Here is a 121,896-nt window from a genome sequence, read left to right on the forward strand (position 1 = left end):
AACTCCATGTATATCTCACTAGGTCAGGGTATTAAACCTCCATGTATCTCTCACTAGGTCAGGGTATTAAACCTCCATGTATATCTCACTAGGTCAGGGTATTAAACCTCCTCCATGTATATCTCACTAGGTCAGGGTATTAAACCTCCTCCATGTATCTCTCACTAGGTCAGGGTATTAAACCTCCTCCATGTATATCTCACTAGGTCAGGATATTAAACCTCCTCCATGTATATCTCACTAGGTCAGGGTATTAAACCTCCATGTATATCGCACTAGGTCAGGATATTAAACCTCCTCCATGTATCTCTCACTAGGTCAGGGTATTAAACCTCCATGTATATCTCACTAGGTCAGGATATTAAACCTCCTCCATGTATCTCTCACTAGGTCAGGGTATTAAACCTCCATGTATATCTCACTAGGTCAGGGTATTAAACCTCCATGTATATCTCACTAGGTCAGGGTATTAAACCTCCATGTATCTCTCACTAGGTCAGGATATTAAACCTCCTCCATTTATATCTCACTAGGTCAGGGTATTAAACCTCCTCCGTGTATCTCTCACTAGGTCAGGGTATTAAACCTCCTCCATGTATCTCTCACTAGGTCAGGGTATTAAACCTCCATGTATCTCTCACTAGGTCAGGGTACTAAACCTCCTCCATGTATATCTCACTAGGTCAGGTATTAAACCTCCTCCATGTATATCTCACTAGGTCAGGGTATTAAACCTCCTCCATGTATCTCTCACTAGGTCAGGGTACTAAACCTCCTCCATGTATCTCTCACTAGGTCAGGGTATTAAACCTCCATGTATCTCTCACTAGGTCAGGGTACTAAACCTCCATGTATCTCTCACTAGGTCAGGGTATTAAACCTCCTCCATGTATATCTCACTAGGTCAGGGTATTAAACCTCCTCCATGTATATCTCACTAGGTCAGGATATTAAACCTCCTCCATGTATCTCTCACTAGGTCAGGGTATTAAACCTCCTCCAAGTATATCTCACTAGGTCAGGATATTAAACCTCCTCCATGTATCTCTCACTAGGTCAGGATATTAAACCTCCTCCAAGTATATCTCACTAGGTCAGGGTATTAAACCTCCTCCATGTATATCTCACTAGGTCAGGGTATTAAACCTCCATGTATATCTCACTAGGTCAGGGTATTAAACCTCCTCCATGTATATCTCACTAGGTCAGGGTATTAAACCTCCTCCATGTATATCTCACTAGGTCAGGGTATTAAACCTCCTCCATGTATATCTCACTAGGTCAGGGTATTAAACCTCCATGTATATCTCACTAGGTCAGGATATTAAACCTCCTCCATGTATATCTCACTAGGTCAGGGTATTAAACCTCCTCCATGTATATCTCACTAGGTCAGGGTATTAAACCTGCATGTATATCTCACTAGGTCTGGGTAGTAAACCTCCTCCATGTATATCTCACTAGGTCGGGGTATTAAACCTCCTCCATGTATATCTCACTAGGTCAGGGTATTAAACCTCCATGTATCTCTCACTAGGTCAGGATATTAAACCTCCTCCATTTATATCTCACTAGGTCAGGGTATTAAACCTCCTCCGTGTATCTCTCACTAGGTCAGGGTATTAAACCTCCTCCATGTATCTCTCACTAGGTCAGGATATTAAACCTCCTCCATGTATCTCTCACTAGGTCAGGGTACTAAACCTCCTCCATGTATATCTCACTAGGTCAGGATATTAAACATCCATGTATCTCTCACTAGATCAGGGTATTAAACCTCCTCCATGTATATCTCACTAGGTCGGGGTATTAAACCTCCTCCATGTATATCTCACTAGGTCAGGGTATTAAACCTCCATGTATCTCTCACTAGGTCAGGATATTAAACCTCCTCCATTTATATCTCACTAGGTCAGGGTATTAAACCTCCTCCGTGTATCTCTCACTAGGTCAGGGTATTAAACCTCCTCCATGTATCTCTCACTAGGTCAGGGTATTAAACCTCCATGTATCTCTCACTAGGTCAGGGTACTAAACCTCCATGTATATCTCACTAGGTCAGGATATTAAACATCCATGTATCTCTCACTAGATCAGGGTATTAAACCTCCTCCATGTATCTCTCACTAGGTCAGGGTACTAAACCTCCTCCATGTATCTCTCACTAGGTCAGGGTATTAAACCTCCATGTATCTCTCACTAGGTCAGGGTACTAAACCTCCATGTATCTCTCACTAGGTCAGGGTATTAAACCTCCTCCATGTATATCTCACTAGGTCAGGGTATTAAACCTCCTCCATGTATATCTCACTAGGTCAGGATATTAAACCTCCTCCATGTATCTCTCACTAGGTCAGGATATTAAACCTCCTCCATGTATCTCTCACTAGGTCAGGGTATTAAACCTCCTCCATATATCTCTCACTAGGTCAGGGTATTAAACCTCCTCCATGTATCACTCACTAGGTCAGGGTATTAAACCTCCTCCATGTATCTCTCACTAGGTCAGGGTATTAAACCTCCTCCATGTATCACTCACTAGGTCAGGGTATTAAACATCCTCCATATATCTCTCACTAGGTCAGGGTATTAAACCTCCATGTATATCTCACTAGGTCAGGATATTAAACCTCCTCCATGTATCTCTCACTAGGTCAGGGTATTAAACCTCCTCCATGTATATCTCACTAGGTCAGGGTATTAAGCCTCCTACATGTATCTCTCACTAGGTCAGGGTATTAAACCTCCTCCATGTATATCTCACTAGGTCAGGGTATTAAACCTCCTCCATGTATTTCTCACTAGGTAAGGGTATTAAACCTCCATGTATATCTCACTAGGTCAGGATATTAAACCTCCTCCATGTATATCTCACTAGGTCAGGGTATTAAACCTCCTCCATGTATATCTCACTAGGTCAGGGTATTAAACCTCCTCCATGTATATCTCACTAGGTCAGGGTATTAAACCTCCTCCATGTATATCTCACTAGGTCAGGGTATTAAACCTCCATGTATATCTCACTAGGTCAGGGTATTAAACCTCCTCCATGTATCTCTCACTAGGTCAGGGTATTAAACCTCCATGTATATCTCACTAGGTCAGGGTATTAAACCTCCATGTATCTCTCACTAGGTCAGGGTATTAAACCTCCTCCATGTATATCTCACTAGGTCAGGGTATTAAACCTCCTCCATGTATATCTCACTAGGTCAGGGTATTAAACCCTCCATGTATATCTCACTAGGTCAGGGTATTAAACCTCCTCCATGTATCTCTCACTAGGTCAGGGTATTAAACCTCCTCCATGTATATCTCACTAGGTCAGGGTATTAAACCTCCTCCATGTATCTCTCACTAGGTCAGGGTATTAAACCTCCTCCATGTATATCTCACTAGGTCAGGGTATTAAACCTCCTCCATGTATATCTCACTAGGTCAGGGTATTAAACCTCCTCCATGTATCTCTCACTAGGTCAGGGTATTAAACCTCCTCCATGTATATCTCACTAGGTCAGGGTATTAAACCTCCTCCATGTATATCTCACTAGGTCAGGGTATTAAACCTCCATGTATATCTCACTAGGTCAGGATATTAAACCTCCTCCATGTATATCTCACTAGGTCAGGGTATTAAACCTCCATGTATATCTCACTAGGTCAGGATATTAAACCTCCTCCATGTATCTCTCACTAGGTCAGGGTATTAAACCTCCATGTATATCTCACTAGGTCAGGGTATTAAACCTCCATGTATATCTCACTAGGTCAGGGTATTAAACCTCCATGTATCTCTCACTAGGTCAGGATATTAAACCTCCTCCATTTATATCTCACTAGGTCAGGGTATTAAACCTCCTCCATGTATATCTCACTAGGTCAGGGTATTAAACCTCCTCCATGTATATCTCACTAGGTCAGGTATTAAACCTCCATGTATCTCTCACTAGGTCAGGGTATTAAACTCCTCCATGTATATCTCACTAGGTCAGGATATTAAACCTCCATGTATATCTCACTAGGTCAGGGTATTAAACCTCCTCCATGTATATCTCACTAGGTCAGGGTATTAAACCTCCTCCATGTATATCTCACTAGGTCAGGGTATTAAACCTCCTCCATGTATATCTCACTAGGTCAGGGTACTAAACCTCCATGTATCTCTCACTAGGTCAGGGTATTAAACCTCCTCCATGTATATCTCACTAGGTCAGGGTATTAAACCTCCTCCATGTATATCTCACTAGGTCAGGATATTAAACCTCCTCCATGTATCTCTCACTAGGTCAGGGTATTAAACCTCCTCCATGTATATCTCACTAGGTCAGGATATTAAACCTCCTCCATGTATCTCTCACTAGGTCAGGATATTAAACCTCCTCCATGTATATCTCACTAGGTCAGGGTATTAAACCTCCTCCATGTAAAATCTCACTAGGTCAGGGTTTTAAACCTCCTCCATGTATATCTCACTAGGTCAGGGTATTAAGCCTCCTCCATGTATATCTCACTAGGTCAGGGTATTAAACCTCCTCCATGTATATCTCACTAGGTCAGGGTATTAAACCTGCATGTATATCTCACTAGGTCAGGGTAGTAAACCTCCTCGGTGTATCTCTCACTAGGTCAGGGTATTAAACCTCCTCCATGTATATCTCACTAGGTCAGGGTATTAAACCTCCTCCATGTATATCTCACTAGGTCAGGATATTAAACCTCCTCCATGTATATCTCACTAGGTCAGGGTATAAACCTCCTCCATGTATATCTCACTAGGTCAGGGTACTAAACCTCCTCCATGTATCTCTCACTAGGTCAGGTTACTAAACCTCCTCCATGTATATCTCACTAGGTCAGGGTATAAACCTCCTCCATGTATATCTCACTAGGTCAGGGTACTAAACCTCCATGTATCTCTCACTAGGTCAGGGTGTTAAGCCTCCTCCATGTATATCTCACTAGGTCAGGGTATAAACCTCCTCCATGTATATCTCACTAGGTCAGGGTACTAAACCTCCTCCATGTATCTCTCACTAGGTCAGGGTACTAAACCTCCTCCATGTATCTCTCACTAGGTCAGGATATAAACCTCCTCCATGTATCTCTCACTAGGTCAGGATATTAAACCTCCTCCATGTATATCTCACTAGGTCAGGGTATAAATCTCCTCCATGTATATCTCACTAGGTCAGGATATTAAGCCTCCTCCATGTATCTCTCACTAGGTCAGGGTATTAAACCTGCATGTATATCTCACTAGGTCAGGGTTTTAAACCTCCTCCATGTATATCTCACTAGGTCAGGGTATTAAGCCTCCCCCATGTATCTCTCACTAGGTCATGGTATTAAACCCCCATGTATATCTCACTAGGTCAGGGTATTAAACCTCCTCCATGTATATCTCACTAGGTCAGGGTTTTAAACCTCCTCCATGTATATCTCACTAGGTAAGGGTATTAAACCTCCTCCATGTATATCTCACTAGGTCAGGGTTTTAAACCTCCTCCATGTATATCTCACTAGGTCAGGGTATTAAACCTCCATGTATATCTCACTAGGTCAGGATATTAAACCTCCTCCATGTATCTCTCACTAGGTCAGGGTATTAAACCTCCTCCATGTATATCTCACTAGGTCAGGGTTTTAAACCTCCTCCATGTATATCTCACTAGGTCAGGGTATTAAACCCCCATGTATATCTCACTAGGTCAGGGTATTAAACCCCCATGTATATCTCACTAGGTCAGGGTATTAAACCTCCTCCATGTATATCTCACTAGGTCAGGATATTAAACCTCCATGTATATCTCACTAGGTCAGGGTACTAAACCTCCATGTATCTCTCACTAGGTCAGGATATTAAACCTCCTCCATGCATCTCTCACTAGGTCAGGATATTAAACCTCCTCCATGTATCTCTCACTAGGTCAGGGTATTAAACCTCCTCCATATATCTCTCACTAGGTCAGGGTATTAAACCTCCTCCATGTATCACTCACTAGGTCAGGGTATTAAACCTCCTCCATATATCTCTCACTAGGTCAGGGTATTAAACCTCCATGTATATCTCACTAGGTCAGGATATTAAACCTCCTCCATGTATCTCTCACTAGGTCAGGGTATTAAACCTCCTCCATGTATATCTCACTAGGTCAGGGTATTAAGCCTCCTACATGTATCTCTCACTAGGTCAGGATTTTAAACCTCCTCCAAGTATCTCTCACTAGGTCAGGGTATTAAACCTCCTCCAAGTATATCTCACTAGGTCAGGATATTAAACCTCCTCCATGTATATCTCACTAGGTCAGGGTATAAACCTCCTCCATGTATATCTCACTAGGTCAGGGTACTAAACCTCCTCCATGTATCTCTCACTAGGTCAGGGTACTAAACCTCCATGTATCTCTCACTGGGTCAGGGTACTAAACCTCCTCCATGTATCTCTCACTAGGTCAGGGTACTAAACCTCCTCCATGTATCTCTCACTAGGTCAGGATATAAACCTCCTCCATGTATCTCTCACTAGGTCAGGGTATTAAACCCCCATGTATATCTCACTAGGTCAGGGTATTAAACCTCCTCCATGTATATCTCACTAGGTCAGGGTATTAAACCTCCTCTATGTATATCTCACTAGGTCAGGATATTAAACCTCCTCCATGTATATCTCACTAGGTCAGGATATTAAATATCCTCCATGTATATCTCACTAGGTCAGGATATTAAACCTCCATGTATATCTCACTAGGTCAGGGTATTAAACCTCCTCTATGTATATCTCACTAGGTCAGGGTATTAAACCTCCATGTATATCTCACTAGGTCAGGATATTAAACCTCCTCCATGTATATCTCACTAGGTCAGGAAATTAAACCTCCTCCATGTATATCTCACTAGGTCAGGGTATTAAACCCCCATGTATATCTCACTAGGTCAGGGTATTAAACCTCCTCCATGTATATCTCACTAGGTCAGGGTTTTAAACCTCCTCCATGTATATCTCACTAGGTCAGGGTATTAAACCCCCATGTATATCCCACTAGGTCAGGGTATTAAACCTCCTCCATGTATCTCTCACTAGGTCAGGGTATTAAACCTCCTCTATGTATATCTCACTAGGTCAGGATATTAAACCTCCTCCATGTATATCTCACTAGGTCAGGGTATAAACCTCCTCCATGTATATCTCACTAGGTCAGGGTACTAAACCTCCTCCATGTATCTCTCACTAGGTCAGGGTACTAAACCTCCATGTATCTCTCACTAGGTCAGGGTACTAAACCTCCTCCATGTATCTCTCACTAGGTCAGGGTACTAAACCTCCTCCATGTATCTCTCACTAGGTCAGGATATAAACCTCCTCCATGTATCTCTCACTAGGTCAGGGTATTAAACCCCCATGTATATCTCACTAGGTCAGGGTATTAAACCTCCTCCATGTATATCTCACTAGGTCAGGGTATTAAACCTCCTCTATGTATATCTCACTAGGTCAGGATATTAAACCTCCTCCATGTATATCTCACTAGGTCAGGATATTAAATCTCCTCCATGTATATCTCACTAGGTCAGGATATTAAACCTCCATGTATATCTCACTAGGTCAGGGTATTAAACCTCCTCTATGTATATCTCACTAGGTCAGGGTATTAAACCTCCTCCATGTATCTCTCACTAGGTCAGGGTATTAAACCTCCTCTATGTATATCTCACTAGGTCAGGATATTAAACCTCCTCCATATATATCTCACTAGGTCAGGGTATTAAACCTCCTCCATATATATCTCACTAAGTCAGGGTATTAAACCTCCATGTATCTCTCACTAGGTCAGGATATTAAACCTCCTCCATGTATATCTCACTAGGTCAGGGTATAAATCTCCTCCATGTATATCTCACTAGGTCAGGGTATAAATCTCCTCCATGTATATCTCACTAGGTCAGGATATTAAGCCTCCTCCATGTATCTCTCACTAGGTCAGGGTATTAAACCTGCATGTATATCTCACTAGGTCAGGGTTTTAAAACTCCTCCATGTATATCTCACTAGGTCAGGGTATTAAGCCTCCCCCATGTATCTCTCACTAGGTCATGGTATTAAACCCCCATGTATATCTCACTAGGTCAGGGTATTAAACCTCCTCCATGTATATCTCACTAGGTCAGGGTTTTAAACCTCCTCCATGTATATCTCACTAGGTCAGGGTATTAAACCTCCTCCATGTATATCTCACTAGGTCAGGGTTTTAAACCTCCTCCATGTATATCTCACTAGGTCAGGGTATTAAACCTCCATGTATATCTCACTAGGTCAGGATATTAAACCTCCTCCATGTATCTCTCACTAGGTCAGGGTATTAAACCTCCTCTATGTATATCTCACTAGGTCAGGATATTAAACCTCCTCCATGTATATCTCACTAGGTCAGGATATTAAATCTCCTCCATTTATATCTCACTAGGTCAGGGTATTAAACCTCCTCCATGTATCTCTCACTAGGTCAGGGTATTAAACCTCCATGTATATCTCACTAGGTCAGGGTATTAAACCTCCATGTATCTCTCACTAGGTCAGGGTATTAAACCTCCATGTATATCTCACTAGGTCAGGGTATTAAACCTCCATGTATCTCTCACTAGGTCAGGGTATTAAACCTCCATGTATATCTCACTAGGTCAGGGTATTAAACTCTCCAGGTCAGGGTATCTCTCACTAGGTCAGGGTATTAAAAATCTCTCACTAGGTCTCCATGTATATCTCACTAGGTCAGGGTATTAAACCCCCATGTATATCTCACTAGGTCAGGGTATTAAACCTCCTCCATGTATATCTCACTAGGTCAGGGTATTAAACCTCCTCCATGTATACCTCACTAGGTCAGGGTATTAAACCTCCTCTATGTATATCTCACTAGGTCAGGGTATTAAACCTCCTCCATGTATATCTCACTAGGTCAGGATATTAAATCTCCTCCATGTATATCTCACTAGGTCAGGATATTAAACCTCCATGTATATCTCACTAGGTCAGGGTATTAAACCTCCTCTATGTATCTCTCACTAGGTCAGGATATTAAACCTCTTCCATGTATATCTCACTAGGTCAGGATATTAAACCTCCTCCATGTATATCTCACTAGGTCAGGATATTAAACCTCTTCCATGTATATCTCACTAGGTCAGGATATTAAACCTCCTCCATGTATATCTCACTAGGTCAGGATATTAAATCTCCTCCATGTATATCTCACTAGGTCAGGGTATTAAACCTCCATGTATATCTCACTAGGTCAGGATATTAAACCTCCTCCATGTATATCTCACTAGGTGAGGAAATTAAACCTCCATGTATATCTCACTAGGTCAGGATATTAAACCTCCTCCATGTATATCTCACTAGGTCAGGGTATTAAACCTCCATGTATATCTCACTAGGTCAGGATATTAAACCTCCTCCATGTATATCTCACTAGGTCAGGATATTAAACCTCCTCCATATATCTCTCACTAGGTCAGGGTATTAAACCCCCATGTATATCTCACTAGGTCAGGGTATTAAACCTCCTCCATGTATATCTCACTAGGTCAGGGTTTTAAACCTCCTCCATGTATATCTCACTAGGTCAGGGTATTAAACCCCCATGTATATCTCACTAGGTCAGGGTATTAAACCTCCTCCATGTATCTCTCACTAGGTCAGGGTATTAAACCTCCTCTATGTATATCTCACTAGGTCAGGATATTAAACCTCCTCCATGTATATCTCAAAAGGTCAGGGTATTAAACCCCCATGTATATCTCACTAGGTCAGGATATTAAACCTCCTCTATGTATATCTCACTAGGTCAGGATATTAAGCCTCCTCCATGTATCTCACTAGGTCAGGATATTAAGCCTCCTCCATGTATCTCACTAGGTCAGGATATTAAGCCTCCTCCATGTATATCTCACTAGGTCAGGGTATTTAAGCCTCCACATATCCACTAATTCCAATATATACATGACATTCATAAAGTGCATGATAGTTTGTAGTTTGTAGAGTGATTTCCTTTACGGTCCATAGAGGTATTTAAAACCGTATTATAATCTCCCACCATAATAATAGTATTTCATTGCTTGTAGAGTTGATCAATTCTTATATATATTTTCAAAGAACCGTGGATCATTATTATTTGGACTGTATAGATTAATGAGCCAAATCTGTTTATGGTTCCTTGAGATCCTTGAGGATCTGTTTGGACAATTTGTACATATGGATCAAAATTACTGTAAATTAATATCATCACCCCTTTTGAGTTTCTTTGCCCATTGGAGAAATATATTTCACCCCACAAGTACTTTTTCCACAAAACTTCATCTGAAAATGTTGAATGAGTTTCCTGTAAACAATAGATATTATATTCCTTCTCTTTTAGCCAGGTAAATACTGATCGTCTTTTCTTATTATCTGCTAAGCCATTACAATTAGAACTGGCTATACTTACTTCACCACTTACCATAATGAGACAACTTTCAATTCTATTTATCAAAATATATTTTGGTAAACTGTGGCGTACAGCAGGTCAGCCACCAGGGGGAGACTTGTCGAGGCCTGGTGACAGAAAGAATACACATCACGAGGCGATGGCTCCATCTGCTGGACGTGCCAGGTCTCGACGGGCTCTCCGGCCAGGACTAATTTGGGCTGATTGGGAGTTGGTGAGTAATCAAGGGCTGATTGCTCACCAGCTGTACAAGTCCCATAAAGCTGCCAGAAGCACACAGGGAAGAGACTAGGGGAAGAAAGGACTCCCGTATAGTTGGGGACGGTACGAGGTAACAGGAGCGAGTTCAGTTTTTGAACGCCACAGGATACAGCAAGACCCGGAGCCCAGAAGACGGGATCCCGGAAAGGGTCTCTTGGGGGATACAGTAAGACCCGGAGCCCAGAAGACGGGATCCCGGAAAGGGTCTCTTGTGGGATACAGTAAGACCCGGAGCCCAGAAGACGGGATCCCGGAAAGGGTCTCTTGGGGGATACAGTAAGACCCGGAGCCCAGAAGACGGGATCCCGGAAAGGGTCTCTTGGGGGATACAGTAAGACCCGGAGCCCAGAAGACGGGATCCCGGAAAGGGTCTCTTGGGGGATACAGTAAGACCCGGAGCTCAGAAGACGGGATCCCGGAAAGGGTCTCTTGGGGGATACAGTAAGACCAGGAGCCCAGAAGACGGGATCCCGGAAAGGGTCTCTTGGTGGATACAGCAAGACCAGGAGCCCAGAAGACGGGATCCCGGAAAGGGTCTCTTGGGGGATACAGTAAGACCCGGAGCCCAGAAGACGGGATCCCGGAAAGGGTCTCTTGGTGGATACAGCAAGACCTAGAGCCCAGAAGACAAGATCCCGGAAAGGGTCTCTTGGGGGATACAGTAAGACGGGATCCCGGAAAGGGTCTCTTGGGGGATACAGTAAGACCCGGAGCCCAGAAGACGGGATCCCGGAAAGGGTCTCTTGGGGGATACAGTAAGAACAGGAGCCCAGAAGACGGGATCCCGGAAAGGGTCTCTTGGGGGATACAGCAAGACCTAGAGCCCAGAAGACGGTATCCCGGAGAGGGTCTCCTGGGGGATACAGTAAGACCCGGAGCCCAGAAGACGGGATCCCGGAAAGAGTCTCATTGGGGATACAGTAAGACTCGGAGCCCAGAAGACGGGATCCCGGAGAGGGTCTCCTGGGGGATACAGTAAGACCCGGAGCCCAGAAGATGGTATCCTGGTGAGGGTCTCATGGGGGATACAGTAAGACCCGGAGCCCAGAAGACGGTATCCCGGACGTTTGAACGGACAGTACTACGGGAAGGGTAGCCAAGGCAGAAGTGGGCCAGTCTGCTGGTTCCTCTCTGGGAATGCCCAAAAAGCATCTCAAGGTCCTGGAGTGGCCTAGCCAGTCCCCAGACCTGAACCCAATAGAAAATCTTGGAGGGAGCTGAAAGTCCGTATTGCCCAGCGACAGCCCCGAAACCTGAAGGATCCGGAGAAGGTCTGTATGGAGGAGTGGGCCAAAATCCCTGCTGCAGTGTGTGCAAACCTGGTCAAGAACTACAGGAAACGTATGATCTTCTGGATTTTTGTTTTAGATTCCGTCTCTCACAGTTGAAGTGCACCTATGTTAAAAAATGACAGACCTCTACATGCTTTGTAAGTAGGAAACACTGCTGTTTTTGCAGGTTATCAAATACTTGTTCTCCCCACTGTAGATGGAGATCAATGGAGGTGTTTTGAGTGTGGCGCCCGGGGGCACATTGCCTGGAATTGCCCGGCTTGAGAGGAGTCGAAGCCTCAGAAGCGAGGTAGGGTTATGCAGTCAACTACGTCACCTCCTGTTGGGCACACCACGAATCAACTGCACCCATAGTCCCGGTGAAGGTTGACAGACACGGAAGCTCTATTAGACTCCGGAAGTATGGTAACCACAAGCCTGCTGACCCAGGAGATCAAACGTGGTAGGGAGATGTCCATTTCCTGTGTTCAAGGGGACACAAAACTGTATCCAACCGTATGGGCCAACATCGTGACGCCAGATGATGTGGATGCAGTACCAGAGTTGCCAGTACCTCTCCCAGTGGGACGAGATTGACCACTGTTCGCAGCCCTGTGTCGGCACGAGCTGAGGAAGAGGTATGACCCATTGCCTTTGCAGCTCAGAAGCAAACGGTTGACCAACCTGTATCTACGCGTCCGGAGTCAGGGGAACCACGGGAGGAAGAGCCCAGCCTTCCCTCCTCGATTTCGAGGGGCCAGTCGAGACACTCCCTGGGGACCAACTGAGGGGAAAATTCGGGACAGCCCAGTGGGAGGACCCTAACTTGGAGAAGGTCTGTATGGAGGAGAAGTCCCTGCTGCAGAGTGTGCAAACCTGGTCAAGAACTACAGGAAATGGATGATCTCTGTAATTGCTAACAATGGTTTCTGTACCAAATATTAAGTTCTGCTTTTCTGATGTATCAAATACTTATGTCATGCAATAAAATGCAAATTAATTACTTAAAAATCATACAATGTGATTTTCTGGATTTTTGTTTTAGATTCTGTCTCTACAGTTGAAGTGTACCTATGATTAAAAAAAATACAGACCTCTACATGCTTTGTAATTAGGAAAACCTGCAAAATCGGCAGTGTATCAAATACTTGTTCTCCCCACTGTAGCTGTACCATGATATTTGCATTGCTGCTAAGTAAACCTCCTATTGGTCCCCACTATTCCACCCACTAAAACCATTCCTCATCCAAAGTTGGGTTGTCATCCCAATGACTGGCAGACGACTCCCGACCCCCCCGATCCCATGGCCCCGGAGAGACCGGGACCCATCCTTTGAAAACAGCACAGTGCCACCCACAGAACAGAAGCCGATCAACGGCCAAATGCATTTCGCCCTCCCCCCGACTAGTATTATATTTTGCTATTAACAATTTTTAATTCCTATTTATCTTATCTTATTTTCCATAATTAGCTATTCATATTTGCAGTAATCTAGGCAGTTTATGCAAAGGATTTTTACCTCTCACCATTACCAAAATTACATTATGGAAAGCAATTATTTTTGAGCAAACAATTATTGTGATTCATCCTATATTGTCCTAACATCTTTAACTCCCTCACAACAGTTGTGGGACACACACACATACACACACACCTTTCCCCCACAACAGCCATACTCAACAGTTGCGCCATCTCAGAGCCCAATTCAAGAAAGGTCTTGATTTACAAATGCAGCTGTATGAGAAGCAAAAAAATGGGCAGAAAAGGGTAGATTTAATGAACCATTGTCAACGTCCTAGGTGATGGAAGTCAGATCCACCCCCTTCCCCTGAAACACCCACACATGTTCCCCCATTTATTTAACTAGGCAAGGCAGTTAAGAACAAATCCTTATTTTCAATGACAGCCTACGAACAGTGGGTTTATCGGCCTTGTTCAGGGGCAGAATGACAGATTTTTACCTCGTCAGCTCGGGGATTCGATCTCGCAACCTTACAGTTAAACTAGTCCAACGCTCTAACCACTAGGCTACCTGTCGCCCCTACACTCTAACCACTAGGCTACCCTGCCGCCCCTACACTCTAACCACTAGGCTACCCTGCCACCTCTACATTACAACCTTACAGTTAAACTAGTCCAACGCTCTAACCACTAGGCTACCTGTCGCCCCTACACTCTAACCACTAGGCTACCTGTCGCCTCTACACTCTAACCACTAGGCTACCTGTCGCCCCTACACTCTAACCACTAGGCTACCCTGTCGCCTCTACACTCTAACCACTAGGCTACCTGTCGCCCCATATTCCCAAGCATCTCTCTGCTTTCAGACCTTTTGATTATTTTGTGCCACCAGGGCCACAATAATTTGCCCCCTCTCTGAATGTCCGAGTGTGACCCCCCTCTCTGAATGTCCGAGTGTGACCCCCCTCTCTGAATGTCCGAGTGTGACCCCCCTCTCTGAATGTCCGAGTGTGACCCCCTCTCTGAATGTCCGAGTGTGACCCCCTCTCTGAATGTCCGAGTGTGACCCCCTCTCTGAATGTCCGAGTGTGACCCCCTCTCTGAATGTCCGAGTGTGACCCCCTCTCTGAATGTCCGAGTGTGACCCCCTCTCTGAATGTCCGAGTGTGACCCCCTCTCTGAATGTCCGAGTGTGACCCCCTCTCTGAATGTCCGAGTGTGACCCCCTCTCTGAATGTCCGAGTGTGACCCCCTCTCTGAATGTCCGAGTGTGACCCCCTCTCTGAATGTCCGAGTGTGACCCCCTCTCTGAATGTCCGAGTGTGACCCCCTCTCTGAATGTCCGAGTGTGACCCCCTCTCTGAATGTCCGAGTGTGACCCCCTCTCTGAATGTCCGAGTGTGACCCCCTCTCTGAATGTCCGAGTGTGACCCCCTCTCTGAATGTCCGAGTGTGACCCCCTCTCTGAATGTCCGAGTGTGACCCCCTCTCTGAATGTCCGAGTGTGACCCCCTCTCTGAATGTCCGAGTGTGACCCCCTCTCTGAATGTCCGAGTGTGACCCCCTCTCTGAATGTCCGAGTGTGACCCCCTCTCTGAATGTCCGAGTGTGAACCCCCTCTCTGAATGTCCGAGTGTGACCCCCTCTCTGAATGTCCGAGTGTGACCCCCTCTCTGAATGTCCGAGTGTGACCCCCTCTCTGAATGTCCGAGTGTGACCCCCCTCTCTGAATGTCCGAGTGTGACCCCCTCTCTGAATGTTCGAGTGTGACCCCCTCTCTGAATGTCCGAGTGTGACCCCCTCTCTGAATGTCCGAGTGTGACCCCCCTCTCTGAATGTCCGAGTGTGACCCCCTCTCTGAATGTCCGAGTGTGACCCCCTCTCTGAATGTCCGAGTGTGACCCCCTCTCTGAATGTCCGAGTGTGACCCCCTCTCTGAATGTCCGAGTGTGACCCCCTCTCTGAATGTCCGAGTGTGACCCCCTCTCTGAATGTCCGAGTGTGACCCCCTCTCTGAATGTCCGAGTGTGACCCCCCCCCCCCATGGGTTACTGCAGCCAGTGTTGCCAGCACTGCCACTGCCTGGGTGGGGGCACCCCACCGGCTAGGTACGAGGTCGTCAAGGTTCTCATTAGCAGCGTTGAGATTTTCCTTGTATATTAGGCTCTCCCATCAGGGGGCTCTGGCTCTGCAGGACCAACCCTGCCAGGCAGGCTCAGTATGTTGAGACAGCTGTACTGCTTTAGAAGGTCTCTGACCGCATTTTCGCTGCATGCAGGCAGCTAACAGCAGGGACTTCTCTTTAGTGTCTGGGTCATTCAGGTGGGTGCCTAGGGTATACAGCTGTGGACAGTTCCATCAATATAGGACTAGGGTTGTACATTTTGGGGAATATTCAGAGGTGGAAACTTTCTGTGGGAATTAAACAGGAATATATGGGAATTAACGGAAATATATGCAAATTAATATTAATACCATTTAAATGATGTTTTTTTGCATTTGATATATTTACCATATCATATGGAGACAAACATAAACCTTTTACCTCATACCTCATACTATGATGAACATTACAGGCCTCTCTCATCTTTTTAAGTGGGAGAACTTGCACAATTGGTGGCTGACTAAATACTTTTTTGCCCCACTGTACATTGGTTCTGGGATATGCAACCATTTCCTTTCTCACTCACTTAACGCCACACTTTCCCAAGCACCAGGAAACACACCACACCTTCCAACTCAACACATCCACACATACTGAGCCTTCTGTCTGCTGTGTATTTATCTCCACTTTCCCAAGCATCAGGAAACACACCACACCTTCCAACTCAACACATCCACACATACTGAGCCTTCTGTCTGCTGTGTATTTATCTCCACCATGTTGAATTAGTGCTTTTGTGTTCCAATTAGTTATATTTCAAGATTGCTTTTCTATCTATATATATTTTTGTATTATTACAATCCATGCCATGGCTAGTATTGTGTTCCATTATTTGCCTCCTCTATGAGAACTTTGTAATTTTTAGAATAGACATGGAGTAGTCTTTGTGCCTCTGAACATTTGGGTGTCAATAGACAGAGAGCTACGCGTTTCCCTTTCAATCTATTTTCCTTGATGATTGGATACAGAACTTTGTGGCGTTCTGTAATTTCCTTCAGGAACTGGTCGTCTATTTTCATGCCAGCAGGTCTTTTACCCAGGCTTTACCCAGGCTTTACCCAGGCTTTACCCAGGCTTTAACCAGGCTTTAACCAGGCTTTACCCAGGCTTTACCCAGGCTTTACCCAGGCTTTACCCAGGCTTTACCCAGGCTTTAACCAGGCTTTACCCAGGCTTTACCCAGGCTTTACCCAGGCTTTTAACCATTATTTCATCTTTAAAGAAGGCAACGATTGGGCGTTCATACCTCTGCCCTCTCAGTCCGTGTACACGTTCAAGTTGGATTTTGTCGATAGCTTGGCGTGGGATCTGAAGCGCTGTAAGGAGGAACTCTCTAACTACCGATTCAGGAACTTCTCCTTCTTTCTCTTGGATACCTGGAAGTACCAGATTCTCTCTCGTGGATCTAGTTCTCTCAGAACTATGTTCTCATTTTTAAGTTCGTTAACTTCGGTTTCAATCTCATTGACTGTTCCTTTATGCTTGTTTGTGTCTTTCTCCAATGTCGGAGCTTTTCCGTCTCTCATCTCGAGGCTCGTCTTCAACTCTTTTATATTCTCACTGACTAGTTCAAATATGTTGCCCAGTTTGTCATTTATTGATTTTAACAGATGGGTTTCGGCCTTTACCATTCCCGCTGGTGAAAAGATTAAATCGTCTGTGTCTGTAGAAGAGTCACGTTGTCATGTTGAGATTGGTTCCCCTGTCGTACACTCCATCGTGTTGAGATTGGTTCCCCTGTCGTACACTCCATCGTGTTGAGATTGGTTCCCCTGTCGTACACTCCATCGTGTTGAGATTGGTTCCGCTGTCGTACACTCCATCGTGTTGAGATTGGTTCCCCTGTTTTACTCTCCATGTTGATTGGTTCCCCTGTTTTACTCTCCATATTGATTGGTTCCCCTGTTTTACTCTCCATGTTGATTGGTTCCCCTGTTTTACTCTCCATGTTGATTGGTTCTCCTGTTTTACTCTCCATGTTGATTGGTTCCCCTGTTTTACTCTCCATGTTGATTGGTTCCCCTGTTTTACTCTCCATATTGATTGGTTCCCCTGTTTTACTCTCCATGTTGATTGGTTCCCCTGTTTTACTCTCCATGTTGATTGGTTCCCCTGTTTTACTCTCCATGTTGATTGGTTCTCCTGTTTTACTCTCCATGTTGATTGTTTCCCCTGTTTTACTCTCCATGTTGATTGGTTCCCCTGTTTTACTCTCCATATTGATTGGTTCCCCTGTTTTACTCTCCATGTTGATTGGTTCCCCTGTTTTACTCTCCATGTTGATTGGTTCTCCTGTTTTACTCTCCATGTTGATTGGTTCTCCTGTTTTACTCTCCATGTTGATTGGTTCCCCTGTTTTACTCTCCATGTTGATTGGTTCCCCTGTTTTACTCTCCATGTTGATTGGTTCCCCTGTTTTACTCTCCATGTTGATTGGTTCCCCTGTTTTACTCTCCATATTGATTGGTTCCCCTGTTTTACTCTCCATGTTGATTGGTTCCCCTGTTTTACTCTCCATGTTGATTGGTTCCCCTGTTTTACTCTCCATGTTGATTGGTTCCCCTGTTTTACTCTCCATGTTGAGATTGGTTCCCCTGTTTTACTCTCCATGTTGATTGGTTCTCCTGTTTTACTCTCCATGTTGATTGGTTCTCCTGTTTTACTCTCCATGTTGATTGGTTCCCCTGTTTTACTCTCCATGTTGATTGGTTCCCCTGTTTTACTCTCCATGTTGATTGGTTCCCCTGTTTTACTCTCCATGTTGATTGGTTCCCCTGTTTTACTCTCCATGTTGATTGGTTCCCCTGTTTTACTCTCCATGTTGATTGGTTCCCCTGTTTTACTCTCCATGTTGAGATTGGTTCCCCTGTTTTACTCTCCATGTTGATTGGTTCTCCTGTTTTACTCTCCATGTTGATTGGTTCTCCTGTTTTACTCTCCATGTTGATTGGTTCCCCTGTTTTACTCTCCATGTTGAGATTGGTTCCCCTGTTTTACTCTCCATGTTGATTGGTTCTCCTGTTTTACTCTCCATGTTGATTGGTTCTCCTGTTTTACTCTCCATGTTGATTGGTTCTCCTGTTTTACTCTCCATGTTGATTGGTTCTCCATATTGATTGGTTCCCCTGTTTTACTCTCCATGTTGATTGGTTCTCCTGTTTTACTCTCCATGTTGATTGGTTCCCCTGTTTTACTCCCCATGTTGATTGGTTCCCCTGTTTTACTCTCCATGTTGAGATTGGTTCCCCTGTTTTACTCTCCATGTTGATTGGTTCCCCTGTTTTACTCTCCATGTTGATTGGTTCTCCTGTTTTACTCTCCATGTTGATTGGTTCCCCTGTTTTACTCTACATGTTGATTGGTTCCCCTGTTTTACTCTCCATGTTGATTGGTTCCCCTGTTATACTCTCCATGTTGATTGGTTCCCCTGTTTTACTCTCCATGTTGATTGGTTCCCCTGTTTTACTCTCCATATTGATTGGTTCCCCTGTTTTATTCTCCATGTTGATTGGGTCCCCTGTTTTACTCTCCGTCATGTTTGTCTGTTGCTTGTTTTCATAATACTTGTTGATACATTTTTGTAGTCTTGTGATCTGTTTTGTGTTATTATCCAGATTGAAGGTTATTACCCACCAGTTTGTGCAGTGCTAATAGTTAGTCTAACTTACCGTTATTGAATATTACATTATTATTATTATATGTTCAACAGACACTCCCCGTTTTAGTTGCAAAATTTAACGTTTTGCAACTGTTTGGACTAATGATTTCACCCTCGATGCAGGAAAGAGTGAGCAAGGAAGTATTGAATGGCTCACTGTCTGATTACTCCAGTTTGTCTCTCGACCTGTTGTAACAACCTCATGGTGGGTATAGAGAACATTTTAGTAGCCTAAACGTATCAATGTGACATTAAGCTGGGTGAATGGAGTATGAATGACAGTCATCCTATGCTGTAATAGAAATAAGGCCAAATAATTGTCCTTCCTTCTTAAAAGGCACCGACCGCCACTGGTGTGTGTGTGTGTGTGTGTGTGTGTGTGTGTGTGTGTGTGTGTGTGTGTGTGTGTGTGTGTGTGTGTGTGTGTGTGTGTGTGTGTGTGTGTGTGTGTGTGTGTGTGTGTGTGTGTGTGTGTGTGTGTGTGTGTGTGTGTGTGTGTGTGTGTGTGTGTGTGTGTGTGTGTGTGTGTGTGTGTCCCAGCATGCCTCTCTCTGTGGAGATCTAAACTGGTGCGACAGTCAAATGGGCCCCCATTAGAAGAGCCCTCGACAACCTCACTAAAGGCACCTTCTTCAAGTAAACAGCATACGGAAAAACACTCACAAACGCATGGGACAAACACACAGCCCGATAGGCAATGTACAACGTGGACTTGTAAAGGCCCTGTGGAGCACTGACCTCCAATATGTACAATTCAAATGGAAAAACGGTGTTCATTTTAAAAGCCTGGCGGAGAATGTTTTGTGTGGGGATCAATAAAAAGGCCCTTGGAAATTAAATAAGATACTTAACGATCCACACGAGGAACAACATCTATGAGCATAATATATCGAATCTAAGCACACTGGAGGGGAGATACAGCATTTGATTGATTACGGCGCACTTTAATAAAAGCCTATTGAATTCATACGCAGAGGAAATACCAACAGGAGAGCTGGACAACTGGAGCAGTCATCTTATCTCCATGCAGATGAGACTGGAGCAGTCATCTTATCTCCATGCAGATAAGACTGGAGCAGTCATCTTATCTCCATGCAGATAAGACTGGAGCAGTCATCTTATCTCTATGCAGATGAGACTGGAGCAGTCATCTTATCTCTATGCAGATAAGACTGGAGCAGTCATCTTATCTCCATGCAGATAAGACTGGAGCAGTCATCTTATCTCTATGCAGATGAGACTGGAGCAGTCATCTTATCTCTATGCAGATAAGACTGGAGCAGTCATCTTATCTCTATGCAGATAAGACTGGAGCAGTCATCTTATCTCCATGCAGATAAGACTGGAGCAGTCATCTTATCTCTATGCAGATAAGACTGGAGCAGTCATCTTATCTCTATGCAGATAAGACTGGAGCAGTCATCTTATCTCCAAGCAGATAAGACTGGAGCAGTCATCTTATCTCCATGCAGATAAGACTGGAGCAGTCATCTTATCTCTATGCAGATAAGACTGGAGCAGTCATCTTATCTCCATGCAGATGAGACTGGAGCAGTCATCTTATCTCTATGCAGATAAGACTGGAGCAGTCATCTTATCTCTATGCAGATAAGACTGGAGCAGTCATCTTATCTCCATGCAGATAAGACTGGAGCAGTCATCTTATCTCCAAGCAGATAAGACTGGAGCAGTCATCTTATCTCCATGCAGATAAGACTGGAGCAGTCATCTTATCTCTCTGCAGATGAGACTGGAGCAGTCATCTTATCTCTATGCAGATAAGACTGGAGCAGTCATCTTATCTCCATGCAGAAGAGACTGCTTGTCAGGAGAACTGTTTTGAGCAATGAGTGGAAAGTTATTAATTAGAAGACAATGTAATGAGAGAGAGAGAGAGAGAGAGAGAGAGAGAGAGAGAGAGAGAGAGAGAGAGAGAGAGAGAGAGAGAGAGAGAGAGAGAGAGAGAGAGAGAGAGAGAGAGAGAGAGAGAGAGAGAGAGAGAGAGAGAGAGAGAGAGAGAGAGAGAGAAAATAAGAGAGAGGGAAAAAAAGGATGTATCTCACCTGCTCAAAGAATTCATCCATGAAGCCTTTGTCCATGCCCACGGCCACCTCCTCTTCCTCCTCAGTCTCCTTCCCCTGGTGACACACACACTCACGGTCATTGGTACATATTAACAAATAGCATCCAACTCATAGACAGAATATCCAGAATGATAAACTGTGGGCCCATACTGGTGATATCACCAGTATAGTGATAAAACCAGTATATCACCAGTCTGCTCGTATTATCAGACTATACTGGTGATAACACTAGCAGCCTGGTGATAACACTAGCAGCTTATACTTGTGATAACACTAGCAGCCTGGTGATAACACTAGCATCTTATAGTTGTGATAACACTAGCAGCCTGGTGATAACACTAGCATCTTATACTTGTGATAACACTAGCAGCCTGGTGATAACACTAGCATCTTATAGTTGTGATAACACTAGCAGCCTGGTGATAACACTAGCAGCTTATACTTGTGATAACACTAGCAGCCTGGTGATAACACTAGCATCTTATAGTTGTGATAATACTAGCAGCCTGGTGATAACACTAGCAGACTAGTGATAACACTAGCAGACTATACTGGTGATAACACTAGCAGACTATACTGGTGATAACACTAGCAGACTATACTGGTGATAACACTAGAAGCCTGGTGATAACACTAGCAGACTATACTGGTGATAACACTAGCAGACTATACTGGTGATAATACTAGCAGACTATACTGGTGATAATACTAGCAGACTATACTGGTGATAATACTAGCAGACTATACTGGTGATAACACTAGCAGACTATACTGGTGATAACACTAGAAGCCTGGTGATAACACTAGCAGACTATACTGGTGATAACACTAGCAGACTATACTGGTGATAACACTAGCAGACTATACTGGTGATAATACTAGCAGACTATACTGGTGATAACACTAGCAGACTATACTGGTGATAATACTAGCAGACTATACTGGTGATAATACTAGCAGACTATACTGGTGATAACACTAGCAGACTATACTGGTGATAACACTAGCAGACTATACTGGTGATAACACTAGCAGACTATACTGGTGATAACACTAGCAGACTATACTGGTGATAATACTAGCAGACTATACTGGTGATAACACTAGCAGACTATACTGGTGATAACACTAGCAGCCTGGTGATAACACTAGCAGACTATACTGGTGATAACACTAGCAGACTATACTGGTGATAACACTAGCAGACTATACTGGTGATAACACTAGCAGACTGGTGATAACACTAGCAGACTATACTGGTGATAACACTAGCAGACTATACTGGTGATAACACTAGCAGACTATAATGGTGATAACACTAGCAGACTATACTGGTGATAACACTAGCAGACTATACTGGTGATAACACTAGCAGACTATACTGGTGATAACACTAGCAGACTATAATGGTGATAACACTAGCAGACTATACTGGTGATAATACTAGCAGACTATACTGGTGATAACACTAGCAGACTATACTGGTGATAACACTAGCAGACTATACTGGTGATAATACTAGCAGACTATACTGGTGATAACACTAGCAGACTATAATGGTGATAACACTAGCAGCCTGGTGATAACACTAGCAGACTATACTGGTGATAACACTAGCAGACTATACTGGTGATAACACTAGCAGACTATACTGGTGATAACACTAGCAGACTATACTGGTGATAACACTAGCAGACTATACTGGTGATAACACTAGCAGCCTGGTGATAACACTAGCAGACTATACTGGTGATAACACTAGCAGCCTGGTGATAACACTAGCAGACTATACTGGTGATAACACTAGCAGACTATACTGGTGATAACACTAGCAGACTATACTGGTGATAACACTAGCAGCCTATAATGGTGATAACACTAGCAGACTATACTGGTGATAACACTAGCAGCCTATAATGGTGATAACACTAGCAGACTATACTGGTGATAACACTAGCAGCCTGGTGATAACACTAGCAGACTATACTGGTGATAACACTAGCAGACTATACTGGTGGTAACACTAGCAGACTATACTGGTGATAACACTAGCAGACTATACTGGTGATAACACTAGCAGCCTATAATGGTGATAACACTAGCAGACTATACTGGTGATAACACTAGCAGCCTATAATGGTGATAACACTAGCAGACTATACTGGTGATAACACTAGCAGCCTGGTGATAACACTAGCAGACTATACTGGTGATAACACTAGCAGCCTGGTGATAATACTAGCAGACTATACTGGTGATAACACTAGCAGACTATAATGGTGATAACACTAGCAGACTATACTGGTGATAACACTAGCAGACTATACTGGTGATAACACTAGCAGACTATAATGGTGATAACACTAGTAGGCTATACTGGTGATAATACTAGCAGACTATACTGGTGATAACACTAGCAGACTATACTGGTGATAACACTAGCAGACTATACTGGTGATAATACTAGCAGACTATACTGGTGATAACACTAGCAGACTATAATGGTGATAACACTAGCAGCCTGGTGATAACACTAGCAGACTATACTGGTGATAACACTAGCAGACTATACTGGTGATAACACTAGCAGACTATACTGGTGATAACACTAGCAGACTATACTGGTGATAACACTAGCAGACTATACTGGTGATAACACTAGCAGCCTGGTGATAACACTAGCAGACTATACTGGTGATAACACTAGCAGCCTGGTGATAACACTAGCAGACTATACTGGTGATAACACTAGCAGACTATACTGGTGATAACACTAGCAGACTATACTGGTGATAACACTAGCAGCCTATAATGGTGATAACACTAGCAGACTATACTGGTGATAACACTAGCAGCCTATAATGGTGATAACACTAGCAGACTATACTGGTGATAACACTAGCAGCCTGGTGATAACACTAGCAGACTATACTGGTGATAACACTAGCAGACTATACTGGTGGTAACACTAGCAGACTATACTGGTGATAACACTAGCAGACTATACTGGTGATAACACTAGCAGCCTATAATGGTGATAACACTAGCAGACTATACTGGTGATAACACTAGCAGCCTATAATGGTGATAACACTAGCAGACTATACTGGTGATAACACTAGCAGCCTGGTGATAACACTAGCAGACTATACTGGTGATAACACTAGCAGCCTGGTGATAATACTAGCAGACTATACTGGTGATAACACTAGCAGACTATAATGGTGATAACACTAGCAGACTATACTGGTGATAACACTAGCAGCCTATAATGGTGATAACACTAGCAGACTATACTGGTGGTAACACTAGCAGCCTGGTGATAACACTAGCAGACTATACTGGTGATAACACTAGCAGCCTGGTGATAATACTAGCAGACTATACTGGTGATAACACTAGCAGACTATACTGGTGATAACACTAGCAGACTATACTGGTGATAACACTAGCAGACTATACTGGTGATAATACTAGCAGACTATACTGGTGATAATACTAGCAGACTATACTGGTGATAACACTAGCAGACTATAATGGTGATAACACTAGAAGCCTGGTGATAACACTAGCAGACTATACTGGTGATAACACTGGAAGCCTGGTGATAACACTAGCAGACTATACTGGTGATAACACTGGAAGCCTGGTGATAACACTAGCAGACTATAATGGTGATAACACTAGAAGCCTGGTGATAACACTAGCAGACTATACTGGTGATAACACTAGCAGACTATACTGGTGATAACACTAGCAGACTATACTGGTGATAACACTAGCAGGCTATACTGGTGATAATACTAGCAGACTATACTGGTGATAACACTAGCAGACTATACTGGTGATAACACTAGCAGACTATACTGGTGATAACACTAGCAGACTATACTGGTGATAACACTAGCAGACTATACTGGTGATAACACTAGCAGCCTGGTGATAACACTAGCAGACTATACTGGTGATAACACTAGCAGACTATACTGGTGATAACACTAGCAGCCTGGTGGTAATACTAGCAGACTATACTGGTGATAACACTAGCAGACTATACTGGTGATAATACTAGCAGACTATAATGGTGATAACACTAGCAGACTATACTGGTGATAACACTAGCAGACTATACTGGTGATAACACTAGCAGACTATACTGGTGATAACACTAGCAGACTATACTGGTGATAACACTAGCAGACTATACTGGTGATAACACTAGCAGACTATACTGGTGATAACACTAGCAGACTATACTGGTGATAACACTAGCAAGCTTGGTGATAACACTAGCAGACTATACTGGTGATAACACTAGCAGACTATACTGGTGATAACACTAGCAGCCTATAATGGTGATAACACTAGCAGACTATACTGGTGATAACACTAGCAGGCTATACTGGTGATAATACTAGCAGACTATACTGGTGATAATACTAGCAGACTATACTGGTGATAACACTAGCAGACTATACTGGTGATAATACTAGCAGACTATACTGGTGATAATACTAGCAGACTATACTTGTGATAATACTAGCAGACTATACTGGTGATAATACTAGCAGACTATACTGGTGATAATACTAGCAGACTATACTGGTGATAACACTAGCAGACTATACTGGTGATAATACTAGCAGACTATACTGGTGATAATACTAGCAGACTATACTGGTGATAATACTAGCAGACTATACTGGTGATAACACTAGCAGACTATACTGGTGATAATACTAGCAGACTATACTGGTGATAATACTAGCAGACTATACTGGTGATAATACTAGCAGACTATACTGGTGATAACACTAGCAGACTATACTGGTGATAACACTAGCAGCCTGGTGATAATACTAGCAGACTATACTGGTGATAACACTAGCAGACTATACTGGTGATAACACTAGCAGACTATACTGGTGATAACACTAGCAAGCCTGGTTTTAACATGACCACGAGGTTGTTTCTCTCCAGTTCAAGGTTAATTATCAGGTACAAGCCTTAGTACCTTGATCAGACATATAGCTGGTGCTGAGCAAAGAGTTACCTAGCCTGACATGCTGAGAGGGAGCGATAACAGTACGTTCTGTAAGTATTCAGACCCCTTGACTTTTTCAACATTGTTACATTACAGCCTTATTCTAAAATGGATTTTTTTAAATAATAATCCTCAGCAATCTACACACAATACCCCATAATGACTAAGCGAAAACAGGTTTTGAGAAATGATCATTACAAATATAAACAGAATGACCTTATTTACATAAGTATTCAGACCATTTGCAATGAGACTCAAACAAACTCTCACAAAGCTCCTCTGTGGAGATGGGAGAACCTTCCAGAAGAACATCTATCTCTGCAACACTCCACCAATCAGGCCTTTATGGTAGAGTGGCCAGACGGAAGCCACTCCTCAATAAAAGCCACTCCTCAATAAAAGGCACATGACAGCCCTCTTGGAGTTTGCCAAAAGGCACCTAAAGGACTTTCAGACCATGAGAAGCAAGATACTCTGGTCTGATGAAACCAAGATTGAACACTGTGGCCTGAATGCCAAGAGTCACGTCTGGAGGAAACGGTGAAGCATGGTGGTGGCAGCGTCCCTACGGTGAAGCATGGTGGTGGCAGCATCATGCTGTGGGGATGTTTTTCAGCGGCAGGGACTGAGAGACTAGTCAGGATCGAGGGAAAGATGAACGGAGCAAAGTACAGAGAAAAACCTGCTCCAGAGTGCTCAGGACCTCAGACTGGGGTGAATGTTCACACTACAACAGGACAGCAACCCGAAGTACACAGCCAAGTCTCTAAATGTCCTTGAGTGGCCCAGCCAGAGCCCGGACTTGAACCTGATCAAACATCTCTGGAGAGACCTGAAAATAGCTGTGTGGCAACACTCCCCATCCAACCTGAGAGGATCTGCAGAGAAGAATGGGAGAAACTCCCCCAAATACAGGTGTGCCAAGCTTGTAGCGTCATACACAAGAAGAATCGAGGCTGTAATCGCTGCCAAAGGTGCTTCAACAAAGTACTGAGTAAAGGGTCTGAAAACTTATGTAAATATGACATTTCAGTGTTTTTATTTTATTAATTAGCAAAAAAATTCTACAGACCAGTTTTTGCTTTGTCATTATGGGGTATTGTGATGTCATTATGGGCTATTGTGATGTCATTATGGGGTATTATGATGTCATTATGGGGTATTGTGTGTAGATTGATGAGGGGGGGAATGATTTAATCCATTTTAGAATAAAGGCTGTAATGTAACAAGATGTGGAAAAAGTCAAGGGGTCTGAACACTTTCCGAATGCACTGTACATATGTCTGAAGGAGAGAGAGAGAGCGAGGGAGAGAGCGAGCGAGCGAGCGAGCGATTACACGTCTTGTTGAGAGGACAGACTGCTGACTGTCAGAGCCCCGACCAGGGCAGACTCAGGTCTCAGAAGAAAGAGGAGAAACGTTCACTACACTGTTCTTCATGAAAACATTTTTTGAGTACATAGAAAACCTCTGAGAGGATGGAGGACTGAATATTAACACCAACATGTTGCTCCTAAGCACATTATTGGGTTGGCTTGGTGTTACACACTCATCTCAGCCCTGCTGACTGCAATGTGTTTGCCAAAGGCAGCCTGGCCAATTGAGGCAAGCCGGGGGCCCCAATAGACCATGAACCCCATTGCTGCACTCCTTCTCTGGGGTACCACATGCAGTAGCAACCAGGCCCACTGTTTCTCGCTCTCCACAGGCTGCACAGGTCCAGACCACAGAGACACTGGACAACAAAAACAACCATCAGCCAGTGTGAGGCCCACTGCCCACGCAAAGCCTGACCATGACCCCATCGGTGCACTCCTCTTTTAGAGCAACTGCTCTGGTCAAACACCTAGGCCCAAAGGAGATCACGTTGTTTATTATGTCCCTCAGCAGGTCCAGGCTCCATGTCATATAGAGAGCAATACAAACTGAGGAAAAAACAGACAAGAGATCTACAGCATGAAAAGGAATAAATCAAGCAGATGAAACGTTGAATCACTCTGTTTTTATCCTGCCATTATGTGGGTGGAGAGTCAGAGGATATCAGTGCTATGACGAGTCAGAGAGGATATCAGTGCTATGAAGAGTCAGAGGATATCAGTGCTATGAAGAGTCAGAGAGGATATCAGTGCTATGAAGAGTCAGAGAGGATATCAGTGCTATGAAGAGTCATAGAGGATATCAGTGCTATGACGAGTCAGAGGATATCAGTGCTATGAAGAGTCAGAGAGGATATCAGTGCTATGAAGAGTCAGAGAGGATATCAGTGCTATGAAGGGTCATAGAGGATATCAGTGCTATGAAGAGTCAGAGAGGATATCAGTGCTATGAAGAGTCAGAGGATATCAGTGCTATGAAGGGTCAGAGGATATCAGTGCTATGAAGAGTCAGAGAGGATATCAGTGCTATGAAGAGTCAGAGAGGATATCAGTGCTATGAAGAGTCAGAGAGGATATCAGTGCTAGGAAGAGTCCGAGAGGATATCAGTGCTAGGAAGCGTCAGAGGATATCAGTGCTATGAAGAGTCAGAGAGGATATCAGTGCTATGAAGAGTCAGAGAGGATATCAGTGCTATGAAGAGTCAGAGGATATCAGTGCTATGAAGAGTCAGAGGATATCAGTGCTATGAAGAGTCAGAGGATATCAGTGCTATGAAGAGTCAGAGAGGATATCAGTGCTATGAAGAGTCAGAGAGGATATCAGTGCTATGAAGAGTCAGAGAGGATATCAGTGCTATGAAGTGTCATAGAGGATATCAGTGCTATGAAGAGTCAGAGAGGATATCAGTGCTATGAAGAGTCAGAGGATATCAGTGCTATGAAGAGTCAGAGAGGATATCAGTGCTATGAAGAGTCAGAGAGGATATCAGTGCTATGAAGAGTCAGAGGATATCAGTGCTATGAAGAGTCAGAGAGGATATCAGTGCTAGGAAGAGTCCGAGAGGATATCAGTGCTAGGAAGCGTCAGAGGATATCAGTGCTATGAAGAGTCAGAGAGGATATCAGTGCTATGAAGAGTCAGAGAGGATATCAGTGCTATGAAGAGTCAGAGGATATCAGTGCTATGAAGGGTCAGAGGATATCAGTGCTATGAAGAGTCAGAGGATATCAGTGCTATGAAGAGTCAGAGAGGATATCAGTGCTATGAAGAGTCAGAGAGGATATCAGTGCTATGAAGAGTCAGAGAGGATATCAGTGCTATGAAGAGTCAGAGAGGATATCAGTGCTAGGAAGAGTCATAGGATATCTGTGCTAGGAAGAGTCAGAGAGGATATCAGTGCTATGAAGAGTCAGAGAGGATATCAGTGCTATGAAGAGTCGGAGGATATCAGTGCTATGAAGAGTCGGAGGATATCAGTGCTATGAAGAGTCAGACGATATCAGTGCTATGAAGAGTCAGAGAGGATATCAGTGCTATGAAGAGTCAGAGAGGATATCAGTGCCATGAAGAGTCAGAGGATATCAGTGCCATGAAGAGTCAGAGAGGATATCAGTGCTATGACGAGTCATAGAGGATATCAGTGCTATGAAGAGTCAGAGAGGATATCAGTGCTATGAAGAGTCAGAGAGGATATCAGTGCTATGAAGAGTCAGAGAGGATATCAGTGCTATGAAGAGTCAGAGAGGATATCAGTGCTATGAAGAGTCAGAGTGGATATCAGTGCTATGAAGAGTCAGAGGATATCAGTGCTATGAAGAGTCAGAGAGGATATCAGTGCTACGAAGAGTCAGAGGATATCAGTGCTATGAAGAGTCAGAGAGGATATCAGTGCTAGGAAGAGTCCGAGAGGATATCAGTGCTAGGAAGCGTCAGAGGATATCAGTGCTATGAAGAGTCAGAGAGGATATCAGTGCTATGAAGAGTCAGAGAGGATATCAGTGCTATGAAGAGTCAGAGGATATCAGTGCTATGAAGAGTCAGAGGATATCAGTGCTATGAAGAGTCAGAGAGGATATCAGTGCTATGAAGAGTCAGAGAGGATATCAGTGCTAGGAAGAGTCAGAGAGGATATCAGTGCTATGAAGAGTCAGAGTGGATATCAGTGCTATGAAGAGTCAGAGAGGATATCAGTGCTATGAAGAGTCAGAGAGGATATCAGTGCTATGAAGAGTCAGAGAGGATATCAGTGCTAGGAAGAGTCAGAGAGGATATCAGTGCTAGGAAGAGTCATAGGATATCTGTGCTAGGAAGAGTCAGAGAGGATATCAGTGCTATGAAGAGTCAGAGGATATCAGTGCTATGAAGAGTCAGAGAGGATATCAGTACTGTGAAGAGTCAGAGAGGATATCAGTGCTATGAAGAGTCAGAGAGGATATCAGTGCTATGAAGAGTCAGAGGATATCAGTGCTATGAAGAGTCATATAGGATATCACTGCTATGAAGAGTCAGAGAGGATATCACTGCTATGTAGAGTCAGAGAGGATATCAGTGCTGGAAGCGTCAGACAGGATGTCAGTGCTAGGAAGAGTCATAGGATATCAGTGCTATGAAGAGTCAGAGAGGATATCAGTGCTAGGAAGAGTCATAGGATATCAGTGCTATGAAGAGTCAGAGAGGATATCAGTGCTATGAAGAGTCAGAGGATATCAGTACTATGACTAGTCAGAGGATATCAGTGCTATGAAGAGTCAGAGAGGATATCACTGCTAGGAAGAGTCAGAGAGGATATCACTGCTATGTAGAGTCAGAGAGGATATCAGTGCTGGAAGAGTCAGAGAGGATATCAGTGCTAGGAAGAGTCATAGGATATCAGTGCTATGAAGAGTCAGAGAGGATATCAGTGCTATGAAGAGTCAGAGAGGATATCAGTGCTATGAAGAGTCAGAGGATATCAGTACTATGAATAGTCAGAGGATATCAGTGATATGAAGAGTCAGAGGATATCAGTGCTATGAAGAGTCAGAGGATATCAGTGCTATGAAGAGTCAGAGGATATCAGTGCTATGAAGTCATAGGATATCAGTGCTATGAAGTCATAGGATATCAGTGCTATGAAGAGTCAGAGAAGATATCAGTGTTATGTATGGCAGAAAGATACAAATATGCTTTAATTAGGAAAACTGAGGTTATCAAAAATAGGATAAAATAGTCTCTCTATCATCTTTTTATTATTCAGTAGAACATATCAAAGAGTCTATGTGAGAGAGAGAGAACGATTCAGATGAAACAAAAATAACCTTATCTGCCTTTCAATAGTAACAGACTCCTTGCTGTGCAAGAACAATGGTTTAATTGGATAGAGGCCTTTCAGAAACCCCAGAACAAGACAATTAAAGAGTTGAGAAATAGAGACATACTTGTTACAGTAGAAGCGTGGGAGAGCAGACCAACTGCTGAGAGTTGTTTGCCAGTGAAGGTCTCTGATAGCACAGCTCCACACACTTAGAAAAAAGGGTTCCAAAAGGGTTCTTCATGTGTCCCTATAGGAGAACCCTTTTTGGTTCCACGTAGAACCCTCTGTGGTCTACCAAAGAAACAAAAAGGGCTCGTCAAAGGGTTCTCCATGGAGACATAAGAACCCTTTTAAGTTCTAGATTAAAACCGTTTTTTTTCCCCCTAAGAGTAAAGATGAGACGTCCTAATCTCAGTCAACTGTGAGTCTGGCCACGGAGGGCCAGTCAGATATAACTAACACGTTTGTTAGAGAAGCATCAAAATGCCAAACTAACCACCTACAAAGTTGTCATTCCCAATTGTTTTTAGCGCTATCGAATGAAATTGGCTGTGGTCCTACAGCGTCGACCACTCTGCTACCATCTACCTCTTTTCTCCAGATAGAACTAAACCAGTTGGTATACTCCCTGTGAAGATCTAACAGGAACTAAACCAGTTGGTATACTCCCTGTGAAGATCTAACAGGAACTAAACCAGTTGGTATACTCCCTGTGAAAATCTAACAGGAACTAAACCAGTTGGTATACTCCCTGTGAAGATCTAACAGGAACCAAACCAGTTGGTATACTCCCTGTGAAGATCTAACAGGAACTAAACCAGTTGGTATACTCCCTGTGAAGATCTGATGATTTAACAGGAACTAAACCAGTTGGTATACTCCCTGTGAAGATCTGAAGATTTAACAGGAACTAAACCAGCTGCTATACTCCCTGTTAAGATCTGATGATTTAACAGGAACTAACCCAGTTGGTATACTCCCTGTGAAAATCTGAAGATTTAACAGGAACTAAACCAGTTGGTATACTCCCTGTGAAAATCTGAAGATTTAACAGGAACTAAACCAGTTGGTATACTCCCTGTGAAGATCTGAAGATTTAACAGGAACTAAACCAGTTGGTATACTCCCTTTGAAGATCTGAAGATTTAACAGGAACTAAACAAGCAGCCTCCACAGTTCAATAGCACCCAAAGCGGTCATTGGCCGTTTTCAAGAGCATCAAAACTGCTATGTAATCATGGGTATATTGTGAATGACTGGCTGATCGACAAATAAGAAATGAATAGTTATTTATGATGCTAGGTGATTTGCTCGTCAGTTGTCAGTTGCCTGCAATGTCGGACAAGCTCATTAACTGACCAGCTTAGCAAGTAACCGCTTGACTGACTGACTGACTGACTGGCTGGCTTAGCAAGTAACCGCTTGACTGACTGACTGGCTGGCTTAGCAAGTAAAGTGTGACTGACTGACTGACTGACTGGCTTAGCAAGTAAAGCGTGACTGACTGACTGACTGGCTTAGCAAGTAAAGTGTGACTGACTGACTGACTGACTGACTGAGTGAGCTAGTAACAGTGTGACTGACTGACTGGCTCCCTCTAGTGGTGTGGGAGCTGTGCTTTGGCAAAGTGGGTGGGGTTATATCCTTCCTGTTTGGCCCTGTCCGGGGGTGTCCTCGGATGGGGCCACAGTGTCTCCTGACCCCTCCTGTCTCAGCCTCCAGTATTTATGCTGCAGTAGTTTGTGTGTCGGGGGGCTAAGGTCAGTTTGTTATATCTGGAGTACTTCTCCTGTCCTATTCGGTGTCCTGTGTGAATCTAAGTGTGCGTTCTCTAATTCTCTCCTTCTCTCTTTCTTTCTCTCTCTCGGAGGACCTGAGCCCTAGGACCATGCCCCAGGACTACCTGACATGATGACTCCTTGCTGTCCCCAGTCCACCTGGCTGTGCTGCTGCTCCAGTTTCAACTGTTCTGCCTTATTATTCGACCATACTGGTCATTTATGAACATTTGAACATCTTGGCCATGTTCTGTTATAATCTCCACCCGGCACAGCCAGAAGAGGACTGGCCACCCCACATAGCCTGGTTCCTCTCTAAGTTTCTTCCTAGGTTTTGGCCTTTCTAGGGAGTTTTTCCTAGCCACCGTGTTTCTACACCTGCATTGCTTGCTGTTTGGGGTTTTAGGCTGGGTTTCTGTATAGCACTTTGAGATATCAGCTGATGTACGAAGGGCTATATAAATACATTTGATTTTGATTTGGCTTAGCAAGTAAAGTGTGACTGACTGACTGAGCTAGTAACAGTGTGAATGACTGACTGACTGAGCTAGTAACAGTGTGACTGACTGACTGACTGAGCTAGTAACAGTGTGACTGACTGACTGACTGACTGACTGACTGAGGTAGTAACAGTGTGACTGACTGACCTGAGCTAGTAACAGTGTGACTGACTGACTGACTGACTGACTGAGCTAGTAACAGTGTGACTGACTGACTGACTGACTGAGCTAGTAACAGTGTGACTGACTGACTGACTGAGCTAGTAACAGTGTGACTGACTGACTGAGCTAGTAACAGTGTGACTGACTGACTGACTGACTGACTGACTGAGCTAGTAACAGTGTGACTGACTGACTGAGCTAGTAACAGTGTGACTGACTGACTGAGCTAGTAACAGTGTGACTGACTGACTGAGCTAGTAACAGTGTGACTGACTGACTGAGCTAGTAACAGTGTGACTGACTGACTGACTGACTGACTGAGCTAGTAACAGTGTGACTGACTGACTGACTGACTGACTGACTGAGCTAGTAACAGTGTGACTGACTGACTGACTGACTGGCTGAGCTAGTAACAGTGTGACTGACTGACTGACTGAGCTAGTAACAGTTTGACTGACTGACTGACTGACTGACTGACTGACTGACTGACTGACTGAGGTAGTAACAGTGTGACTGACTGACTGACTGAGCTAGTAACAGTGTGACTGACTGACTGAGGTAGTAACAGTGTGACTGACTGACTGAGGTAGTAACAGTGTGACTGACTGCCTGACTGACTGACTGACTGAGCTAGTAACAGTGTGACTGACTGACTGACTGACTGACTGAGGTAGTAACAGTGTGACTGACTGACTGAGGTAGTAACAGTGTGACTGACTGACTGACTGACTGACTGACTGAGCTAGTAACAGTGTGACTGACTGACTGACTGAGCTAGTAACAGTGTGACTGACTGACTGAGCTAGTAACAGTGTGACTGACTGACTGAGGTAGTAACAGTGTGACTGACTGACTGAGGTAGTAACAGTGTGACTGACTGACCTGAGGTAGTAACAGTGTGACTGACTGACTGACTGACTGACTGACTGAGCTAGTAACAGTGTGACTGACTGACTGACTGACTGACTGAGGTAGTAACAGTGTGACTGACTGACTGAGGTAGTAACAGTGTGACTGACTGACTGAGCTAGTAACAGTTTGACTGACTGTAACAGTGTGACTGACTGACTGTAACAGACTGTAGTAACAGTGTGACTGACTGTGACTGACTGACTGACTGCCTGAGGTAGTAACAGTGTGACTGACTGCCTGACTGACTGACTGACTGAGGTAGTAACAGTGTGACTGACTGACTGAGCTAGTAACAGTGTGACTGACTGACTGAGCTAGTAACAGTGTGACTGACTGACTGAGGTAGTAACAGTGTGACTGACTGACTGAGGTAGTAACAGTGTGACTGACTGACTGAGGTAGTAACAGTGTGTCTGACTGACTGACTGACTGACTGAGGTAGTAACAGTGTGACTGACTGCCTGAGCTAGTAACAGTGACTGACTGACTGACTGACTGTAACAGTGTGACTGACTGACTGAGCTAGTAACAGTGTGACTGACTGACTGAGCTAGTAACAGTGTGACTGACTGACTGACTGACTGACTGACTGAGCTAGTAACAGTGTGACTGACTGACTGACTGACTGACTGACTGACTGACTGACTGACTGACTGACTGACTGAGCTAGTAACAGTGTGACTGACTGACTGACTGACTGAGTAGTAACAGTGTGACTGACTGAGCTAGTAACAGTGTGACTGACTGACTGAGCTAGTAACAGTGTGACTGACTGACTGAGCTAGTAACAGTGTGACTGATTGACTGACTGACTGACTGAGGTAGTAACAGTGTGACTGACTGACTGAGCTAGTAACAGTGTGACTGACTGACTGAGCTAGTAACAGTGTGACTGACTGACTGACTGACTGAGGTAGTAACAGTGTGACTGACTGCCTGAGCTAGTAACAGTGTGACTGACTGACTGACTGACTGACTGACTGACTGACTGACTGACTGACTGACTGACTGACTGACTGACTGACTGACTGACTGACTGACTGACTGAGCTAGTAACAGTGTGACTGACTGAGGAAGTGTAGAGGAAGAAACAGGGCCTATTGAGCTAGCAGAGCTCCCAGTCAGAGAGAGATCAGTGGGAGGTGGTGAGGTGATGGCAGGACAGATGGAGGGTTGACTGGGTGCATCAGACAGGACCTAGACTGACACCTTGTCTTACAGCCTTAATCACCTCACAACCTAGAGATACCATAGGAACATTCCAGAAGCATTTCTGAGACCCACAGATTCCAATATCATACTGGTATCAATGTCTGAAATCTCTCCCACCATTTCACAGCATGCAGACTGCTTTAGTGAAGAGGTGATGCAATCAGTGTGTAAAGCCCTGGGAAATCAACAGGACTTATTTATTCTCAACAAGCTATAACGCTCCACCACATTCAATGTAGATGCTGTAGAAATGCTGTATGAAGTCTGCCAAGTAACTACGTCGATATTTTGGAAGCTACACACAGACCAACATAGACTTTTTGAACGTACAGACCTCTTAGTGGAGGTTACGGCCTGAGCCGTGTGTCAGCGGCCAACCTCAGGGTGCATGTGATGGGTCGAGTGCAGTAATGCCTAGGAAGAGGTCAGTTAAAAGATGATTGTGCATGGTGCAGTGGTTCTCAAACCTTGTTTTTGGTTACCGTACCACCGAGTACATCTTGCTCTACCCGGAGTACCCCGGTTGTACCACGTCGTGTGCATTTGACCAGTAAGCCTACAGTCTCATGAGTCTGTGAATAGGCCAAGTAGCCCTGGTTGAAGAACTCTCGTTTATCGTATTCAGGCGATCGGATACGTGGTTCTGTAGCTCAGTTGGTAGAGCATGGCGCTTGTAACGCCAGGGTAGTGGGTTCGATTCCCGGGACCACCCATACGTACAATGTATGCACACATGACTGTAAGTCGCTTTGGATAAAAGCGTCTGCTAAATGGCATATTATTTATTATTATTACGTACGAAGCAAAATGCAGTCTCTTCTCCATTGGTAGCTAGATATGGTTCAGCGTGGGAGAAGAATCCACACTGTGAATCGTAGAGGGAGGCAAGCCACCAAGACGACCAGGCTTCACGAGCTACCAATGGAAGTGTCTGTGTGCTCCTACATCGTACTGTAGCTCGCTAGCTAACTACTCTCACCTCTTCTTTTTGTTCCCTCATTTTCTATCTCTTTCTGTCCCTGTCTGCCTCCAGATTTAGTGCAGCCTCACACAATCTCATTACTGGAGGTGGACCACACAACATATACTCAATTACCTGTGGCTGCCCCCCCCCTTCCTCCCTCTCCTTCTTGTCCTTCGCCCTTCATTCCACTGTCTCAAACTCCCTCGCTCTTCCTCATCCATCCAATCTCTGCTCATAATAGTCCTACTGCTCCTCATCTCTCTCCTTCTTCCTCCCTCTGTCTGTCTTGTTCCTCTTGGATTTCATGTACTAGGTAGCTCCAGAAGGTCTATAGCATCAGCTGAGGGAAAAGCTTCTATTGAACAATAATGACAGCGAGAGAGAGAGACAGAGACAGAGACAGAGACAGAGAGAGAGAGACAGAGAGACAGAGAGACAGAGAGACAGAGAGACAGAGAGACAGAGAGACAGAGAGACAGAGAGAGAGAGACAGAGAGAGAGAGAGAGAGAGAGAGAGAGAGAGAGAGAGAGAGAGAGAGAGAGAGAGAGAGAGAGAGAGAGAGAGAGAGAGAGAGAGAGAGAGAGAGACAGAGAGAGAGAGAGAGAGACAGAGAGAGACAGAGACAGAGAGACAGAGAGGGAGAGAGACAGAGAGAGAGAGAGACAGAGAGACAGAGAAGAGAGAGAGGTGCAAAAATGACCAAATATTTTTTTTAAATAGCATAAAGATCAATGTATCAAAATAAACTACAAAATACATGTATTTTGAAATGTATTTAATTAAAATGAATTTAGTAACCATTACAGAAACGCCTTACTTGCTGTGACTGTGATATGTTGTTGTTAATCTACCTTAGTTGAACGCACTGACTGTAAGTTCCTCTGGATAAGAGCTTCTGCTAAATTACCAAAATGTAAACGTATGTGAGAAAATGAACATACCAAAATAAATTGCAAAGCACACTGGGTATTAATGATTGGCCTTGTTTTTTGGCGTCATGTCTAGATGGGATACAGCTTAATTAACCTAATTCTCCTAACCTGTTATGTTAATTCTCCTAAGCTGCTGCATTAATTATCCTAACCTGTTATGTTAATTCTCCTAACCTGTTATGTTAATTCTCCTAACCTGTTATGTTAATTCTCCTAACCTGTTATGTTAATTCTCCTAACCTGTTATGTTAATTCTCCTAACCTGTTATGTTAATTCTCCTAAGCTGCTGCATTAATTCTCCTAACCTGCTGCGTTAATTCTCCTAACCTGTTATGTTAATTCTCCTAACCTGTTATGTTAATTCTCCTAACCTGTTATGTTAATTCTCCTAACCTGTTATGATAATTCTCCTAACCTGCTATGAAAAGTCCATTTTGACAAAAAGCTGTATCCCTTCTAGACAAGACCTTGTTTCGGGGCGGAGCTCACAGCATTTGCAACCCTCCATTTTTACATTTATATTTAGTTCATTTAGCACACTTTTATCACACCATAGTTATCATCAGACTTCTGCAGGGTGAAATGCAGCCACAAAATGATATAGAAAACTATTTGGTATTTTGAAAATAGAGATTACAGCTCTCAAAATAATCGTGTTAAAAAAACGTATTGGGAGCGTAGTCCATCTCAGTGTAATACATATATCAAATACATGTAACAGAAATACTGCCCATCTCTGGGGAGAGAGGGAGACAGCACCCACCATCTCTGGGGAGAGAGCGGGAGAGAGAGACAGCACCCACCATCTCTGTGGAGAGAGCGAGAGAGAGAGACAGCACCCACCATCTCTGGGGAGAGAGGGAAGGAGAGAGAGACAGCACCCACCATCTCTGGGGAGAGAGCGAGAGAGAGAGACAGCACCCACCATCTCTGGGGAGAGAGCGAGAGAGAGAGACAGCACCCACCATCTCTGGGGAGAGAGGGAAGGAGAGAGAGACAGCACCCACCATCTCTGGGGAGAGAGGGAAGGAGAGAGAGACAGCACCCACCATCTCTGGGGAGAGAGGGAAGGAGAGAGAGACAGCACCCACCATCTCTATGGAGAGAGGGAAGGAGAGAGAGAGACAGCACCCACCATCTCTATGGAGAGAGGGAAGGAGAGAGAGACAGCACCCACCATCTCTGGGAAGAGAGAGAGAGACAGCACCCACCATCTCTGGGGAGAGAGCGGGAGACAGCACCCACCATCTCTGGGGGGAGAGGGAAGGAGAGAGAGAGACAGCACCCACCATCTCTATGGAGAGAGGGAAGGAGAGAGAGACAGCACCCACCATCTCTGGGAAGAGAGAGAGAGACAGCACCCACCATCTCTGGGGAGAGAGCGGGAGACAGCACCCACCATCTCTGGGGGGAGAGAGCGGGAGACAGCACCCACCATCTCTGGGTAGAGAGCGGGAGACAGCACCCACCATCTCTGGGGAGAGAGCGGGAGACAGCACCCACCATCTCTGGGGAGAGAGCGGGAGACAGCACCCACCATCTCTGGGGAGAGAGCGGGAGACAGCACCCACCATCTCTGGAGAGAGAGCGGGAGAGAGAGACAGCACCCACCATCTCTGGAGAGAGAGCGGGAGAGAGAGACAGCACCCACCATCTCTGTGGAGAGAGGGAAGGAGAGAGAGACAGCACCCACCATTTCTGGGGAGAGAGAGAGAGACAGCACCCACCATCTCTGGGGAGAGAGCGGGAGACAGCACCCACCATCTCTGGGGAGAGAGAGCGGGAGACAGCACCCACCATCTCTGGGGAGAGAGCGGGAGAGAGAGACAGCACCCACCATCTCTGGAGAGAGAGCGGGAGAGAGAGACAGCACCCACCATCTCTGTGGAGAGAGGGAAGGAGAGAGAGACAGCACCCACCATTTCTGGGGAGAGAGAGAGAGACAGCACCCACCATCTTTGGGGAGAGAGCGGGAGAGAGAGACAGCACCCACCATCTCTGGGGAGAGAGCGGGAGAGAGAGACAGCACCCACCATCTCTGGGGAGAGAGCGGGAGAGAGAGACAGCACCCACCATCTCTGGGGAGAGAGCGGGAGAGAGAGACAGCACCCACCATCTCTGGGGAGAGAGCAGGAGAGAGAGACAGCACCCACCATCTCTGGGGAGAGAGCGGGAGAGAGAGACAGCACCCACCATCTCTGGGGAGAGAGCTGGAGAGAGAGACAGCACCCACCATCTCTGTGGAGAGAGGGAAGGAGAGAGAGACAGCACCCACCATCTCTGGGGAGAGAGAGAGAGACAGCACCCACCATCTCTGTGGAGAGAGGGAAGGAGAGAGAGACAGCACCCACCATCTCTATGGAGAGAGGGAAGGAGAGAGAGACAGCACCCACCATCTCTGGGAAGAGAGGGAAGGAGAGAGAGACAGCACCCACCATCTCTGGGAAGAGAGGGAAGGAGAGAGAGACAGCACCCACCATCTCTGGGAAGAGAGGGAAGGAGAGAGAGACAGCACCCACCATCTCTGGGGAGAGAGCGAGAGAGAGAGACAGCACCCACCATCTCTGGGGAGAGAGCGAGAGAGAGAGACAGCACCCACCATCTCTGGGGAGAGAGGGAAGGAGAGAGAGACAGCACCCACCATCTCTGGGAAGAGAGGGAAGGAGAGAGAGACAGCACCCACCATCTCTGGGAAGAGAGGGAAGGAGAGAGAGACAGCACCCACCATCTCTGGGAAGAGAGGGAAGGAGAGAGAGACAGCACCCACCATCTCTGGGGAGAGAGCGAGAGAGAGAGACAGCACCCACCATCTCTGGGGAGAGAGCGAGAGAGAGAGACAGCACCCACCATCTCTGGGGAGAGAGGGAAGGAGAGAGAGACAGCACCCACCATCTCTGGGGAGAGAGGGAAGGAGAGAGAGACAGCACCCACCATCTCTGGGGAGAGAGGGAAGGAGAGAGAGACAGCACCCACCATCTCTATGGAGAGAGGGAAGGAGAGAGAGAGACAGCACCCACCATCTCTGGGGAGAGAGGGAAGGAGAGAGAGACAGCACCCACCATCTCTGGGGAGAGAGGGAAGGAGAGAGAGACAGCACCCACCATCTCTGGGGAGAGAGGGAAGGAGAGAGAGACAGCACCCACCATCTCTGGGGAGAGAGGGAAGGAGAGAGAGACAGCACCCACCATCTCAGTGTAATACATATATCAAATACATGTAACAGAAATACTGCCCATCTCTGGGGAGAGAGGGAAGGAGAGAGAGACAGCACCCACCATCTCTGGGGAGAGAGAGAGAGACAGCACCCACCATCTCTGGGGAGAGAGAGAGACAGCACCCACCATCTCTGGGGAGAGAGGGAAGGAGAGAGAGACAGCACCCACCATCTCTGGGGAGAGAGGGAAGGAGAGAGAGACAGCACCCACCATCTCTGGGGAGAGAGCGGGAGAGAGAGACAGCACCCACCATCTCTGGGGAGAGAGCGGGAGAGAGAGACAGCACCCACCATCTCTGGGGAGAGAGGGAGACAGCACCCACCATCTCTGGGGAGAGAGGGAGACAGCACCCACCATCTCTGGGGAGAGAGGGAGACAGCACCCACCATCTCTGGGGAGAGAGGGAAGGAGAGAGAGACAGCACCCACCATCTCTATGGAGAGAGGGAAGGAGAGAGAGACAGCACCCACCATCTCTGGGAAGAGAGAGAGAGACAGCACCCACCATCTCTGGGGAGAGAGCGGGAGACAACACCCACCATCTCTGGGGGGAGAGAGCGGGAGACAGCACCCAGCATCTCTGGGTAGAGCGGGAGACAGCACCCACCATCTCTGGGGAGAGAGCGGGAGACAGCACCCACCATCTCTGGGGAGAGAGCGGGAGACAGCACCCACCATCTCTGGGGAGAGAGCGGGAGACAGCACCCACCATCTCTGGGGAGAGAGCGGGAGACAGCACCCACCATCTCTGGGGAGAGAGCGGGAGAGAGAGACAGCACCCACCATCTCTGGAGAGAGAGCGGGAGAGAGAGACAGCACCCACCATCTCTGTGGAGAGAGGGAAGGAGAGAGAGACAGCACCCACCATTTCTGGGGAGAGAGAGAGAGACAGCACCCACCATCTTTGGGGAGAGAGCGGGAGAGAGAGACAGCACCCACCATCTCTGGGGAGAGAGCGGGAGAGAGAGACAGCACCCACCATCTCTGGGGAGAGAGCGGGAGAGAGAGACAGCACCCACCATCTCTGGGGAGAGAGCGGGAGAGAGAGACAGCACCCACCATCTCTGGGGAGAGAGCGGGAGAGAGAGACAGCACCCACCATCTCTGGGGAGAGAGCGGGAGAGAGAGACAGCACCCACCATCTCTGGGGAGAGAGCGGGAGAGAGAGACAGCACCCACCATCTCTGGGGAGAGAGCGGGAGAGAGAGACAGCACCCACCATCTCTGTGGAGAGAGGGAAGGAGAGAGAGACAGCACCCACCATCTCTGTGGAGAGAGGGAAGGAGAGAGAGACAGCACCCACCATCTCTGGGGAGAGAGAGAGACAGCACCCACCATCTCTGTGGAGAGAGGGAAGGAGAGAGAGACAGCACCCACCATCTCTATGGAGAGAGGGAAGGAGAGAGAGACAGCACCCACCATCTCTGGGAAGAGAGGGAAGGAGAGAGAGACAGCACCCACCATCTCTGGGGAGAGAGGGAAGGAGAGAGAGACAGCACCCACCATCTCTGGGGAGAGAGGGAAGGAGAGAGAGACAGCACCCACCATCTCTGGGGAGAGAGAGACAGCACCCACCATCTCTGGGGAGAGAGAGAGAGACAGCACCCACCATCTCTGGGGAGAGAGGAGGAGAGAGAGAGAGCACCCACCATCTCTGGGGAGAGAGAGAGACAGCACCCACCCGGCAACAGTCTCCATTTCCTCAGGAATAAATTCATAGCATCTCTCTCTCTCACTTACTATGAAGGATGATGACAATAACCCAATTACAGAGATAGAGTGGGAAAGACAGAGAGAGGAAGAGACAGAAAGAGGTGGAATGATTGAGAAGAGAGGGGGTGGGAGAAGAAAACAGAAAAGGAGAAGAGAAAGATGGAGAGAGAGAGAGAGAGAGAGGGAGAGGGATAGAGAGAGAGAGAGCAGGATAGAGGGAGAGAGAGAGAGAGAGAGAGAGAGAGAGAGAGAGAGAGAGAGAGAGAGAGAGAGAGAGAGAGAGAGAGAGAGAGAGAGAGAGAGAGAGAGAGAGAGAGAGAGAGAGAGAGAGAGAGAGAGAAAGAATGGGAGAGAGAGAAAGAATGGGAGAGAGAGAAAGAAGGAAAGGGAGAGAGAGAAGGAAAGGGAGAGAGAGGGATAGAGAGAGCAGGATAGAGGGAGAGAGAGAAAGAAAGGGAGAGAGAGAAAGAAAGGGAGAGAGAGTGATAGAGAGAGCAGGATAGAGGGAGAGAGAGAAAGAACGGGAGAGAGAGATAGAGAGAGCAGGATAGAGGGATAGAGAGAAAGAAAGGGAGAGAGAGAAAGAAAGGGAGAGCAGGATAGAGGGATAGAGAGAAAGAAAGGGAGAGAGAGAAAGAAAGGGAGAGAGAGAAAGAAAGGGAGAGAGAGAAAGAAAGGGAGAGTGATAGAGAGAAATAGATTAATGCTGATGTCCCCATCTAGATACAGGTCTTTCCAGCTCTGTCCATCACCATGTCTCTCATCAACCACACTGACACCAGCCAGGCATCAGGACACTAACCACAGACACCAGCCAGGCATCAGGACACTAACCACAGACCACAGCCAGGCATCAGGACACTAACCACAGACCACACTGACACCAGCCAGGCATCAGGACACTAACCACAGACCACACTGACACCAGCCAGGCATCAGGACACTAACCACAGACCACAGCCAGGCATCAGGACACTAACCACAGACCACACTGACACCAGCCAGGCATCAGGACACTAACCACTGACACCAGCCAGGCATCAGGACACTAACCACAGAACACACTCAATAAAAATCCATTAGGCCTATTCATTTACAATAATGATTAATCATTTTCCAAACATGACCCTCAAGGAAATGAACATTCGTATGTTTTCAATATGTATTTTTTGCACGTACCTGTTGAGGCTGGCAGTGGTAACCCAGACATGAAATAGTGTGTGTGTGTGTGTGTGTGTGTGTGTGTGTGTGTGTGTGTGTGTGTGTGTGTGTGTGTGTGTGTGTGTGTGTGTGTGTGTGTGTGTGTGTGTGTGTGTGTGTGTGTGTGTGTGTGTGTGTGTGTGTGTGTGTGTGTGTGTGTGTGTGTGTGTGTGTGTGTGTGTGTGTGTGTTCTCCAATCCAGAGTGGTTGGGTCAGAAGTCAAATAAATGTAATGAAGAAGTGTGTCTGCAATAATGTAGCGATGCAATGCTTTTTTTTTTCTTTCTTCAAGCCTCCCCTTCAGCCTGCTTACCAGCCTCCCCTTCAGCCTGCTTACCAGCCTCCCCTTCAGCCTGCTTACCAGCCTCCCCTTCAGCCTGCTTACCAGCCTCCCCTTCAGCCTGCTACATGCCTCCCCTTCAGCCTGCTACATGCCTCCCCTTCAGCCTGCTACATGCCTCCCCTTCAGCCTGCTACATGCCTCCCCTTCAGCCTGCTACATGCCTCCCCTTCAGCCTGCTACAAGCCTCCACTTCCGTCTGCTACAAGCCTCCACTTCCGTCTGCTACAAGCCTCCACTTCCGTCTGCTACAAGCCTCCACTTCCGTCTGCTACAAGCCTCCACTTCCGTCTGCTACAAGCCTCCACTTCCGTCTGCTACAAGCCTCCACTTCCGTCTGCTTCAAGCCTCCACTTCCGTCTGCTTCAAGCCTCCTCTTCAGCCTGCTTACCAGCCTCCTCTTCCGCCTGCTACAAGCCTCCCCTTCTGTCTGCTTACCAGCCTCCCCTTCAGCCTGCTACAAGCCTCCTCTTCCGTCTACCAGCCTCCCCTTCTGCCTGCTACAAGTCTCCCCTTCCGTCTGCTTACCAGCCTCCTCTGCCGCCTGCTACAAGCCTCCCCTTCAGCCTGCTACAAAGCCTCCTCTACCGCCTGCTACAAACCTCCCCTTCAGCTTGCTACAAGCCTCCTCTTCCGCCTGCTACAAGCCTCCTCTTCCGCCTGCTACAAGCCTCCTCTGCCGCCTGCTACAAGCCTCCTCTTCAGCCTGCTACAAGCCTCCTCTTCAGCCTGCTACAAGCCTCCTCTGCCGCCTGCTACAAGCCTCCTCTGCCGCCTGCTACAAGCCTCCTCTTCCGCCTGCTACAAGCCTCCCCTTCCGCCTGCTACAAGCCTCCTCTGCCGCCTACAAGCCTCCTCTACCGCCTGCTACAAGCCTCCCCTTCCGCCTGCTACAAGCCTCCTCTACCGCCTGCTACTACAAGCCTCCTCTACCGCCTGCTACAAGCCTCCTCTTCCGCCTGCTACAAGCCTCCTCTGCCGCCTGCTACAAGCCTCCTCTTCCGTCTGCTACAAGCCTCCACTTCCGTCTGCTACAAGCCTCCTCTTCCGTCTGCTACAAGCCTCCTCTTCCGTCTGCTTCAAGCCTCCACTTCCGTCTGCTTCAAGCCTCCACTTCCGTCTGCTTCAAGCCTCCTCTTCAGCCTGCTTACCAGCCTCCTCTTCCGCCTGCTACAAGCCTCCCCTTCTGTCTGCTTACCAGCCTCCCCTTCAGCCTGCTACAAGCCTCCTCTTCCGTCTACCAGCCTCCCCTTCTGCCTGCTACAAGCCTCCCCTTCCGTCTGCTTACCAGCCTCCTCTGCCGCCTGCTACAAGCCTCCCCTTCAGCCTGCTTACCAGCCTCCCCTTCAGCTTGCTACAAGCCTCCTCTTCCGCCTGCTACAAGCCTCCTCTGCCGCCTGCTACAAGCCTCCTCTGCCGCCTGCTACAAGCCTCCCCTTCCGTCTGCTTACCAGCCTCCCCTTCAGCTTGCTACAAGCCTCCTCTTCCGCCTGCTACAAGCCTCCTCTGCCGCCTGCTACAAGCCTCCCCTTCCGTCTGCTTACCAGCCTCCCCTTCCGTCTGCTTACCAGCCTCCCCTTCCGCCTGCTACAAGCCTCCTCCGCCTGCTACAAGCCTCCTCTGCCGCCTACAAGCCTCCTCTGCCGCCTGCTACAAGCCTCCACTTCCGTCTGCTTACCAGCCTCCCCTTCAGCTTGCTACAAGCCTCCTCTACCGCCTGCTACAAGCCTCCCCTTCCGTCTGCTTACCAGCCTCCCCTTCAGCTTGCTACAAGCCTCCTCTTCCGCCTGCTACAAGCCTCCTCTGCCGCCTGCTACAAGCCTCCTCTGCCGCCTGCTACAAGCCTCCTCTACCGCCTGCTACCAGCCTCCCCTTCCGTCTGCTTACCAGCCTCCCCTTCCGCCTGCTACAAGCCTCCTCTGCCGCCTGCTACAAGCCTCCTCTGCCGCCTGCTACAAGCCTCCTCTGCCGCCTGCTACAAGCCTCCTCTGCCGCCTGCTACAAGCCTCCTCTGCCGCCTGCTACAAGCCTCCCCTTCCGTCTGCTTACCAGCCTCCCCTTCCGCCTGCTACAAGCCTCCTCTGCCGCCTGCTACAAGCCTCCTCTGCCGCCTGCTACAAGCCTCCTCTGCCGCCTGCTACAAGCCTCCTCTGCCGCCTGCTACAAGCCTCCTCTGCCGCCTGCTACAAGCCTCCTGTTCCGTCTGCTTACCAGCCTCCTCTTCAGCCTGCTACAAGCCTCCTCTTCAGCCTGCTACAAGCCTCCTCTTCAGCCTGCTACAAGCCTCCTCTGCCGCCTGCTACAAGCCTCCTCTGCCGCCTGCTACAAGCCTCCTCTACCGCCTGCTACAAGCCTCCCCTTCCGTCTGCTTACCAGCCTCCCCTTCAGCTTGCTACAAGCCTCCTCTTCCGCCTGCTACAAGCCTCCTCTGCCGCCTGCTACAAGCCTCCTCTGCCGCCTGCTACCAGCCTCCCCTTCCGCCTGCTACAAGCCTCCTCTACCGCCTGCTACAAGCCTCCTCTGCCGCCTACAAGCCTCCTCTGCCGCCTGCTACAAGCCTCCACTTCCGTCTGCTTACCAGCCTCCCCTTCAGCTTGCTACAAGCCTCCTCTACCGCCTGCTACAAGCCTCCCCTTCCGTCTGCTTACAAGCCTCCACTTCCGTCTGCTACAAGCCTCCTCTTCCGTCTGCTACAAGCCTCCTCTTCCGTCTGCTTCAAGCCTCCACTTCCGTCTGCTTCAAGCCTCCTCTTCAGTCTGCTTACCAGCCTCCCCTTCAGCCTGCTACAAGCCTCCTCTTCCGTCTACCAGCCTCCCCTTCTGCCTGCTACAAGCCTCCCCTTCCGTCTGCTTACCAGCCTCCTCTGCCGCCTGCTACAAGCCTCCCCTTCAGCCTGCTTACCAGCCTCCCCTTCAGCTTGCTACAAGCCTCCTCTTCCGCCTGCTACAAGCCTCCTCTGCCGCCTGCTACAAGCCTCCTCTGCCGCCTGCTACAAGCCTCCCCTTCCGTCTGCTTACCAGCCTCCCCTTCAGCTTGCTACAAGCCTCCTCTTCCGCCTGCTACAAGCCTCCTCTGCCGCCTACAAGCCTCCTCTTCCGCCTGCTACAAGCCTCCTCTTCCGCCTGCTACAAGCCTCCTCTGCCGCCTGCTACAAGCCTCCTCTGCCGCCTGCTACAAGCCTCCTCTGCCGCCTGCTACAAGCCTCCTCTTACGCCTGCTACAAGCCTCCCCTTCCGCCGCCTACAAGCCTCCTCTGCCGCCTACAAGCCTCCTCTACCGCCTGCTACAAGCCTCCTCTTCCGCCTACAAGCCTCCTCTGCCGCCTGATAAGAGCGTCTGCTAAATGACTTAAATGTAAATGTAAATGCTACAAGCCTCCTCTTCCGTCTGCTACAAGCCTCCTCTACCGCCTGCTACAAGCCTCCCCTTCCGTCTGCTTACCAGCCTCCTCTGCCGCCTACAAGCCTCCTCTGCCGCCTGCTACAAGCCTCCTCTGCCGCCTGCTACAAGCCTCCTCTGCCGCCTGCTACAAGCCTCCCCTTCCGCCTGCTACAAGCCTCCTCTGCCGCCTACAAGCCTCCCCTTCCGCCTGCTACAAGCCTCCTCTGCCGCCTGCTACAAGCCTCCTCTTCCGCCTGCTACAAGCCTCCTCTTCCGCCTGCTACAAGCCTCCTCTTCCGCCTGCTACAAGCCTCCTCTTCCGCCTGCTACAAGCCTCCTCTTCCGCCTGCTACAAGCCTCCTCTGCCGCCTGCTACAAGCCTCCTCTACCGCCTGCTACAAGCCTCCTCTTCCGTCTGCTACAAGCCTCCTCTGCCGCCTGCTACAAGCCTCCTCTGCCGCCTGCTACAAGCCTCCTCTGCCGCCTGCTACAAGCCTCCTCTGCCGCCTGCTACAAGCCTCCTCTACCGCCTGCTACAAGCCTCCCCTTCCGCCTGCTACAAGCCTCCCCTTCCGCCTGCTACATCGCTACACAAACCCAAATCGGCCCTCGACTACACAAACACAACACAAAGCCACAGCCAATCAGCCCTCGACTACACAAACACAACACAAAGCCACAGCCAATCAGCCCTTGACTACACAAACACAACACAAAGCCACAGCCAATCAGCCCTTGACTACACAAACACAACACAAAGCCACAGCCAATCAGCCCTCGACTACACAAACACAACACAAAGCCACAGCCAATCAGCCCTTGACTACACAAACAAAATACAAAGCCACAGCCAATCAGCCATAGACAGAACCATCTGCCTGGTTCAAACATCCCCCTGTATGTCAACGACTAACCTCTGACCCCTCTTAGGCTGTGTTCAACACAAGCACATATCTCTAACCACTTATCTTTCCCCTGGCTGACACACAGTCAGTCTGTCATTACTGAGACTAGAAAACCATGTTACATAGAGACACAACCTGTCATTACTGAGACTAGAAAACCATGTTACATAGAGACACAACCTGTCACTACTGAGACTGGAAAACCATGTTACATAGAGACACAACCTGTCACTACTGAGACTGGAAAACCATGTTCACTAGAGACACAACCTGTCACTACTGAGACTGGAAAACCATGGTCATGAGAAGCTCAGGAAAGGACATCGGGAACAGAGACACAGACAAAATTCACAGAAATAATGAATGAAACGCCCAGAACAACATCAGGAGTCAAGGCTTTCCCCTCAAATTGAATCAATAGTTGTTTTTTTCAACTGGCACACAAACACACTTGGTCGCTAGGTCACTGTTCCACATCTATTCTATTAGTTAATGTGTCACTCTAACCCCACAGAGACATGTCACTGGCCCTGTCTGCGAGTAACACTGACTAACAGGGTTACACTATGAGGAGAGGAGAGGAGGCTCTTAATGATTCATCATGACTCACCAGTAGGGAAAAGAGTGAGAGAGAGAGAGAGAGAGAGAGGTCAATCACGAAAGAGGGAAGGACATTCAAAGGAGGAGAGGAATAGGCTAAAGACTAGGCTATAAACTGAACTCTCTCGCTACCTCTAGGGTACAGGGGGATCTGAACTACCTCACTACCTCTACTCTACAGGTAGTGAGGTAGTTCAGATCCCCCTCTACCCTAGAGGTAGTGAGGTGGTTCAGATCCCCCTCTACACTAGAGGTAGTGAGGTGGTTCAGATCCCCCTCTATCCTAGAGGTAGTGAGGTGGTTCAGATCCCCCTCTACCCTAGAGGTAGTGAGGTGGTTCAGATCCCCCTCTACCCTAGAGGTAGTGAGGTGGTTCAGATCCCCCTCTACCCTAGAGGTAGTGAGGTGGTTCAGATCCCCCTCTACCCTAGAGGTAGTGAGGTGGTTCAGATCCCCCTCTACCCTAGAGGTAGTGAGGTGGTTCAGATCCCCCTCTACCCTAGAGGTAGTGATGTGGTTCAGATCCCCCTCTACCCTAGAGGTAGTGATGTGGTTCAGATCCCCCTCTACCCTACAGGTAGTGAGGTGGTTCCGATCCCCCTCTACCCTACAGGTAGTGAGGTGGTTCCGATCCCCCTCTACCCTACAGGTAGTGAGGTGGTTCCGATCCCCCTCTACCCTAGAGGTAGTGAGGTGGTTCAGATCCCCCTCTACCCTAGAGGTAGTGAGGTGGTTCAGATCCCCCTCTACCCTACAGGTAGTGAGGTGGTTCCGATCCCCCTCTACACTAGAGGTAGTGAGGTGGTTCCGATCCCCCTCTACCCTAGAGGTAGTGAGGTGGTTCCGATCCCCCTCTACCCTAGAGGTAGTTCTACCTACTGTAGACTTACATTCAGTCAGAAAGTATTCTGTGGAGATGGGAGAATGTTCCAGAAGGACAACCATCTCTGGAGCATTCCACCAATCAGGCCTTTATGGTAGAGTGGCTAGGTGGAAGCCACTCCTCAGTAAAAGACACATGACAGCCCGCTTGGAGTTTGCCAAAGGGCATCTAAAGGACTCTCAGACCAGGAGAAACAAGATTCTCTGGTCTGATGAAACCAAGATTGAACTATTTGGCCTGAGTGCCAAGCGTCACGTTTGGAGGAAACCTGGCACCATGCCTACGGTGAAGCATGGTGGTGGCAGCATCACACTGTGGGGATGTTTCTCAGCAACAGGGACGGGGAGACTAGTCGGGATCGAGGGAATGACAAACAGAGCAAAGTACAGAGAGATTCTTGATGAAAACCTGCTCCAGAGTGCTCAGGACCTCAGACCGGGGGGAAAGTTCACCTTCCAAAAGGACAATGACCCAAAGTCTCTGAATGTCCTTGAGTAGCCCAGCCAGAGCCCGGACTTGAACCCGATCGAACATACAGATGTGACAAGCTTGTAGCGTCATAACCAAGAAGACTCGAGGCTGTAATTGCTGTAAATGCTTCAACAAAGTAATGAGTAAAGGGTCAGAATACTTATATGAATGTCATATTTCAATTTTCTTATTTTTAATAAATGTGCAAACAAAAAAACAACAGTGTGTTTGGGGGACGGGGGGGGGTAGAGGCAGTGTGTTTGGGGGGGGGGGGGTAGAGGCAGTGTGTTTGGGGGGAGGGGGGTAGAGGCAGTGTGTTTGGGGGGGAGGGGGGTAGAGGCAGTGTGTTGGGGGGGGTTAGAGGCAGTGTATTTGGGGGGGGGGGGGGTAGAGGCAGTGTGTTTTGGGGGGGGGGGGGTTAGAGGCAGTGTATTTGGGGGGGGGGGTTAGAGGCAGTGTGTTTGGGGGGGGGGGTAGAGGCAGTGTGTTTGGGGGAGGGGGGGTTAGAGGCAGTGTGTTTGGGAGGGGTTAGAGGCAGTGTGTTTGGGGGGTTAGAGGCAGTGTGTCTGGGGGGACGGGGGGTTAGAGGCAGTGTGTTGGGGGGGGGTTAGAGGCAGTGTGTTTGGGGGTTAGAGGCAGTGTGTGGGGGGGGGTTAGAGGCAGTGTGTTGGGGGGGGGGGGTTAGAGGCAGTGTGTTTGGGGGCGGGGGGGGTTAGAGGCAGTGTGTGTTTGGGGGGGGGGTAGAGGCAGTGTGTTTGGGGGAGGGGGGTAGAGGCAGTGTGTTTGGGGGGGGGGGTAGAGGCAGTGTGTTTGGGGGAGGGGGTAGAGGCAGTGTGTTTGGGGGAGGGGGGTAGAGGCAGTGTGTTTGGGGGAGGGGGGTAGAGGCAGTGTGTTTGGGGGAGGGGGTAGAGGCAGTGTGTTTGGGGGAGGGGGGTAGAGGCAGTGTGTTTGGGGGGAGGGGGTAGAGGCAGTGTGTTTGGGGGAGGGGGGTAGAGGCAGTGTGTTTGGGGGAGGGGGTAGAGGCAGTGTGTTTGGGGGGGGTTAGAGGCAGTGTGTTTGGGGGGGGTTAGAGGCAGTGTGTTTGGGGGGGGGGTAGAGGCAGTGTGTTTGGGGGGGAGGCAGTGTGTTTGGGGGAGGGGGGTAGAGGCAGTGTGTTTGGGGGAGGGGGTAGAGGCAGTGTGTTTGGGGGAGGGGGTAGAGGCAGTGTGTTTGGGGGAGGGGGTAGAGGCAGTGTGTTTGGGGGAGGGGGTAGAGGCAGTGTGTTTGGGGGAGGGGGGTAGAGGCAGTGTGTTTGGGGAGGGGGTAGAGGCAGTGTGTTTGGGGGGGGTTAGAGGCAGTGTGTTTGGGGGGGGGGGGGTTAGAGGCAGTGTGTTTGGGGGGGGGGTTAGAGGCAGTGTGTTTGGGGGGGGGGTTAGAGGCAGTGTGTTTGGGGGGGTTAGAGGCAGTGTGTTTGGGGGGGGGTAGAGGCAGTGTGTTTGGGGGAGGGGGTAGAGGCAGTGTGTTTGGGGGAGGGGGTAGAGGCAGTGTGTTTGGGGGAGGGGGTAGAGGCAGTGTGTTTGGGGGAGGGGGTAGAGGCAGTGTGTTTGGGGGAGGGGGTAGAGGCAGTGTGTTTGGGGGAGGGGGTAGAGGCAGTGTGTTTGGGGGGGGGGTTAGAGGCAGTGTGTTTGGGGGGGGGGGGGTTAGAGGCAGTGTGTTTGGGGGGGTAGAGGCAGTGTGTTTGGGGGGGGTTAGAGGCAGTGTGTTTGGGGGGAGGGGGGTAGAGGCAGTGTGTTTGGGGGAGGGGGTAGAGGCAGTGTGTTTGGGGGAGGGGGTTAGAGGCAGTGTGTTTGGGGGAGGGGGTAGAGGCAGTGTGTTTGGGGGAGGGGGTAGAGGCAGTGTGTTTGGGGGGGGGTAGAGGCAGTGTGTTTGGGGGAGGGGGTAGAGGCAGTGTGTTTGGGGGAGGGGGGTAGAGGCAGTGTGTTTGGGGGAGGGGGTAGAGGCAGTGTGTTTGGGGGAGGGGGTAGAGGCAGTGTGTTTGGGGGAGGGGGGTAGAGGCAGTGTGTTTGGGGGAGGGGGTAGAGGCAGTGTGTTTGGGGGAGGGGGTAGAGGCAGTGTGTTTGGGGGAGGGGGTAGAGGCAGTGTGTTTGGGGGAGGGGGTAGAGGCAGTGTGTTTGGGGGAGGGGGTAGAGGCAGTGTGTTTGGGGGGGGGGGTAGAGGCAGTGTGTTTGGGGGAGGGGGTAGAGGCAGTGTGTTTGGGGGAGGGGGTAGAGGCAGTGTGTTTGGGGGGGGTTAGAGGCAGTGTGTTTGGGGGGGTTAGAGGCAGTGTGTTTGGGAGGCAGTGTGTTTGGGAGGGGCAGTGTGTTTAGGGGGAGGGGGTAGAGGCAGTGTGTTTGGGGGGGGGGTAGAGGCAGTGTGTTTGGGGTGGGGGGGGTAGAGGCAGTGTGTTTGGGGGGCAGTGTGTTTAGGGGGGGTAGAGGCAGTGTGTTTGGGGGGGGCAGTGTGTTTAGGGGGGGGGTAGAGGCAGTGTGTTTGGGGGTAGAGGCAGTGTGTTGGGGGGGGGTAGAGGCAGTGTGTTTGGGGGTAGAGGCAGTGTGTTGGGGGGTAGAGGCAGTGTGTTTGGGGGGGTAGAGGCAGTGTGTTTGGGAGGGGGTAGAGGCAGTGTGTTTGGGGGGGTAGAGGCAGTGTGTTTGGGGGGGGTAGAGGCAGTGTGTTGGGGGGTAGAGGCAGTGTGTTTGGGGGGGGCAGTGTGTTTGGGGGGGCAGTGTGTTTGGGGGGGGAGAGGCAGTGTGTTTGGTGGGGGAGAGGCAGTGTGTTTGGGGGAGAGGCAGTGTGTTTGGGGGGAGAGGCAGTGTGTTTGGGGGGTAGAGGCAGTGTTTTTGGGGGAGAGGCAGTGTGTTTGGGGGGGGAGAGGCAGTGTGTTGGGGGGGGGGGTAGAGGCAGTGTGTTTGGGGGGAGAGGCAGTGTGTTTGGGGGGGCAGTGTGTTTGGGGGGGGCAGTGTGTTTGGGGGGGTAGAGGCAGTGTGTTTGGGGGGGTAGAGGCAGTGTGTTTGGGGGGGTAGAGGCAGTGTGTTTGGGGGGTAGAGGCAGTGTGTTTGGGGGGGTAAAGGCAGTGTGTTTGGGGGGTAGAGGCAGTGTGTTTGGGGGATAGAGGCAGTGTGTTTGGGGGAGGGGGGTAGAGGCAGTGTGTTTGGGGGAAGCAAAGTGAATTCCCCTCTGGGGCCAATTCATACAGAGATTAGATTCTCTGTTGAAACAGAGTCGTAAATTGTTTCCAGCGTTTTCTCTCCTCTCCTCCCCACTAGTCTCCTCAGCTTAATTGGCACTTACACAGGTCTGACAATAGCCTCACTCTCGTGAGATCCAAGGCCCCTCAGACAGAGTCTGATGGTGCACACACACACACACACACACACCCACACACACCCATCCACACACACCCACACACACCCACACACAAACACACCCACACACACACCCATCCACACACACACCCACACACACACCCACACCCACACCCACCCACCCACCAACACACCCTCTTCTCACATGAGATAACGAACACCAACAGCAAATCTGCTCCAACACCTTAAAGGAAAAACACAATCAAAATGTAGGTGTGGTATAGTTCTTCATTCATTCACCATGGTCAGTTCCATCCTATCACCTGTCTCTCCTGCACCGCCACCCCTCCCTCCACCATCAGACCAGCGGCTCAGTGATTAGCAGGTGTGCAGAAAGAGTGAGATAGAGGTGACATTCAGACAGGGAAAGTCAACTACACCCCTAGCAGGCTATATAAAGAACTATAACCCCTAGCAGGCTATATAAAGAACTACAACCCCTAGCAGGCTATATAAAGAACTACAACCCCTAGCAGGCTATATAAAGAACTATAACCCCTAGCAGGCTATATAAAGAACTACAACCCCTAGCAGGCTATATAAAGAACTACAACCCTAGCAGGCTATATAAAGAACTACAACCCCTAGCAGGCTATATAAAGAACTACAACCCCTAGCAGGCTATATAAAGAACTACACCCCTAGCAGGCTATATAAAGAACTACAACCCCTAGCAGGCTATATAAAGAACTACAACCCCTAGCAGGCTATATAAAGAACTACAACCCCTAGCAGGCTATATAAAGAAATACAACCCCTAGCAGGCTATATAAAGAACTACAACCCCTAGCAGGCTATATAAAGAAATACAACCCCTAGCAGGCTATATAAAGAACTCCTCAGCTGGTTGCTGTTTTTACTTGGTGACAAATGGTTTGTAAAAAACAACCATTAAATCAAATGGGCTTGATTGATACTTTTACCATCAAGGACCAATCTGGAAATTAGTGTTTTAATTAATACTTCTTAGTGTTCTCATCTGGGAACACATGATTATTGTGTAGATTTTTACCCAAATCAATAGGGTTAGAGTGTAAAGTTGGCAGGGTAGCCTAGTGGTTAGAGTGTAGAGGTGGCAGGGTAGCCTAGTGGTTAGAGTGTAGAGGTGGCAGGGTAGCCTAGTGGTTAGAGTGTAGAGGTGGCAGGGTAGCCTAGTGGTTAGAGTGTAGAGGTGGCAGGGTAGCCTAGTGGTTAGAGTGTAGAGGTGGCAGGGTAGCCTAGTGGTTAGAGTGTAGAGGTGGCAGGGTAGACTAGTGGTTAGAGTGTAGAGGCGGCAGGGTAGCCTAGTGGTTAGAGTGTAGAGGCGGCAGGGTGGCCTAGTGGTTAGAGTGTAGAGGCGGCAGGGTAGCCTAGTGGTTAGAGTGTAGAGGCGGCAGGGTAGCCTAGTGGTTAGAGCGTAGAGGCGGCAGGGTAGCCTAGTGGTTAGAGCGTAGAGGCGGCAGGGTAGCCTAGTGGTTAGAGTGTAGAGGAGGCAGGGTAGCCTAGTGGTTAGAGTGTAGAGGTGGCAGGGTAGCCTAGTGGTTAGAGTGTAGAGGTGGCAGGGTAGCCTAGTGGTTAGAGTGTAGAGGTGGCAGGGTAGCCTAGTGGTTAGAGTGTAGAGGTGGCAGGGTAGCCTAGTGGTTAGAGTGTAGAGGTGGCAGGGTAGCCTAGTGGTTAGAATGTAGAGGTGGCAGGGTAGCCTAGTGGTTAGAGTGTAGAGGTGGCAGGGTAGCCTAGTGGTTAGAGTGTGGTGGCAGGGTAGCCTAGTGGTTAGAGTGTAGAGGTGGCAGGGTAGCCTAGTGGTTAGAGTGTAGAGGTGGCAGGGTAGCCTAGTGGTTAGAGTGTAGAGGTGGCAGGGTAGCCTAGTGGTTAGAGTGTAGAGGTGGCAGGGTAGCCTAGTGGTTAGAGTGTAGAGGTGGCAGGGTAGCCTAGTGGTTAGAGTGTAGAGGTGGCAGGGTAGCCTAGTGGTTAGAGTGTAGAGGTGGCAGGGTAGCCTAGTGGTTAGAGTGTAGAGGTGGCAGGGTAGCCTAGTGGTTAGAGTGTAGAGGCGGCAGGGTAGCCTATTGGTTAGAGTGTAGAGGTGGCAGGGTAGCCTAGTGGTTAGAGTGTAGAGGCGGCAGGGTAGCCTAGTGGTTAGAGTGTAGAGGTGGCAGGGTGGCCTAGTGGTTAGAGTGTAGAGGTGGCAGGGTAGCCTAGTGGTTAGAGTGTAGAGGTGGCAGGGTGGCCTAGTGGTTAGAGTGTAGAGGTGGCAGGGTAGCCTAGTGGTTAGAGTGTAGAGGTGGCAGGGTAGCCTAGTGGTTAGAGTGTAGAGGCGGCAGGGTAGCCTAGTGGTTAGAGTGTAGAGGTGGCAGGGTGGCCTAGTGGTTAGAGTGTAGAGGTGGCAGGGTAGCCTAGTGGTTAGAGTGTAGAGGGGGCAGGGTAGCCTAGTGGTTAGAGTGTAGAGGTGGCAGGGTAGCCTAGTGGTTAGAGTGTAGAGGCGGCAGGGTAGCCTATTGGTTAGAGTGTAGAGGTGGCAGCATAGCCTAGTGGTTAGAGCGTTGGATTAGTAACCGGAAGGTTGCAAGTTCAAACCCCCGAGCTGACAAGGTACAAATCTGTCATTCTGCTCCTGAACAGGCAGTTAACCCACTGTTCCCAGGCCGTCATTGAAAATAAGAATGTGTTCTTAACTGACTTGCCTGGTTAAATAAAGGTAAAATAAATTTTAAATTAAAAATTCAATTGTCATACACACAGATGTATTATCAGGGGACTGGGATTTTCTGAGTGCTCAACACATAGTCATAGTCTATACATGACACTGGAATGAAATGCCTCGTCTCTAACACCCTCCCACAAATCCTTGGAGAACCATGGTCCTACCATCTCTCTTTCGGGTCCCACCAAAAGTATCACCTACACCAGCTATTGGAGAGTGGCTATACAATGGAATCTGTTACCAGGTTGAAATTAAACATCATTCCTTCAACGGAGATTCATAACAGAGAGAATCCTCATGGATAAAGAAGTCAACCGTACTGTATACATTTGCGCGTAACAGCGTTACGCACAGTGAGGTGTCCAGTGCCCACATGCCAGCTGCTCGCTCATATGGTGATGAAATCGCAATGGAAATGTGCAATTCCAGGAAAAACAAATCTGGAGTGAGGCTGGAGTGCCCATCTCGAACCTCTCTTCGTGGTGGACTGTGAAAATAATAGCCCAGTTTATCTCATTCATTGTCTATTGACAAAAATGCAGGCAACGCCTCGATAATCGGCGCTGGAGCTGTTATTTATGATAACATGTCTGTAATATGGGAGACCATGGTCACCAATGGTGACACTTTATATATGTACCACCCCAGACCCCACCTCAAAAACTCGTTTATAGGACCTTTTTCCATTATAACCAGGAGCAATTTTGTCACCATAGGTTAATAATACAGTAAATAAATTGTCATACCCAAAGTAAGCTAGATTGTTTTAAAAAATATATACTTTTTCCTCGTCTAGTCAAATTTGACAACTGTTGCTTGGCACAATGTTTCCCACTAAGACATTCCCGCTAATTTATAATGTCCAGTTATTCCATCAGACGTTTGAATAGTCTACAATAGCCACTGTGACCATTCCTTCTTCGATAACTATAAACGGACTATTTATAGATCGACAAAAAGTGTCAACTCGCCTGTCGAAGTTCTTGCGTGCGGTCTTTCATCATCACTTATGTTACACTCTGTCCGACTCTCTCCGTAACGCCGCTTTATGAATGTGGTGGTGGTGATGGTTTCCCCGCTTATTCTTGATATTTTCTAAAATCTTCAAAAGAGCGTTGGCAATAAGCAGAGAGAGCAGACGGGTGTCCAAACGTCGAGTGCGCGCTTCAATCGGCTGCTGGATGGCAAGCAAGTAGCGTGATTTCCTCGTCCGTGTTTTTGGAAGGTGGGACTCCCTCGGGGTTGACGCGCTTGAAAGGTGAGGCTAGACCACCGGTTCTCACACATGAATCCCCAGTGTTCATCGCAACAGATTATATCCCCATATCAAAATACATTCTGATGCAACATCTTTTTTTTTACCCCTCCACTCAATCATTCAAATTGGCCTAAAAGACCACAGGCGAGAACAAGGAATGGACACGGTTTAACACGTCGCCAAGACGACGATAACGCCCAAGTGAGCCTCGATAGTGGAGATGTCATTTCTGGGGGAAGCTATTTGTTGTGCAAGAGCGGCCTCTATAGGTATAAAAGACAGCACGGTTGAAATTATTGTAGACCTGTCGCCTAACTTTATTAATCGATTTCTAATGATTGCTACCCGATTACGTACAAACGAATCTATACATGCATTATGCATGTCTCTTGTGCGAAATTATACAATACATTACGCCATTAATACATCGTTTGGAATCATGACCAATGTCGTGTGTCTGTGCAGTAGTAATCTCACTCATAGACACTTCCAACAGCATGGAGAAGAGCTGAGTCACGTGTAGAGAACATGTTTATTATTACAGAGATAAGACACGTTGTTCAGTTAATAACTGCATTCAGATGCACGAGACTATCGACAATGTAATACCTCAAAATAATTACATGTAGCCCACAGGCCTGGGATGACTAGTGGCCTCTAAATGATTTAACTAACCACTGGGATGACTAGTGGCCTCTAAATGATTTAACTAACCACTGGGATGACTAGTGGCCTCTAAATGATTTAACTAACCACTGGGATGACTAGTGGCCTCTAAATGATTTAATTAACCACTGGGATGACTAGTGGTCTCTAAATGATTTAACTAACCACTGGGATGACTAGTGGTCTCTAAATGATTTAACTAACCACTGGGATGACTAGTGGCCTCTAAATGATTTAACTAACCACTGGGATGACTAGTGGCCTCTAAATGATTTAATTAACCACTGGGATGACTAGTGGTCTCTAAATGATTTAACTAACCACTGGGATGACTAGTGGTCTCTAAATGATTTAACTAACCACTGGGATGACTAGTGGTCTCTAAATGATTTAACTAACCACTGGGATGACTAGTGGCCTCTAAATGATTTAACTAACCACTGGGATGACTAGTGGCCTCTAAATGATTTAACTAACCACTGGGATGACTTGTGGTCTCTAAATGATATAACTAACCACTGGGATGACTAGTGGCCTCTAAATGATTTAACTAACCACTGGGATGACTAGTGGCCTCTAAATGATATAGCTAACCACTGGGATGACTAGTGGCCTCTAAATGATTTAACTAACCACTGGGATGACTAGTGGTCTCTAAATGACTTAACTAACCACTGGGATGACTAGTGGCCTCTAAATGATTTAACTAACCACTGGGATGACTAGTGGCCTCTAAATGATTTAACTAACCACTGGGATGACTAGTGGCCTCTAAATGATATAACTAACCACTGGGATGACTAGTGGCCTCTAAATGATTTAACTAACCACTGGGATGTCTAGTGGCCTCTAAATGATTTAACTAACCACTGGGATGACTTGTGGCCTCTAAATTACATGACAGAGGGACCTTACCGTGAAATGGCTTCCTCTCAAGGCCTTTACCAACAGGTGTTGACCTTACCGTGAAATGGCTTCCTCACAAGGCCTTTACCAACAGGTGTTGACCTTACCGTGAAATGGCTTCCTCACAAGGCCTTTACCAACCGGTGTTGACCTTACCGTGAAATGGCTTCCTCACAAGGCCTTTACCAACCGGTGTTGACCTTACCGTGAAATGGCTTCCTCACAAGGCCTTTACCAACCGGTGTTGACCTTACCGTGAAATGGCTTCCTCACAAGGCCTTTACCAACAGTGCAGTTAAAGACATGTTACAGAAGTTTAATTCAAGCTTTCAAACAAAAAGTCCACATCAAACATTTAAAATAGAATATGCAGCTCGAGGGGAAATTATCTAGTCCAGAAGAATGGGTCTAAGATCAGAGAGAGGAATTTATTTTCTTTGCTGTCCTTTTTTTGGGGCCAGTTTCTGTCCAGAGGATTGGGACCATGTCCTAGAGAGGGGCCAGTTTCTGTCCAGAGGATTGGGACCATGTCCTAGAGAGGGGCCAGTTTCTGAGGATTGGGGTCCTCAAGAGGGGCCAGTTTCTGTCCAGAGGATTGGGACCATGTGAGGATTCCTCCAGAGGATTGGGAAAGGGGCCAGTTTCTGTCCAGAAGATTGGGACCATGTCCTCGAGAGGGGCCAGTTTCTGTCCACAGGATTGGGACCATGTCCTCAAGAGGGGCCAGTTTCTGTCCAGAGGATTGGGACCATGTCCTAGAAAGGGGCCAGTTTCTGTCCAGAGGATTGGGACCATGTCCTAGAGAGGGGCCAGTTTCTGTCCAGAGGATTGGGACCATGTCCTAGAGAGGGGCCAGTTTCTGTCCAGAGGATTGGGACGATGTCCTAGAGAGGGGCCAGTTTCTGTCCAGAGGATTGGGACCATGTCCTAGAGAGGGGCCAGTTTCTGTCCAGAGGATTGGGACCATGTCCTCAAGAGGGGCCAGTTTCTGTCCAGAGGATTGGGACCATGTCCTCGAGAGGGGCCAGTTTCTGTCCAGAGGATTGGGACCATGGCCTAGAAAGGGGTCAGTTTCTGTCCAGAGGATTGGGACCATGTCCTAGAGAGGGGCCAGTTTCTGTCCAGAGGATTGGGACCATGTCCTAGAGAGGGGCCAGTTTCTGTCCAGAGGATTGGGACCATGTTCTAGAAAGGGGCCAGTTTCTGTCCAGAGGATTGGGACCATGTTCTAGAGAGGGGCCAGTTTCTGTCCAGAGGATTGGGACCATGTCCTCGAGAGGGGCCAGTTTCTGTCCAGATTCTGTCCACAGGACAGTAGTATACCATAATGGTGAATCTCCAGGCCCGGAACACACAGGACTGACTGGGGTTCAGAAGTGAGTCCTTCTCTGCCGGGCAGTGTACGTTGTGTCAGCTCGAACCTCCCTGAGAGACAGAACACACCACAGACAGTAAGAGACCAGCCTTTCTGTTACAGAGCCTACTGGCTTCATCCAAATGGGGTTGTAAACTATATGAATGTAATAAGTTGATGGTACTAATGTTAACCTGTACAGGATCACCACCCAATGAGACAGTGCAGACAGAGGGGTACATACCTACCCTGTCTTCTCAATGAGACTGTGTAGACAGAGGGGTATATACCTTCCCTGTCTTCTCAATGAGACAGTGCAGACAGAGGGGTACATACCTTCCCTGTCTTCTCAATGAGACAGTGTAGACAGAGGGGTACATACCTTCCCTGTCTTCTCAATGAGACAGTGTAGACAGAGGGGTACATACCTTCCCTGTCTTCTCAATGAGACAGTGTAGACAGAGGGGTACATACCTTCCCTGTCTTCTCAATGAGACAGTGTAGACAGAGGGGTACATACCTACCCTGTCTTCTCAATGAGACAGTGTAGACAGAGGGGTACATACCTTCCCTGTCTTCTCAATGAGACAGTCTAGACAGAGGGGTACATACCTTCCCTGTCTTCTCAATGAGACAGTGTAGACAGAGGGGTACATACCTTCCCTGTCTTCTCAATGAGACAGTGTAGACAGAGGGGTACATACCTTCCCTGTCTTCTCAATGAGACAGTGTAGACAGAGGGGTACGTATCTGTCTTCTCAATGAGACAGTGTTGTCAGAGGGGTACATACCTTCCCTGTCTTCTCAATGAGACAGTGTTGTCAGAGGGGTACATATCTGCCCTGTCTTCTCAATGAGACAGTGTTGTCAGAGGGGTACATATCTGCCCTGTCTTCTCCTCCCCTCCAGGATCCAGTCTTTTCTCTTCTTTGCAACTTGCCCTTCATGTTCTTAAAGCGAGATCTTCACGAAGACAAACAGGAAATGACCACCAGCAGACACAGGAAAGGATCGAGACACCGCAGCTCTAATCAACCTGTAGTTGTTTTTACTCAACTTTAACTTCAATCTGCTCTATGTCTCGTGACAGATTCTAAAGGACGTCACACGCTGCTTTCTAAACGAGTACCACTTCCTCCTGATTCGGCTCACACCAAGGCTGGAACCCAGCAAACACCCGTGACCACTCACCTGAAGCGGCTGACCCATAAAGCTATTCAGCAGGCGCAAGTGGAGACCCTACAGGCTGAGCAGTGAGTTTCCCAAATCACCATCTGCTTGATCGTGTGATGTCAGAGGGAGGAAAAGCTGCCGGACAGTAACTGTAGTCAGGCAGGACGACAGCCCTCTATGTCCATCTGGGTCCTTCAACCTCATCAGGGCAGGGAAATGTGCCTGGCCTGACCAGAGGAAAAGACCTGCCCAATGTCATCTACCCAACTATGCTAGTACTTTTATTAATAGGTATTTTCTTTAACATAATGGTGGTAATTAACCATTACAACATGTCTAAAGTTGACAATCTTATGAATCACTTTACCTCCATCCTGTGAATTGGACTTGACTTGGGACACTCCTGTCCACCGTCTCTGACCCCAACCCCTGAAAACACAAACCATCAGCATTCAGCACGCAAGACTGCATAGTCTATCAAAATAAAACCCCCCTGTTCTTTTCCTCACCTTGGGTATGCTTCCTGAAAACCCAACCAACAGACACAGGAAGAACCGGAGGAGAAGGATGTCAGTTTGACATTCAAGCACCAACAACATTTACACGTGAGTAATTTAGCAGACACTCTTATGCAGAGAGACTTGCAGTTAGCGCATTCATCTCAAGGTAACTAGGTGAGACAACCACATCATTCATCTCAAGGTAACTAGGTGAGACAACCACATATGAGTCATACTAAAGTCAAACTTTTCCTCATTAAAGCAGCTGTCAGCGGTCAGTTAAGTAAAAAAAAACAGACTTGTTTTATTTCTAGTGTGACCACCATAGAAGCTATCATTATGCACTTTAACTGGGGAGCGATGCTTATCATTATGCACTTTAACTGGGGAGCGATGCTTATCATTATGCACTTTAACTGGGGGGGCTTATCATTATGCACTTTAACGATGCTTATCATTATGCACTTTAACTGGGGAGCGATGCTTATCATTATGCACTTTAACTGGGGAGCGATGCTTATCATTATGCACTTTAACTGGGGAGCGATGCTTATCATTATGCACTTTAACTGGGGAGCGATGCTTATCATTATGCACTTTAACTGGGGGGATGCTTATCATTATCATTAACTGGGAGCGATGCACTTTAACTGGGGAGCGATGCTTATCATTATGCACTTTAACTGGGGGGATGCTTATCATTATGCACTTTAACTGATGCTTATCTTTAATTATGCTTATCTTTACTTTAACTGGGGAGCGATGCTTATCATTATGCACTTTAACTGATGGGAGCGATGCTTATCATTATGCACTTTAACTGGGGAGCGATGCTTATCATTATGCACTTTAACTGGGAGGGGCTTATCATTATGCACTTTAACTGATGCTTATCATTATGCACTTTAACTGGGGGGATGCTTATCATTATGCACTTTAACTCATGCTTATCATTATGCACTTTAACTGGGGAGCGATGCTTATCATTATGCACTTTAACTGGGGAGCGATGCTTATCATTATGCACTTTAACTGGGGAGCGATGCTTATCATTATGCACTTTAACTGGGGAGCGATGCTTATCATTATGCACTTTAACTGGGGAGCGATGCTTATCATTATGCACTTTAACTGGGGAGCGATGCTTATCATTATGCACTTTAACTGGGGATGCTTATCATTATGCACTTTAACTGGGGAGCGATGCTTACTACTTTGTATTTGCAAAAGGGTCAAATCATTACATCTCTAACAAGCTCTGTACACAAAACGTTATTCAATTTTTTACTATTTATTGGCTAGATATTTCAACTTTCTGTATCGTAAAGCGTTACATGTCTGGCTGAAAAGGCTTAGGAGTCACATCTCATTCTAGATACATTAACAATCTAATCACATCTCATTCTAGATACATTAACAATCTAATCACATCACATTCTAGATACATTAACAATCTAATCACATCTCATTCTAGATACATTAACAATCTAATCACATCTCATTCTAGATACATTAACAATCTAATCACATCACATTCTAGATACATTAACAATCTAATCACATCTCATTCTAGATACATTAACAATCTAGTCACATCTCATTCTAGACAGATTGGTAACCAAGTGACTAATCTTGTAGTGTGCGACGGTCGTTTAAATGTGATGGGCTCAGCGATGTTAGGGTTTTAAAAGTCGTGTCCGCCTGGCAGACCCCACTTAGCCCCGAGTCACACGTGGATGGGACAAGTTATATACACACACTCAGTCTGAAGTAGCTTTAATGTCTTGTTCTCCTACCCAGACCTATTACATTAATGAGAGCCCTCAGACGTCCCCTGGCCGGTAGACCTACCCCACATCTAGCAGGATACAGGGCTGGTCCTCAGGCAGGTTCAGCAGCTCCACAGCCCTCTAGGACATCATGCCCATCTAGCAGGATACAGGGCTGGTCCTCAGGCAGGTTCAGCAGCTCCACAGCCCTCTAGGACATCATGCCCATCTAGCAGGATACAGGGCTGGTCCTCAGGCAGGTTCAGCAGCTCCACAGCCCTCTAGGACATTATGCCCATCTAGCAGGATACAGGGCTGGTCGTCAGGCAGGTTCAGCAGCTCCACAGCCCTCTAGGACATCATGCCCATCTAGCAGGATACACGGCTGGTCCTCAGGCAGGTTCAGCAGCTCCACAGCCCTCTAGGACATCATGCCCATCTAGCAGGATACAGGGCTGGTCCTCAGGCAGGTTCAGCAGCTCCACAGCCCTCTAGGACATCATGCCCATCTAGCAGGATACACGGCTGGTCCTCAGGCAGGTTCAGCAGCTCCACAGCCCTCTAGGACATCTGGCCCTGGATCTCAATCACCCGAGAACTGGAAATCAATGAGGAAATTATTGAACTGTTGATTACTTAGTTACCTTTAATCATATTACATTATACTATGTATCAAACAGATTCTATCAAGGACAGCCTCTGATCAGTATGTAAATGTTAAATGCAACGCCTGATTCATATTCTGCAGCCCATAAGAGGTCATTGTCAAACTCTGGACTCACTTTTGAAAATATTTATTGGCCTCCTCTTCGTTGTAGAACTACATAATGAGTAGAAATCAAAACAGAAGAAGTGCTATATCAATCAAATGTATAAAGTCCATTGTACATCAGTAGAGTGTTTAGCTAGCTATACATAAACCCAGCTCAAAACCCCAAATGTAGTGCACATAATGAACTAAATGAATGACCAGTCACTTGGTATGTAGGCATTTGAGAGCAGATCACTAGAGAACAAACTTAGCAAACGTTAAGTCTTCCTACAGTTAGCGGCTAACAGGGCGCTAGCTAGCTCTCATTACTGTCTTTAAAACCAGTGAACATGTCATACTAACCATTTGTAAGCGGGGAAATATTCTCTGGTTTTCGACAACTTGAGGCCATGCTTTTTTTTCTTTCTTTGGTTTAATACAAGTTATCCAACAGTGATCGAGTGAAACCAAAATAAGTTGTTCTGATGTCGAGCCCCAGCTCTAATCCAGACATGTCAGTATGACGTAGAATGTCTGCGCCAAAGGGGGGCAAGGGATTTAAGGAGGCAGCCACAGTTTCAAATTTAAAAATACTTTCAGAAACGACTTCAACAACTAAAACTTGAATTAAATGCATATATAAACCCAATTTTAAATCATACGAAAAATTCAGTTGCACAGACTATCGCAAACTCTTTACATAATACCCGAGAGGAAGAGGTGGCATTTGATAAAGGTCAAGCCTCAATTCCTCTTATATAATTTGATGTCAGAATACGTTTTTGTGACCACTTAACATTTCCATCGACTCTCGTGTCTGCTATACATTTGACCGGATACCACCCCTGTATTTCCTCCATGGTCGCTGTACCTGCTGCTACGGGAGAATGGAGGTCAGTCGGAGATTGGGGAGCGAAGCGTACAGATTTTCAACTATCAGAAACGCACCGACTCATTCCCTCCGCTGCGCCAAAGGTCAAGAAAACAGAACGATGTCAGTAGCAGCAGGTTCTATAATTGGAGCCAGAACCTGTAGAGGCAAGGTAACCGCACAGCGGATTTACAAATGTCAGCAGGTGTCAACAAGGGACATTTGGGCAAGTTCCTGGGAACCGGAAAATGAAAACCTCAAAGATATTGCCCTTGGATGAATGGAGTTAAGAGCACAGAGCTCAAATACTTTTTAGCCTAAAACATGAGAACAGACTGGGTTATGGGACATTACCTCAAGTTTGTTCAATTTATGATTTAATTTATTAGACATTGATGCTCAACCCTCCGTCAAATTCTGCTAAATGACTTAAATGTAATGTAATGTAAATGAGCAACTGTTCTGCCCAGTGTACAGCCTATGTCCCAGGGTAAACTAGTAATAACAGTACACAGGATGACGTGTTGGAATAGCAGAAGTGTTGTCATGACCACCTTTCACCCTGAAACCTTTGGGTCACCTCAGCAGCTCCAAGAATTCAGCACGGTCATGCTCAACCTGGCAGAGCAGCAGTCAGGCCGGTTTCGACCTCACCCAGAGGTCCTGTACTCAACCAGGGCTCACAGCTGGAGGAGCAAAAACAACCAGTCAGACTTCCCACCTCTTCACAGGAGCAGAACGGCCTACAGCATCTTCAGTGGGTCAGACGTCCAGGAGGCTGGCAGACCCTCTGAACGGGAGTCCACCTACAACACCAGAGCCTCTATCCCACAGCAGAGATCCCCACGGTTCTCCAACGTTGGAGGGAAGGCCATGTTTGACCTTGATGCCTTCTTCCAGGCTCACTATGGTGAGCATCTGCAGAGGGAGAAGGAGCTGAGGGCCAGAAGGGCCCAGTACCAGCAGAAACAGCAGCAGAATTATAAGCAGTGGAAGCTGGGGAAGATGTTGGAGATTACTGTAGGAGTGCTACTGGCCATGGGAGGAGTCATCTTCTTCAGTATCACCAGGTCCTGATTGTAGGGGTGCTGCTGGCCATGAGGGGTCAGGGGTCATCTTCACTATCACCAGGTCCTGATTGTAGGGGTACTGCTGGCCATCAGGGGTCAGGGGTCTTCTTCACTATCACCAGGTCCTGAAATAGATCTGAACCAACCTGTCCCTGCCTGCCTGTTGAGGTTTTGCTTTTGGACTGGTGGTTTCCCTCTCTACGGGTCCTTCTCACAGCAAACCACTGACATTTAAGAAAACACCAGATACTGATGCCATTAATGGGCCCTACTCTCCATAGTGTCATTAACAGAATTGATACCAGGCATTTAGCCTACTTCGTTCCTACACAATTTATTATAGCCACACATACATGGTCAAGCTATTCTTAAAAACTCAATCAAACCACAATGGATTGCTTATACGGAGATGTTATTAGGATCCCTATTGGCTAAAGCAAATGTAGCAGCTACTGTTCCTGGAGTCCACACAAAACATGATACACATGACAAGAGTACAGAACAGTTATAGACAACATAAGATAATATATTAAGTAAAAAATAGCATAAGAGTAAATTATGACGACTAAACTGAATTGTGGTTACTTTTAGAGTTCTCAGATGACGACCACATAACTGGCTCTATGGGTTCAGTCAGAGTTTGATAATGGGGGTGTTTAACAATGCAGACGATTTTAAGGTCTAGACTGACTGATCTACAAATCACCTTGCATTATAAATAACTACTTGATATTATTTGTAGATCAGTCAGTCACAATATACCCATGATGCACTACATGACCAAAAGTGTGTGGACATCTACTCGTTGAACATCTCACTCCAAAGTCATGGCCATTAATATGGAGTTGGTCCCCACTTGCTGCTGTAACGGCCTCCACTCTTCTGGGAAGGCTTTCCACTAGATGTTGGAACATTGCTGCTATAACAGCCTCCACTCTTCTGGGAAGGCTTTCCACTAGATGATGAAACATTGCTGCTATAACAGCCTCCACTCTTCTGGGAAGGCTTTCCACTAGATGTTGGAACATTGCTGCTATAACAGCCTCCACTCTTCTGGGAAGGCTTTCCACTAGATTTTGGAACATTGCTGCTATAACAGCCTCCACTCTTCTGGGAAGGCTTTCCACGAGATGTTGTGATTTTGCCCGACCTAATGAAGTCGGGCAAATAGAAAAAGGAATTTACAGAACAAGTAAATATATACTACCTTTCAAAAGTTTGGGGTCACTTAGAAATGTCCTTGTTTTTGACAGAAAAGCACATTTTTTTGTCCATTAAAATAACATCAAATTGATCAGAAATACAGTGTAGACATTGTTAATATTGTGAATGACTATTGTAGCTGGAAACTGCTGATCTTTCAATGGAATATGTACATAGGTGTACAGAGGCCCATGATCAGCAACCATCACTCTTGTGTTCCAATGGCACGTTGTATTAGCTAATCAAAGTTTACAGAGCAAATTGGCTCTAACCAGAATAAAAAGAGTGGGAGGCCTCGGTGCACAACTGAGCAAGAGGACAAGTACATTAGTGTCTAAGTTTGAGAAACAGACGCCTCACAAGTCTTCAACTGGCAGCTTCGTTAAATAGTACCCTCAAAACACCAGTCTCAACGTCAACAGTGAAGAGGCGACTCCGGGATGCTGACCTTCTAGGCAGAGTTCCTCTGTCCAGTCTCAACGTCAACAGTGAAGAGGCGACTCCGGGATGCTGACCTTCTAGACAGAGTTCCTCTGTCCAGTCTCAACATCAACAGTGAAGAGGCGACTCCGGGATGCTGACCTTCTAGGCAGAGTTCCTCTGTCCAGTCTCAACGTCAACAGTGAAGAGGCGACTCCGGCATGCTGGCCTTCTAGGCAGAGTTCCTCTGTCCAGTGTCCTCAGTCCTCTGTCCAGTGTCCCCAGTCCTCTGTCCTCTGTTCAGTGTCCCCAGTCCTCTGTCCAGTGTCCTCTGTCCAGTGTCTTCAGTCCTCTGTCCAGTGTCCTCAGTCCTATGTCCAGTCTGAAATATATATTTTTCTTTGCGACTCTGCCTGTTAAATCTTCAGAGCTGCTACTTGATTATACTTCCTGCTTTACTGCCTGAGACAACTATATTGTAGTCTATGGGCCCGTATCCACAAAGCATTCAATGTCATATTAATGTTGTTCATTTATGATGTTAAAAGCTAAACTGATTTTAAATCAGCAGTCCTACAGTGAGATGTTTTTATGGCTAACAGGCCCTTGGCCCGAATTTACCAACGTGACACTATTTAAGTAGACCTATTTGTTAAATATTAGTGCATATTAACACACAATTATACAAGCATATGCCTAATACATGACACTGGTGGTCTCTTTGTAGGATATACAGCAGCTTTGGAAAGTATTCAGACCCCTTGAATTTTTTCCACATTTTGTTACGTTACAGCCTTTTTCTAAAATGGATTACTTTTTCCCCTCATCAATCTACTTACAATACCCCATAATGACATCACAATACCCCATAATGACATCACAATACCCCCATAAAGCAAACACAGGTTTTTAGAAAAACCTGGTTGCAAAAAAAGCCAGAAATATTACATTTACATAAGTATTAGACCCTTTACTCAATACTTTGTTGAAATATGTTTGGTAGCGATTACAGCCTTGACTTTTCTTTTTTCTCATGGTCAGAAGAGTCGTTAGGTGCCTTTTAGCAAACTCCAAGTGGGCTTTCGTGCTTTTTACTGAGCAGTGGCTTCCATCTGGCCCCTCTACCATAAAGGCCTCATTGGTGGAGTGCTTCTGGAAGGTTCTCTCATCTCCACAGAGGAACTCTGGAGTTTTGCTAGAATGACTATCAGATTCTTGGTCACCTCCCTGACCAAGGCCCTTCTCCCCCGATTGCTCAGTTTGGCCATGCAGCCATCTCTAGGAAGAGTCTTGGTGGTTCCAAATGTCTTCTATTTAAGAATGACACAAACCCCCCAGTACATACAGCAGAGGGAGAAACCCCCCAACTTATGAAAAGCTTGTAATTATACTTCAGTATTCCATAGTAACATCTGACAAAAATATCTAAAGACACTGAAGCAGCAGGCTTAGAAAATGTACATTTGTCATTCTCAAAACTTTTGGCCACGACTGTAGATTGAGGGATAAGAAAAATAATAAGTCTCTGCCTCTGCAACAGTTGCGGGAAGTGTCTCTGCCTCTGCAGTGGTGGGAGTCTCTGCCTCTGCAGTGGTGTCTCTGCCTCTGCAGTGGTGCGGGAGTCTCTGCCTCTGCAGTGGTGCGGGAGTCTCTGCCTCTGCAGTGGTGCGGGAGTCTCTGCCTCTGCAGTGGTGCAGTGGTGCGGGAGTCTCTGCCTCTGCAGTGGTGCGGGAGTCTCTGCCTCTGCAGTGGTGCGGGAGTCTCTGCCTCTGCAGTGGTGCGGGAGTCTCTGCCTCTGCAGTGGTGGCCTCTGCAGTGGTGGGAGTCTCTGCCTCTGCAGTGGTGCGGGAGTCTCTGCCTCTGCAGTGGCCTCTGCAGTGGTGGGAGTCTCTGCCTCTGCAGTGGTGCGGGAGTCTCTGCCTCTGCAGTGGTGCGGGAGTCTCTGCCTCTGCAGTGGTGCGGGAGTCTCTGCCTCTGCAGTGGTGCGGGAGTCTCTGCCTCTGCAGTGGTGCGGGAGTCTCTGCCTCTGCAGTGGTGCGGGTGCCTCTGCAGTGGTGCGGGAGCCTCTGCAGTGGTGCGGGAGTCTCTGCCTCTGCAGTGCGGGAGTCTCTGCCTCTGCTGCGGGAGCCTCTGCAGTGGTGCGGGAGCCTCTGCAGTGGTGCGGGAGCCTCTGCAGTGGTGCGGGAGCCTCTGCAGTGGTGCGGGAGCCTCTGCAGTGGTGCGGGAGCCTCTGCAGTGGTGCGGGAGTCTCTGCCTCTGCAGTGTCTCTGCCTCTGCAGTGGTGCGGGAGCCTCTGCAGTGGTGCAGTGGGGAGTCTCTGCCTCTGCAGTGGTGCGGGAGTCTCTGCCTCTGCAGTGGTGCGGGAGTCTCTGCCTCTGCAGTGGTGCGGGAGTCTCTGCCTCTGCAGTGGTGCGGGAGTCTCTGCCTCTGCAGTGGTGCGGGAGTCTCTGCCTCTGCAGTGGTGCGGGAGTCTCTGCCTCTGCAGTGGTGCGGGAGTCTCTGCCTCTGCAGTGGTGCAGTGGGGAGTCTCTGCCTCTGCAGTGGTGCGGGAGTCTCTGCCTCTGCAGTGGCCTCTGCAGTGGTGGAGTCTCTGCCTCTGCAGTGGTGCGGGAGTCTCTGCCTCTGCAGTGGTGCGGGAGTCTCTGCCTCTGCAGTGGCCTCTGCGGGAGTCTCTGCCTCTGCAGTGGTGCGGGAGTCTCTGCCTCTGCAGTGGTGCGGGAGTCTCTGCCTCTGCAGTGGTGCGGGAGTCTCTGCCTCTGCAGTGGTGCGGGAGTCTCTGCCTCTGCAGTGGTGCGGGAGTCTCTGCCTCTGCAGTGTCTCTGCCTCTGCAGTGGTGTGCTGCAGTGGTGCGGGAGTCTCTGCCTCTGCAGTGGTGCGGGAGTCTCTGCCTCTGCAGTGGTGCGGGAGTCTCTGCCTCTGCAGTGGTGCGGGAGTCTCTGCCTCTGCAGTGGTGCGGGAAACTCTCTGCCTCTGCAGTGGTGCGGGAGTCTCTGCCTCTGCAGTGGTGCGGGAGTCTCTGCCTCTGCAGTGGTGCTGCCTCTGGTGGTCTCTGCCTCTGCAGTGTCTCTGTGCGGGAGTCTCTGCCTCTGCAGTGGTGCGGGAGTCTCTGCCTCTGCAGTGGTGCGGGAGTCTCTGCCTCTGCAGTGGTGCGGGAGTCTCTGCCTCTGCAGTGGTGCGGGAGTCTCTGCCTCTGCAGTGGTGCGGGAGTCTCTGCCTCTGCAGTGGTGCAGTGGGGAGTCTCTGCCTCTGCAGTGGTGCGGGAGTCTCTGCCTCTGCAGTGGTGCCTCTGCAGTGGTGCGTCTCTGGAGTCTCTGCCTCTGCAGTGGTGCGGGAGTCTCTGCCTCTGCAGTGGTGCGGGAGTCTCTGCCTCTGCAGTGGTGCGGGAGTCTCTGGAGTCTCTCTCTGCCGGGAGTCTCTGCCGAGTCTGCAGTGGTGCGGGAGTCTCTGCCTCTGCAGTGGTGCGGGAGTCTCTGCCTCTGCAGTGGTGCGGGAGTCTCTGCCTCTGCAGTGGTGCGGGAGTCTCTGCCTCTGCAGTGCAGTGCGGAGTCTCTGCCTCTGCAGTGGTGCGGGAGTCTCTGCCTCTGCAGTGGTGCAGTGGTGGGAGTCTCTGCCTCTGCAGTGGTGTCTCTGCCTCTGCAGTGGTGGAGTCTCTGCCTCTGCAGTGGTGCGGGAGGGAGTGGTGCGGGAGTCTCTGCCTCTGCAGTGGTGCGGGAGCTGCCTCTGCAGTGGTGCGGGAGTCCTCTCTGCAGTGGTGCGGGAGTCTCTGCCTCTGCAGTGGTGCGGGAGTCTCTGCCTCTGCAGTGGTGCGGGAGTCTCTGCCTCTGCAGTGGTGCGGGAGTCTCTGCCTCTGCAGTGGCCTCTGCAGTGGTGGGAGCCTGCCTCTGCAGTGGTGCGGGAGTCTCTGCCTCTGCAGTGGTGCGGGAGTCTCTGCCTCTGCAGTGGTGGTGCAGTGGGGAGTCTCTGCCTCTGCAGTGGTGCGGGAGTCTCTGCCTCTGCAGTGGTGCGGGAGTCTCTGCCTCTGCAGTGGTGCGGAGTCTCTGCCTCTGCAGTGGTGCGGAGTCTCTGCCTCTGCAGTGGTGCGGGAGTCTCTGCCTCTGCAGTGGTGCGGGAGTCTCTGCCTCTGCAGTGGTGGAGTCTCTGCCTCTGCAGTGGTGCGGGAGTCTCTGCCTCTGCAGTGGTGTCTCTGCCTCTGCAGTGGTGGGAGTCTCTGCCTCTGCAGTGGTGCGGGAGTCTCTGCCTCTGCAGTGGTGCGGGAGTCTCTGCCTCTGCAGTGGTGCGGGAGTCTCTGCCTCTGCAGTGGTGCGGGAGTCTCTGCCTCTGCAGTGGTGCGGGAGTCTCTGCCTCTGCAGTGGTGCGGGAGTCTCTGCCTCTGCAGTGGTGCGGGAGTCTCTGCCTCTGCAGTGGTGCGGGAGCCTCTGCAGTGGTGCGGGAGCCTCTGCAGTGGTGCGGGAGCCTCTGCAGTGGTGCGGGAGCCTCTGCAGTGGTGCGGGAGTCTCCGCCTCTGCAGTGGTGCGGGACTCTCCGCCTCTGCAGTGGTGCGGGAGTCTCCGCCTCTGCAGTGGTGCGGGACTCTCCGCCTCTGCAGTGGTGCAGTGGTGCGGGAGTCTCTGCCTCTGCAGTGGGGAGTCTCTGCCTCTGCAGTGGTGCGGGAGTCTCTGCCTCTGCAGTGGTGCGGGAGTCTCTGCCTCTGCAGTGGTGCGGGAGTCTCTGCCTCTGCAGTGGTGCGGGAGTCTCTGCCTCTGCAGTGGTGCGGGAGTCTCTGCCTCTGCAGTGGTGCGGGAGTCTCTGCCTCTGCAGTGGTGCAGTGGTGGGAGTCTCCGCCTCTGCAGTGGTGCGGGAGTGGTCTCCTGCCTCTGCAGTGGTGCGGGAGTCTCTGCCTCTCTGCCTCTGCAGTGGTGCGGGACTCTCCGCCTCTGCAGTGGTGCGGGACTCTCCGCCTCTGCAGTGGTGCGGGACTCTCCGCCTCTGCAGTGGTGCGGGACTCTCCGCCTCTGCAGTGGTGCGGGACTCTCCGCCTCTGCAGTGGTGCGGGACTCTCCGCCTCTGCAGTGGTGCGGGACTCTCTGCCTCTGCAGTGGTGCAGTGGGACTGCCTCTCTGCCTCTGCAGTGCGGGGTGCGGGAGTCTCTGCCTCTGCAGTGGTGGGAGTCTCTGCCTCTGCAGTGGTGCGGGAGTCTCTGCCTCTCTCTGCCTCTGCAGTGGTGCGGGAGTCTCTGCCTCTGCAGTGGTGCGGGAGTCTCTGCCTCTGCAGTGGTGCCTCTGCAGTGGTGCGGGAGTCTCTGCCTCTGCACTCTCTGCCTCTGCAGTGGTGCAGTGGTGGACTCTCTGCCTCTGCAGTGGTGCGGGAGTCTCTGCCTCTGCAGTGGTGCAGAGTCTCTGCCTCTGCAGTGGGGAGTCTCTGCCTCTGCAGTGGTGTCTGCGGGAGTCTCTGCAGTGGCCTCTGCAGTGGGAGTCTCTGCCTCTGCAGTGGTGCGGGAGTCTCTGCCTCTGCAGTGGTGCGGGAGTCTCTGTCTCTGCAGTGGTGCGGGAGTCTCTGTCTCTGCAGTGGTGCGGGAGTCTCTGCCTCTGCAGTGGTGCGGGAGTCTCTGTCTCTGCAGTGGTGCGGGAGTCTCTGCCTCTGCAGTGGTGTCTCTGCCTCTGCAGTGGTGCGGGAGTCTCTGGAGTCTCTGTCTCTGCAGTGGTGCGGGAGTCTCTGTCTCTGCAGTGGTGCGGGAGTCTGTCTCTGCAGTGGTGCGGGAGTCTCTGCCTCTGCAGTGGTGCGGGAGTCTCTGCCTCTGCAGTGGTGCGGGAGTCTCTGCCTCTGCAGTGGTGCGGGAGTCTCTGCCTCTGCAGTGGTGCGGGAGTCTCTGCCTCTGCAGTGGTGCAGGAGTCTCTGCCTCTGCAGTGGTGCAGGAGTCTCAGCCTCTGCAGTGGTGCGGGAGTCTCTGCCTCTGCAGTGGTGCGGGAGTCTCTGTCTCTGCAGTGGTGCAGAACTCTCTGCCTCTGCAGTGGTGCAGGAGTCTCTGCCTCTGCAGTGGTGCAGAACTCTCTGCCTCTGCAGTGGTGCAGGAGTCTCTGCCTCTGCAGTGGTGCAGAACTCTCTGCCTCTGCAGTGGTGCAGGAGTCTCAGTCTCTGCAACCTGTCTACCTAGGAGTCTAGTCAGCAAGAACAGCTTCTGTCCACTAGAGATCATATATATATATAATATAATATATAATAATAATAATAATAAGATCTCTGTTGTCCATCAGTAAAACCAAACCTATTCTCATGAAGTGCTGAGCAGTGTTCAATTCCATATGTTGTGATCGAGGTTGGTGCTTGATCAAATGTCTTGTGGGTGGCTTAGAAACAGAAGACTTGATGTTCATAATAACAGTTTGCTCAAGTTTTATTCACAGAAATATAAAGTTATGTCAAGTACATCACTCAGTACAAAATTGCACAGACTCTTAAACTCAGCCAGACAACATAAATCAACACTACATGTTAAGTAAAATGAAGAGGACACCGGTCCGGCACTAGCCTCTGATATGTGACCAAGTCTGCTGTGACTCACTGGTTGCACTGAGAACAATGAAGAATGACATCAATAAGACTCGGTAGGAAAATGTAATTTACAACAGCTGAGGAATAAATACTCTTAAAAAAAATTATACAATTTCAATTGGCACATTTACCATGATCTGCCCTTCCCCCTCCCCTCATCCCTCCTCCTGTCAGTCTGATATGGCCATTATGGTGACAACGACCGTTGCCCTATGCTAGACAGGACTAATTACAAAATGCTGTTTTAATACAAACCTGTTGCCGATTCTGTCCTAGCATGACCATCTAGGAACTACTGTACAGTTCTAGGTCCTTCCCGTAGGCCCCTGCCCCCAAGACTTCACCATGCAGCAGTGCCAGTATGAGGCACTAAGTCCCCCAAACTACGGTCGCCAAGTCCCCTAAACTACGGTCGCCAAGTCCCCCAAACTACGGTCGTCAAGTCCCCTAAACTACGGTTGCCAAGTCCCCCAATCTATGGTCGCCAAGTCCCCTAAACTACGGTCGCCAAGTCCCCTAAACTACGGTCGCCAAGTCCCCTAAACTACGGTCGCCAAGTCCCCTAAACTACGCCAAGTCCCCCAATCGCCAAGTCCCCTAAACTACGGTCGCCAAGTCCCTAAACTACGGTCAAGTCCCCCAAACTACGGTCGCCAAGTCCCCCAATCTATGGTCGCCAAGTCCCCAAACTACGGTCGTCAAGTCCCCCAAACTACGGTCGCCAAGTCCCCCAATCTATGGTCGCCATGTCCCCTAAACTACGGTCGCCAAGTCCCCTAAACTACGGTCGCCAAGTCCCCCAAACTACGGTCGCCAAGTCCCCCAAACTACGGTCGCCAAGTCCCCCAAACTACGGTCGCCAAGTCCCCAAACTACGGTCGCCAAGTCCCCTAAACTACGGTCGCCAAGTCCCCCTGTTTCAGCTGGTTTTCCTGTATTCTAATTCCATAATCAACCAGTTCTTTAGAATGTTCCAAACCAATTTTTGGAAACGAGTCAAGTCTTCAGGTGTCTGGAAATGATATGATACCTCAGACAGAAGACCATCACATAAAGGGGTGCTATAGGACCAGGTTAAGGAAACAACTGTAGCACATCACACATCAGGCTTGGGGCTGGACATCACAAGAGGTTAGTCAAACCCATAGAGGTCATCCAGAACAATCCTCTGATATAGCTGATCATATCACTATTGCATGGCTTTCAAACAGCTGTCTTGGAGGTGCTTTCCATCGTACAGCACCTTTGTGTCTATATGTAAAATACCTCTTACAGTATATTCTGGATTGTCCCCATCAACAACCGTCCCATAGATCCGTGGAAACTAAACATGTTGAATATTATGCATTGAATTTGACTGAATTACAGTAGCAGCCTTCGATGTGAAAATGGTACCGGCTGCACCATGTTGATATGTGAGCTGGAATGCTGAGCTGTGTTCCGGTAGGTGGAGATGTGAGCTGGAATGCTGAGCTGTGTTCCGGTAGGTGGAGATGTGAGCTGGAATGCTGAGCTGTGTTCCGGTAGGTGGAGGAGAATGCTGAGCTGTGAGCTGGCTGGAATGCTGAGCTCTGTTCCGGTAGGTGGAGATGTGAGCTGGAATGCTGAGCTGTGTTCCGGTAGGTGGAGACGTGAGCTGGAATGCTGAGCTGTGTTCCGGTAGGTGGAGACGTGAGCTGGAATGCTGAGCTGTGTTCCGGTAGGTGGAGATGTGAGCTGGAATGCTGAGCTGTGTTCCGGTAGGTGGAGATGTGAGCTGGAATGCTGAGCTGTGTTCCGGTAGGTGGAGATGTGAGCTGGAATGCTGAGCTGTGTTCCGGTAGGTGGAGATGTGAGCTGGAATGCTGAGCTGTGTTCCGGTAGGTGGAGATGTGAGCTGGAATGCTGAGCTGTGTTCCGGTAGGTGGAGATGTGGATCATGTTTTCAGGGTTGGGGTCAATTCCATTGAAATTCCAGTCAATTCAGGAAGTACACTGAGATTCCAAATTCTCTTTATTGCTTTTCAAGAGGACAATGTGGAATTGGAATTTGGTTAACTTTCTGAATTGACTAGAATTGAAATGACCCCAACCCTGCATAATTTATCACCTTGACCTGAGGTCATCACTGATCATATCATGTGATCAAAGCGCTGTGTAACTGACAAGCACTAGGACCTTTTGCCTGTACACTGAGAACATCTCAAATAACACTAACACACCCATTACTATTACTGATGTTACCATTCATTTTGGCAAAGCTATAGGAAAAGAAAGCTTGTTGAACTTGTAACTCCCCTTGGGGACAGTGAGGATATCCGGGACAGACGAGAAGCAGCTTCACAAACATTAGGGATATGCTCAAGAGGGCCTGGGGAGGAAAACCATTTAGGTAGGGTAGCTTCAGCTCTGGTTACTTAGCAGGGCGGGGACAGAGGCTTTGTTCCTAGGGAATTGTGGGTAGGGCAGACAGGAAGTGGTCTGGTGAAGTGAATCAAAACCTCCACTGGGCCACTTCCTCTCTCTCTCTCCACCATCCCTGTCTCTCTCCATCCATCCCTGTCTCTCTCTCTCTCTCTCTCCATCCATCCCCGTCTCTCTCCATCCATCCCTGTCTCTCTCCACCATCCCTGTCTCTCTCTCCTCTCCACCATCCCTCTCTCTCTCTCTCTCTCCATCCATCCCTGTCTCTCTCCACCATCCCTGTCTCTCTCTCCCTCTCCACCATCCCTGTCTCTCTCTCTCTCTCCACCATCCCTGTCTCTCTCCATCCATCCCTGTCTCTCTCCATCCATCCCTGTCTCTCTCTCTCTCTCTCCATCCATCCCTGTCTCTCTCTCTCTCTCCACCATCCCTGTCTTCTCCATCCATCCCCCTCTCCATCCATCCCGTCTCTCTCTCCCCTCTCCTCCATCCCTCTCTCGCTCTCCTTCTCCATCCATCCCTCTCATCTCCCTCCCTCCATCCCTCTCATCACTCTATCCCTCCATCCATCCCTCTCATCACTCTCTCCCTCCATCCCATCTCTTCATCTCTCTCCCTCCATCCCATCTCTCTCCCTCTCCATCCCAACCCTCTCCCTCTCCATCCCAACCCTCTCCATCCCAACCCTCTCCATCCCAACCCTCTCCATCCCAACCCTCTCCATCCCAACCCTCTCCCTCTCGATCCATCTCTCTCCTCATCCATCCCATCCCTCCCGCTGTCTCCATTCATCCCTCCCTCTCTCTCTCTCATGACTAAATCATCTGTTTCTTCATATCCTTAATGTCAGCTGATGAGTGTGACCACAGAGCCAGGGGTGAACTGGACACAGACACACCTTGGAGAAACAGGACATCTCTTGGAACACAAACAAGCAAATAAACAAGATAATGAGTGATCCATGTCCATCCATGACATTTCACCTATTTAGTCCAAATCCCTGTACGTCCTGTGTCTCAGCCAATGAGAGCTCCCGGTTTGGTTGCGCCCAGTCTCAGTAGAAGGAGTACTGGTTCTCCACAGCTCTGGCCCTGCGTGTTCCGTCTGTCTCTTGGTAGTCCTCAGAGGCACCACTAGAGGGATCTAACAGACGTTCTGAGCTGTTGCTCCTGCTAACCAGCCCCTCGCTCCTCCTCCTCCTCCTCCTCCTCCGCTGCCTGGCTCACCACGGGAGTGGGAAGGAAAGGCGATGGGCGAAGATGAGGAGCTGGATGATATCGGGGTGTCGGAGGAGGGCCCTGCCGGCAGCGAGAACCCAGGGAGGTGAAGGGTTGGGTCAGTCCAGCAGCCTTGGTCCCTGGGTGGGGTGGGGAGCTGAGGCACGGTCACATCTGTGTGAGAGCAGTAGAGAGAGACGGGATATCTGTCTGTAAGAAAAGAGAAGTGTTTTTAGAGGCCTGATACATTTTGTTTTATCAAAGTATCTTTCATTAAAATGCCAAACATAAAACACAAGTTAAAGTGTTGACGACCTTCTATACCATCACCTCTCTTGGTGGGACAACAACAGTAGTGCCACTGATGAAAACACGGCTAAGCAGCTTCTATCAATTACGCTTTTTACACGCTGGACCAACAACCCACTCACTGTGTGTGTGTGTCCGGGGGAAACAGAGGGTCTCTTTGTGAGTGTTGGGTTGGGGCCTGAGGCTGGGCCTGTTGTATAATCACCCCCCTCTCTCTCCCCCGTCTCTCCCTATGCACAGGAGGGCATTCATCCCCTGCCAGGTGAGTGGGTGGGGTGCGGTGGGGGTTGGGGCGGGGGGCTGGTCACTGGTTAAAACATCTAGTTAAAACTTTAAGACCGAGGAAAACATCAGTCTGAGGTCATCCCGCTGAAAGGTTGCTGACTTCTTCCCAAGCGATTCACTGGACCGAACGATGTTGTTTCCAGCCAGACGTCAGACTGTCCTCTTTTATAACAAGGGTCAGACAGAGCTACCCAGGGGCTGTCCAAACTGATCATGAATGACAAACTGTTTCTAGAAGGACGTTCTCAACATTGGACCAGTTAAGAGCTTTAGAGTATATATATTGTAATGAAACAGCAGGGAGCAGGTCAGGCAGGGAGCAGGTCGAGAGGTCAGGCAGGGAGCAGGTCAGGCAAGGAGCAGGTAGAGAGGTCAGGCAGGGAGCAGGTCAGGCAGGGAGCAGGTCAGGCAGGGAGCAGGTCAGGCAGGGAGCAGGTCGAGAGGTCAGACAGGGAGCAGGTCGAGAAGTCAGGCAGGGAGCAGGTCAAGAGGTCAGGCAGGGAGCAGGTCAGGCAGGGAGCAGGTCGAGAGGTCAGGCAGGGAGCAGGTCGAGAGGTCAGGCATTGAGCAGGTCGAGAGGTCAGGCAGGGAGCAGATCGAGAGATCAGGCAGGGAGCAGGTCGAGAGGTCAGGCAGGGAGCAGGTCAGGCAGGGAGCAGGTCGAGAGGTCAGGCAGGGAGCAGGTCAGGCAGGGAGCAGGTCGAGACATCAGGCAGGGAGCAGGTCGAGAGGTCAGGCAGGGAGCAGGTCAGGCAGGGAGCAGGTCGAGACATCAGGCAGGGAGCAGGTCAGGCAGGGAGCAGGTCAGGCAGGGAGCAGGTCGAGACATCAGACAGGGAGCAGGTCAGGCAGGGAGCAGGTCGAGACGTCAGGCAGGGAGCAGGTCAGGCAGGGAGCAGGTCGAGACGTCAGGCAGGGAGCAGGTCGAGACATCAGGCAGGGAGCAGGTTGAGACGTCAGGCAGGGAGCAGGTCAGGCAGGGAGCAGGTCGAGACGTCAGGCAGGGAGCAGGTCGAGAGGTCAGGCAGGGAGCAGGTCGAGACATCAGGCAGGTCGAGAGGTCAGGCAGGGAGCAGGTCAGGCAGGGAGCAGGTCGAGACATCAGGCAGGGAGCAGGTCAGGCAGGGAGCAGGTCAGGCAGGGAGCAGGTCGAGACATCAGACAGGGAGCAGGTCAGGCAGGGAGCAGGTCGAGACGTCAGGCAGGGAGCAGGTCAGGCAGGGAGCAGGTCGAGACGTCAGGCAGGGAGCAGGTCGAGACATCAGGCAGGGAGCAGGTTGAGACGTCAGGCAGGGAGCAGGTCGAGACGTCAGGCAGGGAGCAGGTCAGGCAGGGAGCAGGTCGAGAGGTTAGGCAGGGAACAGGTCAGGCAGGGAGCAGGTCAGGCAGGGAGCAGGTCGAGACATCAGGCAGGGAGCAGGTCAAGACATCAGGCAGGGAGCAGGTCAGGCAGGGAGCAGGTCGAGACGTCAGGCAGGGAGCAGGTCAGGCAGGGAGCAGTTCGAGACGTCAGGCAGGGAGCAGGTCGAGACGTCAGGCAGGGAGCAGGTCGAGACGTCAGGCAGGGAGCAGGTCGAGACGTCAGGCAGGGAGCAGGTCGAGAGGTCAGGCAGGGAGCAGATAAGGCAGGGAGCAGGTCGAGAGGTCAGGCAGGGAGCAGGTCGAGACGTCAGGCAGGGAGCAGGTCGAGACGTCAGGCAGGGAGCAGGTCGAGAGGTCAGGCAGGGAGCAGGTCGAGAGGTCAGGCAGGGAGCAGGTCGGAGAGGTCAGGCAGGGAGCAGGTTGAGAGGTCAGGCAGGGAGCAGGTCGAGACATCAGACAGGGAGCAGGTCAGGCAGGGAGCAGGTCGGGCAGGGAGCAGGTCGAGACGTCAGGCAGGGAGCAGGTCAGGCAGGGAGCAGGTCGAGACGTCAGGCAGGGAGCAGGTCAGGCAGGGAGCAGGTCGAGACGTCAGGCAGGGAGCAGGTCAGGCAGGGAGCAGGTCGAGATGTCAGGCAGGGAGCAGGTCAGGCAGGGAGCAGGTCGAGAGGTCAGGCAGGGAGCAGGTCGAGAGGTCAGGCAGGGAGCAGGTCAAGAGGTCAGGCAGAGAGCAGGTCGAGACAGGTCAGGCAGGGAGCAGGTCAGGCAGGGAGCAGGTCGAGGGAGGCAGGTCAGGAGGGAGCAGGTCGAGACATCAGGGGCAGGGGATCAGGTCAGGCAGGGAGCAGGTCGAGACAGGGGCAGGGATCAGGTCAGGCAGGGAGCAGGTCAGGCAGGGAGCAGGTCAGGCAGGGAGCAGGTCAGGCAGGGAGCAGGTCGAGAGTTCAGGCAGGGAGCAGGTCGAGAGGTCAGGCAGGGAGCAGGTCGAGACATCAGGCAGGGAGCAGGTCGAGACATCAGGCAGGGAGCAGGTCAGGCAGGGAACAGGTCAGGCAGGGAGCAGGTCAGGCAGGGAGCAGGTCGAGACGTCAGGCAGGGAGCAGGTCAGGCAGGGAGCAGGTCGAGACGTCAGGCAGGGAGCAGGTCAGGCAGGGAGCAGGTCAGGCAGGGAGCAGGGAGACAGGTCAGGCAGGGAGCAGGTCGAGACATCAGGCAGGGAGCAGGTCAGGCAGGGAGCAGGTCGAGAGGTCAGGCAGGGAGCAGGTCGAGACGTTAGGCAGGGAGCAGGTCGAGACGTCAGGCAGGGAGCAGGTCGAGACGTCAGGCAGGGAGCAGTTCAGGCAGGGAGAAGGTCAGGCAGGGAGCAGAGTAGGCAGGGAGCAGGTCGAGAGGTCAGGCAGGGAGCAGGTCGAGAGGTCAGGCAGGGAGCAGGTCGAGAGGTCAGGCAGAGAGCAGGTTGAGACATCAGGCAGGGAGCAGGTCAGGCAGGGAGCAGGTCGAGAGGTCAGGCAGGGAGCAGGTTGAGAGGTCAGGCAGAGAGCAGGTCGAGACATCAGGCAGGGAGCAGGTCAGGCAGGGAGCAGGTCAGGCAGGGAGCAGGTCAGGCAGGGAGCAGGTCGAGACGTCAGGCATGGAGCAAACCTTCTTGCCACAGCTCGCATTGATGTGCCATCCTGGATGAGCTGTATTACCTGAGCCACTTGTGTGGGTTGTAGACTCAGTCTCATGCTACCACTAGAGTGAAAGCACCGCCAGCATTCAAAAGTGACCAAAACATCAGCCAGGAAGCATAGGAACTGAGAAGTGGTCTGTGGTCCCCACCTGCAGAACCAATCCTTTATTGGGGGTGTCTTGCTAATTGCCTATAATTTCCACCTGTTGTCTATTCCATTTGCACAACAGCATGTGAAATTTATTGTCAATCAGTGTTGCTTCCTAAGTGGACAGTTTGATTTCACAGAAGTGTGATTGACTTGGAGTTACATTGTGTTGTTTAAGTGTTCCCTTTATTATTTTGAGCAGTGTATATAAACCTGTTGTTCATGTTTAGAGGTGTGTGTGTTGGGCGTACCTGTGGGGGTGTGTGTGTTGGCCGAACCTGTGGGGGTGTGTGTGTGTATTGGGCGTACCTGTGGGGGTGTGGGGTGTGTGTGTGTGTGTGTGTGTTGGGTGTACCTGTGAATGTGTGTGTGTTGGGCGTACCTGTGGGGGTGTTATGTGTTGGGCGTACCTGTGGGGTGTTATGTGTTGGGCGTACCTGTGAAGGTGTGTGTGTTGGGCGTACCTGTGAAGGTGTGTGTGTTGGGCGTACCTGTGAAGGTGTGTGTGTTGGGCGTACCTGTGAAGGTGTGTGTGTTGGGCGTACCTGTGGGGTGTGTGTGTTGGGCGTACCTGTGAAGGTGTGTGTGTTGGGCGTACCCTGTACTTGCACGTAGGAACGCAGTGTGATGTCAGCAGAGCCCCCCGACTCCAGAGGGATGGGGTGGGCATGGAAGTGCCTGAGCATATCTGACACGGTGTGGAACCACAGATGATGAACGTGACACTGACCGTTACCATTCACCGACAGACGCAGGTGCTGGGGGGGAGAGGAGAGAGAGGGGGGAGAGGGGGAAGAGAGAGGAGGAGAAGGGGAGCGGGGGGGAATTGTGAGTAATATAAAGTTTCACTTATAACACTCCTGTACATTAATGTAAGAGAGAGAGAGAAAATAAGAGATTAAAAATAAGTAGAAGGGGAAGAATAGAGAGAGGAGTAGAGAGGAGAAGAGAGAGGTGAGTGAGGAGTAGAGAGGTGAGAGGGGAAGAGAGAGGTGAGTGAGGAGTAGAGAGGTGAGAGGGGAAGAGAGAGATGACTGAGGAGTAGAGAGGAGTAAAGAGGGGAAGAGAGAGGAGTAGAGAGGAGAAGAGAGGTGAGGGGAGAGAGAGAGGTGACTGAGGAGTAGAGAGGTGAGGGGAGAGAGAGAGTGAGAGAGGAGTAGAGAGGAGTAAAGAGAGGGGAGGGGAGAGAGAGAGGAGTAGAGAGGTGAGTGAGGAGTAGAGAGGAGAGAGAGGTGAGTGAGGAGTAGAGAGGAGTAGAGAGGAGAAGAGAGGAGTAGTAAGAGGGGAAGGGGAGGTGAGTGAGGAGTAGAGAGGAGTAAAGAGGGGAAGAGGAGAGGAGTAGAGAGGTAGAGAGGAGTAGAGAGAGGAGTAGAGAGGTGTAGAGAGGAGAAGAGAGGTGAGTGAGGAGTAGAGAGGTGAGTAAAGAGGAAAGAGAGGTGAGTGAGGAGTAGAGAGGAGTAAAAGTGAGGAGTAAAGTGAGGAGTAGAGAGGTGAGTGAGGAGTAGAGAGGTGAGTGAGGAGTAAAGAGTGAGGAGTAGAGAGGTGAGTGAGGAGTAGAGAGGTGAGTGAGGAAGTAGAGGTGAGTGAGGAGTAGAGAGGTGAGTGAGGAGTAGAGAGGAGTAGAGTGGTGAGTGAGGAGTAGAGAGGAGTAGAGAGGTGAGTGAGGAGTAGAGAGGAGTAGAGAGGTGAGTGAGGAGTAGAGAGGAGTAGAGAGGTGAGTGAGGAGTAGAGAGGAGTAGAGAGGAGTAGAGAGGAGTAGTAGAGAGTGAGTGAGGAGTAGAGAGGTGAGTGAGGAGTAGAGAGGTGAGTGAGGAGTAGAGAGGTGAGTGAGGAGTAGAGAGGTGAGTGAGGAGTAGAGGTGAGTGAGGAGTAGAGAGGTGAGTGAGGAGTAGAGAGGTGAGTGAGGAGTAGAGAGGAGTAGAGAGGTGAGTGAGGAGTAGAGAGGAGTAAAGAGAGGAGTAGAGTGGTGAGTAGAGAGGAGTAGAGAGGTGAGTGAGGAGTAGAGAGGTGAGTGAGGAAGAGAGGTGAGTGAGGAGTAGAGAGGAGTAAAGAGAGGTGAGTGAGGGTAGAGAGAGTGAGTGAGAGAGTAGAGAGGAGTAGAGGTGAGTGAGGAGGTAAAAGAGTGAGGAGTAAAAGAGAGGTGAGTGAGGAGTAGAGAGTGAGTAGGAGTAGAGAGGAGAGAGGTGAGTGAGTAGAGAGGAGTAAAAGAGAGGTGAGTGAGGAGTAGAGAGGAGTAAAGAGAGTGAGTGAGGGTAGAGAGGAGTAGAGAGGAGTAAAGAGGTGAGTGAGTAGAGAGGTGAGTGAGGAGTAGAGAGGAGTAGAGAGGTGAGTGAGGAGTAGAGAGGAGTAGAGAGGAGTAGAGAGGTGAGTGAGGAGTAGAAGAGGAGTAGAGAGGTGAGTGAGGAGTAGAGAGGTGAGTGAGGAGTAGAGAGGTGACTGAGGAGTAGAGAGGAGTAAAGAGAGGTGAGTGAGGAGTAAAGAGAGGGTGACTGAGGAGTAGAGAGGAGTAGAGAGGTGAGTGAGGAGTAGAGTGAGTGAGTGAGGAGTAGAGAGGTGAGTGAGGAGTAGAGAGAGTGAGTGAGGAAGAGAGGTGAGTGAGGAGTAGAGGAGTAGAGAGGAGTAGAGAGGTGAGTGAGGAGTAGAGAGGAGTAGAGGAGTAGTGAGGAGTAGAGAGGTGAGTGAGGAAGAGAGAGGTGAGTGAGGAGTAGAGAGGAGTAAAGAGAGGTGAGTGAGGAGTAGAGAGGAGTAGAGAGGAGTAGAGAGGTGAGTGAGGAGTAGAGAGAGGAGTAGAGAGGTGAGTGAGGAGTAGAGAGGTGAGTGAGGAAGAGAGAGGTGAGTGAGGAGTAGAGAGGAGTAAAGAGAGGTGAGTGAGGAGGTGAGTGAGGAGTAGAGAGGTGAGTGAGGAGTAGAGAGGTGAGTGAGGAGTAGAGAGGTGAGTGAGGAGTAGAGAGGTGAGTGAGGAGTAGAGAGGTGAGTGAGGAGTAGAGAGGAGTAGAGTGGTGAGTGAGGAGTAGAGAGGAGTAGAGAGGTGAGTGAGGAGTAGAGAGGAGTAGAGAGGTGAGTGAGGAGTAGAGAGGTATAGAGAGAGGTGAGTGAGGAGTAGAGAGGAGTAGAGAGGAGTAGAGAGGAGTAGAGAGGAGTAGAGAGGTGAGTGAGGAGTAGAGAGGTGAGTGAGGAGTAGAGAGGTGAGTGAGGAGTAGAGAGGTGAGTGAGGAGTAGAGAGAGGAGGAGTGAGGGAGTGAGGAGAGGTGAGTGAGGAGTAGAGGTGAGTGAGGAGAGGAGGAGTAGAGGTGAGTGAGGAGAGAGGTGAGTGAGGAGTAGAGAGGTGAGTGAGGAGTAGAGAGGAGTAGAGGAGAGTGAGGAGTAGAGAGGTGAGTGAGGAGTAGAGAGGTGAGTGAGGAGTAGAGAGGAGTAGAGGTGAGTGAGGAGTAGAGAGGAGTAGAGGTGAATGAGGAGTAGAGAGGTGAGTGAGGAGTAGAGAGGAGTAGAGAGGAGAGTGAGGAGTAGAGGAGAGTGAGGAGTAGAGAGGTGAGTGAGGAGTAGAGAGGAGAGTGAGGAGTAGAGAGGTGAGTGAGGAGTAGAGAGGTGAGTGAGGAGTAGAGAGGTGAGTGAGGAGTAGAGAGGTGAGTGAGGAGTAGAGAGGTGAGTGAGGAGTAGAGAGGTGAGTGAGGAGTAGAGAGGAGTAGAGAGGTGAGTGAGGAGTAGAGAGGTGAGTGAGGAGTAGAGAGGAGAGTGAGGAGTAGAGGTGAGTGAGGAGTAGAGAGGGAGTGAGGTAGAGTGAGGAGTAGAGGAGAGTGAGGAGTAGAGAGGTGAGTGAGGAGTAGAGAGGAGTAGAGGTGAATGAGGAGTAGAGAGGTGAGTGAGGAGTAGAGAGGTGAGTGAGGAGTAGAGAGGTGAGTGAGGAGTAGAGAGGAGTAGAGAGGAGAGTGAGGAGTAGAGAGGTGAGTGAGGAGTAGAGAGGTGAGTGAGGAGTAGAGAGGAGTAGAGAGGTGAGTGAGGAGTAGAGAGGAGTAGAGGTGAATGAGGAGTAGAGAGGTGAGTGAGGAGTAGAGAGGAGTAGAGAGGAGAGTGAGGAGTAGAGGAGAGTGAGGAGTAGAGAGGTGAGTGAGGAGTAGAGAGGAGAGTGAGGAGTAGAGGTGAGTGAGGAGTAGAGAGGTGAGTGAGGAGTAGAGAGGTGAGTGAGGAGTAGAGAGGTGTAGAGAGGAGTGAGGAGTAGAGAGGTGAGTGAGGTGAGTAGAGAGGAGTAGAGGTGAATGAGGAGTAGAGAGGAGTGAGGAGTAGAGAGGAGTAGAGAGGAGAGTGAGGAGTAGAGGAGGTAGAGGTGAGGAGTAGAGAGGTGAGTGAGGAGTAGAGTGAGGAGTAGAGGTGAGTGAGGAGTAGAGAGGAGTAGAGGTGAATGAGGAGTAGAGAGGTGAGTGAGGAGTAGAGAGGTGAGTGAGGAGTAGAGGAGTGAGAGGAGAGTGAGGAGTAGAGAGGTGAGTGAGGAGTAGAGGTGAGTGAGGAGTAGAGGTGAGTGAGGAGTAGAGAGGTGTAGTGAGGAGTAGAGAGGTGAGTGAGGAGTAGAGAGGTGAGTGAGGAGTAGAGAGGTGTAGAGAGGAGTAGAGAGGAGTAGAGGTGAGTGAGGAGTAGAGGTGAGTGAGGAGTAGAGGTGTAGTGAGGAGTAGAGAGGTGAGTGAGGAGTAGAGAGGTGAGTGAGGAGTAGAGAGGTGAGTGAGGAGTAGAGAGGTGAGTGAGAAGTAGAGAGGTGAGTGAGAAGTAGAGAGGAGTAGAGAGGTGAGTGAGGAGTAGAGGTGAGTGAGGAGTAGAGAGGAGTAGAGAGGTGAGTGAGGAGTAGAGAGGAGTAGAGAGGTGAGTGAGGAGTAGAGAGGTGTAGAGGTGTGAGGAGTAGAGGTGAGTGAGGAGTAGAGAGGAGTAGAGAGGAGTAGAGAGGTGAGTGAGGAGTAGAGAGGTGAGTGAGGAGTAGAGAGGAGTAGAGGTGAGTGAGTAGAGGTAGAGAGGAGTAGAGAGGTGAGTGAGGAGTAGAGGTGAGTGAGGAGTAGAGAGGTGTAGAGAGGAGTAGAGAGGAGTAGAGAGTGAGTGAGGAGTAGAGGTGAGTGAGGAGTAGAGAGGTGAGTGAGTGAGTGAGAGTAGAGGTGTAGTGAGGAGTAGAGAGGTGAGTGAGGAGTAGAGGTGTAGAGAGGAGTAGTGAGGAGTAGAGAGGAGTAGAGAGGTGAGTGAGAGGTAGAGAGGTGAGTGAGGAGTAGAGAGGAGTAGAGAGGTGAGTGAGGTGTAGAGAGGAGTAGAGAGGTGAGTGAGGAGTAGAGAGGTGAGTGAGGAGTAGAGAGGAGGAGAGAGGTAGAGGTAGCAGGTAGAAGTTACACCATATTGCTTATACCAATCAAATCCTCTCAGATCTCCACAAGTGCGTAGGGGTCCATTTGGGATTTGGCCTAGCCCACTATACAGTGTGCATGCCCATAATATCCATACCAGTACTTAAGTCTGGGATAAACAGGGACATTCTCAATAGTCTGTCAGCAACCTGTCCTGTTTCCTGAAAGCAAATCCTTCAGTTGGCATCTTATGTTTGAAGATCAGTGCATGTGAAGGGGAGGAGGTATAGGTAAACCGCCTGCGATTGGCTGACCTTGCCCTGTCTGCAAATGGCTGGCCTTGGTGTTTCCCTTTCTGTGATTGGCTGGCCTTGGTGTTTCCCTTTCTGTGATTGGCTGGCCTTGGTGTTTCCCTTTCTGTGATTGGCTCACCTTGGTGTTTCCCTTTCTGTGATTGGCTCACCTTGGTGTTTCCCTTTCTGTGATTGGCTGGCCTTGGTGTTTCCCTTTCTGTGATTGGCTCATTACATTTACATTTAAGTCATTTAGCAGACACTCTTATCCAGAGCGACTTAGTGTTTCCCTTTCTGTGATTGGCTCACCTTAGCTTTGCCCTGGAAGTTAAAGGTGAGGACGTACTCTCCCGGGCGCGTCTCGCTTTGGCGAATCACAAACAGCCCGTGGCTCCTAGCTCCGCCCGCCAGCACCAGTTGGGCAGCACGCACGCGTGACAATGTCCCGTGGAACCATGGGTACTCCGCCAGGCTGGGTTCTGCCTCCGCCTCAGTCGCCCCATCACCTAGAACCCCTGAAGGGAGGAGACAAAGATAAAGATCACATGATAAAAAGGTAGACCACCTTATTGATATTGAGTTGCAACCCCTTTTTGCCCTCAGAACAGCCTCCATTTGTCGGGGCGTGGACTCTACAAGGTATTGAAAGATTTCCGCAGGGATGCTGGCCCATGTTGACTCTACAAGGTGTCGAAAGAGTTCCGCAGGGATGCTGGCCCATGTTGACTCTACAAGGTGTTGAAAGAGTTCCGCAGGGATGCTGGCCCATGTTGACTCTACAAGGTGTTGAAAGAGTTCCGCAGGGATGCTGGCCCATGTGGACTCTTCAAGGTGTTGAAAGAGTTCGGCAGGGATGCTGGCCCATGTTGACTCGAATGCTTCCCACAGTTGTGTCAAGTTGGCTGAATGTCCTTTGGGTGGTGGACCATTCTTGACCTGCAGAGGAAACAGAACAGGGAGAAAAACCCAGCAGCGTTGCAGTTCTTGACACACTCAAACCAGTGTGCCTGGCACCTACTACCAAACCCCAATCAAAAAGGCACTTTAATATTTTGACTCGTTCATTCACCCTCTGAATGGTACAGACACAATCCATGTCTCAATTGTCTCAAGGCTTAAAACTCATTCTTTAACTCATCTCCTCCCCTTCATCTACACGGATTGAAGTGGATTTAACAAGTGACATCAATAAGGGATCATATCTTTCACCTGGATTCACCTGGTCAATCTGTCATGGAATGTTTTGTACACTCAGGGTATAATAATGATATGGCATTGAGTGCCATGAGTGTTACGGGCCATGAGTGTTACGGGCCATGAGTGTTACGGGCCATGAGTGTTACGGGCCATCCGTGTTACGGGCCATCCGTGTTACGGGCCATGAGTGTTACGGGCCATCCGTGTTACGGGCCATCCGTGTTACGGGCCATCCGTGTTACGGGCCATCCGTGTTACGGGCCATCCGTGTTACGGGCCATCCGTGTTACGGGCCATCCGTGTTACGGGCCATCCGTGTTACGGGCCATCCGTGTTACGGGCCATCCGTGTTACGGGCCATCAGTGTCAGTGCCTAATCATAGAATCCCTATCAATAGGACCTCTATGGAGCTAGTTGTAATTTAACTTTTCAAACATTTAAAACCTTTTATTGTGGCATAAACACAAACCGTCACTAGGCGATACCTGCTCACGTTCATCCACTAACAACACATCTCCAGCCTCCAAACACTGGTGAATGGAACGAGACATCTGTTACACAAAACATCACAAAGTGTTGACGAATGTCATTTAGGCCCGAATTTATGCCTCCACCGCTGTCCGCACGCCTCTCAGTGTCGGCCGCTCATCTCTGCCTCGGATAAATGTCCGTGTTCTCGTCGAACCACATCGCATTTTGGAACGCAGACTACAACACCTGTTAAAGTCCATTTGCTTGTTTGTCATGCCTCTGACATGTGGTAATGATAAAAAGTGGCCTACAGTTCTGGACATTTTGTTGTAATTATTGTGATTGGCTCATGTTTTACCAGTACGGACCCGCACTATTTATTTTGTACCGAACCACCAAACACATTCATGACCAACCAAAGATAGTTCATCTGTGTCATTTACAGTGGGAGCAAATTAATCATAGCAGGCGGGATCCTACCGGCACGAGCTCGCGGGATCCTACCGGCACGAGCTCGCGGGATCCTACCGGCACGAGCTCGCCGGATCCTACCGGCACGAGCTCGCGGGATCCTACCGGCACGAGCTCGCGGGATCCTACCGGCACGAGCTCGCGGGATCCTACCGGCACGAGCTCGCGGGATCCTACCGGCACGAGCTCGCCGGATCCTACCGGCACGAGCTCGCGGGATCCTACCGGCACGAGCTCGCCGGATCCTCGCCGGATCCCGGCACACGGATCCTCGCACGGCTCGCGGGATCCTACCGGCACGAGCTCGCGGGATCCTACCGGCACGAGCTCGCGGGATCCTACCGGCACGAGCTAGCATGTATTTGCATATTTCCGTTAGGGAACACCTCATCTGTGAAGTGTGCACAAACTCAAGTCTATAGTGCACTGTTTTCCTAAAAAATACAAATAAATAATAATCTAGTTTTGGGAGCAGAAACATTTATTGAGATCAGATGTTTCGTTGATGAGAAAATGTCAGCCCAGTTTCACCCAGTTCCATCCTCTCTCCCACTACCCGCGACTGAACTTCCTCTCACTACCATATTTGGTGGTGAGTGAACTTCCTCTCACTACCATATTTGGTGGTGAGTGAACTTCCTCTCACTACCATATTTGGTGGTGAGTGAACTTCCTCTCACTACCATATTTGGTGGTGAGGAAACCTTCTAAAAACAGATGTGACATGTCTGGGTTTCCGCTTCTCTCTGTGCTGCTGTCTTACCTTCACCCCTGATTTCATCCAAAGAGACAGTTTACCTCAGGGTGACCAACGGGAACTGAACCCACTATCCTCGCGTTGCAAGCACCATTCTGTTCCCTTTACCTGTTTACCTCAGGGTGACCAACAGGAACTGAACCCACTATCCTCGCGTTGCAAGCACCATTCTGTTCCCTTTACCTGTTTACCTCAGGGTGACCAACGGGAACTGAACCCACTATCCTCGCGTTGCAAGTACCATTCTGTTCCCTTTACCTGTTTACCTGGGGGACCAACGGGAACTGAACCCACTATCCTCGCGTTGCAAGCACCATTCTGTTCCCTTTACCCGTTTACCTGGGGGACCAACGGGAACTGAACCCACTATCCTCGCGGTGCAAGCACCATTTTGTTCCCTTTACCTGTTTACCTGGGGGACCAATGGGAACTGAACCCACTATCCTCGCGGTGCAAGCACCATTCTGTTCCCTTTACCTGTGGTGGGGCTTTTCCCCTGGGCCTCTGGGGACTGGAGGAAGCGCTCCAGGGGGACATGGGAAGGGTGCTGTGTGAAGGGTAGTTCTCTACAGCGGACAGAGGGGGCGCTATACAGTTCTGCTGCGGAGCTGCAGGATCTCTCAGGGGTGCGATGAACACCTTGGACACAGAAACACAACATTATAAGATACTGTACATACATGACAACCTTACACAGCAGCCAGACTGACAGCACATCCATCTCCCTCAAAAGGCAATGTGTGTGTGTGTGTGTGTGTGTGTGTGTGTGTGTGTGTGTGTGTGTGTGTGTGTGTGTGTGTGTGTGTGTGTGTGTGTGTGTGTGTGTGTGTGTGTGTGTGTGTGTGTGTGTGTGTGTGTGTGTGTGTGTGTGTGTACATTTACCTGTATGTATGTGTGTGTCCCTGTACATTTACCTGTGTGTGTGTGTGTGTGTGTGTGTCCCTGTACATTTACCTGTGTGTGTGTGTGTCCCTGTACATTTACCTGTGTGTGTGTGTGTCCCTGTACATTTACCTGTGTGTGTGTGTGTGTGTGTGTGTGTGTGTGTGTGTGTGTGTGTGTGTGTGTGTGTGTGTGTGTGTGTGTGTGTGTGTGTGTGTGTGTGTGTGTGTGTGTGTGTTGTGTGTGTTGTCTCACTGTGTGTGTGTGTGTGTGTGTGTGTGTGTGTGTGTGTGTGTGTGTGTGTGTGTGTGTGTGTGTGTGTGTGTGTGTGTGTGTGTGTGTGTGTGTGTGTGTGTGTGTGTGTGTGTGTGTGTGTGTGTGTGTGTGTGTGTGTTTGTCTCACCCTCTGACAGAAGCTCACAGCTGCAGGAGGCCACCATGGAGAACTCTTTAGATGCCTGGCCGTGGGGACATGACGCCAGCTCAATGTCATCTCCACTGTCCCTGTGTCACACACACAGGTAAATGTACAGGGACACACACAGCACACACACACACACACACACACACACACACACACACACACACACACACACACACACACACACACACACACACACACACACACACACACACACACACACACACACACACACACACACACACACACACAGGTAAATGTACAGGGACACACACCGACAGGTAAATGTACAGGGACACACACAGTGCCCACACACACACAGGTAAATGTACAGGGACACACACAGTGCACACACACACACACACATACAGGTAAATGTACAGGGACACACACACACACACACACACACACACACACACACACACACACACACACACACACACACACACACACACACACACAGGTAAATGTACAGGGACACACACACACACACACAGGTAAATGTACAGGGACACACACACACACACACACACAGGTAAATGTACAGGGACACACACACACACACACACAGGTAAATGTACAGGGACACACAAAATGTATCTCTGTTTATGGCTGTCTAAATACATGCCTGGACTGAACAGACAAACTCACTGTACCAGGAAAAACTCAGTGTGAGAGAGGGATCTGTCAAACTCTTACAGGGTGATTAATGGCTGTGTGCTGTTCCCCCCTCGGTGAACAGTAAATATTTATCCCTCCATTTACCCAGGGTCCATACAGTCCTGGATGTCAGACACCCAGGAGTTTTTCTGCAGCGAGTCGATGGTCTCCAGGATATATTCACCTCCATTTTCCACCTGTGGAGAGAAAACACACCAAACCACAGAACAGTTACTGTGGGAGTCCAGAGGGGAGACAGACTGCAAGAAAGAGAAGCAAGCTGTTAGTTTGGTTTGTCAGGTATTCGTGTCTATAAAGTAGTGTGGTGAGAGGTAGAACAGAGAGAAGACAGGGTAATGTGAGAGAACAGAACAGAGAGAAGACAGGGTAGTGTGAGAGGTAGAACAGGGAGAAGACAGGGTAGTGTTGTGAGAGAACAGAACAGGGAGAAGACAGGGTAGTGTTGTGAGAGAACAGAACAGAGAGAAGACAGGGTAGTGTTGTGAGAGAACAGAACAGGGAGAAGACAGGGTAATATTGTGAGAGGTAGAACAGGGAGAAGACAGGGTAGTGTTGTGAGAGAACAGAACAGGGAGAAGACAGGGTAGTGTTGTGAGAGGTAGAACAGGGAGAAGACAGGGTAGTGTGAGAGAACAGAACAGGGAGAAGACAGGGTAATATTGTGAGAGGTAGAACAGGGAGAAGACAGGGTAATATTGTGAGAGAACAGAACAGGGAGAAGACAGGGTAGTGTGAGAGAACAGAGAGAAGACACGGTAGTGTTGTGAGAGAACAGAACAGGGAGAAGACAGGGTAGTATTGTGAGAGAACAGAACAGAGAGAAGACAGGGTAGTGTGAGAGAACAGAGAGAAGACACGGTAGTGTTGTGAGAGGTAGAACAGAGAGAAGACGGGGTAGTGTTGTGAGAGAACAGGGAGAAGACAGGGTAGTGTGAGAGGACAGAGAGAAGACAGGGTAGTGTGAGAGAACAGAGAGAAGACAGGGTAGTGTTGTGAGAGAACAGAACAGAGAGAAGACAGGGTAGTGTGAGAGGTAGAACAGGGAGAAGACAGGGTAGTGTTGTGAGAGAACAGAACAGGGAGAAGACAGGGTAGTGTTGTGAGAGGTAGAACAGGGAGAAGACAGGGTAGTGTGAGAGAACAGAACAGGGAGAAGACAGGGTAATATTGTGAGAGGTAGAACAGGGAGAAGACAGGGTAATATTGTGAGAGGTAGAACAGGGAGAAGACAGGGTAATATTGTGAGAGAACAGAACAGGGAGAAGACAGGGTAGTATTGTGAGAGAACAGAACAGGGAGAAGACAGGGTAGTATTGTGAGAGAACAGAACAGAGAGAAGACAGGGTAGTGTGAGAGAACAGAGAGAAGACACGGTAGTGTTGTGAGAGGTAGAACAGAGAGAAGACGGGGTAGTGTTGTGAGAGAACAGGGAGAAGACAGGGTAGTGTGAGAGGACAGAGAGAAGACAGGGTAGTGTGAGAGAACAGAGAGAAGACAGGGTAGTGTGAGAGAACAGAGAGAAGACAGGGTAGTGTTGTGAGAGAACAGAACAGAGAGAAGACAGGGTAGTGTGAGAGGTAGAACAGGGAGAAGACAGGGTAGTGTTGTGAGAGAACAGAACAGGGAGAAGACAGGGTAGTGTTGTGAGAGGTAGAACAGGGAGAAGACAGGGTAGTGTGAGAGAACAGAACAGGGAGAAGACAGGGTAATATTGTGAGAGGTAGAACAGGGAGAAGACAGGGTAATATTGTGAGAGAACAGAACAGGGAGAAGACAGGGTAGTGTGTGAGAGAACAGAGAGAAGACACGGTAGTGTTGTGAGAGGTAGAACAGAGAGAAGACGGGGTAGTGTTGTGAGAGAACAGGGAGAAGACAGGGTAGTGTGAGAGGACAGAGAGAAGACAGGGTAGTGTGAGAGAACAGAGAGAAGACAGGGTAGTGTGAGAGAACAGAGAGAAGACAGGGTAGTGTTGTGAGAGAACAGAACAGAGAGAAGACAGGGTAGTGTGAGAGGTAGAACAGGGAGAAGACAGGGTAGTGTTGTGAGAGAACAGAACAGGGAGAAGACAGGGTAGTATTGTGAGAGGTAGAACAGGGAGAAGACAGGGTAGTGTGAGAGAACAGAACAGGGAGAAGACAGGGTAATATTGTGAGAGGTAGAACAGGGAGAAGACAGGGTAATATTGTGAGAGAACAGAACAGGGAGAAGACAGGGTAGTATTGTGAGAGAACAGAACAGGGAGAAGACAGGGTAGTATTGTGAGAGAACAGAACAGAGAGAAGACAGGGTAGTGTTGTGAGAGAACAGAACAGGGAGAAGACGGGGTAGTGTTGTGAAAGAACAGAACAGAGAGAAGACGGGGTAGTGTTGTGAGAGAACAGGGAGAAGACAGGGTAGTGTGAGAGGACAGAGAGAAGACAGGGTAGTGTGAGAGAACAGAGAGAAGACAGGGTAGTGTTGTGAGAGAACAGAACAGAGAGAAGACAGGGTAGTGTGAGAGGTAGAACAGGGAGAAGACAGGGTAGTGTTGTGAGAGAACAGAACAGGGAGAAGACAGGGTAGTGTTGTGAGAGAACAGAACAGAGAGAAGACAGGGTAGTGTTGTGAGAGAACAGAACAGGAGAAGACAGGGTAATATTGTGAGAGGTAGAACAGGGAGAAGACAGGGTAGTGTTGTGAGAGAACAGAACAGGGAGAAGACAGGGTAGTGTTGTGAGAGAACAGAACAGGGAGAAGACAGGGTAATATTGTGAGAGGTAGAACAGGGAGAAGACAGGGTAATATTGTGAGAGGTAGAACAGGGAGAAGACAGGGTAATATTGTGAGAGAACAGAACAGGGAGAAGACAGGGTAGTGTGAGAGAACAGAGAGAAGACACGGTAGTGTTGTGAGAGAACAGAACAGGGAGAAGACAGGGTAGTGTTGTGAGAGAACAGGGAGAAGACAGGGTAGTGTGAGAGGACAGAGAGAAGACAGGGTAGTGTGAGAGAACAGAGAGAAGACAGGGTAGTGTTGTGAGAGAACAGAACAGAGAGAAGACAGGGTAGTGTTGTGAGAGAACAGAACAGGGAGAAGACAGGGTAGTATTGTGAGAGAACAGAACAGGGAGAAGACAGGGTAGTGTGAGAGAACAGAACAGGGAGAAGACAGGGTAATATTGTGAGAGGTAGAACAGGGAGAAGACAGGGTAATATTGTGAGAGAACAGAACAGGGAGAAGACAGGGTATTATTGTGAGAGAACAGAACAGGGAGAAGACAGGGTAGTGTTGTGAGAGAACAGAACAGAGAGAAGACAGGGTAGTGTGAGAGAACAGAACAGGGAGAAGACAGGGTAGTGTTGTGAGAGGTAGAACAGGGAGAAGACAGGGTAGTGTGAGAGAACAGAACAGGGAGAAGACAGGGTAATATTGTGAGAGGTAGAACAGGGAGAAGACAGGGTAATATTGTGAGAGAACAGAACAGGGAGAAGACAGGGTAGTATTGTGAGAGAACAGAACAGGGAGAAGACAGGGTAGTATTGTGAGAGAACAGAACAGAGAGAAGACAGGGTAGTGTGAGAGAACAGAGAGAAGACACGGTAGTGTTGTGAGAGGTAGAACAGAGAGAAGACGGGGTAGTGTTGTGAGAGAACAGGGAGAAGACAGGGTAGTGTGAGAGGACAGAGAGAAGACAGGGTAGTGTGAGAGAACAGAGAGAAGACAGGGTAGTGTGAGAGAACAGAGAGAAGACAGGGTAGTGTTGTGAGAGAACAGAACAGAGAGAAGACAGGGTAGTGTGAGAGGTAGAACAGGGAGAAGACAGGGTAGTGTTGTGAGAGAACAGAACAGGGAGAAGACAGGGTAGTGTTGTGAGAGGTAGAACAGGGAGAAGACAGGGTAGTGTGAGAGAACAGAACAGGGAGAAGACAGGGTAATATTGTGAGAGGTAGAACAGGGAGAAGACAGGGTAATATTGTGAGAGAACAGAACAGGGAGAAGACAGGGTAGTGTGAGAGAACAGAGAGAAGACACGGTAGTGTTGTGAGAGGTAGAACAGAGAGAAGACGGGGTAGTGTTGTGAGAGAACAGGGAGAAGACAGGGTAGTGTGAGAGGACAGAGAGAAGACAGGGTAGTGTGAGAGAACAGAGAGAAGACAGGGTAGTGTGAGAGAACAGAGAGAAGACAGGGTAGTGTTGTGAGAGAACAGAACAGAGAGAAGACAGGGTAGTGTGAGAGGTAGAACAGGGAGAAGACAGGGTAGTGTTGTGAGAGAACAGAACAGGGAGAAGACAGGGTAGTATTGTGAGAGGTAGAACAGGGAGAAGACAGGGTAATATTGTGAGAGAACAGAACAGGGAGAAGACAGGGTAGTATTGTGAGAGAACAGAACAGGGAGAAGACAGGGTAGTATTGTGAGAGAACAGAACAGAGAGAAGACAGGGTAGTGTTGTGAGAGAACAGAACAGGGAGAAGACAGGGTAGTATTGTGAGAGAACAGAACAGAGAGAAGACGGGGTAGTGTTGTGAAAGAACAGAACAGAGAGAAGACGGGGTAGTGTTGTGAGAGAACAGGGAGAAGACAGGGTAGTGTGAGAGGACAGAGAGAAGACAGGGTAGTGTGAGAGAACAGAGAGAAGACAGGGTAGTGTTGTGAGAGAACAGAACAGAGAGAAGACAGGGTAGTGTGAGAGGTAGAACAGGGAGAAGACAGGGTAGTGTTGTGAGAGAACAGAACAGGGAGAAGACAGGGTAGTGTTGTGAGAGAACAGAACAGAGAGAAGACAGGGTAGTGTTGTGAGAGAACAGAACAGGGAGAAGACAGGGTAATATTGTGAGAGGTAGAACAGGGAGAAGACAGGGTAGTGTTGTGAGAGAACAGAACAGGGAGAAGACAGGGTAGTGTTGTGAGAGAACAGAACAGGGAGAAGACAGGGTAATATTGTGAGAGGTAGAACAGGGAGAAGACAGGGTAATATTGTGAGAGGTAGAACAGGGAGAAGACAGGGTAATATTGTGAGAGAACAGAACAGGGAGAAGACAGGGTAGTGTGAGAGAACAGAGAGAAGACACGGTAGTGTTGTGAGAGAACAGAACAGGGAGAAGACAGGGTAATATTGTGAGAGAACAGAACAGGGAGAAGACAGGGTAATGTTGTGTGAACAGAACAGGGAAAAGACAGGGTAGTGAGAGGTAGAACAGGGAGAAGACAGGGTAGTGAGAGGTAGAACAGGGAGAAGAGTGTTGTGTGCTGGTTTCTTACCCTTACCTTCAGGACGAAGGTGTTGTCTCTGTCAGGCATCTCCAGGGGCATGGTGGTCCTCACCTCCACAATGGCAGACAGAGGGATGCTCACCTTGGGCTTTGATGACTGTTAAACACACACACACAGGCATACACACACACACACAGGCGCATGCATACACACACACACAGGCATACACACACACACACACACATACACACAGGCATACACACACACACAGGCATACACACACACACACAGACATACACACACACACAGACATACACACACACAGGCATACACACACACACAGGCATACACACACACACACACACACACCCACAGGCATTCACACACACACACCTTTTAGATTTCAATTCAAATGTACTGTGTGTGTGTGTGTGTGTGTGTGTGTGTGTGTGTGTGTGTGTGTGTGTGTGTGTGTGTGTGTGTGTGTGTGTGTGTGTGTGTGTGTGTGTGTGTGTGTGTGTGTGTGTGTGTGTGTGTGTGTGTGTGTGTGTGTGTGTGTGTGTGTGTGTGTGTGTGTGTGTGTGTGTGTGTGTGGTCGTAGAGGCTTGTCAGTTGATCTGACTGGATCATCAGTCTGTTCTTTATCTCCCTGTACTGACTAGCTGTCCTGAGTCCTCTACTCAGCTCATCTCCTTGTACTGACTAGCTGTCCTGAGTCCTCTACTCAGCTCATCTCCCTGTACTGACTAGCTGTCCTGAGTCCTCTACTCAGCTCATCTCCCTGTACTGACTAGCTGTCCTGAGTCCTCTACTCAGCTCATCTCCCTGTACTGACTAGCTGTCCTGAGTCCTCTACTCAGCTCATCTCCCTGTACTGACTAGCTGTCCTGAGTCCTCTACTCAGCTCATCTCCCTGTACGACTGACTAGCTGTCCCGAGTCCTCCACTCAGCTCATCTCCCTGTGTGACTGACTAGCTGTCCCGAGTCCTCCACTCAGCTCATCTCCCTGTGTGACTGACTAGCTGTCCTGAGTCCTCCACTCAGCTCATCTCCCTGTGTGACTGACTAGCTGTCCTGAGTCCTCTACTCAGCTCATCTCCCTGTACTGACTAGCTGTCCTGAGTCCTCCACTCAGCTCATCTCCCTGTACGACTGACTAGCTGTCCTGAGTCCTCTACTCAGCTCATCTCCCTGTACGACTGACTAGCTGTCCTGAGTCCTCCACTCAGCTCATCTCCCTGTACGACTGACTAGCTGTCCTGAGTCCTCTACTCAGCTCATCTCCCTGTACTGACTAGCTGTCCTGAGTCCTCCACTCAGCTCATCTCCCTGTACTGACTAGCTGTCCTGAGTCCTCCACTCAGCTCATCTCCCTGTACTGACTAGCTGTCCTGAGTCCTCCACTCAGCTCATCTCCCTGTACGACTGACTAGCTGTCCTGAGTCCTCCACTCAGCTCATCTCCCTGTACGACTGACTAGCTGTCCTGAGTCCTCCACTCAGCTCATCTCCCTGTACGACTGACTAGCTGTCCTGAGTCCTCTACTCAGCTCATCTCCCTGTACTGACTAGCTGTCCTGAGTCCTCCACTCAGCTCATCTCCCTGTACGACTGACTAGCTGTCCTGAGTCCTCTACTCAGCTCATCTCCCTGTACTGACTAGCTGTCCTGAGTCCTCCACTCAGCTCATCTCCCTGTACTGACTAGCTGTCCTGAGTCCTCCACTCAGCTCATCTCCCTGTACTGACTAGCTGTCCTGAGTCCTCCACTCAGCTCATCTCCCTGTACTGACTAGCTGTCCTGAGTCCTCCACTCAGCTCATCTCCCTGTACGACTGACTAGCTGTCCTGAGTCCTCCACTCAGCTCATCTCCCTGTACGACTGACTAGCTGTCCTGAGTCCTCCACTCAGCTCATCTCCCTGTACTGACTAGCTGTCCTGAGTCCTCCACTCAGCTCATCTCCCTGTACGACTGACTAGCTGTCCTGAGTCCTCTACTCAGCTCATCTCCCTGTACTGACTAGCTGTCCTGAGTCCTCCACTCAGCTCATCTCCCTGTACGACTGACTAGCTGTCCTGAGTCCTCTACTCAGCTCATCTCCCTGTACTGACTAGCTGTCCTGAGTCCTCCACTCAGCTCATCTCCCTGTACTGACTAGCTGTCCTGAGTCCTCTACTCAGCTCATCTCCCTGTACTGACTAGCTGTCCTGAGTCCTCCACTCAGCTCATCTCCCTGTACTGACTAGCTGTCCTGAGTCCTCCACTCAGCTCATCTCCCTGTACTGACTAGCTGTCCTGAGTCCTCCACTCAGCTCATCTCCCTGTACGACTGACTAGCTGTCCTGAGTCCTCCTCTCAGCTCAGCTCATCTCCCTGTACTGACTAGCTGTCCTGAGTCCTCCACTCAGCTCATCTCCCTGTACGACTGACTAGCTGTCCTGAGTCCTCTACTCAGCTCATCTCCCTGTACTGACTAGCTGTCCTGAGTCCTCCACTCAGCTCATCTCCCTGTACTGACTAGCTGTCCTGAGTCCTCCACTCAGCTCATCTCCCTGTACGACTGACTAGCTGTCCTGAGTCCTCCACTCAGCTCATCTCCCTGTACGACTGACTAGCTGTCCTGAGTCCTCCACTCAGCTCATCTCCCTGTACGACTGACTAGCTGTCCTGAGTCCTCCACTCAGCTCATCTCCCTGTACGACTGACTAGCTGTCCTGAGTCCTCCACTCAGCTCATCTCCCTGTACTGACTAGCTGTCCTGAGTCCTCTACTCAGCTCATCTCCCTGTACGACTGACTAGCTGTCCTGAGTCCTCCACTCAGCTCATCTTCGGGGGATGAATATAAAACGGGTACTTCCTGTATCTAAAAGGGATATTTCCTGTTCCTCTTGCCCCACTGAGATCACATCACATCCTTGCCAATAGTCAACTCCATTCAAAAACTCTACCTGAAAAACAGTTTGTAACTAATCTCATCTGAGATGACTAGATTGATTAAAAGCACCGTGAAGGAGACGTACCTACTTCTATAGGAAGTCAAATCTTCGTGGAGTTAAGGAGAGAAGGAATCATTTTGGTACTGGCCCTCTGTCTGTTCTGCCTACGCCTCCATCTTGTTATAAGGCAGGGTGCTGCCTAAAGTTTACTTTATGACAATATTATTGTGTGTTCTCTCCTCCCGTTGTCGGTCTGTCGGTCTGCTGGGAGATTGATGGTGTGCTGGTGGGGCCTGAAGCAGAGGCAGAGCACCCGGACCAGACCGGGGCCAGGCAGGTGAGACTCACAGACACCGTCGACTCCAGGCAGGTGAGACTCACAGACACCGTCGACTCCAGGCAGGTGAGACTCACAGACACCGTCGACTCCAGGCAGGTGAGACTCACAGACACCGTCGACTCCAGGCAGGTGAGACTCACAGACACCGTCGACTCCAGGCAGGTGAGACTCACAGACACCGTCGACTCCAGGCAGGTGAGACTCACAGACACCGTCGACTCCAGGCAGGTGAGACTCACAGACACCGTCGACTCCAGGCAGGTGAGACTCACAGACACCGTCGACTCCAGGCAGGTGAGACTCACAGACACCGTCGACTCCAGGCAGGTGAGACTCACAGACACCGTCGACTCCAGGCAGGTGACTCAGGTGAGACTCACAGACACCGTCGACTCCAGGCAGGTGAGACTCACAGACACCGTCGACTCCAGGCAGGTGAGACTCACAGACACCGTCGACTCCAGGCAGGTGAGACTCACAGACACCGTCGACTCCAGGCAGGTGAGACTCACAGACACCGTCGACTCCAGGCAGGTGAGACTCACAGACACCGTCGACTCCAGGCAGGTGAGACTCACAGACACGACTCCAGGCAGGTGAGACTCACAGACACCGTCGACTCCAGGCAGGTGAGACTCACAGACACACCAGGTGAGTCGACTCCAGGCAGGTGAGACTCACAGACACCGTCGACTCAGGCAGGCAGGTGAGACTCACAGACACCGTCGACTCCAGGCAGGTGAGACTCACAGACACCGTCGACTCCAGGCAGGTGAGACTCACAGACACCGTCGACTCCAGGCAGGTGAGACTCACAGACACAGGCAGGTGAGACTCACAGACACTCCAGGCAGAGTGAGACTCAGGTGAGACAGACACCGTCGACTCCAGGCAGGTGAGACTCACAGACACCGTCGACTCCAGGCAGGTGAGACTCACAGACACCGTCGACTCCAGGCAGGTGAGACTCACAGACACCGTCGACTCCAGGCAGGTGAGACTCACAGACACCGTCGACTCCAGGCAGGTGAGACTCACAGACACCGTCGACTCCAGGCAGGTGAGACTCACAGACACCGTCGACTCCAGGCAGGTGAGACTCACAGACACCGTCGACTCCAGGCAGGTGAGACTCACAGACACCGTCGACTCCAGGCAGGTGAGACTCACAGACACCGTCGACTCCACAGAGCTTTGGCTTGTGGGAACCTGGACCCACAGCCACTTAGTATCACATCCGGCCGTGATTGGGAGTCCCATAGGACGGCGCACAATTGGCCCAGCATCGTCCGGGTTTGGCCGGGGGTAGGCCGTCATTGTAAATAAGAATTTGTTCTTAACGGACTTGCCTAGTTAAATTAAAAGGTTAAATAAATTATTTTAAAGTGTCTCAGAGTACGAGTGCTGATCTAGGATCTGTCCATACAATATTATTAGTGTGATCTCTATCCAGACCAATGTTCTCTGCCCTGATGCACCATCCTGACCACTATTCTCCATCCTGACCACTATTCTCCGTCCTGACCACTATTCTCCGTCCTGACCACTATTCTCCGTCCTGACCACTATTCTCCATCCTGACCACTATTCTCCATCCTGACCACTATTCTCCATCCTGATCCTGACCACTATTCTCCGTCCTGATCCTGACCACTATTCTCCGTCCTGATCCTGATCACTATTCTCCGTCCTGATCACTATTCTCCATCCTGACCACTATTCTCCATCCTGACCACTATTCTCCATCCTGACCACTATTCTTCATCCTGACCACTATTCTTCATCCTGACCACTATTCTCCATCCTGACCACTATTCTCCTTCCTGACCACTATTCTCCTTCCTGACCACTATTCTCCGTCCTGACCACTATTCTCCGTCCTGACCACTATTCTCCGTCCTGACCACTATTCTCCGTCCTGATCACTATTCTCCATCCTGACCACTATTCTCCGTCCTGACCACTATTCTCCGTCCAGACCACTATTCTCCGTCCAGACCACTATTCTCCGTCCAGATCACTATTCTCCATCCTGATCACTATTCTCCATCCAGATCCTACTCTAAGAGGCTTTGTGGATATGGGCCCTGATTAGACAACCGTAGTGAAGCAGTCACTGTTGAGCCATGGACTTGTACGTCTCTTCAGGGAACAGTGTCTTTGTGGCCATTGGGCACCTGGATCACAAGTGGTCTCTTCTCCCACCTCGGTGACTGAATCAGTTTACAGAAACTCTCTCTCTATATAATAACATTATTAATTCATATAAAAATCATATGACCAAACCTGTTTACAGGAATGTGTAACAGTAGCGATTCCTCCAGTCTCCACAGATTTGGGAAAATCTGCATTTTGTTTTAATACCCCAATTTTGTGGAACATTCTGGAGAGTTCACTGCAGTTAGTTGTGCCGGTGGCAGTCAGGAAGTTTCAATTATTGATCGAGGACCTCTATGTAGTTGAATGTGCTTGTTTTAAAATGTTTATTTTATTTTGTTTTTACTGTGCTGACTTTGTTTTATACACATACATGTAGTATGTTTTAATATTCCGTGTTTTATTGTCATGTGTACACGGCTCTCTTATAAAACAGATTCTCAATGTGACTCCCTGTTTAAAGGTTCGATAAATCAAATCCTCATACTGTGTCTCTCCCCGTAATGCCATGTGCTCCTGAGTGTTTCCCCTGAGTCTGCTGCTTACCAAGCTGCCTGATTTGAAGTCCTTCAGAAATCCCTCCCTCCATCACCCTCCCTCCATCTCCCTCCCTCCATCACCCTCCCTCCATCTCCCTCCATCTCCCTCCCTCCCTGTCTATAACATCTCCCTCCCTCCCTCCCGCCATCTCCCTCCCGCCATCTCCCTCCCCTCCCCCCTCCCGCCATCTCCCTCCCGCCATCTCCCTCCCTCCATCTCCCTCCCTCCATCTCCCTCCCTCCCTCCCTCCCGCCATCTCCCTCCCGCCATCTCCCTCCCGCCATCTCCCTCCCGCCATCTCCCTCCCTCCATCTCCCTCCCTCCATCTCCCTCCCTCTCTCCCTCCCTCTCTCCCTCCCTCTCTCCCTCCCTCTCTCTCTCTCCCTCTCTCTCTCTCTCTCCCTCTCTCCCTCCCTCCCTCCCTCCATCCCCCTCCCTCCCTCCCCTCCAGCTCTCCCACCATCCCTCTCACTCCAGCTCATCCCCTCCCTCCCCCTCCCTCGTATCCTTGGGCCCCCTGGTATGAAGGGAGAGCAGAGAGATTTAAACAGCTTCAGTCATATTTTCTCACCTTAAGGTCAGAACCAGTGATCAGTGAAGCCCGCATAGACAAATATGACAGTGTGTGTGTTTTTGTGTGTGTGTTTTCGTATGTGTGTTTTCGTGTGTGTGTTTTCGTGTGTGTGTTTTCGTGTGTGTGTTTTCGTGTGTGTGTTTTTGTCTACCTTGGGTGGCACATAGAACTCCAACAGGAACTTGTCACCCCCTTCATCCCTCCTGGTCTTCCTCAGCAGCAACCTACACTTCTGCCACTGAGGCACCCCTATACAGTTAGTATCATCAGCCACCATGTAACGCAGAGCCCCCTCTCTCTGGATCTCCAGCAGCTCAGCCTTGTGCCCCTGAGACCCCCTGGGAAGACGCAGTCTCTGGGACCATCTCTCCCCCCCTGGCTCCCCTCCTCCGTTGACCCGTCTGACCCCTCCGGACCCCACCACGGGGTCTGGTTCAGGGAAGGCGTGGCGGTGCCAGACCTCCTTCACCCCGTCCACCACACACAGACTCATGTTCCTCAGAGAGAATCCCTTCTTGAAGCGGGCCTTGGGGTGTCCCACTGACACGTCCTCTGAGCTGCGTGACTGACCCAGAGCAGAGGGCTTGTGGGCGGGCTGAGGGGTGCGGGAGGTGGCCATAGAGGAGGAACTACCTCCTCCTATCCCTTCTAGTCCTAAACCTCCACTGTCCATACTGTCCAGGGACTCGCTGGAGGCGTCCTTGCGCCGCTGATAGAGGTCGTTGTGTCCGTAGGGCAAAGGGCAGCCCTGGATGCCCAGGAAGGGAACAATGCTGTACTTGGGGGGAGCGTTGGAGCCGTCGTCCCCTGGCAAGAGCGAGGCCTGGTGGTCCCTGGCCTGGGTGACAGCAGCAGAGAAACACTCCAGGAAGTGTCTGGCGAAGTGCTGCGAGAAGCTGCTGTCGGCACCCGGGGCGTCGTAGCACGGGTTCTCCATCAGGAAGCGGCGGAACTTGTGGGCAAAGTCGGCGGCGGAGGTACGGGCATGGAGCTCGCAGAACTCTCGCCAGTCGGGCAGCGGGCAGGAGGAGAACTCCGGGCTGCCGGGCACTGCCGCGCTGTTCATCACTGGGCCATGCCAACCCACCTGGGAGAGGCTGAGAGAGATGACAGAAGGAAAGGAAGAGGGAGAGAGAGAGTGAGGTGTGAGGTGAGAGTGTGAGGTGTGAGGTGTGAGGTGTGAGAGAGAGAGAGAGAGAGAGAGAGAGAGAGAGAGAGAGAGAGAGAGAGAGAGAGAGAGAGAGAGAGAGAGAGAGAGAGAGAGAGAGAGAGAGAGAGAGAGAGAGAGAGAGAGAGAGAGAGAGAGAGGTGTGAGGTGAGAGAGAGGTGTGAGGTGTGAGAGCGAGGTCAGAGAGAGAGAGAGAGAGGTGTAAGGTGTGAGAGAGAGAGAGAGAGAGAGAGAGAGAGAGAGAGAGGTGTAAGGTGTGAGAGAGAGAGAGAGAGAGAGAGGTGTGAGGTGTGAGAGAGAGAGAGAGGTGTGAGGTGTGAGAGAGAGGTGTGAGGTGTGAGAGAGAGAGAGGTGAGAGAGCGCGTGCCAACATACCGTGTCTGCCACCAATAGCAGGGAAAGACACATTACAGTGAGAATGTGTGCAGCCTAGCATATACAAATGACAGCGCCAACAGTCCCTGCCGTGTGAAAAACAGAAGCTGTGGGAATGAAACAGACTGCTGAGGCTGGGAGATCGTGAGCGTGTCATTTCCCTAAATAGAGGCGACAGGCCACAGCCCCAGTCCTTCTCTCTCTGTGGAAGAACGATCTCCCCACACAGCCCTGCTACACCGACACACATCAATCACAAGGCTCATATACCAGCTGACATCATATGTTGTTTAAGAGGTTATTGACATGGACGTGACTTGAGCCAGATGGAATCTGCAGGAAATCATTTCCTTTTAATCGTTCTTATCCGGCTGTGTTCATTTAATAAATAAATAAAAATCTGTATCCTTGTTTTGTACCAGTGTTTGGTTTGGAATTCTACAGATAGCATGACTAAAGTGCAGATACAATATAATTAAATACAATCCAATTCAAGAGAAACTTAATATATCAACTGTTTGTCAGCTAGAAATCTAAATGTCTAAACTCAAACCGATGAGTTCTCCCTCCCTCTCTTCCCTTTGTCTATAGGCAGCCTGCATTAGTTGTTATCCCTGTAAATCAATGTGACAGAGACCGCCTGGTTCCTCCTCTCCTACTGGAGATACTCATCCCTCTCATATCTCACCCCCCATCTCTCATCCCTCTCACCCCCCACCTATCTCATCCCTCTCACCCCCCCCATCTCTCTCCCCTCCATATCTCTCTCTCTCATCCCTCTCTCCACCCCATCTCTCACTCTCATCCCTCTCACCCCCCCATCTCTCACTCTCATCCCTCTCACCCCCATCTTTCTCTCACCCCCCCATCTCTCCCTCTCTCACCCCCCCCCCTCCACCATCTCTCTCTGCCTCACTGGATGTATGACTCAACCCTATCCCTTCACTCCCTGCCTCGCCAGGCCCAGGCTCTGCCAAACCACATCAGATCACACACAAACGCTCTCTCCCTCTTCTCCATCTCATTTCTCCCCCTCCTACACCCTCTCCTGCCCCCCCCCCCGTTCTTTCCACTCTGAAGCTCTGCAGTAAAGAACCAACTGAGCTGGATTAAAATCAGGTCACATGAAGGACCCTGACTGAGCCCAGGGAAGGATAAGGAGAAACCACCCAGTACATATAGCTGAGGGATAAACCCCCCAGTACATACAGCAGAGGGATAAACCCCCCAGTACATACAGCAGAGGGATAAACCCCCCAGTACATACAGCAGAGGGATAAACCCCCCAGTACATACAGCAGAGGGAGAAACCCCCCAGTACATACAGCTGAGGGAGAAACCCCCCAGTACATACAGCTGAGGGAGAAACCCCCCAGTACATATAGCTGAGGGATAAACCCCCCAGTACATACAGCTGAGAGAGAAACCCCCAGTACATACAGCTGAGAGAGAAACCCCCAGTACATATAGCTGAGGGATAAACCCCCAGTACATACAGCAGAGGGATAAACCCCCAGTACATACAGCAGAGGGATAAACCCCCAGTACATACAGCTGAGAGAGAAACCCCCAGTACATACAGCTGAGAGAGAAACCCCCAGTACATACAGCTGAGGGAGAAACCCCCAGTACATACAGCAGAGGGATAAACCCCCAGTACATACAGCTGAGAGAGAAACCCCCAGTACATATAGCTGAGGGAGAAACCCCCAGTACATACAGCTGAGAGAGAAACCCCCAGTACATACAGCTGAGAGAGAAACCCCCAGTACATACAGCTGAGGGAGAAACCCCCAGTACATATAGCTGAGGGATAAACCCCCAGTACATACAGCTGAGGGATAAACCCCCAGTACATACAGCTGAGGGAGAAACCCCCAGTACATACAGCTGAGAGAGAAACCCCCAGTACATACAGCTGAGAGAAACCCCCAGTACATACAGCTGAGGGAGAAACCCCCAGTACATACAGCTGAGAGAGAAACCCCCCAGTACATACAGCTGAGGGAGAAACCCCCCAGTACATACAGCTGAGGGAGAAACCCCCCAGTACATACAGCTGAGGGAGAAACCCCCCAGTACATACAGCTGAGGGAGAAACCCCCCAGTACATACAGCTGAGAGAGGGAGCTTCCATCTACCACCTTCTTTCAACATGTAAAGACTTGTTTGTAATGCACCGAGATAAAAGTACATCTAGAGTTTGTGGAGGGAAGGGTAAGATAGGGGGAGGAAGGAGGAGAGGATAGGATGGAGGAGAATAGGATAGGAAGGAGGAGGAAGGAGGAGGAGAGGATAGGAAGGAGGAGGAAGGAGGAGAGGATAGGATGGAGGAGGAAGGAGGAGAGGATAGGATGGAGGAGAAGAGGATAGGAGGGAGGAGGAAGGAGGAGAGGATAGGATGGAGGAGAAGAGGATAGGATGGAGGAGGAAGGAGGAGAGGATAGGATGGAGGAGAAGAGGATAGGAGGAGGAAATGATAGGATGGAGGAGAAGAGGATAGGAGGAGGAAAGGATAGGATGGAGGAGAAGAGGATAGGAGGAGGAAAGGATAGGATGGAGGAGGAGAGGATAGGATGGAGGAGGAAGGAGGAGAGGATAGGATGGGATGGAGGAGGAAGGAAGGAGAGGATAGGAGGGAGGAGGAGAGGATAGGAGGGAGGAAGGAAGGAGAGGATAGGAGGGAGGAAGGAAGGAGGGAACAAAGGATAGGGGGAGGAAGGAGGAGAAGAGGATAGGATGGAGGAGAAGAGGATAGGAAGGAGGAGAAAATCAGAAGACACATTCATGTTAAGTGAAATCCCTCGCCTCTCTCAACTCTGGATCCAGAGGAAATACAGCAGGAATGATCGGCATTGCATCAATGTCTCCAGTCTTCCCTCAGATGAATCCCAGCCAGAAATCAGCTCAATGTAATTGAAGAATCCATAGTCTCGAACCACTTCTGGGAAAATTGGGCAACACTAAACAAACAGAGTTATTTATCCAAAATGGAGTTCTACGGGTAATTTATTTTACCTTTATTTAACTAGTCAGTTAAGAACAAATTGTTCTTTTCAATGACGGCCTAGGAACAGTGGGTTAACTGCCTGTTCAGGGGCAGAACGACAGATTTGTACCTTGTCAGCACGGGGTTTGAACTTGCAACCTTCCGGTTACTAGTCCAACGCTCTAACCACTAGGCTACCCTAAACCACTTCTTCAATCTTTTTGGCCCTATAACAAAGAACAAACAGCAAAAACATATACATGATCAAATACAAATCGTAGGTGTTTCTATTAAAAGACTACCAGAACCCACTGGATTCTCCAATTACATTGACTGAATAAAATACAAACGCTCTTTCCCAAAAAGGCCTGTGGTGTTGATGGTATCCTCAATGAAATGATAAAATATACAGACCACAAATTCCAATTGGCTATACTAAAACTCTAACATCATCCTTAGCTCTGGCACCTTCCCCAATATTTGGAACCAAGGACTGATCACCTTCAATCCACAAAAGTGGAGACAAATTTGACACCAATAACTACAGTACTGTGGGATAAGAGTCAACAGCGACCTGAAAAAAATCCTCTGCATTATCATTAACAGCAGACTCCTACATTTCCTCAATGAAAATAATGTACTGAGGAAATGTCAAATTGGCTTTTTTACTAAAATACCGAACAACAGATTTTTTAAAGGGTCTGCTATGCAAATTGATGGAAAGTGGTGTTGGGGGGGGGAAACATACGACATTATAAAATCCGTTACACAAAATTTAAAAATATTTGGGACAAAAAAACAAAACAAAATCCACAGGGCCGTGAGGTGAGACAGGGATGCAGCTTAAGCACCACACTCTTCAACACATATATGTAACCTCTCACTGGCTCAGCAACCAGGAGATAGTTGGCTAAGCTCAGCAACCAGGAGATAGTATGCTAGGCTCAGCAACCAGGAGATAGTATGCTAGGCTCAGCAACCAGGAGATAGTATGCTAGGCTCAGCAACCAGGAGATAGTTGGCTAGTCTTCTGTTCCCACATGCTTCAAGAGGGCCACCCATTGTTCCTGTTCCCAAGAAAGCTAAGGTAACTGAGCGAAACGACTTATGTCATCATGAAGTGCTTTGAGAGACGAGTCAAGGACCATATCACCTCCACCCTACCTGACACCCTAGACCCACTCCAATTTGCTTACCGACGCAATCGCAACCACACTGCACACGGCCCTAACCCATCTGGACAAGAGGAATACCTATGTGAGAATGCTGAGACCCCGGGTCTCGACCCGCCCTGTGCAACTGGTTACTGGACTTCCTGACGGGCCGCCCCCAGGTGGTGAGGGTAGGTACCAACATCTCCACCCCGCTGATCCTGAACACTGGGGCCCCACAAGGGTGCATTCTGAGCCCTACTCCCTGTTCACCCCACAACTGAGTGGCCATGCACGCCTCCAACTCAATCATCACGTTTGCGGACGACACTACAGTGGTAGGCTTGATTACCAACAACGACGAGACGGCCTACAGGGAGGAGGTGAGGGCCCTCGGAGTGTGGTGTCAGGAAATAACCTCACACTCAACGTGAACAAAACAGAGGAGATGATTGTGGACTTCAGGAAACAGTAGAGGGAGCACCCCCCTTTCCACATCGATGGTACAGTGGTGGAAAAGGTGGAAAGTTTTAAGTTCCTCGGCGTACACATCACGAACAATCTGAACTGGACCACCCACACAGACAGCGTGGTGAAGAAGGCGCAGCAGGTCCTCTTCAACCTCAGGAGGCTGAAGAAATTCAGCTTGTCACCAAAAGCAGTCAAACTTCTACAGATGCACAACAACCACCCAAGCCACTGCCTGTTCACCCTGCTATGATCCAGAAGGCGAGGTCAGTACAGGTGTATCAAAGCAGGGACCGAGAGACTGAAAAACAGCTTCTATCTCAAGGCCAACAGCCACCACTAACATTGAGTGGCTGCTGCCAACATACTGACTCAACTTCAGCCACTTTAAAAATTGGAATTGATGGAAAAATGTATCACTAGCCACTTTAAACAATGCCACTTAACATAATGTTTACATACCCTACATTACTCATCTCATATGTGTATGTAAATACTGTGCTAATTTAAACTGCTGCATCTTGCCATCTTTATGCAATACATGTATCACTAGCCACTTTATGTTTATATACCCTAAATTACTCATCTCATATGTATATACTGTACTCGATACCATCTACTGCATCTTGCCTATGCCGCTCTGTACCATCACTCATTCATATATCTTTATGTACATATCCTTTACCCCTTTACACTTGTGTGTATAAGGTAGTAGTTGTGGAATGGTTAGGTTAGATTACTCGTTGGTTATTACTGCATTGTCGGAACTAGAAGCACAAGCATTTCGCTACACTTGCATTAACATCTGCTAACCATGTGTATGTGACAGATAAATTGTGATTTGATTTGAGTTAGTACTACAGGATCAGATTTCTGTTTGAAAAAGCTAGCCTTAGCTTTCCTAACTGCCTGTGTATATTTGTTCCTAACTTCCCTGAAGGGGGCTATTCGATGCGAATGCAGAACACCACAAGATGCTTTTGTGCTGCTCAAGGGGAGACAGGTCTGGAGTGAACCAAGGGCTATATCTATTCCTAGTTCTACATTTTTTGAATGGGGCATGCATATTTAAGACGGCTATTCTTTAAAAGTGCCTTCCTCACCAGGCATCATCTACTGACGGGATGAGGTCAATGTCATTCCAGGATACCAGGTCGATTAGAAAGGCCTGCTCGCAGAAGTGTTTTAGGGTGCGTTTGACAGTGATGAGGGGTGGTCGTTTGGTCGCGGATGCAGGCAATGATCGCTGAGATCTTCATTGAAAACAGCAGAGGTGTATTTGGAGGGCGAGTTAGTTAGGATGACATCTATGAGGGTGCACGTGTTTACAGATTTGTGGTTGTAGCTGGTAGAATGTGTTTGGCCGGAGTCAAACGCTCCCTAAAGCATGTCCCAGTTTAGGTAACCTAGTAGCACGAGCTCAGAAGATAGATTGGGGGCAATCAATTCACATATGGTATCGAGGGCACAGCTGGGGGCAGAGGGAGGTCTATAGCAAGCGGCAACAGTGAGAGACTTGTTTCTGGAAAGGTGCATTTTTAGAAGTAGAAGTTCGAATTGTTTGGGTACAGACTTGGATAGTAATACAGAACTCTGCAGGCTATCTTTGCAGTAGATTGCAACACCGCCCTCCTTGGCAGTTCTATCTTGGCGGAAAATGTTATAGTTAGCCATGGAGATTTCAGGGTTTTTGATGGTTTTCCTAAACCAGGATTCAGACACATCTAAGACAAATGGGTTGGAGAGACGCAAACTCGGTCTCAACCTTTAAGTCTTTACTGAAGACTCATCTCTTCAGTGGGTCATATGATTGAGTGTAGTCTGGCCCAGGAGTGGGAAGGTGAACGGAAAGGCTCTGGAGCAACGATTCCGCCCTTGCTGTCTCTGCCTGGCCGGTTCCCCTCTTTCCACTGGGATTCTCTGCCTCTAACCCTATTAGTGGTCCTTCTGTAGCTCAGTTGGTAGAGCATGGCGCTTGTAACGCCAGGGTAGTGTGTTCGATCCCCAGGACCACCCATACGTAGAATGTATGCACACATGACTGTAAGTCGCTTTGGATAAAAGCGTCTGCTAAATGGCATATATTATTATTATTATTACAGGGGCTGAGTCACTGGCTTACTGGGGCTCTCTCATGCCGTCCCTGGAAGGGGTGCGTCACCTGAGTGGGTTGATTCACTGATGTGGTCATCCTGTCTGGGTTGGCGACACACCACCCCCCCCCCCCCTTGGGTTGTGCCATGGCGGAGATATTTGTGGGCTATACTCAGCCTTGTCTCAGGATGGTAAGTTGGTGGTTGAAGATATCCCTCTAGTGGTGTGGGGGCTGTGCTTTGGCAAAGTGGGTGGGGTTATATCCTTCCTGTTTGGCCCTGTCCTCGGATGGGGCCACAGTGTCTCCTGTCCCCTCCTGTCTCAGCCTCCAGTATTTATGCTGCAGTAGTTTGTGTCGGAGGGTCAGTTTGTTATATTTGGAGTACTTCTCCGTTCCTAGTCTGCTGTCCGGACCTCTGGCAGTCTCTATGGGGGTGCCACAGGGTTATATTCTTGGACCGACTCTCTTCTCTGTATACATCAATGAGGTCGCTCTTGCTGCTGGTGAGTCTCTGATCCACCTCTACGCAGACGACACCATTCTGTATATATTCTGGCCCTTCTTTGGACACTGTGTTAACAACCCTCCAGGCAAGCTTCAATGCCATACAACTCTCCTTCCGTGGCCTCCAATTGCTCTTAAATACAAGTAAAACTAAATGCATGCTCTTCAACCGATCGCTACCTGCACCTACCCGCCTGTCCAACATGGCGATGTCATTTACAAAATAGCCTCCAATACCCTACTCAACAAATTGGATGCAGTCTATCACAGTGCAATCTGTTTTGTCACCAAAGCCCCATATACTACCCACCATTGCGACCTGTACGCTCTCGTTGGCTGGCCCTCGCTTCATACTCATCGCCAAACCCACTGGCTCCACGTCATCTACAAGACCCTGCTAGGTAAAGTCCCCCCTTATCTCAGCTCGCTGGTCACCATAGCATCTCCCACCTGTAGCACACGCTCCAGCGGGTTTATCTCTCTCGTCACCCCCAAAACCAATTCTTTCTTTGGCCGCCTCTCCTTCCAGTTCTCTACTGCCAATGACTGGAACGAACTACAAGAATCTCTGAAACTGGAAACACTTATCTCCTTCACTAGCTTTAAGCACCAACTGTCAGAGCAGCTCACAGATTACTGCACCTGTACATAGCCCACCTATAATTTAGCCCAAACAACTACGTCTTTCCCAACTGTATTTAATTAATTAATTAATTTTGCTTTGCACCCCATTATTTTTATTTCTACCTTGCACATTCTTCCATTGCAAAACTACCATTCCAGTGTTTTACTTGCTATATTGTATTTACTTTGCCACCATGGCCTTTTTTGCCTTTACCTCCCTTCTCACCTCATTTGCTCACATCGGATATAGACTTGTTTATACTGTATTATTGACTGTATGTTTGTTTTACTCCATGTGTAACTCTGTGTCGTTGTATCTGTCGAACTGCTTTGCTTTATCTTGGCCAGGTCGCAATTGTAAATGAGAACTTGTTCTCAACTTGCCTACCTGGTTAAATAAAAAATAAATAAAATAAATTTGGTGTCCTGTGTGAATCTAAGTGTGCGTTCTCTAATTCTCTCCTTCTCTCTTTCTTTCTCTCTATTGGAGGACCTGAGCCCTAGGACCATGCCCCAGGACCACCTGACATGATGACTCCTTGCTGTCCCCAGTCCACCTGGCCGTGCTGCTGCTCCAGTTTCAACTGTTCTGCCTAATTATTATTCGACCATGCTGGTCATTTATGAACATTTGAACATCTTGGCCATGTTCTGTTTTAATCTCCACCCGGCACAGCCAGAAGAGGACTGGCCACCCCACATAGCCTGGTTCCTCTCCAGGTTTCTTCCTAGGTTTTGGCCTTTCTAAGGAGTTTTTCCTAGCCACCGTGCTTCTACACCTGCATTGCTTGCTGTTTGGGGTTTTAGGCTGGGTTTCTGTACAGCACTTTGAGATATCAGCTGATGTACAAATCAATACATTTGATTTGATTTGGTTGGCAGAGTGTGCTAAAGCAGTGAGTACAACAAACTTAGGGAATAGGCTTCTAATGTTAACATTCATGAATCCAAGGCTTTTACGGTTACAGAAGTCAACAAATGAGAGCACCTGGGGAGTGGGAGTGGAGCTAGGCACTCCAGGACCTGGATTAAGCTCTACATCACCAGAGGAACAGAGGAGAAGTAGGATAAGGGTACGGCTAAATACTATACGAACTGGCCGTCTGGCATGTTCGGAACAGAGCAAGTTTCTGGGCACGATAGCATAGATACATAGTGTACAGACAAAGGTAAGGTAGGATGTGAGTACATTGGAGGTAAACCTAGGCAATGAGTAATGAGAGAGTCTCTAGAGACGTTTAAACCAGGTGATGTCATCGCATATGTAGAAGGTGGAACAACATGGTTGGTTTTTTATTTTACCTTTATTGCCTCTGTCCAGGCAAGTCAGTTAAGAACTAATTCTTATTTTCAATGACGGCCTGGGAACAGTGGGTTAACTGCCTGTTCAGGGGCAGAACAACAGATTTGTACCTTGTCAGCTCGGGGATTTGAACTTGCAACCTTCGGTTACTAGTCCAACGCTCTAACCACTAGGCTACCCTGCCGCCCCAAGGCATATTGAGCAGGGCTAGAGGCTCGACAGCGAAATAAGACAGTAATCAGTAACCAGGACAGTAATGGACGAGGCATGTTGATATTAGAGAGAGGCATGCGTAGCCAATTGAACATATGGGTCCAGTGAGTGGTTGGGCTGACTGAGGACACGGCGATTCAGACAGTTAGCAGGCCGATGCTAACAAGCTAACAGTTAGTAGGCTGGGGCTAAACAAGCTAGCAGTTAGCAGACTGGGAATAGCAAGTTAGCCTTGGGGGACATCACGATGGGGGTAAGTCTGTTCCTGCCTCTTCGTGCGGTGACGTCGATAGACCAGCCGTGGAATTAGTAGCGTTCCAGGTAGCTCTAGGCAGCTAGCAGGCCTAGCAGGTTAGCAGAATGGGTCTTCAGCGGGCCTGAGGGGCCTGTTGGAATCCTCGGGCAGATTATGTCGGTATTCCAGTCGTAGAGGATCGTCGGGGTTCCGTGCCCCGTACCAGCAGTCACCCGGAATTGCGGTGAGCTAGTTGCGAAGATCCAGATGAAAATGTTCAGAGTTTGCGGTAGGAATCCGGGGATATGGAGAGAAATAGGTCCGTTATGCTCTCAATTCAATTCAAGGGGCTTTAATTGGCATGGGAAACATACGTTAACATTGATAGATAGATAGATAGATAATACACAAAAGTGTGCTAACATAATTGTAAAATGGTTCTCTAATGATCAATTAGCCTTTTAAAATGATCATCTTGGATTAGCTAACACAACGTGCCAATGGAACAGTGATGGTTGCTGATAATACGGCCTCTGTACTTGGATTAGCTAACACAACGTGCCATTGGAACACAGGAGTGATGGTTGCTGATAATGGGCCTCTGTAGATATTCCATGTAAAAAAATAACTGCCATTTCCAGCTACAATAGTCATTTAAAACATTAACAATGTCTACACTGTATTTCTGATCAATTTGATGTTATTTTTAATGGACAAAAAAAAGAGTTTTTCTTTCAAAAACAAGGACATTTCTAAGTGACCCCAAACTGTTGACCGGTAGTATATATGTTCATCAGATGGTTTCAGTACCCTAGCAGTAACTGTGTGTGTGTGTGTGTGTGTGTGTGTGTGTGTGTGTGTGTGTGTGTGTGTGTGTGTGTGTGTGTGTGTGTGTGTGTGTGTGTGTGTGTGTGTGTGTGTGTGTGTGTGTGTGTGTGTGTGTGTGTGTGTGTGTGTGTGTGTGTGTGTGTGTGTGTGTGTGTGTGTGTGTGTGTGTGTGTGTGTGTGTGTGTGTGTGTGTGTGTGTGTGTGTGTGTGTGTGTGTGTGTGTGTGTGTGTGTGTGTCAGATGGTTTCAGTACTGTCAACAGTAACTGTCCCAGGGGATATGGACAGGAAAAGGGACATTACTTGGAGCAGAGGCAGAGAGGCAACTCCAGCCTGCTAAAACACATTGACCAGGAGACATGAGCAGGACGATCGGATCCAGTCCTCCAAGGAGATGTTCTGTTCAGTACATCACGTTGATTAATACAGCTGCACTCACACAGTCACACACACACACACACACACACACACACACACACACACACACACACACACACACACACTGTTCTGAGGACTTCCCTGCCAGCTCAGCAGGGCTGGGGACTCTCTCCCTCCAATTGGTTGAAATGGACTGCTGGTGAAGGCGTTCTCCCACCCGAGGGACTCTGGGCCCTGTCATGCTTTCTAAGATAATCCTGGCCAGGACAAGTCATGTGTTCTCTTTACTACAGTAAACACATACACAGGAAGTCACTGCTGGGAAGAGCAGGAAATTGCACAGGCCAAATTCACAACCAGACACATAAGATAAAATGATAGGCAGACACAGACACAAGACACAGAACACACACAGGCCTACAAGGGTAGAATGTAGTGTAAACACAGGGAAACAGCCACACAGAAGTATATCCAGAAGTCATCTGTTTCCTCTGGGAATTATATCTCAAATTAACAAGATTTGTTCCTTCGGGATCTATAACAGCAGATCAGACAGTGGAGCGTAGTCTAGTGTGACACTACTGGGACTGACTTACTCACAAAAGGAAGCCTGGCATCAGAGGCCAGAGAAACCAATGGCAGCCTAAATGCATAGCAGAAGAAATGATGCCAGAGAGACGGAGCAGCAGGCATTCAGAATAAAGGATGCCAGAGAGACAGAGCAGCAGGCATTCAGAATAAAGGATGCCAGAGGGACAGAGCAGCAGACATTCAGAATAAAGGATGCCAGACATTCAGAAGTGATGATGCCAGACAGACGGAGCAGCAGACATTCAGAATAAAGGATGCCAGAGGGACAGAGCAGCAGACATTCAGAATAAAGGATGCCAGACATTCAGAAGTGATGATGCCAGACAGACGGAGCAGCAGACATTCAGAATAAAGGATGCCAGACATTCAGAAGAAATTATGCCAGAGAGACGGAGCAGCAGACATTCAGAAGTAAGAATGCCAGAGAGAGGGAGCAGCAGACATTCATAAGAAAGGATGCCAGAGAGATGGAGCAGCAGACATTCAGAAGAAAGGATGACAGCCCATAGATTAGACCTCATGAGGTAAGGGGTCAGAGGTCAACGTTATACAACCCTCCCTTACCACACACTATGACCTTTGACCTGACCTCTTTCTTCCCTCATGAGGTCATATCAGTCCTGCCGGCTGCTTCCTGACTCTCAACCAACTGTCACAGAGAGGAATGTTCTCTTCTCCAGGTAGAAGTGGGACGTAGCCTAGCAACAGATCTAGAATCAGTTTTGCTCCCCCCTTCACAGATACAGCCTCTCCTATACAGACGGGTGCTTTCACAGATACAGCCTCTCCTATACAGACGGGTGCTTTCACAGATACAGCCTCTCCTATACAGACGGGTGCCTTCACAGATACAGCCTCTCCTATACAGACGGGTGCCTTCACAGATACAGCCTCTCCTATACAGACGGGTGCCTTCACAGATACAGCCTCTCCTATACAGACGGGTGCCTTCACAGATACAGCCTCTCCTATACAGACGGGTGCCTTCACAGATACAGCCTCTCCTATACAGACGGGTGCCTTCACAGATACAGCCTCTCCTATACAGACGGGTGCCTTCACAGATACAACCTCTCCTATACAGACGGGTGCCTTCACAGATACAGCCTCTCCTATACAGACGGGTGCCTTCACAGATACAGCCTCTCCTATACAGACGGGTGCCTTCACAGATACAGCCTCTCCTATACAGACGGGTGCCTTCACAGATACAGCCTCTCCTATACAGACGGGTGCCTTCACAGATACAACCTCTCCTATACAGACGGGTGCCTTCACAGATACAGCCTCTCCTATACAGACGGGTGCCTTCACAGATACAACCTCTCCTATACAGACGGGTGCCTTCACAGATACAGCCTCTCCTATACAGACGGGTGCCTTCACAGATACAGCCTCTCCTATACAGACGGGTGCCTTCACAGATACAGCCTCTCCTATACAGACGGGTGCCTTCACAGATACAGCCTCTCCTATACAGACGGGTGCCTTCACAGATACAACCTCTCCTATACAGACGGGTGCCTTCACAGATACAGCCTCTCCTATACAGACGGGTGCCTTCACAGATACAGCCTCTCCTATACAGACTGGTGCCTTCACAGATACAGCCTCTCTTATACAGACTGATAGCGCCAGACTGGGCTGACATGATGACAGCAGTCAGGGCAGGCATAACTTACTGCCCTATGGCCATACTATTTACAAGCATAATGTACTCAGAGTACACACACACATGAAAACAATGCCTTTGAGGTGTGCTGTATCACAGAAATACTACCGACAGGAATCTATCGCTGAGTTCTGATTCTGGATGTGCCTACTGTTGGTCTACAGGCGCCTCCAGTGCTGTAAAAGAAACAAGGAGGCACTTATAAACAACCCACACGCCACTCACTGTGCGTGTTAAACACACTAATTAGCGTGAGAGCAGACCGGAGACAAACAGAGCGAATGTAAATATTGAGTGAGCAGCGTTCCTCCATTATGACCAAATGTGATAAAGGATAGAGCGCGTGAGACGCTCATTCCGCGACTCGTTGCTTCTTCCGGTTTCTCTCAATCACTATATTCATTTCACAGATGACCAAAACACCCTGAAATTCAAGATGTGGGAGTTTTCTTTTCATCTTGAAACTATAAAATATGACCGGTGCATACATATGCTGTAATCAGAGAATGAATTCTGTGAACAAATAGGTTACTGGATCATGTTTTTTAGTAGACTGGTAACAAAACCAATCAGTAGTAAACATTGCCTAGGTTAGCCTACATGTTGCACTGCACTGATAATTTATTAAGTGGCATGATTGTTGTCTGATCTTCACTGTAGCCTCTGTTTGATCATAGTCTATCGAATGAAACAGTCCGCTATAACAACATTATGCCTATAAGAGCCATTACCAATTAGATAGAACTGTAAAATATATATCACTAGCCTAGGCCTTTTAATAATCAATGGGAAAAATCAATATGCTGTGGTACCATGTGCGCGCGGATGCGGTGCTCATGAATGAGAATTAACCGGCTATTGAACCGCTGAGCACCGAGTCTGCGACTGAAAGAACGGGTCCCGAAATCCGCGTCAATGAAGGGCCGTTAACAGAGTAGACTTTATAGGCAAAGACAGGACACAGACTCTGAGATTGGCAATGACTGCTGGAGACATGTTATTGTGGTCTTTGTTAATGTCCCCTCGAGAGACCTACCCCTAGATCCGCTAAAAGGATTAGGGGAAAAGTCCCTTACCGCATAGTCCCAATCCCGAGTAGCGTTGTCTTGAGGCCTCTCCGAGGAAGCCCATCAATCATTAAGGTGTAATAAGAACGGCATCAATCGAGTATGTTAAAGCCTAGGCTACCAGTGTGTCGCAACAATGTTTTTAAATGGATGCGTTTCAGCACCAGGCGCGTTGTCGGGGCGAATAGACAAACGGCTATCCTTCAGCACCTGGAGCGAACACAGTGAGGGCTGAGCCAAGCTGCCGAGCCGGGAATTGCTACCCTCCTCACTAAAGCACGACGCAAACATGTTCATAGCCTATAAATAAAATGATATGTGGAACGTAGTCTAAGCTACAGGTTGGCGACCATAAAGGCAAATCCTAGGCTAGAATGCGCGCTATAACGCCCAGCAACATCCAAGCAGGTCGGAAGCCACAAAATGGAAAAACATGAACGCAGCAGCGCTCACCTCGATGTCCGACGCTACGATCCCCGCTGATGTCGGGGAGCCAATCCTTGCACTGTTGGTTGTTGTTATTTTGTTGTCCAATCAAGGCCAATACTATGCATTACTTCTCTTCATATCGGAGATTAGGAGGCTACCGCGGCAACGTTACATTTTCTCTATATCCGCTCGACGCACACAACACATTAGGATCCACCGCCTCTCAGCCCAGGGATGGCTGTGTGTGCTTGTGTTGATCTCTCTCTGATCTATTTAACAGTCCTCGCAGTCTGCCCTTAAAGGGGCCGAGCGCGATTCCTGCTTTCTCTAGATCGGTTCACATGCCCAAGGTAGAAACGTTGCGTGTTTCTTTGTGAGCTCGATGGAAGTATATTATGTGTAATCCCACCAGGCTCCCTCTTTACCCCCCCCCTCCCAACACGTTTGTTTTACTGTCCCCGTGGGGACAAAACAATTGATTCTCATTCAAAATCCTATCTTCCCTAACCTCTAACCTTAAAAGGCATGTTTCCCTATCCAAAACTGCTCGGAACAGTCTGTGTATATATTATATTTAAGTAAAAATACTACTTATGTTGTTTTTGGGGGTATCTGTACTTTACTATTTATATTTTTGACAACTTTTACTTGACGACATTCCTAAAGAAAATGATGTGCTTTTTACTCCTTACATTTTCCCCGACACCCAAAACTACTCGTTACATTTTGATGCTTAACAGGAGAGAGAACTGGTCTAATTCACACACTTATCAAGAGAACATCCCTGGTCATCCCTGCTGCCTCTGATCTGACTGTCTCACTAAACATAGAACATCCCTGGTCATCCCTACTGCCTCTGATCTGACTGTCTCACTAAACAGAGAACATCCCTGGT

The 121,896-nt window shown here is 49.0% G+C and overlaps 1 protein-coding gene and 1 long non-coding RNA gene across 5 annotated transcripts; both read right to left on the reverse strand.

The window, feature by feature from the left end:
* Positions 1 to 60,457: 60,457 nt before the first annotated feature.
* Positions 60,458 to 62,707, reverse strand: LOC123992491. Of its 2 annotated transcripts, XR_006831255.1 has the most exons (4): positions 62,689 to 62,705; positions 62,547 to 62,608; positions 61,798 to 62,406; positions 60,458 to 61,077 (listed from the first exon to the last, which is right to left on the reverse strand). It is a non-coding gene; the product is annotated as an uncharacterized LOC123992491 (long non-coding RNA). The 2 variants fall into 2 exon arrangements; XR_006831254.1 differs by having other exon boundaries at positions 61,798 to 62,608; positions 62,689 to 62,707.
* A 15,735-nt stretch (positions 62,708 to 78,442) lies between these two features.
* Positions 78,443 to 121,254, reverse strand: LOC123992492 (SH2B adapter protein 2-like). 3 transcript variants are annotated; one of them, XM_046293665.1, is made up of 9 exons: positions 121,026 to 121,254; positions 105,064 to 106,009; positions 98,418 to 98,519; positions 93,255 to 93,346; positions 92,472 to 92,572; positions 91,664 to 91,825; positions 88,599 to 88,804; positions 83,256 to 83,442; positions 78,443 to 79,121 (listed from the first exon to the last, which is right to left on the reverse strand). In XM_046293665.1, exons 2-9 carry the CDS (start codon positions 105,976 to 105,978, stop codon positions 78,838 to 78,840), a joined length of 2,049 nt encoding a protein of 682 aa, XP_046149621.1. In that variant the 5' UTR covers positions 105,979 to 106,009; positions 121,026 to 121,254; the 3' UTR covers positions 78,443 to 78,837. The 3 variants fall into 3 exon arrangements, with proteins under 3 accessions (XP_046149621.1, XP_046149622.1, XP_046149620.1); XM_046293666.1 differs by having other exon boundaries at positions 83,283 to 83,442; positions 98,412 to 98,519; XM_046293664.1 differs by having other exon boundaries at positions 98,412 to 98,519.
* Between the last annotated feature and the right edge of the window lie 642 nt (positions 121,255 to 121,896).

The sequence above is a fragment of the Oncorhynchus gorbuscha genome, linkage group LG13 (genome assembly GCF_021184085.1).
Source record: "Oncorhynchus gorbuscha isolate QuinsamMale2020 ecotype Even-year linkage group LG13, OgorEven_v1.0, whole genome shotgun sequence".
Classification (NCBI taxonomy): Eukaryota; Metazoa; Chordata; class Actinopteri; order Salmoniformes; family Salmonidae; genus Oncorhynchus; species Oncorhynchus gorbuscha.

Bases quoted from the DNA above. Each gene is read 5' to 3' on its own strand.
- LOC123992492 (XM_046293664.1), bottom strand. From the start codon at position 105,978: ATGAACAGCGCGGCAGTGCCCGGCAGCCCGGAGTTCTCCTCCTGCCCG. The intron at 93,347-98,411 runs GTAAGAAACCAG...TTCTCTCCACAG, and splicing joins CCTTCGTCCTGAAGGTAAGG to GTGGAAAATGGAGGTGAATA. The intron at 91,826-92,471 runs GTGAGACAAACA...TCTGTGTCCAAG, and splicing joins CTGTGAGCTTCTGTCAGAGG to GTGTTCATCGCACCCCTGAG.